The 144179-nt window shown below is 41.6% G+C and overlaps 2 protein-coding genes and 1 long non-coding RNA gene across 4 annotated transcripts; 2 read left to right on the top strand and 1 right to left on the bottom strand.

The window, feature by feature from the left end:
* The first annotated feature begins 25795 nt into the window (after window positions 1-25795).
* On the top strand, window positions 25796-89107 carry GALNT10 (polypeptide N-acetylgalactosaminyltransferase 10). 2 transcript variants are annotated; one of them, XR_007243856.1, is made up of 13 exons: window positions 25796-26163; window positions 43242-43344; window positions 45039-45177; window positions 49586-49752; window positions 52286-52471; window positions 56639-56822; window positions 58127-58244; window positions 71489-71596; window positions 74213-74434; window positions 75476-75592; window positions 79281-79430; window positions 80052-80589; window positions 83345-89107. XR_007243856.1 is itself a non-coding variant. In XM_048488672.1 (12 exons), exons 1-12 carry the CDS (start codon window positions 25903-25905, stop codon window positions 80217-80219), a joined length of 1923 nt encoding a protein of 640 aa, XP_048344629.1. In that variant the 5' UTR covers window positions 25796-25902; the 3' UTR covers window positions 80220-81487. The 2 variants fall into 2 exon arrangements, 1 of the variants encoding a protein (XP_048344629.1); XM_048488672.1 differs by lacking the exon at window positions 83345-89107 and having other exon boundaries at window positions 80052-81487.
* Window positions 79098-106506, bottom strand: LOC125428505. Its single transcript, XR_007243857.1, has 3 exons — window positions 106449-106506; window positions 80386-80447; window positions 79098-79414 (listed from the first exon to the last, which is right to left on the bottom strand). It is a non-coding gene; the product is annotated as an uncharacterized LOC125428505 (long non-coding RNA).
* A 707-nt stretch (window positions 106507-107213) lies between these two features.
* Window positions 107214-126839, top strand: SAP30L (SAP30 like). Its single transcript, XM_048489851.1, has 4 exons — window positions 107214-107582; window positions 109324-109446; window positions 118567-118665; window positions 122119-126839. The coding sequence occupies exons 1-4, from the start codon at window positions 107397-107399 to the stop codon at window positions 122242-122244; spliced, it is 534 nt and encodes a 177-aa protein (XP_048345808.1). The 5' UTR covers window positions 107214-107396; the 3' UTR covers window positions 122245-126839.
* Window positions 126840-144179: the final 17340 nt, after the last annotated feature.

Here is a 144179-nt window from a genome sequence, read left to right as displayed (position 1 = left end):
AAGAAAGGGAAGAAAGTCCTGCTCTGAGTGTTTTACTCTCTTCCAGGATTTCCTAGGATACAAGCTTGTGACTTTATGAGTTCCACATCTTTATCACTGATAATAGAAACCTTTTTAAAGACTGTATTTCAAAAGAGAAATGCTCATAATTCTGGTGCTCATAATTCTGGATAGGAATAGAAAGCTTGTCCGATTAAAGGTCAGGTGAACGTTCCTAACAAAAAGCTTCCGTGTGTATGCATGACTACTCAGAAGAACTCCCCAAAAGCTAGGCACTCAACACGGACGTATTGGTCTAATGGGAAGGGAACTTAATTCCTGCCACCCCAATCTCCCCACTCATTGGCATGGCTGTTGCTGTTGTTGTTGGACTGAGGTCAATATATTAATAATCTCCACTGTCTGAATCTACTGATTGAACTACAGCCATTTGAGAATAATGTAACATTTATTCTATGCAGCTGAAATAAAATATGGAAAACAGAAAAGAGCAAAGAGGAAAGAATTTAGCACATCATTGCTCAAAGCCACAATAATTTTTCCTTACATGCTTTTCATCACACATGCTTTTGTGTCAACAGTTTGGTTGATAGGCCATTCACATATTTATGTGACTATGCTTAGAGAAGCAGTTTAGAAATGCTGTTGAGAATCAGAATGCTCTACTGACCACCTGCTGCTTTATATGTAACAGGGGAATGAAATCTACATCTGTACTCAGTTATACAAAGATCCCATTGTGACCAGCAGTTTTTGTATGCACACGAGTGCCTGTCATTCTGCAGCTTCTGATTTCTCCTCACTTTACTATACATCATCCACAGAATGACACTATTGAGACATCCACTCTATTTTGGGAAGATAAGTATTGAGAAGCTACATTTTTCTCTGCATCATCCAATCAAAAGTGACTGGCAGTGGGTTCCAATAAGATTCTTTGAAAGTAGTTATTGGCCTTAGAAACAAATGTCTGAGAAGCTGGAATCGTCCTCTTTTGAAAACTGTTCTTCCGAACTGCATTTTATGCCTTGAATATACTTTGGATCAATACTAAGTCTCAATATCATTCCAATTTCATTAGAAATATTCTCTTCTGTTTCTACATTTACTTACTTACCTGAGCCCATTAAGTACTGTAGAACATGCATAGAAATAACATGTGGAAAATACTGGTTGTTGTGGGTTTTCTGGGCTGTGTGGCCGTGGTCTGGTAGATCTTGTTCCTAACATTTCACCTGCATCTGTGGCTGGCAACTTCAGAGGTGTATCACAGAGGGAAGTCTGTTACACACTATGTCCAGAGAGAAGGAAATGTTTAGTGAGGAATATACTATACACTGGATCTTAGCCAAAAGGCCGAGAAGCGATGGTGAGGAATATATTGTCCATGTCCCAGGATGGGGAACCAATCAGTAAGTGTTTTGGGTGGGACTTGCCATGCAAAAGTGTGGTTGACGGCATTGTATTTTGGGTGGGATTTTGAGTCCATTTATATTCGTATTCGCATTTGCATTCCCTGCAGTAGTAACAGTATTAGTGAATGCAAATTCTGTGTCTGGGTGGATTTCATTACTTACGAACCTAGCATGCCCTTGGCCTTTGATTCTGGTGTTTTTGCAAGTGCTGGTATGCCAAGCTCTTTGTTTAACACCTCCTCAGAGGCTCCCTTCCGCCTGCAATCATTAACGCTAGTGGCCAATGCTGCTTTCATTTCACAACTGTTTGCAAGAGGATTTTGCTATTCCGCACAGCTTTAAAGAGCACTGAAAGCAGTTTGAAAGTGCATTATTCTGCATAAAAGTCTTGAGAATGAGCCAGAGTCTCTTCCTTCTTGTTGAAGTTGTCTTGGTATTTGTGGATTTCAATAGCCTCACTCAACAACACGCGTTGCTTCAGCCGCTTTTATATTGTGCAAAACAAACATTCATAAAGTGCATAAACAGTGAGATTTAGTGCAGAACAACTGTGAAACATTCAGCATATAACAATACAGCTTACAAGTAACCCAGATAGCAACATTCACTGGTTGTGTCTCCAATTTGTCTCAATCAAGTCCTCTTATGTTGGTTACCACGGACCTCCGTCTCCGTAAATTCCAAAGGGACGCAAATTATTGTTCTCTAAGATGGCACATAAGCTTCAGTGTGCTGCATTTCAAATATGTCAAGTTCATATATTGTAAATCAATTTCTGTTTGGATTGGTAATGGAACTGGTCTGTACTTGATCCGGATATTGAGAATGAATAGATTGCGCTATTACGACCATTTTCGAAAAGTTCTTCTTCAGATTACACTCTTACTTCATCAATCATATTAGGGATAATTCTTCAAGGTGATATTCTCACATCCTTTCATTTTTCCGATAGACTCCTGCAGAAGTGAGGGGGTCTCTCTTGCTTTTGCTGAGCATAGCATCTGCTGTATTTTTCTGGTAGGTTTGAAGATTGCTTATAGGTTATGTTTTTTCATCAGTTTCCCTAATTGATCTGTGATTCCCTTGATGTATGGTAGAAATATTTTTCTGTGGGGGGCTGTTTCTCCTCAGTCCTCTGGGTTTCTCTTGATCTTAAAGCTCTTCTGATTTATGTTGTGAAGTATCCATTTGCCTGCAGAGCCCAGCCTAGATGATTGATTTAATCAGGGAGGAGGTGAGGTTCACAGATTCATTTTGCATGATCTGTCAAAGTTTTGATTATGGGTGATGTTTGGAGTTTTTATGTAGATACCGGTCTCTGTGTGTTGGTTTTCTGTATACTGTGTGACCCAATTGATGGTTGGGTTTGTGAAAGACCAAGGTATCTAATGTGGAAGATACTCCAAAAGTTGTAAATATATTTTGATTCACTAATGCAACCATCCCCTCAGTTACAACTGAAATCCAGCATTCCATGCTGGGAATTATACCTTTTTCCCTTGCTTGCTACCAGCTGAAAGTCCTCCCAACCCATAGAAGACTTTTCATATTACTATGAATAATTTCAATTCAGGAGAAAGAGAGTGTCAAGAAGCTTTTTTACCCTCAAAACTGCTAGTGCTACTCTTGCAATTTCAGTGGAGCCAGTTCATTCAACACTCTCTTTAGCATCATAAATTCACTCATCTATTGGAGATCCTCAGCCTACTCTACCAAAAATAGTTTCACCTTTTACTTTTTCTTTCTGGTCTATTTAAGTAACAAAATGTCACACAGTAAAAACTGTCAATGTTTTCGAATGGAAAAAAAATGTTGCCAAGATCTCAAAGCCATAGGCTTACATTCTGATACTAAGCACTCTGGAAGTAAGGTCTATTGACTTAAAGGAAACTTGTTTTTCAAGAAAATGTTTGTGTATGTGTGTGTAAAGGGCCATCAAGTCAACGTCAACTTATAAAGACTCCTGGTTAGGTTTTCAAGATGAGCGATTAAGCAGAGGTATTTTGCCATTGCTTTCCTCCACAGAGTCTTTCTTGGAGGTCTCCCTTCCAAATAAGGACCCTGCGTACCTTCCAAGATTTGATAAGATCAGACTGTGCCATGCCACCTTCCCAGCATGTCTTTTAAGCTCATTTAAATTAGTGACTTGGATCCCGTGGAACATTTTGCCAATGCCTTCTACTCTTGCAAGCCTCCAACTCTGCTGGAGTCATTCCTGTGGATTCCCTATCCTCCCAGAGCAGCATTTGGGCAGTAGTAGAAGGAGGAAGTGAGACAGTTGTGCTCTGTGGACAGAAATAATTTCCATTAAAGAAAATCCTCTGTGGCATCCAAACCAATATCTTAAATATGTTTTTCATTTTTCTGCATCATATTTGGAATCACTAAAATGACTTCCTTCCTGTGGCGTAGCACCAAGAGGCAGGGAGAGCACAAAGCACCAGGTGCACACTGGTGCAGGGGTGTGGGGGGCATTCCAGGTGGGTGGGGCGTGGCAGGGGTGCATCTGTGCCCCGGGCAAACCCCCCCCCGCTCCGACCCTGCTTTCTTCTCTACTATTTTATATTTCACACCTGTATAATGTGGACAGAGATTGAGTATAAATAATACAAACATTTTTATTCAAAATCCCTTGTTTCAGCAAATTTATTAGGCCAATGTGGAATGAATACTGTTGCCTGTTGATCCCCCTGTGAATAGCTACCCATCTCTTCCATTTGTTCCTAACCTAACATAACTGCAATCTCTAATTACCATAGGAGATAATATAAAATGTTGGGCTAATATGAGGGGCACCATCAGTTTAAAGAGTTATATTCCAGTAAACACTTCCAAGAGATTTGAGCTTTCATAAATGTCACAGGCTTGGACAATTTTCTACCTTTCCTTGGTCTTCCCAATACTCTAAAATGGAAATTTTGACTGCATTAGTCCTTTTTAAAAAGAGAGTAATTCCTTGCTTCTTGAGCACGCTGTGAAATAGCTCTAGAGATATAGTTTCACAAAAGGCAAGGGGGCTTTAGCAAATAGAGCATTAATTTTCACCAAGCTAAGCCTGGGCTTGTTAAAAATAAACCAAGGCAGCGACTAATATTGGCTTTGGGGAGATGTTTACAATCTTAAGCTGGCAGGATCTGAGAAGGATCCACTCAGCAGCGGTCGTGGTAACAGCAGAAGCAGTTAAGGAAAAGAAAACACAGGAACCCAGGCGTTGTTCACTTCAAAGAACAGAAGGGTTTTATTCCTTGTTGTTTCCAAAAGCACAAAACAGTCTGACAGAGTGCAGCGCAGCAACTGGATAACCAAAGCACGCATAGACCAAACTGTTCTGTGCATACATATAGAGACATTCAACCAATCAGGGAGCAGTGATGCAATCACACTAGATGTGCTTAGTCACGGTTGCATCACCCACTGAAACTAGGTGAAAGGTAGAGTATTGCATCAGCCAAGCTGTCAAGTAGATTTTGGTGATCTAACTGTCAAGTCCTAACACCCCTTCCCAAAACTACTATGACAGCACCTTTATTACGTTCAGCTGTTCTAACATTGTCTGATGCTTATTCTGTGACACAGCTTTAGTAAACACATCAGCAAACGGTTTCGCTCTGTTCTCAACGCATAGGCAAGTTGAATAGTTCCATTCTGTACTCAGCTCTCTAACATTCTGGCATACTTTACTCCCTATGTACTTAGTTCTTGCCTTCATGTTTGGTGAAGTCTCTGCTAATGTAGATGCAGGTCCTGTGAATCATCAAAGCCACGATTATAGGCTTCTTTATGGATTCACCTAACTCAGTTAGCAGTGTCTCAACTCCAAAGTAGTTCTGGAACATAAGTTTCAGACAATGCGCAGAACTCAGCCTCAGAAGTGGACAGGCTGATTGTGGTCTGGTTTAGAACACCAAGGTGATAGCTACATCCCACCATACTGAATGACAAAACCAGTACAGGACTTCCTGTCACCACAGTCTGCAAACAATGAACTATCTGCAATAGCACGCTAACTCTGTGCTTTGGCGTGGACTGGATCAAGTAAACCATGATCAGCAGTTCCTTTTAAGCTACCTAACCACACGTTTAACACCCCTCCCAATCATGTTTGCTGGGCTTGCTAGCTTTTCTTGCTTACGCGCTACTAACAATAAACGCTATATCTAAGCGTGTCCAGTTAGATATATATGTAGGGAGACTACTCTACAACAGATTTTGGTATTGAAGTTCAAGGATTGTTGAACTCCTCACCTTTCACTAACTTTCTGAAAAGTCTAGGGACATTGAGTGTTGTGGCAATGCCTTGCCTTTGACAATGAAAATCCTAGTCTTGGCGCATCTCAACTCATTTATTTTTTGTTCTTCACATTGACTTAGGGAGATAACCTTTGCTTTGGTGTAGATATGACATCAATACCCAAGTAATGTTTGATAAAACCTAAGTCCTTTAGAACCATACATGTCACTGAGTTGTTTGTACAATTTGTCAAATTGTTGTGTAGATCTTTGCACAATAACACATATGTCATCAACATAAAGAAGAATGACCTCTTGATTCTTTTAGTTCCCCTGATATATAAACATGCATCAGCAACAGACTTCTTAAACCCCAGTTTAAGCAATGTACTGTTCCAGTCTTCACATCGGCATACCAGTTAAGCACTCAGCTTGTTTTAAAACCAACATACAAGAGAGCGATGCAAAAGATAAGCAAGTATTTGGGTCTGGCTTCTTCATGTACCCTGGTGCAGGCTTCCAGATAAATTAGCTTCCTTCAATTTAGCATTTTAAAAAAAGCACACTGGAAGTCATAATGCTTCACCATAAAGCCTTTCTTATTAGCTAAATGCAAGCATAGCTCTCAAAGAGACTCAGATGCTCGTGCCATGGGAGAATAGGTCTGGTCATGAATTCCTTAAGCAAACGGTCTTGTACAAACCCCTGGGAAACGACAAGCCTTGCTTTATACCTTTGAGTACCATTTGGCAACTCTTTCCTCCGAAACACCCACTTTGACCCAATTCGCCTCCTCTCTCCTTCTGGCAAAACAACAGTCTTGGTAAACACCTGTTGTTGCACTAAGGTTTTATACTCCTCAGCCATAGCCTTCACGCCAGAGCTCTCTATTTCAGCTGGCGGTAGCTTTAACATCTCTTTATAGGAGCTTGGCTCTGATACCTGTGCTTTGATGACAAACATAGGCGCTTTTGAGGAAAACCCAGTACCTGTCAGGAGGTGATTATCCCTTTGTGTGAACCTATCAGAGATACTGAGGCACTTTAATTTGTTTCTCATCTTCACTACTGCTAGTGTCACTGTCTTGCAGCCCTTCCCCCCCTTCTCAACTTTTCTTTCTTGGGCAGCTTTGCCACTACTTTCAGAAGCAGTTGGTTGACCTTGAGCTGCTGCAGGCTGCTGCCTGGCAGTTCTTGTTAACGCCTTCATGCTACTGTACGAGTGAAAGGTAGCAAAACCCTCTGTGTTAGCATGGGATAGTTTCCCATCCTGCATGCTTTTCAAAAGTTTTGCACTTCTCGAGATCACAATAACCTTCCCATAGGAATGTGCAAAACGAAAACCTGCTTTGTCTCCAGATTCATAACCAAGAAGAACCTCAATCTCACCCACACTCTGATCCCCCCTTCCGCCTTTGCAAAGGAAAAGGTCAGGTAATGTTACCAACACATTGGCATAACTGCCAAAGAGATATGCAAATGATCCAGAGATGGATCTTTCTGGTATAGCAGAAAATAAGGAGTCTGGTTCACACTAGAAGACCATACTCTGTTGGTCAAAATTGTATGTGGCAGTGTTCACAGCCTCAGCCCAGAAATGTTCAGGCATGTTGGCATCCAGGAAGCTAAACACCGCTTTTTATAGTATGTAAGAACCCCCCCAAATTTCCTCTCAAGCTTAACCCGTACGTTTTCAAAAAAAGGAGAGAAAGGGTTGGCGGATGCTTTCTGTGATGTATGCCTTTCTTTCTCAACCAGTTCTGGGAACCCAAGAACCCAGGAACTCACACCTCCTCTGTATCCGTTTTGGGAGGCAAAGCCACCTTTATGTGAAAACTCGTCTTTTCCCACCATTGCCACCCACTCTTTAAACCTTTTGGGTGAAAGCCTCAAAGCTTTGGATTTCAGGAAAAAGACTATAGGTGAACCTGCTATAGTCATCCACCAAAACCATGTGGTACTTTTGCATTGCCCTGACTGGGTTGGAAATGGTCCAGAAAGGTCTGCATGAATTAAACCAAATGGCCTATTCCTTGACTGTCACTGGTGCTTTTCCTTGTAGAAGGAAATGCCTTTTGTACTTTGGCCTTACTGCACACAGTACAATCAAGATAATTAGGACCAGGACTTGGCTTTCCAAACCACACAATCTGGACATGTTTCCTAGCACTTTGAAACTGGCATGTCCTAGCACCATCGGTGCATATAATGAATACAAGTCATCATGCATAGGTTTGTTAACTGCATTAGCCATGCTTTGCCCTACAGCATTGTTATTTAGCTGATAAAGGGTTTATTCTGCAGCCCGGTATACCCGTGGCACAGACTCTCCCTTGTTTCTTAAATAGAACAGGTCTGCTTACTAAATTCCACCACATAACCCTCAGCTGTCAATCTTACAATGCTTAACAAACAAAAATTCAAATGAAGGCAACAAAAAATGCCAATATACATTACTCAGGAGAGCCATTTAGAGCAGGAACAAATGTTGATCCCTTGGTAGTTGCACTCTTTATGCTGGCAAAAGTGCCATCAATAGCTAAACAAACGCGTGGTCCAATAACAGGTTGGCGCCTGCGTGGTCAGTAAGGCGAGACTTTCCTTATTCACTATATATGCTCAGAACAAGCAGAGCTTCATCAATGAGCCATAAGTGAGTTGGAGTCCTTCTTCCTTGCTTGTTACCAGGAGAGAGTAGATTAGCTTGTGATTCCTGTCTGTCAGCCCTGCAGCTTTCCAAAGGTGAAGCTTGTTCTTCCTCTGCGCCACTTTTGCATTTTGTACAGGCCCGGTGCCAAAATGGCCAGGATTCCCACAACGAAAACATTTTTTTTTCACAGCACAGGAAGTAGGAGACGGCAGAATCAGCAGGAGAAATCCCTCTGGCGATGATTTCTCAGCCCGTGCTCTCTGAAGCTGGTAGTCCCTCTGCTTCTGGTGGTCTAGCAGCTTGGCAAGTGGCGTAATCCAAAGTCAGCGTAGATTCCCGCGGCGGCTCTGGAAACTTCGCATACCAACTGGATCCCAGCGCTGCTATCCAACGGCAGAAAGCAACAAGATACAACTTTGTGGTGGAGTCTTCAGAACTGTAAACCTCGATCAGCGAAGCTGTGCAAACAGTTCAACGCGCATCTGCTTCAGATGCTCAAACACAGATCCTCCTGGCCTCAGTTTGAGATTGTAAAGTTGTCTTGGTGAGGAGGACCTTTTGCCCCAAGCCGACTTCCACGCTTTTGATAAGATGCCTTTCAAAGCCATGCCTTCACGCCTTGGCTGCAGTCTCCAGCTTCTCGCAGATAAACCAACTGTGAGTTTTCCACTGCTAGCACAATAGACGCATGCGTGCTTTTTTTTCATCTGCACATCGGCTTCAGCAACTGTAGGGGCCGGGCTGGAGGGGTAGAGATAACATTCCACAGGTCCTCCACCGAGATGAGAGATAGCTCTTCCGCATCTTCTGGCTCCAAAGCCACATAGTTATGCTCATTCAGCCACCTCTCAAACCAACAGCAAGCCGGACGCGATAGTGGGAAGCCATGGCAATAGCTGAGTCACACAACCGCGCAGCGGTACACTCCACTGTGTTACTCCACCTGTGAGGTAGCACGCATTAGAGCTGGGCCCATAATTCCTGAGAAGGATCCACTCAGCAGCGGTCGCGTGGTAACAGCAGGAAGCAGTTAAGGAAAAAGAAACACAGGAACCCAGGCGTTTGTTCACTTCAAAAGAACAAGAAGTGGGTTTTATTCCTTGTTGTTTCCAAAAGCACAAAACAGTCTGACAGAGTGCAGCGCAGCAACTGGATAACCAAAGCACGCATAGACCAAACTGTTCTGTGCATACATATAGAGACATTCAACCAATCAGGGAGCAGTGATGCAATCACACTAGATGTGCTTAGTCACGGTTGCATCACCCACTGAAACTAGGTGAAAGGTAGAGTATTGCATCAGCCAAGCTGTCAAGTAGATTTTGGTGATCTAACTGTCAAGTCCTAACAGGATCAGTAAGAAAATCCAGCAATAATATGCATCCTGTGTCAGGGCTCATTTTGTCACACCCTATTTTTTATAATATCATATCCTAACGATCAAGGTGCCTGGTCAATTTCTCTTGCACTAACTGGCAAAATCACATTCATTTGCATAGTCTCAGCATCAAAGAGTTGGGGACTAAGCATGTGTCTAATGTGGAAAAATTATTTCCCAGAATCAACTAATATCCCCTTCTGAAAGGCACTGTGAATACTAGTCATATTTAAGTTTCTGAAGGGTCTGTAGCATTGTAACTTTACTATTCAAGGAATTTCCTAACATTGGGTTACTATCTCCTTTGCTGTATTTTAGGTGTAATTTGTATTTTTCTCAGCTAAAATGAATACTTGATTATTTATAATAAATGATGGTATTGATTGGTTCTGGTAGGTTTTCCGAGCTATGTGGCCGTGGTCTGGCGGAACTTGTTCCTAACGTTTCGCCTGCATCTGTGGCTGGCATCTTCAGAGGTGTATCACAGAGGGAAAAGTATGTTATACACTGTGTCCCAGTGTGTAACAGATACAGTGTGTAACAGACTTCCCCTGTGATACACCTCTGAAGATGCCAGCCACAGATGCAGGTAGGAACATGATCCACCAGACCACAGCCACACAGCCTGGAAAACCCACCAGAACCAGTTGAATCCGGCCATGAAAGCCTTCAACAATACATGGGATTGATTGATTGATTGATTGATTGATTGATTGATTGATTGATTGATTGATTGATTGATTGATTGATTGATTGATTGATTGATTGATTGATTGATTGATTTATACATTTGGCTTCTTTATCATCCTCTTGCAATAGATCAGGCTCAAGGTGGTTTACAACAAAATATAAACAAGTAACAATGATATATATTTCCAACAATGACATATATTGCCTATACATTCTCATCCATCCTTTCTACCTTCACAAAAATCAGGTTTCATCATACACTGGATTGAATGTGCCATGTGATTTAAGAGCAGTTATATTGACAGGAAACAAACTTTTTGGGGTGCTGGGATTCAGCAGACTTAATTAATCCTATTAATTAATCCTATTTCTGCCTTATCGAAGAAAATCGAGACTGCTGGCAATTTATGAATTTCTGGACAAGGCTGCTGGGCTTTCTCAAGTCAAAGTACATGGGTATGGCAGCAAGAATAATATATGTAGTGAAATGGAAGGTGGAGAAATATCCAAATTTGAATGAATGGATGAACAAATTAACTGAATTAATAAAAAAAACTAATATCTTGTACATATAATAGATCAATTTCAAAATTTCAAGAAAAATTGAACTTCTTAAAAAATTATTTAGCTGAAAATTAAAAATAAAGTTAAACCAGAAATAGAAGAAGAAAGTTTAGACAAATATATGCTTTGCAATGAAAATGTTATCAGGTATGTATATTGAAAAGACATAGCAATGCAATTTTTTTTTAAAAAAAATGTAAATTTAGATTGTAAGCTCCATTGAAACTATAAGAATATGGAAATCTATGTTTTATGCATATGGCTATGTTTATTTTATGTACTGAATTTAAAATCTTTTAAAAATCAAAAAGAAGGGATAAAGGAGCAAGGGAGGGAAGGGAAGGAAGGCAAAGGAAGGAAGGATCAAGAACAGGGGGGAAAGAAGGGAGGGGGGAGGTCAGCTGATTTATTTCACCACTACTGTTCTCAACCATTTGCCTGGAATGCAGAGCATGTCTGTCTTACAAGCCCTGCAGAACTGGGTGAAGTCCCGGAAAGCATGGGTCTCCATCAGTGTTCCATCAGGCTGGGGGCAGACCTAAAAAGGCCCTGGCCTGGGTTGGGGGCCAGGGACCACCAACAAGTTGTTTCCACCAGAGTGTAACGCTCTTGGGGTGGGGCTGTACCAATGGCATTGCCATTAGAAGAACCCTGTAAAACCTCTTTAGTTGATAACAATGAAAAGCATGGCTAAAGCAAGGCAAGGCAAGGCAGCCTCTCATTGCCATCACAACCCTTTTACTATTACAACTACCACAAATTCAGACAAATAGGTGCAGAGCTATGCCTGTAAGTCTACTTTGCGCTCATGCTGTACAAAGCTCCATGTGCTACACTTGGGGCAAAGGGGACAGTGCTAGTGCTGTGCTGCCAGTGGGACAATTTAGTCTGACCTGTGACTTCTAAAGGACATAGAAGAATCACTAAAGTTTATGATTATGTGTGTGTTTCAACAATGAGATAAGTGTTCTGTACTGCAAATGCTATTCTATTTTTTTTCCTTTTTTGTTAAAAGGAGAGAAAATATATTTTAAAAGGATATACATGTGAAACGTGTGAAAATAGATTAAATTGATATGTTGTGCTATCATACACCATTTTTCTGTAATTGCAGAAATTGCAAAATGTTATCTACTCTAGCATAAACAGACACTAATGCATTCCATTTAGAGAGGGGCACAAGGCAATAAGCCTCCAAACAGCCCAAGATGGATGGTCCAAGTACAATCCCAATAATTAGTACAAGTTAACAAGTATGCCTGATGATATAAAGTAAGATCAGGGAAACCAAATCCTCCTCATTAAATGTAAATTGCATCCTCTTTAAAGAAATCCAAGGCTGCAAAAAATTCCACATAACTTTCTGAAACAAAGTATTAATTTTATGAATATCTGCAAGATATATAAAAGGAATGACACTTAAAACATACATAATTCTAGTTAAAATGTTCAGTTTGAGAGTATTAACTTTGCCCCATAGAGACAAGTTTAAAGTTGCCCATCTGTCCAAGTCCAAAGATACATCAGCAATTACCTTATTAAAATATAGTATATTATATGTGTAATATCTTCAAGAAACAGTATTCCAAAATGAGTAATGGGCTATGGGCACCATTGAAAATGTCCGCAGATAAATACACTCCATGATATATTGTTTTCTGATGGCATCAGCACGGTTATACACAATGAATTGACTCTCCTCACAAGTCTCCAAATATATTGATAATATTAATTAATGCAGAAATAGAAGACTGAGATTCTGAAATAAATCATAAAAAATAATCTGCATAAAGAATAATATTAAATTCCAAAGAAAAATGTATAAAGCCATGCACATTATTGTTTTGTGTAATGGCACAGGCCAGAGGTTTCAGACATAAGAAAAAAATAAGACTGGAAAGAGCACAACCCTGTCTAGTACCCCTCTCAAGAGGGACTGATATGGAAAATAGGCTATTGGTCAGTACCCTGAATCTGAGAGATGAATAAAGAATTCTAATCCACTTCAAACATTTGTGAGGAAAACTGAATTTAGTCCATTTAGCAAAGATGAATTTCTGGTACATTTTGTCAAAAACTTTTCCAGCATCAAGTGAAAGAATGGCAACTTCATCAGATCACCTATTATTTACAGCAATCAGATGAGTGACCACCCTAAGATTGTCAGAGCCTTGAACTGACAATCATCTTATCATTAGCAAAAAGTTGTTTTAATTCTCCAGCTTGTTGTTTTAATTCTTCAGATTGCAGTTTTAGTTCAGCATTGTTTCAGATGTTCAGATTGTTTCCCCAACTCAACAGCCATTGTTTTTAGCCAGAGAATTACCTCAGTGGCAAAAAGCTCGACAGTGCAATCCAGTGCAGGGGTGGGTACCTGCACTGGGGGGCACAGCCAGGGACAACTGCACAGCCTTTTAAGAGGGTTGCTGTGCCACAGCCATCAATCTGACAGCAAAATTCCTCCTGGGGTTCACCATTATTTTTGCCAGAGTATGTTTATGCTGGCAAATGGTAGGGTTCCTCAGGAACCCTAGTCCTCAGGAAGCCAACTAGTGCCAGGATATCCTCGGGAACATCTCTTTTGCTGCCAGTACAAGCTCCTGTGTTGGAACGGTGCCCCCCTCATGAGTGTGCCAGCACCCCATGTGGCACTCCCCCACCACTCCCTAATGCCAGCATATGTGCCCAGCATCAGTACAAAAGAACCTTATGCTGATTCAAGTGACCTTTATTCCACTACTAGGGTCACACCTCTTCCTCAGCCCTTTCAGTCCTCTCCTTCCTAGTGGATTGCACTGTTATTTTCTTTTCCTTTATGGCTCATAGTTTTGAAATTATAAGCCCACTTATCAGGAAAAATTAAAAAAATGAAAGTAAAATATTAAATTGAGAGCAAATAGCCACACTATCAAACAAAATAGGATCAAACCAAAGCATAATATGAATTAGAGATAGGAGTGGCACAGAGTTGCTTTTGATTAATCTTTGCCATCTTAAGCAGAAGTTCTTCTAATTCTGTGAATGCCAAATTGGTGGTGAAATTCAGTTCATGTTAAAGGAGCATTTGAATGCAGGTCCTTACTACCAGAGGGCAAACAGGTTAGGAAGACAAATTCAAGCTAGTAAAAATAATGCATAATTCATTTCAACTCATCTGAAAATTAATTTTGTTAAGTGACCCCAGCAGAATATTGTCACTTACAGTTTTAAAACTGACTTTGGTACTGTTTTGAGACAGCAGGATATTCAGAGGTAGGTGAAGAAAACTGCCTGGATGTTAAAGATCCTTGATTATTCTGGCTTAGATTTTGTGAACTACCAGCAGAAAGCACTAGTGGTCTTGGATCCTCTCTACACTCTTGTCACCCTGTAGCCATTTGGATCCTCTCTACACTCTTGTCACCCTGTAGCTCGGGGATAGGGCGGTATAAAAATCTAATAAATAGGGCGGTATAAAAATCTAATAAATAAATAAAATAAATAAATAAAATTTATTTCCAGGATTGAGGGACTTTGGGTGTGTGTGTGTGTGTGTGTGTGTGTGTGTGTGTGTGTGTGTGTGTTAGATTTAATATATCACCTGGTTGGGGCCAGGACACTAAAGGCCCTGGCCTGGATAGAGGCCAGCCGTATCATGGAGGGGCCCTCCGTATCATGGAGGGGCCAAACGCAAAGGTCGAACAGGGACATATGGAGACAGATGGTCACTAAGATATGAAGACCCCAGGCTGTGGAGTGCCTTAAAGGTTAAAACCAACATCTTGAAGATGATTCGGAATTCTAGCGGAAGTGAGGGTAGATGGCGCAGCACAGACGAGATATGATCTTGTGATGAACCCATAAGAAGTCGCGCCACCGCATTCTGGACCAACTTTAACTTCCAGATCTACCACAAGGGAAGGCCCACATAGAGCGAGTGGCAATAGTCTAACCTGGAGGTGACCATCACATGGATCACTGTGGCCAGGTCAGTCCGGGAGAGGTAAGGGGCCAGTCGACATGCTTGACACAGATGGAAAAATGGCACCTGAGCCGTGCAGGTAACCTGGGTCTCCATAGACAGAACCAAATCCAGACAAACCTCCAGGCTCCGGACTGAAGGAGCTAATGATAGAGAAGCCCCCCCACCAGCAATGGCGGCTGAAACCCCCCTCCCCTCCTTTCGTGACCCATCCACAGGACCTCTGTCTTCGATGAACTGAGTTTTATCCTGCTTTGCCTCAACCAACCAGCAACTGCCTCCAAGCAATGCTGGAGAGCCGCAGGGGTGGAAGTCGGTTTCCCCTCCATCAACAGAATGAGCTGAGTGTCATCAGCGTACTGATGACAGATCAGCCCAAAACTCCGCAACAGCTGAGCAAGGGGTCGCATGTAGATGTTAAATAACAGAGGGGATAACAGGGCCCCCTGTGGTACCCCACAATGAAGTGGGCACCATTGAGAACCCCCATCCCCTAACCTCACTTGCTGGGACCAATTCTGGAGAAACGAGGTGAGCCATTGCATGACAATGCCCCGGACCCCAGAAGTGGCCAGGTGGTGGGTCAAAAGGTTGTGGTCGACCATATCAAATGCTAAAGTCAGATCCAGTAAAACCAGCAGTGCCGATCCACCTCGATCAAGCTGTATGCAGAGTGTATCTGTGATGGTGGTAAGCATCGCCTCCATCCTATGTGCAGCACAGAAACCAGACTGGAAGGGATTGAGCACTGCTGTATCCTCCAGAAAGTCCTGAAGCTGCTCCAACAGCACTTCCTCAATTACCTTCCCCAGAAATGATAAATTCAAGATGGGGCAGTAATTGGCCAGATCACTAGGATCTAAGGATGCTCTTTTCAAGAGTGTGCGGACCACTGCATCCTTCAACCCAGCTGGGAACACCCCTTGCTCAAGGAAGCGATTGATGACAGCTAACAGATGGGCCTTATCCCATAACTTTTAGCAGGCCTGATCCTGCCTTGAACTATAGTTTCAAGTTATGGTGAGCATTTCAAAAATAACTTGAAAAGATATTCCAAGGCAGAACTGGGCCTGCAAAAAGCAGGAAGACAGGGCCACGTTTCTGATCTCCAATGTCAGTGCCATGGACTATGTTTTCAAGTTATAGTGATCATTTTAACAACATACCCATAAGCCTTTGTGAAATATGCAAATTAATTGGTTGGGAAGGGAAGAAGATCCTGTGAAGGACTAACCCAGCCCTTGGGGTGATAGCAATGACAAGCACAATGGGCTGTGAACCAGAAACTTCGAGATGCCTAAACATTATTTTAAAATATATTACAGTAAAACTACAAAAATACAAAGTTAAAATAACAGTGAAACACATCTAAGTACAAACTGTTACACAACAGCAGTGGCAGAGCTACAAGGGGGCAGAGAGTGCACGTTGCACTGGGTGCACACCTGAGGGGGCAGAAAATTGCCCCTTCCCCCTGCTGCCTCCCCTTCCCCCTGCTGCACACTTACCTTAGTTCAGCCTGAAAAAATTCGGCTAAAAAGCGGCCCTAAAAGGCCCCTGATGTGAACTACATTACCTTGCGAGCCCCAAGGTCTCCTAGGTAGTATAGTTCCCACCAAGACTTTTGTCACCCTGAACTGAACAGGCCTGAACTTTTTCAGCTGAACTTTTTCAGCCAGAACTAAGGTAAATGGGGGAGAGCCCCCACGGTGGGCAGGGGAGCTATGGTGGAGGGGGGCAGATAATATAGAATCTGCCCTGGATGCAGTTTGACACCTCTGCCCAACAGAAACTAACTAAGATTAGATTCTACATACCCCAATAGACACTCTCAGGAAAAAAGCTCTAGATGTTTTGAGTGCATGTACAAAGTTTCATGCATGAACAGAGTGGAGGATAAGAAAAAAAATCAAGAGGATGGTAATTAGCTAACAATGAGTATGGATTTATGGTTTAGGCTGACCACAGCAGGTGATTAACAAACAGTTTCAATCAGAATTTTCTAGGTCTCATTAACAATGAGCAAATTTCTCCGTACAAAACAAAACTTTCTCAGGATAACCAGTTGCATCTGGTTCCAATTAGCAGGGATGACACCATTTTTCTAACCAGGCACACAGTTACCTTAAACAGATAAGTACTCTCTTAACAAAGAGCACCTGTAAATCTGAACTTTAGCAACTCATGAGAAGAGATAAAGGAATTTTTCAAGACTTTTTACCTTTTAAAGTTGGAGCCTCTCTTGACAGATCCCTCCATTTTCTCTTGCACAAATGCAGCTCTGCTTGTGCAATTTCACTCCCTTCCTGCTCCCACTATGGCCGCTCCACTGGTAATGCTACTAGTACACACTAATCCCTCAGAAACAATGCTTCCTAGGATCAGAACTGACTCCAGGGAGCTGGTAGGCAAGATCCTGTGATCTTTGCACCCATTAGAACATAGTATCCAATCCTGTTTCATGCTACAACATCTTCAAAAGAGAGGAGGGTATCCACAAAGGAAAGGGCCCTTTCAGTGGTGGCACCTAATCAATGGAACTCCCTTTCACAGTCTGTTTGCCTGGTATCTAACCTGTCAGATTTTGAGTGCCAGGCCAAAAGTGCTTTATTCAGCCAGACATCTGGAAATGGTTGAAGGAACAATCCTAAGCAGTTCTACTCAGCATCCTACTGAAGTCTATTTAATATGCTTTACTCCTGGAAAGTGTCTAAAGGAGTTGAACTGTATTTTCTTTTGCCTTCATTTCTGAAAGATTTCAGATTTTGGCATGCTGCTTTTTATGACTGTGAAGGTTTTTATGACTTTTAAACTTGTTGTTTAAGTAGGTTCCCCCCCTCAAGTTTAATGCTATGACTACAATTATGTTGGATTTTCTTGTTATTTTATTTTTTTATATTTTTACTGTATGTATTTTGTAAACTACTTTGTAATATAGTTTTACATCTGGAGAATCAGTACAGAAACATAACAAATAAACAGGAAATAAACAAAAATGGTTTCTGCACTGGCCTTTGCTCCAAGGCAATACTCTACCAACTTGTATGCAGTACAATTTAGTTCCACATTGAATAGAAACCTGTTTTAGGGAAATTCTAGTTTTCAGTAATCTGCAGAGTAGGAAAGTGAATTCATTTTTCTATGTGAAGTTGTAATATAGAACCAAAGTGTGCCTCATGCAGGGAGATTTATCCCCATCCAAGAAATGCATTTGAGTTATACTCAGGTCACCTAGGAGCTGTCTAGAGTGCTGAACCAGACTGAGGGCAAAATATTCCAATTTACATTGTATTGGTCACCATAGTGACACCTGATGGCCAATCAGAAATGAAGTGGTCAGAATTAAGTATAGAATTAGGAACTCTAGAAATTCCTTTTTGTGGAATGATATGGACTTATTTAATGTAACAGGTGTACCTTATTCCAAAACTCAATTGCTTCATGACTCTCCACAAAAGATTTCACAGCATATCTTATTTCCATTATATTAACATTTGCTATCTCTGGAAAAGATCCGAAGATGAAACCGTTATCACTATTCCCTGCATAATTTAATTAACGACATGAAATCCAATAGGAAACTTGGTCAACACATTCTAAAATTGCATTACCGTAGAAATCTGAATTACTAATTCATTAGAGATGCCTTGATGAAATGAAAAAAATTATTTCTTAAAACTGAATTCAATAGAGTGCTTCCTTAGTTTAATGTAATGTTTACTGCATTCCAGAGTACTTGTTGATATTTCCATGAATGTAATATTTCCTTTAGTGCTAGCAAACTAATCAGTTTTGTTTGTATGCTATCTAAAAACATCAGATAGCTATAAATAAAAGCAGACTTTCTGAATGAATTTTCTATGGCCGTTTCTGCACGGCCCATTTATGACGGCCTGGGGGCGCCAAAAAAGGCGCCCCCAGGCCGCCGTTCGCACAGGCGCCGCTGCTGCAATGCAGCAGCGGCGACCTGACTCTTCTTCCCTCCCCCCAGGGCGGCATCAAGCCGCCCTAAACCTTTAACCCTTTAAAGGGTTGTTGTTGGGGAAGGAGCGTCTTGCTCGCCGCGCCGCCGAAGACGCTGTCTCCCATCTCCGCGGTGTCCTCCTGGAAGCCTGGCAGCAGGGCATCGCAGCCCCGCCCACACACTGTCCTCCGACCTCCAGGGTCGGAGGGCAGCGTGGGCGGGGCTGCGACGCTTCACAGGCGACGAGGCATTACACCGAGTGGGGCGGGAGGGCGCAGAGGCGGCTCTGTGCGGAGCCGCCTGCCGTCTGCCGTCCTCCCCTTCGCCTGCTCGCACGCTTGCGTGCGAGCAGGCTCCCGCCCCCACGCCGGCAGAACTCCTGCCGGCGTGGGGGCGCCTCCTGGCCGTGCAGAAACGGCCTATGTTCTTTGAAAGAGAGACAGTCAATGGACAACTGTCATTTTAGTGCCACAATTTTTTTCTACACGAACAAGTAGTGATTCTTCCATTTTACATGACACATGGATATAAAATATCACGTGTCCAGAAAGACTGTGTGCTATGTCGATTCCTATGCAATTTCAGTGGATTTAACTTACATTAGGCATAATGAAGTCAGTATATCTAAATCTTGAGTATGAATCAAAGGAGCTCAGTTAGCATTAACTATCTCTCTAATGCTGTCATTTGCACATTTTATATTTCATGGTGAAGGAAGGGACATCTGCTGTACTTAAATCTGCAGTTCAGGCCCATTTTGATACCAGGAACATTTGCATGACTTCTCCCACCAGGTTTGCACACACACACAAAAATCTGAAAACCAGGAGAAAATGAAGGGGCTGTAAATCCCCACAGAGAAGCACTCTCTGCACATGTGTGCAGTATACAATAAACTTCTGTTAGATCAGATGTGAGAGGGAGTCACAATATACACAGGATACAGCCACTAGAATTTTACCTGTGGTGAAATTAACAAGGGTAGGGGTACAGCAGTGACCATGAGGCTGCAGTGGGTGAGAGGTGAGGAAGGCAAGGGGAGGGGAGGTGGTACAATAAAAGGGGGGTTAGTTGGTTAGGAAGAGCAGACAAGGTGATGGGGTAAAACAGCAAGGGTGGGATGAAGGAAAAGAAAGGCAGGTGCAAGAATAGGTGGGTAAGTAGGCTGGCAGAGCAGCTAGGCAGGCAGAGCACCTTTTTATATATCTTTGAGGCTACATTGTGTTGCATTATTTTTTAACCAAAATATGCTCCACAGCTAAGGCAAATACACGATACAGCAAAAATGCCTACAGAAGCATTAGATATGGCAATTCTGCAATCTAAAATCTACTAGAACAGGTGTGCACACAACATAAGGTCAACTGTAGCACCCTGATGAATTCCAAAATATTCATCATATACTGCCTTTGCTACATCTGTCATGATGTCATGATCTATAAATGATGTACATAAATAAATAATAAATCTTTGTGAAGACCTGCCGAAGCCCATAAACCATGGAAATGTGAGTGGGACAATGCCTTCTTCTCCCTTAGCAGATTAAAACACCCTGGAATGGAAATTGCCAGTTACCAACTCCAGGTGGAAATAATAGAATCATAGAGCTGGAAGAGGCCACAAGATCCATCAAGTCCAACCCCCAGCCATTAGGAATACATAATCAAAGCACTCCTGACAGATGGCCATCCAACCTGTTGAAAAGCCTCTAAAGATAGAGACTCCACCACACTCCAAGGCAGTGTATTTCACTGTCAAACAGCCCTTACTGTCAGGAGGTTCTTCCTAATGTGGAATTTATTTATTTATGTGGAATTTATTTTCCTGTACCTTGAATCTGTTACTCCTTGTCCTAATCTCTGGAACAGCAGAAAACAAGCTTACTCCCTCTTCAACATGACATCCCTTCAAATACTTAAACATGGCTAGCATGTCACCCCTTAACCTTCTCTTCTCCAGACTAAACATACCCAGCTCCCTAAGTCTCTCCTCGTAGAGCATGGATTCCAGACCTTTCACCATTTTGGTCACCCTCCTCTGGAGCCATTCCAGCTTGTCAATATTCTTCTTGAATTGTGGTGCCCAGAACTGGACACAGTATTCCAGGTGAGGTACAACCAATGCAGAATAGAATAACAAAACAGAGAAGAGAAGAGTTCATAGTACATGGTGAAAAATTAATAAAATGCATTAAAATGAATGAATCAATTTAAAATGATCACAAAAATACTTTTCTGTGGTACTGAAGTCGCCTTCTCAACCAATGTGTGTGTTAAGTGCTGTAAAGTCATTTCCCATGTATGGCAAACCTACAAGTAAATGTCCTCCAAAGCATCCCATCATTAACAGTCTTATTCAGGTCTTGCAAACTGAAGGCCATGGCTTCCTTTACAAAGTCAGTCCATCTCATGTTGGGTTTCCCTCTTTTCCTTCTGTCTTCAATCTTTCCTTGCATTATTGGTTTTTTCCAGTGATTCTTCTCATTATGTGACCAAAATATGACAGTCTCAACTTAGTATATAAATAAAACACATAAATCATTTCCGTTTTATTGAAAGCCTTTTTACTGCTATAAACCATGAGAGATTAGGAATTACACAGTTGCCTAAGACAGAAGTATTTTCTCCAGCACTAGTGAAGATACAGTGATGACAAACAGAACGCAGTGCATCCTGAGAGAGATGAAAAATCAGTCTGTGAGGCTCTCTCCCCTTAAAACACCAAAGGCAATGGAAACATTAGCATTTTAAGGAAGAAATACATTATGACTATGGCTATGCTAAAACTACAAACAGAAATGCATGTGCTACAAATTTTACCTCCCCCATTTTTTTTGTTTGGTATGTGATAAATTTCACATTAGCTGGAACACTGCCACCTAGTGGATTACGTCCTGTTAAAATGTTGATTCACATTTCCTTGTGAGGGAGGCAAAAAAGCACAGTAGGGTTGTTCTTAATTTTAACTCTCCATTCTTTGTTTGGGAGGGGAGGACCTCCCATACTATTCTTTGAATTGCCATGTCATGGCTAGGTTTAGATTTGATTGTGACACAGCAGAATTTGCTTAAATGGTGGGCTGTTGAAGCTAGTGTCAGCTAAGCCAATTTGTTGGGAAATTGTGGGTGCCAAACAACAGATTAGTGGCTCTGATAACTTTATGTTCACATGGCACACATAGCATTACTTGCATACCGGATTTTATTATTTCCATAAGATCCGGAGACTGTTTGCTTTTCTCTTAGCATATTTACATAGTTCAACTGTATCAGGAAAATATTTATCAAGACCTAAATGTTTTTAAGTACGTTAGCACACGTCTTTGTAAAAGCAGCCTTTGTAAAAGTGGCTTCCGTGTTCCTCCATTTCTATAGAATTACTTTTTGGTTTTTGCTACATTACTGTTACTAAATTCATATAGTTCCAATGTGCTTTTAACTGTGTGATGATGTTTGCATTTGCAAAAGTATAAGTTAAAAATTAATTATTCACACTACTTTGCTTGGGATTAAAATTCAGAAGTATCTACTCAGTTTTCCTTATCTGCAATTTGTTGCAGTAATTCTTGTTACTGAATCAGAAATGCTGAAAATGCTGAATCAGAAATGCTGAAAATGCTGAAAGGATTTGGTCAGCTGGTCAACAAGACTGGTCAGCTGGTCAACAAGATATAAAACAGCTATTTTTAAATCACAGCTTTATGAATGAAACATTTCTGTTGTACTGAATTATCAACAGGTTTGAAATATATGTTAATTACAAAAGCAGATTGTTAATTGTTATTATGAAAAAACTGGTTGAAAATTATTATACCTTTAATGTAACGTTTATATGGATCTGCATGAGTCCTACTAGAGGTTACCCTGGAACATCAATTTTAAAATGAAATTAAAATAGAAACAAAGCAAAATAACAATAGTTAACAGAAAATAACAGCCCAATCAGAAGGGGGGGGTGGATTACAGTGGAAGCCAGGGGTGAAGCAACCATGCTGACCCCAAAGAGGCAAACCGTGGTAAGGGTGCTGGGGGAGAAGGAGAAACTTCTATCTCTCCCAGGAAAGCTCATAATAGAAGATGACATTACACCACCTTTTTTGGTGGCACAAGTCTGTACCCTTGAAGTGGGGCATTCCTGGGCCAAAAGTCCTCTGGGAGCCAACTAAAGTCAGTTCTGCCTCTGGGAATGCCCCCCCCCCCGAATATCCTTTCTATGTCAGGGTCAACTTCCAGGTTTGGGTGCTGCAGTGGCCAGTCACCAAGATAAGTCCCTCAGAGCTGGTGTCCATGCCACTTTGACACTTATGGCAGCAGGATAGCCAAATGTGCTGGCATGTCTCTGTGCCAGCTCTAAGAGCTGGTTTGCGCTCCCCCACCCCACCCCATAGGATCAGGCTGAACAAGACTTATAACTGAGCATGTTTAATTCTTTACTTTAAACAGCAGATTTGCAAATGAAAAATGTCTGGTGCCATACCTTGTGCATTAAAAAATATGTAGCAGGCAATGTTTTCATACTTTTATTTACTTTTATTTACAAAAGTTAAAAAAGCAATGTAGGAAAAAGTATAAAGCATGATATATTATAAACAATGCATAAAATATAATTATAAAATTAGAAGGCAATAGAGTAAGAGCAAAATAATACTTAAACAACACTGGAATAGACTACAGATCCTGTTCCTTTCTTACAAAGCGTTCTCCTGGAACAAGCAGAACAAGTAGTTCCAGACTGGGTATCTCAGTGATTGTAAAAGGTTTATTTTGGGCTAAATCATGAATACCCACATCAAGTAGACAAATTTTTACAAATGTTTTAGGCTGCTATCATAAACATACTTCCTTAATAAATAAAAAGGACTGAGATCAAATGTTAATCAATATTTACTATCAGAGCATTAGTCCCCTTCATGCTTATTGTATGTCCAGTGAGTCAACAAAATATTATTATTGTGTATAGCCTTACAAGGGGGGGAAAGTGTATACATGGTTGGGAAGGGGATAAGTTGTCTTGGCTACCCTTGGCAGGAGAAAAGTATTTTTAATAAATAAAGAAATTTTAACTTCTATTGTCAGTCTCAGAAAAAGATGTTAGTAGCATGGTATATTCTTCTGCCACAGAACTCAATATGCCGGACCTTTTTTTGTTGTAGAATGCTCCACCTGGATCGTAATGCCTACCCAGCTCTGCTCCCCCGCCCCATTCATCTGAAAATTTAAAAGTAAAAAATACATTTTGGCACTCAGTTAAATTTTCCAATTTTATCAAAGTGCCGTGTTCAGTCATGCACAAAATAATGGTTTCGACAAAGGATGTGCATAAAAATGAAAGATAATTCTCATATTTATTCAGGACTATTTTCTAATGTGGAAGCATACAATTTTCTTGACTGCTGCACCTCAACTGACTGTACTAACATCTTTTTCTGAGACAGCGTATACCTATTTCTTTAAACCTGTGGTCCTCAGCCCATCATATTAGTACTCATGAACTGAAAACTTAACCTTGCTTGTAAAGGTTCAAACGAAGATCCACCTTGTATCATAAAGCCATCTTATCTCGGGTTCAGCTGGAATTTTAAAATTCGAAGACACTAACCTGCTTTGCATTAAAATTTTATGGTAATTAAATCCATTTACATCTCCTAGCAATGGTTGTGAAAGCAGCCTTTTCATTCTCTTGTTATGACTATAATTACTGACAAGTCTATAAAGACAAAATAAAACGTTCAGCCATTGAACTCTAGGAAGCGCACAATGACTCTGAAAGGGGGGGGGACTGCTGCAGTTGGCAAACAAAAAGAGTGTTCACAAAAGTATAGTTAAATGCACAATTTAAAACAGCGAGTTAACCATTTGTGAATATAACAGGATCTTCTGTTCAGCTAACACAGTTTGCATTGAAGTACAGGAGTGGAAGGCTCCTGTACCTTGTGCTCTGTTCATTCCATTATTATCCCCATTCCAACTACCTTTTACGGCTGCAACTACCTTTTACGGCTGGCATATAAGTGGCTCATTACTGGGACTCCCTTCCTAGTAAACATGCATGGGAAACAGGTTGCACAGTTTCTTCCTCTGCACATACAATCTCTAATGCTCATTCCTATAGCCACCACAGCACACCTCTTTGCTTATCTACGAACAATGCCCTGTTATGAACGTTTTTAAAATGACTATGTGCCACATCCTACAATGTAGGGTCTTTGTTGAAAATATTTTCCGCCTTGGCTCCGTTATTTCACTGGTACTACTGACTATTCCACAGAGCTACTAGAGGCTTTCGATTAAAAAGAAGAATCGGACATTACAAATATTTTGCTGATGATTATCACACAAAGGTCTTTACCACACACATATACAGGCCAACCCTACACATAGTTACTGAGAAATAAATGTCAGAGATACAACGGGGCTTACTCCCAAGTACAGATGCACAGCGTCATCATGTCCCTCACCTTTGAACACTGTTCTCATATAGACACCTGATTTGAGAGTTTCTTTATCACACTACTGCTCAGCCTGCCATAATCCCTTCCAAAACGATGGCGATAGTCCCGAGTAAGCCCTATCAGTCATAAGAGGCACTTACGTCTGAGTAGCCTTGTCCTGTATATAACCCCATTGGCCACTCACGCTGGCATTGTTGCTTTCCCCACACAGTTTCTCCCTTGGTATTTATTAAAACAGCACACTGGGACGAAAGAAGCAGGTTCACACCAGCTCAACCCTCCTTCCACTCCTTTCAGTTTCTGGTTGCAGCTCTTCCAAAGTCAAGACCATTCGGCCGCGACTGGGTCCAAGACGCAGCTCTCCGCCGCCACCACCGATGATGGGCGTAGCCTAGTGGAGGTATGGGCGGAGCCCTGCTAGATCCTCCCTCCTCCCTCGCGGTAGGCGTGCCCGCCCTCCCCTCCGAGCGGAAGTGCCTGCCCGCCTGAGTTGGCGCTCGGTGGCTTCGCGCGTCGCTCGGTTGCCGCCGCCGCCGCCGCCCGTGAGGAAAGTTGAACTGGGGCTCCTTCCCGGCAGTGGGCGCAGGCGGGGGTTTGTCGGATGCGGCGGAAGGAAAAGCGGCTGCTGCAGGCGGTGGGGCTGGCGCTGGCCGCCCTCGTCTTCCTCCCCAACGTGGGGCTCTGGTCTCTTTACCGGGAACGGCAGCTGGACGGCGGGACTGGAAGAGAAGGCGGCGGAGCAGCGGGGGGCGGCGGCGGCGCGGGGGGAGCCCGCGGAATGGCGGCGGGGGCGGCAGCAGCAGCTGCTGTGGTGGGAGCGCCACCGCCGGGAGTCGTGGCAGCTGCCCGTGGGGAGGCGCAGGTGAGAAACGGAGGCGCATCCTCCTCCCCACTCGCGGGGAGAAGAGCTGCCTTGTGTATAATGGGAGAGGGTCTGTCAATGCATTTGCAAGGGGGGGTGTCGACGGTTGACCCCCCGGTTGCTGTTTGTTCCCCCTGACTGTGGCCTGGCGACGAAAGAGCAATCCGCCCGCCTCTCTTTGGGCGAAGAGCCGCCGTACAAGGAGAGGCTGGATGGGGAAGGGAGCGGAGCTGAGTCTGCCTCAGGGAAGTCCAGGGCTTAGGGAGCGGAGCCACCTCGGGCTGAAAGATGCAGAAGAGGAGGGAAGGGCGGGCGGGCGAGAGGCATCGATTCCTTTTCATAGGCTAATTCAGGGTGTAAGAAGCTCATAAAAGCGGTCGGGGCGTTTGTGGGTGGGTAATATTTTTGGAGGCACCTGGGATGTTGCATCGCATAGCTGTTTGGATAGACCGAGAGGTGACTATAGCTAAACCTTTATGCGCGAAAGTTTTAATCCCCGCCCCCCTTCCCAATATGTTTTTCGGCTGTCAAGAAGCTGTTCTCTCCACGTTTATTCTTATGTCCCTCTGTAGATGGATCCTGCCTTTAAGGAACCATTCTTGGAGCAGTGTGCACGGGTGCTTGCTTTCTCCTGTTTTACCCTCAGAACAGCCTTTCGAAGTAGGCTGAGAGAAACTGAGTGGCCCAAGGTCATGTAGGGAGTTTCTTGACACAGTAGCCCTCTCCAGGTGTGATGTTAGCGTTCTGTTCAGGCAAATTGGGAGACCACCAGCTGTGCATATTGGGAAGCTTGTGGGTCTCACATTTTCCCCACTATGTGCTGTCGCTATATTGTTTTGATAGAGCAACCTGTGGATTTTCCATACGGATGCATCTTCTCTTCATCCAAACTGGGATTCTGATTTTCCTGGGTTCTGATTTGTGTGGATGGAAGTTGTACCTGTATTAAAATCCATATGGCAGTTGTATCTATCCCAATGATGAGGCTGTCATGCTCCCCAAATGTGTTAGTGGTGAGCTACGTTGCAGTTTATCAATGTTGTGTCTGCTGAGGTTTAGTGAGGATCTAAATTCAGATCTTTCTGGTTCTAGTCTTAATTACTGCATGCTACTGGATCATAAGTGTTTTCTGTTTCTTGGACAGGATTTGTTCTTATATTGATCTTCTGGGTCTAATTATTCCACTAATAACAGGGTGAGGTTTGTAATTGGAGGAAGCAAGGCAGAGTTTCATCCACTTGTATTTCTTGGAAGAAAAAAGGCAACCTCCTTTTAAAATCTGATGAACAAAATGGTGAAAATGGGCAACTACTCTAAACTATCTGAGGTTTGGAACTCTTTCTGGCCTTTAAAAAAATACTTAAGTTCTCCTCTTTTTTTCCTCAGCTCATGTTGACATCCTTGTCAGTTTGCCACTAGTTTGTTAAGACTTGAGCCTACATAGCATGAAATGTAATTCTTGACTAAGACTATTTATTGTTGGAAGGCTCTCTTGTGGCCATCTTACATTCTTTGTTGCCTAAGGTTCCAGATATGTGCATGTTTAATTTGGGAGTAAATCCCATTGAAATTCTTGGGATTTATGTTGAAGGAGTAGTCAGATCATAGTGGTTAGGCTGTAAATTTTTATTACTGAACTGTATTATATTAAAAAATATTGGTGAGTTCAACTTTACCTAATAAGAATACTTTAAGCAACCAAGGCCCAGTATGATATTACTCTTTGTCTTTTAATTGTAGTAAAAGTAGTGAAGCCATGCTGGCAGGGGTGGATGGGATTTGTAGTCCATGCACATCTGGAGAGCTGCAGGTTGCAGACCCCTGGCCTAAACTAATTTAGTGCTGTACATAAACAATACCAGACTTTCTCCAGTGTAACAGTCAAAGAGTCTGGATGTGTGAGGAAAAGGGAGAGAAGGAAGAGGTGAGTCTTCAACAAGTGTTTGACCACAGTAAAGGAAGAAAGTAGGTGGTATCAGGGGAAAACATCAGTGACAAAATAATGTAATTAAGGAGTTATAATAAGATTTACAGAGCAGAGGAAAGGTATTAGAAGAGGGAGCCTAAGATAGAAATGAGATTATCCATGTTTCTCTTTGTCACTGCCATGAGCCTCTCTTCTGGCTTTGCTTTATTTTGGAATTTGGGAAAGAGGTTGTGTTATTTGAGGCATCCTTTTGCTAGAGTTTTCTGGCGGGAGGCCAGACTGTTGCATTCAATTAAACCCAGAAGAGCCCTTCGGGGGTAGGGCGGTATACAAAACCCAATAATAAGTAAATAAATAAATAAAATTTCAAAATAATCATTTAGGAAAAAAGTTGAGTAAACGTTGAGTAAACTAGAACACAAAGATCTCCTACCTGTGAATACATGTCATTTACTGATTCAGAACATTAGTCTAACTGCCGAATCCAGACAGGGCTGGTGGACTGGGACGGTGTCACTACAAGGCTTTCCTGCGGTATGGGAAGCCCAAAAATGTAACAAAGAAAACTCACCTTAAAATCCCCCATAAGGGAGAATAGAGATACACCACAAAAATTGGGGCATGTTTCTGCCAGGAGCTTTGTTGGTGCATGGGGGCCACCCATGCTCTGGAGGCCAGTTAAGGTTGGCCTCACCTCCCCCCCCCCCTGCCCGCAATATCCATGGCCATGCCAGCCCAGCATTTTGTGCTGGTGGGCCTGAGCAACTGAGAATGCTTTTGGGTTGGGCACCGTGGAGCTGTATGACATCTGGCTGCCCAGGTAAGTTGCCTTCTGCCAGTGCATTTGCCCCTTGTGCTGGCAGAATGGGGAATCATTCTGTGCCAGCTCCAAATTTGTCCCACCCCTTCTGGATTGGGCTGTAAGTCAGTATTGTCTACTCTGATTGGCTCTGCAGGGTCTCAGATATTTATGTAATCTGCTAACTGATCCATTTAAATGGAAATATCACGGATTGGACCTGGGGATTTCTATGCCCAAGCAGATGACCTACCACTGATCTTTCCCCTGTGAGGTGGTGTACTTACAGAGTGAATTTCAAATTTATGTCAGTGTAGGGTATGATTTATGTCATGTATCTTCCAGTGTCTGATGGATGCATTAGAAAACTAAATACAAGAATGGAAGTTTCTGTAATATATATTTTACATATTTGCCACTTTATTCTGCTCAGTCATTATGCTGAGAATACTTGGCTTGTATCTGTAGAAAGTTAGAATTACGAGAAATTAGTGGCTTCTAACATTCTTCATCGCTACTTGACCTAAAACGTTTGTATAATTGATAATGGTGTCTTGGTTTTTTCATCTGTATGAACTGAGTCCATTTCACTATGTCTGATTCCCACTAATTCATTCCAATATATCAGCAAAGGAGTATTAACTAAGGATGGTGGAACTTGGTGCTGCTTGCCAAAAATGCATGTGTACCAAAAATACATATAATTACCAAAAATGTATATGTAAAGATTTGACTGATGCTTTCAGTGCATAGGAACCAAGCTATCTCATTGTGGTTATTATTATATATTGTATTATCAGTAATGTCCCAGAATCATATTTTGTATTCCAGTCTGCTGGATGTGTTAACATTTTCAGCAGGCTTATCTCTACCAGTAAGGTTAATAAACTTCCTTTTGTTTAAATTTGTCTGTGAAACATCTGGCATGGATTAAAGATTATACTGTGAGCCTGCAAGTCAGATTGCAATATTTAAGTGTTACCACAAGCAATCTCGCTGTGGGCTTTTCCACAGGCTTGACTTGCTCCTGATTTTATTGGCAGTCAATCCACAAGCATTGGTAGCAATTTGGGCATGGTTCTTCTACACATCTGCCCTCCCTCTGCATTTTCACAGTTAGGGAGTCTATTTTTGTCCACACATGTCTTAAATAATCAGGATTTTCAGATGAGGGTTTTTATCATTGTGGTATCACAGCACCTTCTCCCTTTTGTATATTTTGCACATGCTTATATTGTTGTGTTGACATCATGTTGCAATTTTTATAAGATTGAAAATTATACATTCTGAGGAGGGGAGAGCTGCAGCTGGCTGTTAGGGATGGTTGATTGACGTTGCTCATATGCCTTTCTGTCTTTGCGTGGGGAAGCCAAAAAGGGAAGCAGCTCTGCCACCCATGTGTTTATGAACTGAATGTGAAGTGATATGTTAAAGTGTTCCATTTTATCTGGTTCAGAAAGTGGCCGCACACCCCCACAGAGGTTCTACAGTTGTTTAAAAATGAGAATGAATATATTTTATATTGATAGACTATTGTAATCGATTCATCAGGTTCTCTGAATGCCCAGCTTTCATTTTAAAAAATATGTCTCTTGTCTCTTTCATTGTGAGCTACATGGACCTTGACTTGACTCCAGTAGACACTATAGTTCCTTGTGATCTGTTGTTCCCTGCAGCTGTACTTTTGTTTATAGACTGTTCAGTTTGTTACTTCTTACTCAGTTGCTTCATAAACCCGTGTAAAGTAATCTCTCATTTGTAGTGTGCTGTATGACTAAACTGCAAGAGGTTCTGTGGATATATTGACCTGGGAATGAAGTATTACAAAGTAATTCAAACTTCATTGAGGATTTCACTTTGAAGGAATTATGATTATTATTTTCTTTTTAAATCACATTCTGAGCCAAATAGCTCTTCCCAGGATATCATACTGAATTTTAATTCTTACTCACATACTCTTATTCTTGATTAGATAGTGAATTGTTTGACTAACCCAATTATTGTGTTATTGTAGAAGTTAGTAAATAATTCAGCTTAAAATTAGCTGATACTCTCATTTCCATAAACTTCCTTCCCTAATTTCCTTCCCTAATTTTTAAAATATTTTATGTCCTGTGAAATGTGTGGCACTGAAACAAAGTGTTCATATTTGCCATCTTGTGTATTTGGAAACTATTTGGGCCAGGTTCCCCAAGTCCTGATATTCTTATGTCAGTGTAATATTTTATAAGAAATGCTGGTGTACATGCAGGGAATATATTTGTTGGAACAAAAGTAGAACTTCTGTAATTAGCAACTTCATGTAATAGGTGTTAAAAGAAAATGTCTTGTCTGTTCTAATGGAAATAAACATGATCAGTAAATAAACAACATGACTACCCAACACATGCAAATCAAACTTGCTAATTGCACCCTTTACACTTGTTAACAAGCAAATGGTTTTTTCTCCCACCCTGGACATTCCACAGGTATACATACTCCACTTGCTTTGCTACCATCAGGTCCTCTGAAGATGTGAAATGCCAGGAGAAAATACTACTAGAACACAGTCATACAGCCTGGAAACCACACAAGTGATTCTGGCTGTGAAAGCCTTCAACAATACATTGAACATGATCAGTGATACTAAAGTTGTTTTTGTTGGCTTGAATTAGATACATGACTCCATGAATCAGTAGTTCAGACTGTGTATAGATATAGGAATAAGCCACCCACATATTTCTTTTTTATGTATTCTATTTGTTTTAAGATATCTCTATGTCATCTCTTCAGAGTCCTTCTGGGGTTACAATTAAAATACATAATTACAATTAAAATACAATTAAAATAACATTATTTTATTTATTTAGAACATTTTTATGTTGCTTTTCCACCCAATCTGGGTCCCCAAGATTGCACATATAAGCATTAAAACGTTTAAGCAGTCAAAGTTATAATTCAATAAAAAGACATAAGCAGTATCAGAACTTGGAAGGAGGACTGACAACTATTATTGAGGGTATGCCCAGAGTCTTCTGCTGGCAGAAGGCACCAGTAGAGGGAGACAAGACAAATCTCTCTCAACAACAGCTGATTTAAAATAAGCTGTGGGCAGAAATAGCTTTAAAATCTATTCATAAAATAGACCTTGGAGCAAAAGCAGGCGAGTAAAAAACAAAGGCAAATTTTCCTCATGACTACAAAAAGAACAAAGCATGGATCTACTTGATTTGCTGCTTTAAAATATTATTTGACAATATGTCTTTCAGATAAATTCAGGTATAATGATTCTCAGTGACCTAACAATTATCCTATGTAGCTCTCAGGTGAAGAAGGTAAACTTAGTCACTCAAATTTTAGAATATCTAAAGCCATAATATAGCCGTAAAAATGGTTCTAGAAAGGTAAACATTGGATACATCGGATATGTAATTCTCACAGTATTTTATTGTGGCTGGAACTAAAGTTCTGCCTTATGTACTTGGAGTAAGAGTTTTATTCTTCAAAGAGTTTAAGACCTTTTCACCTATCTAGGTAACTAGGAAAAATTGTTTTAAGAAAACACATTTATATTTTTTAATCTTGGACTAATTGTATCCATGGATTAGTTCCCTCACTGAAGTTTGCCTTGACCTATTCTGTAATAAAACAACTTTCAACTGTGAAAAATCCATGTCCATCTTGTGCAGCATACATGTTCTTTCGCACAGGAGCCAATTAGTTGTCCTGGAGGGCCAACAAGTAAGATCAAGATACATAGGCCAAAGTCTTTTCTGGATTGTCGAAGGCTTTCATGGCCGGAATCACTAGGATGTTTTGGGTTTTCCATGTTGTATGGCTGTGTTCCAGTAGTATTTTCTTCTGATATTTCGTCTGCCTCTATGGCTAGCATCTTCAGCCACAGATGCAGGCGAAATGTCAGGAGAAAATATTACTGGAACACAGCCATACAACATGGAAAACCCAAAACATCTTTTCTGGATGTTGCCATCTGTGCGCCCAGCCATCACTATCTTCACTGGCAATGAGTGCCACAATTTAATTACTTGTTGAATAAACAAATTTCTTTGTCTGAAATGTACCTTTGCCCATCAGCTTCATATTAGGTGCTCCTCAGTTCTAGTATTGTGGAAGAGGACAAAGTATGCTTAATAATTCTGTCTTTAATAACAATATCTAATATGGTACCTGGAACAGTTAGGTTGACCGGTATGTAATTCCTTGGATGTGCTCTGGATTCCTTTTTAAAAATTGGTGTGACATCAGTCACTTTCCAGTTCTGTGGAACAGAGGATGATTTTAGCCAAAACTTGCAGTTACTGGTTAATAGATCAGCAATTTCATATTTCTTATGAAATGTCATCTGTTCCATTTTCCTAGTAGTTCTATCTATACTTTTATCTCTTGTTACCTCAAATTGTTCCAGTTCTTCAGATTGAGCATCTCATCTTAAATGCATCATGTGAAGTGTTTGCTAAGTAGTTGAACAGAAGTATGTGTGTATGGTAATAGAAATGAGACAGTATTCGGTTGATATTAGTTAGGCTAGGGCCGAGGTGGCCAACCTATGGCACTCCAGATGTTCATGGACTACAATTCCCATCAGCCCCTGCCAGCATAGCCAGTTGGCCATGATGACAGGGGCTGATGGGAATTGTAGTCCACGAATGTCTGGAGCACCATAGGTTGGCCACACCTGGGCTAGGGGATTCCTTCATGCTGTGTATAAATCCTGAGCTATCTTCAGGGCTCCCTGTAGAACTTTACCTGCCAATCAGTATATTTTAGCTAATTCTTACAGACTATGTTATAGTAAAACCAGTGGTGGGTACATTTTGCCCTTGATTCTCTCTTCTAGCAGAACCATAGTATTTCTGTCATCTGACATTTTAGTAAATAACCATTATGCCATAAATTTAGTTCAAAATTGTTAGTAGATAGTAGTTCTAGTACTGATGTCCAGTACTTAGAACTGGATTCCTTATTCACCATAATTGTATTCCTAAGATCTTATTATGGCCCTGTGAAGAAATACATAAAGTTTATAATCTAAATGTTCACAATGTAGGAGAATAGAAGAGAGACCAGTATAGAAGGGTCAGTCAGTGTGAGCAAATTGAAGTTTATACATGGCCATTATTAAGCATGAAAACTAAAGTTACACCCACTGTTTTTGTGATTTTGTGGAGGCATTTGGAAGATGGTGAAGAGATATGGCAGTGTTTTGATATGGAGTTCTGGATTTACTTCAGTGTAATTTTCTGAATCTCCAGTGATAGCAAACTCAGAAAATCCAAGGTATGAAATAGTGTTGTTACCCAGGATGGAGATGCAGTCTCTTAATAATGTGGGGGTAAATTAGCTCAGAGCAAATTGCTTATTAGTATTGTAAGAAGCTGGGTAGGGAATCTTTAATACCAATGTAAACAAAGAAAATCTGCGAAGAATCTTGGAGGAAAATCCACAGAGAGGAATATAATTCAAATTTGACAATCTTTACTGTAGGGATAGGAGATTCATAAGCACTTAGTTCAGTGCAATAAACACATACAGAGAGAGTTCCTAAGAGATATATATAGGTTGGAAAATAGGTTTGGAATAGAAAGGGGTATGGGAGATATATATATTGATTGGCCCTTTGAAGGGTAAGATATTTATAGGATGAGGAACCACCTTTGGTGGATCTCAGGACCACCTTTGGGAGGTGTCTGGATAGATTGTCGAGTGCATTGTAAGGTGGTCAGGAGAAGTTAGTTACAGAAGGGAGTATCTGGGTTCAGATAATCAGGGGAGACAATGTTGCCAGAGGTCATCTTGTGGCTGGAAATGAGTATCCATTCAGCAGGGTTACTGTAATCCATTGAAGACACATTCGTCTTTGGCTGTGGAGCTGAAAATGTGCTGCTATGGCAAGCAAGCTGAGAGCATGAGAAAATAAAGAAAAAAATTCCTGTAAGTTCCTTGTAGGTAGACCTGGCTATTGCTAGAGAATGGGTTCCCCATCACTGCGATGCCTGCATCACCCTTTAGGCTGGCACACGGGCAGGGATACTTGTGAATTAGCACTCCTCTCACTATGCCAGGGTGGTATGGTTACAGTGTAGTTCAGCCTGTTCCTATATTCATTCCCAAGAGAATTTGGGATTAAAGAGTATATTCAGTTTGATCCCAATAGTTTGATCCCAATAATTGCTTTTTTGTTTATTTGAAACATTTTTAAACCACCCTTCCACCTGATCAGCATCTTCAAGGCAGCCCATGTAAAAATAGTAAAACATTTGAACTATTAAAAGCAACATTTAAAATTATAAACTAATTCAATAAAAACAAACCAGAACCAAGGATGGAGCCTGGTGGAGGTAGACAGACAAATTTATGTGGGGAGGGGGTTTGAGAATTTTGGTGCCATGACTTTAAAAAGTGTTTTCTCAAGTTGCCACCTGTCTAGCCTCAGATGGTGGTGTCTACCAAAGCAGGGCCACCAAAGATGACCAGAGTGAATGGGTCATGTGGGAGAAGGCAGTCCTTATGGCAGGTTGATTCCAGGCCATGCAGGGCTTTAAAGGCCAATAATAGCATCTCAAATTGAGCACAGAAGTAAATTGGAAGGCAGGGTAGATGGAACAAGATCAGAGTCATATGATCCTTATAACCCACTCCAGCCAACATTCTAGCTGCAACATACTCAGTGATGTATCTAGGGCAGGGCAGCCAAGGTGTGTGTCCTGGGTGCTTCTTGAAGGGGGCACCTTCAGTTACCCAGCACGTTCCCCACCAAAAACTCCACTGTGCCTCTGAAGTCCATGCAGAGCCCACAGCTCAATGCTGGACCCAGCAAGGTTTCCAGTGAGAGGGAAGAAGGGGTTTTCAGTGCTTGCCCTAGGCACTGTTTTCCATAGGTATGCCCCTGAGCTTACCACACCAACTGCAGTGATGAGCTGGGGGGCAGAGAGAGGGAGAAAGAGAAGTAGGAGGAGAGGGAAGGAAGTTTCTTATGGGCCTCCACTTGTTTTTATATATTGCTGAACTCTTTGTAATTTGAATTTTGTCAAGTTGCTAGACAAGTCTGTAATATATACCTATCACTCAATATCTGCCGGATATATTTACCTTCAGATTGTGTCCTTTACTTCCTACCACACATTCCTACTGAACTGGCTGACTAACTTGCAATTTGACATCAAAGATCCTGTTTAGAGATGGGTCCTGCATCTTCAAAGTCCAAAATGAAGGTATAATAACAACAGAGATGATAGGGCCAAAATAATAGTAATTTCCTTGAAAGAAATTTGTCCAGGTTCACTAATGATTTAATATGGGGAGATCTACCACTCATTGTGCTGTATACTGCTTTGTACATTCTCCTGACAGTTGAATGCTTGCTGCATAAGTGTATACTTTCCCAGCGGCTCAACTAACCTTTCTACTTTAACAACCATCTGATGTGCATCTAATTCTGTCTGTGGGGCAAGACTGCTAAATTGAATGTTCTGTATCTGTTTCTGAGGACTGTTGACGAAAGTTTGGCTAAGTTCTGTTTCTCTTTTGTAAAGAATAAGAAAGCTGTTATCACCTACTAATCTTTGAAACTATGACTAGTGGCTCAATGCAAAATTACTCAAATTATGGTACAATGTGACCTTCATTCTGCTGTGCAAAACTCCAAGAGATCTATTTTTCCTTGTTATACAGATACAAATCAGTGCAAGAGAGAAATTCCCACTTTTTGTAAAAGCCCCTTCTGTGCACAGTAGAAGACGTCAGTAAAAGGAGGAGACTTGTAGTGAGCTGAAACAGTTGCTAGGCTTACTACTCAGTCTCTGTTTGTAGGGATACAAACTGATTTCATACAACTGGCAAAAGATGTTCCCAACCGTCCTTCCTCACTAATTAAGTTTAGTCCTCATATAATTGGTTGTGTGTCCCTCATTCCAGTGCGGTAATCAAAACCATCTCCAACATTGGACCACCTTCCTTCCTCAGTTACTTCCCTCTTTTCCTTATGAGACAGTTTCCCCAAAACACAAGAACGCCTGAGTCACACCTACATCCAATGAAGAACCTCCACTCTGAGATCAAGCAAATTTTTTCTTCCCGAAGCTTGGGAAAATCTTAAGCATTCGTATTCTAATGCCCTATAATTGGAGCCCAAATCTTTCTGCAAGTCACTTTGCTTTGCATACTGTCCTTGCGGTATACTCTGTATTCCAGGCAGCTCCCCTGCAATACTCATCCTGAATGAACATGATTCTTCATGTTCTTTTCCTAGATATCTACCTGGGTTTCTGCTTATGTCACTAATTGAGCTGTGGCTGTCTTCTCTCTGGTGGAGCCAAACCTCCCTCATTGTGTAGTTCCAAGGCCACATCTGGCTTATTGCCTACCTAGTTTCTTTGGCAAGCCCCCATTTAGAGAAATAACAGAACTTCCCACTTTCCTCTCTCCTCAGTATCTCTCTTTTAAAGAGGGTGAATGCAGCAGTAGTATCTGGCTGGCATTTGAAATATTTTTACTTATTGAGTAATTCAAGAGGGGTTTTTTTTGCCATGTGCCACAGCATTCCTCAGCTAGCATTCACAGGGTTTGCAGAGCAAGCCCTTAATACTGGCTGAGTGAAGAAATGTTGATTGGACTATCTAACCTCCCGTCTTTCTTCCAGATTTGCTTGGGATTGCCATCACTTTAATGAAGATCCCTAAATCTGAGGGTGTTATTTTTTAGCTATGTGTTGAAACCTAATTCAGCAACTCCTTTTAGTATAGGAGTGAGAGATGGCAGATGGAAAATTTGTGTAATTAATGGACCATTTTAATGTAAAATCAGGATCTGCTTTGGGTATCAGGCTCCCAACATTCATGTGAATGCATCATTCATGGCAACAGGGGCTACAGGTCACCTGTTGTATGGTCGTTGCCTGTAAAGTTTCCAGTGTGTGTATGCAGTCATACAGGCATCCATTTATTTGCAGTATCTAGGCATGGGGAGGAAAACACTATGGTCCTTTTTGCTGTATTTCTGACAGGTTACATTGATTGAGGAAGTCTTTCCATGCCTTGAGGCTGAACATTAATTACTAGACTAACTTGTGGTTTTGACCTGGATGAGTCAAGCATCCTTGACAGATGGGTGCTTTGGAGGCAAGACATTATACTGCAGTTTCCATTTTCAGTGCTGGGAGACATCCTCTGCAACCAGTCTTCTTCCTTACATAGTACATAGATATTGAGGAATGTTTTCCCTCGTAACATTCTCCATTTGTTTCTGTGCTTCTCCTTTTCCTTTATTTCACTGGAGATGACACTGCAATTAATATAATTTTTAGCTATTTGTTTATTTATTTAAAACTCTTAATAGCTGCCTTTCAATCTTGCAGAACTCAAGGCCGCTCACAACATAAATTAAGCAATGATTATAACAGCACAAAATTTAATACAGAAATGCAGCAATACCAAAATAAGGTATAGGCTTGAATAAGTCGATCTGCTGCCCTCCTTAATGTTCATTGCATTTCTCATGTGTCCCTGTAAAAGATACCAGATTGTTGTAATGTTTGCTGAACATGACTCAAGATAGCGGACAGCCAGTATATAGCAGTCATCATTAATAGTGTGTTGTAGGAGGAGGAAATGTGTCTGGTTTATTGCCTGTAAGTTTGGCTTGATTACTCTTATGGCCCAGTTTGGATGGGGAAGTGCAAAGGGAGTTGTGGAGGCTGTGGGGCCTTACACCAGTTGATCTACTGGCAGGTGGCTGCTGCAGCCCTCCATGACAGCCAGACATAGAGCACCAGGTCAGTACTCCTGCTGGCTTTGCTGGCATAGCAATAGCAGGAAGCATTCCAGAGGCATGGCTGGAGGTGGAGTTGACATTAGTCAGCTTCTATTCCAACTTTGCCTCCTGGGACACTGATGCCCAGGGCTTGGGTGGCATAAGCCCATTGAGGGGGTTTTGTTGGCACTGATGGGTTTTTTGTTTTTTGCCTCCATGTGCTGCCAAAAAATCCCCTTGGAGGTGGCAGGGGGCCACCATAGCAGGGCTGTCCCTATCCACCTCAGGGCTGTCCCTGGCCACCTCAAGGTTCTGGATTGGGCTGTAAATCATGTTGATAGTTTTGACTACATCTGGAATTGAAGGAGATCTTATAAAAGAATGGCTTAATCTTTGGCCACTACTTTGGTTAATGAGCCCGTATGATATGTTATCTAGTACTGAATTTTCACTGGAAGTTCTTGGGTTTGTATTCTTACTATTCCACAAAGCTGACAGAGTGATCTTGCACGAATCTTTCTATCTTGTCATAAACTGTGTCACACGGAAGGGGCAAAGTCTGCTGCTGTGGGATCCTTGATGGAAGGACAAAATAAATATTAATGGGAACAGGTGCGCATAAGGCGAGAAGCTGTGGTTCTGTGGTAGAGCACTTGCTTTGCCTACAGATCCCAGGTTCTGTTTACAGTTAAACGTAGATCAGTGTCTGACTCCATCCATACGTGTTCACACAATATACTTTACACACAAAAAAAAGCCTTGGTCTTAACACTTTTCACTGTCCATGGTAGAGTTGCTAACCATACAACCAGTTTTTGCACTTGACTGAGCTAATTTCAGTATCTGTTTTTAATGTTCCTTTCCTCTAGGCCAACAAGAAAGCATTGAACACTTTTGCCATTTGGGCAAGTTTGAAACAATCCCTGAGAGACCAAGAAAAATAAAGTATGGCAATATTATCGATAGTGTTATGACTTTGAAATTGGTCTGCATTTGTTCAAATAAATCTTGTGAATTTTGGTTATCTGCTTTGCTCCCTAAGGTTTAAAGTGGAAATATATATTTTAAAGGGGGGAGTCCTCTACAGGACGTTTGCATAATTAGAGACGTGGATGAATGATGGTATGTATGTGAAAGAGAGAAATAAAGCTTATATATTTAAAATAAAATAAATTCTGTTTTCCCTTTATAAATTCACTGTACTGATTTTAATGCTGAGTAAAGTTGGCAAACTTATTTTGTGCAACAATGGATGAGTAATTGCTGATATTTCTACTTGTGTCAGCTACACTCAGGAACTGGCTTAAAAACATACAGGCTGGGGTTCATTTTATGTGTGGTAGCTTATTGGAAGCAATTATTTTGGAAGATTTGAAAAGTTTCATGTTGTGGCATTTCCAAGATTTTTTTTTGGAAAATGAATTTCCATAGTTGCCCTTCATGGACATAATACCTTGACTTTGGAATGAATTATTATGCCAGATTATCAGACCTTTTCTTACGGGGACTGTGGGATTAAATCATGACGGTTAAAATACATGTGTATCACAATTTTGCTTCCAGTCATCTTTAGAGGATAAAAAAGGATTATTTAAATAATTCTCGTTGCTATAGAAACTTTCATTGAACTTTTGCTTCACTGTAGACTACAGCAGTTACATGAATTTCACAATTTTCTGATTACCGGTACATGCTTTTGAAACTGTTCAAAATTCTGTTGCTAACAACTTTATATTCAGTGGTTAATCATATGTAACCACAACAATTAAAAGGAGTCTTTGGTAACACATCCCCCCCGCCCCAGGCCCTCCCAGCTTGGCATTCTCCCTGTAGCCTTTACCAAGAGTTCTGAACAAGCTTCCATTGGGCATAAGTAAGGGGAGGGAATCAGGTAATAATTGTCCTTTCCCTAGATTTTGCATCTGTGAGTAGAGTAGAGGATCTAGCCTGATTTATTTTTCTTTTAGTAGCCTATGGCCCCTTCCGCACACGCAGAATAATGCGTTTTTAAACCACTTTCACAATTGTTTGCAAGTGGATTTTGCCATTCCGCACAGCTTGAAAGAGCATTGAAAGCAGTTTGAAAGTGCATTATTCTGCATGTGTGCAATGAGCCTTAGTTGCACTTATATTAGAAGAGTTTCCTGCTGCTTTTGGGGATGTGAGGGGAACCAGGAAGGGGAAGGCAAATAAAATCAACTTCTTCAAATGTATTGCCTTTGTGAGAGTTGGAATTCAATACTGTTAAATGCTTCCAAGTACACACAGTCCTTTTTTTTAAAATTGGAATTATTAGTCCTTAAAATGTTTGGCTTCTATGGTAAAGAGACATGGAAAGGAACATGTTGTGGTGCCAAGTTCGCTGATGTATTGCTTCTCCTTTTGAATGGGATCTCAGGAAGATGAATAGTGGGAAAACACAGGCAGGGGACCTAAAAGGACTTTCATTTCCTTCTCTGCCACTATTTTCTCTTTCCCTTCAAACAAAGAAGGATGTAAATGTGAAGGGAATGTATGTAGTTAAGTCCTGGATGATTGTGCTAGATTCTGTTGAACTCTTCAGCAAATATATTTTGTGTTTGATTATTGAATATACCTAGATTCTTTTAGAAATATTTTAAGCAAGGACTTGTGCAAGTCATTTGGTAGCTAGTCATTTGTAGCAGGTCTAAATGCTTGTCTGATGAAATCTCACTTTAAGTAAAATAAGAGATACAATAATTTTGATATTGTAAATCTGTACTATAGAGGAAAATGGTTCACAAATTAGTTAGCTTGGTACAAAAACATAAGGGCTTATTTATGGCATAGTCCTATAGACATTTATGTAGAAATCAAAGCCAAATCCAGTTGTTCTGCTCTGAAATGTAACTGTTAAAGCTCTGGTTCAGTAATCCTCTAAGTTACTTACACTTTACAGACCAGAGAGGTCAGGTGTCTTAGTCTCACATAAACTGTAGCATAGTGAATGTGTATAGAAAGTTCATTCCTACAATACTTAATCTCAAGTGCAATTATACTGATTTGTATAAGACATTAATACGTTGCCATTCGTACACTATGTGTTTTATGTATTTGTGCAAAATCTAAGAATTCCTGTATTGCTACCCGTGTGTACCATCAAGAAAAATAAGGGACCATCTTTAATTTACATGCTAGTTATAGTCATGTATTGTAATTTAAAAAAACCCTCAAAGTTTTTTAACAAGGAACATCTTTAATAGTCACATTTACATTTTCTTAGCAAGGAACTTAACTTTAATTCCTAGCTTTAACTCTTTCAAGAATGCTATGCCAAGCTGAATGCCATAAACTGATTCTGAAATATCAGTTGGAGAATCACAAGATCACAGTCATCTCATGGTACTTGCATTTAGTTCTTATATGTTTCAGTGCAAGTTAGAATATGTGGCACTTGGGATCCACTTGGTGTCCCACAAGGAGGAAAAGAAATTTGGAAACCCCCAAAATCTCCTTTTCAAAATGTTCCCTTTTAGGGTTCTGCAATCTCTTTAAGACTTAAGAAATCTCCTTATCCCCTGACCCCTTTAGTTGTTGTTCAGATCAGCTATCCATGAGGATGTGGTTCTTAGCACTTTTGTGTTCCTGTTCTATTTTTTGGAGAGGGAAGCAGGGAAAGACGTTTACCTGCCTGTTTACTTGCTTCAAACTGACTGATACTTTCTCCACCACAATGGCCACAAAAAGCCAGGACTGTGAGAAACAGTGAAGTAAGAAATAATGTTCTTGTTCTCCTGGAGGTTTCCCTTCTGATGCTTCTCTTCAGATGAAGTAAACATTCCCCTCCCTGATATTGAAAGCTTCATATTTTGTTTCTAACTCTTAAAAAATTCAGCATTTTAAAATCCTTTCTTTTTCTCTCTCTTTGAACCTGTTCTTCTCCCTTCCAAATCATTTATTGCTTTATTTTTTAAATAATAGAGTTTAAGTCCAATTTTTTTAATGAATATGAACTAAATGAGTTTGTTACAGATAAGATTTGAGCCAAAGATTTGAGCCCGCTAGGGCCCTCCGCTCCTCGGAGGAGCGTCTGCTGGAAATCCCCGGCCCAAAACAGTTCCGGCTGGCCTGTACAAGGGCCAGGGCTTTCACAGCCCTGGCCCCTCCCTGGTGGAACAGGCTCCCTAAGGAGACCAGGGCCCTGCGGGACCTTCAAAGTTTCCGCAGGGCCTGTAAAACAGACCTGTTCCGCCAGGCTTTTGGCCAGCCGGAATAGCCATCAGACCCTCATGTCATCCAGGCCCCCCATGGATGGGGTTGGGGGGAGGGAACTGTCGCCATATTGATTGTTTTAAATTACAGATTGAACTACTGTTTTACATTTTATTTTATGTTTTTAATTATGATGTACTCCGCCCTGAGCCTACTGGGGAGGGCGGTCTAAAAATATAATAAATAAATACTTACATACTTACATACAAAGACTTCTTGGTTCACAGCTTAGTCACTAACCCACTTCATGAAGTGTTGATATAGAAGTGAAATATTGTTGAACTGGAATTATATTTTGTAAATGTAATTTTTATCAGTAGTTCTGTTTGGTGCTGAAGTGCTTGATATAATAGCTTTAATATTTGTTTCAAGGATTCCCATGCAAGGAAGAAGGAAGATGTCCACCTTGATAATGGGCAAAGGAGAAAGGACTGGCATGATAGAGATGCCATAAGGAGAGATTTGGAACGAACAGGTACGGATAAGAACTTGAGACATGTTCATGCGAACAGCCTTGGTGTGATCTCATCTTGAGCAATAATGATTGTAGAACTTTATGAGTGAAACTAATGGAAACCCCTTGCATAAAATTCACATTAAGTACTAGCCAGGGTAAAAAAGCTCCCTCTGTGGATCTTGGTTTCCAGTAGTTTGGCTCCTATGTTCATTCTTTGAGCAGGGAAACCCAATACTACTACCACAGTGGATCTTATAGTAGCTTTGATCATAAGACCTGTGAATGTAAGAAGCTTCTTCACTCAGAGGATCCTTGCTGCTTCCCTCTTGCAGCTCCTGAACCCTCCACAGTGCCCACTCACTGCTAAGAATGCTGCAGGAAGGTGAACATCTTGAGAAATATCCTCCCATCCTTTCATAAGTCCTTGTGTCCAAGAGCATTAGAAGTATATGTCTGCTAGGGACATGCCTGCTTGTTTCCTTACAACTTTTAAGAACCAATACAGTCTTCATTGCTTTATCTCATGCTGCTTCTAGACATCTTTTCATCCTCAGGAGCAAATTTTCAGGAGCCTGCAATGGAAAGAAAGAAGCAATAAAGATAGCTTCCATAAGTGTTTTTTATGACTGTAAAGGGGATTGCTGCCCTAAGCCACCACTCGTAAAGGCAGCCTAGGCACAGAGTGAGTGGGCACACATCCAAAGTTCTTCAGGAGATCCTAACCAACTTATTCCCTGCCACTTCTGATGAAATGTTGGTTGCTCTGTAACGTGATTTTACTTTTCCCTTCAAAACCTGATTGTTCTGATCAGACTGGATTGGGCACTCTCAAATTATTCCTTGAGACTTGTTAATAAAGATGGAATGTTTATTTACAGATTTACAAGAATATATGTTACAAAGATAGTTAAACTTTTATTTTTCTTTGGCAGGAATACTTTGATAAACCTTTTAGTTGTTACAGACAGTTCTTTGACTCCGTATTAATAAAACTTCCTTCTACTAAACTTCTTTCTCAGTGAAAATCTTCCTTTCACAAATCTATACAAATACTTAAATCTCCTACTCTTTCCACTAAAGAGAGGCATACTGGGCTTCACAGAGCAGGCTCTGGGGTATCCCACCTGGAACCCACTCCTGATTCTGTTAATTAAATAACACACACCCTCAGAGACTTCACTGTCCCTTATCTAGGTGCTTTCTTCGCAGAGACCTATAACCAAGGCCTCCGTGTGTTAGATTGCCTTTGTGATGATGTTTCCCTTTGGACTTAGGCTCAAGTATCATACACACAGCCTGGCCTTTCCAAGTCCTTCATTAAAACTGGCTATACAGCCTCTTGAGCAGCAAAGCTCTCTTTCAGCTCTCTGCCTTTCTCTATCATCTCTCTTCTGGCTTTCCTTCTGGTCTCTCCTTTCTGACTCACAAACACCCACCCTCTGGCCATTTATAGACAGCTGCAGCAGCAGCCAGCCAATCAGATGGAGCTCTGGGTTAACTCATTAGATTATTTTTCTCTGCCATGGGTGAATGGGAAGGTCTTAGCCAGACATGAAAAAGCATAAAGGGTCAGCTTGTAGTGAATTACCGGGGGAAGCTGTTCCATAGTCTGGGGCTAGCCATGGAGAAAGCCTTCCTGTGTACTTCCTGCCCCCCCTCCCCCTGTATGATAAATGTTAATGAATCAACTTGTTTCAATTTTTTGTCTATAGGAAATGGTGAGCAAGGAAAACCATATCCTATGAGTGATGCTGAGCGAGTTGACCAGGCATACAGGGAGAATGGCTTTAATATTTTTGTGAGTGATAAAATTTCTCTCAATCGGTCCCTGCCAGATATAAGACACCCAAAGTGAGTACAACTTTTCTTGTTATTAATGACATAAAAATTCTACTGGTCTTGATTCCTCAGTTGATTTTTTATTTTGCTGTAAAATATCGTTGCAGCTGGTGTTGAACGTATCTGTCACACATGTCAAGGGTATTGTGACAGAATGAATTCTGTAAAACATTAAACAAGAAGCATAAGTTGTGCCATACTTGCCTATCAACAACTGCAACTTAACTCTCTGTGTGCAAACTGAAAGAAAGTGCCACTATACTGTTGGTGGTTTTGTTTTTCTTTTTGTGATCAGTTAAACTGTAACTTGGGTTGTGCATTTGGATATTGGTCTGAAAATATACCCCAGAAATATCTTACCAGTATCCAGGTGGTATTCAGGATTTTTCAGCGTAGCTGGAAATGGGTCTTGGAAAAATTCCAGAATATTAAAATGTATGTGGTAATATTGGGAGCCAGCCCGAACTGGTTTTCTTCAATTTTACAGTGTCTACATGTAAGCATCTTCTGACCAGATATTGTTATTGTTACCCAAAACGGTGGGAGTCTGTCCCTTTTAGAGTGGGGAATTAGCGAGAGTTGACTCTTGGCTTAGCAAAGGTTTGGGCAAGCTCAATATCTTGGTTGCCTATGTATATAGAAGTCAGTTTTTGCAAGACACCTGTAGGAGAGCGAAGTAAGTTTAACAATTTTATTTAGAGGAAAATAATAAAATTATAAGCATGCAATAATCAAAGCAGTAGAACACACACAGTCCTAGGATATAAGCAGAGTTGAGAGGATAGGTCAACAACAACCACCACCTTTATTAGGCATTTAAAATAGGCTCTAGAGCGTTACCAGACATTTATGAAGTACAAATCAAGAGTACATAGTTGAGGGGATAGGTTGGGAATAGTGGAGGAATTGGCGGAATTCTTAGGGGTAATACTGTGCCAGATCCTGAAGTGGCTTTGGGTCTGTGAAGCAGAGTCCAGCGACCTGCGCTGGACTTCAAGGAAGCAGGTTAGAAAGCAGATGACGCACAGCACAACTGAACTCAAAGGTAGGCTCTGGACACTGGGCGATGGGCTACTTTATATTTTATTTTATAAGGAAGGTTGGTCCCTCTGGCCATTCTAAGAAAGTTTGGTCTTCCTGGACAAAGGAGAGACTTGCCTTTCCGGGAAGAGACAAGAGAGAGAGACATAAAACGTAATTATTGGGCCATTAGTCTAATGGGTTGAGCACTTAGCTTAAGTCGCTAAACTGGGAATGCTCAAAAGGGACACTCTTGTTGGTACACTAGCCAATGCAGAGAATCGGCTCCCCATTTTGGCAAGGCTTTTCTAGGCACCCCAAGGATTGGCAGGATGTGCAGAGATGCTGTTGTCTTGAAACAAAGCCCCCCCACACACACACACACACACACACACACCATGGGACGGTCTAGTAACAGTATAGGCTTGCCAGGCTGGGATGGCTTAAATTCTGTGATATGGAATAGATTCTGTTAGTCTTGCATCATGTCCCTTTATTAAATTGGTTTGTTTTGCGTCCTTTGTTTGCCATTGGATTCTGTGATTTGACAATGGTTGTGTTAAGTTTACAGCATTGGTCCGTGGTTCTGTTGGAATTCCCTGATTCAGCATAGGTTCTGTTGGACATGTTGATTCTTTTGACCAGTGGTTACTTTGTTTACTTGTGTGTACTCTGGTATATTGTGTATTATATACCCTAGAAAGTGTAGGAAATAACCCATCATCATTTTAGGTCGAACTGGCTTCTAACTTTAAAAACCCTTAATAAAAAGTGGGACCCAACTGACTCTGAAAAGCTGTGGGGAGGGGAGCTAAAACTTTCTTTACAGAATTTTGCAACTTCATACTCTTTGTATTTTCAATCTTAATTAGATTAAATAGGCTATGGTGTTCCATTCTCCACCAGTTCCCTTGCAATTTATCTTGTAAATTGACAGTTTTGGGCTTCAGTTATTTTTTACCCCTCCATAGCTCTGAAAGGGTAAATTAAATGGGCTAGAGTTCAATTGTAATTCTGGGACATCTCCAGCTTCTATCTGGAGATTGGCAATTCTAGACCTGGAGGCAACTATTCAACAGCAGCCTCTCTGTGAAAGCCAGTGTGTTGTAGTGGTTAGAGCTTCAAAGTAGGGTCTGGGACACCCAGGTTCAAATCCCCATCTTGCTGTGGAAGCTCGCTGGTGATTTTAGACCTGTCGCATAATTTCAGTCTAACTTACCTCACAGGTTGTTTTTGCTGATAAAATGAAGGAGAGAAGAACTATGTAAGCTTATCTGGTCCAAGGTAGATGCTGGGAGTGGGGGGAGAGACAGAAAGCTCAAAAAGAGGAGCAGTTAAAGGTAGGCTGGCTAATGGGAGAGAGATTGGGTTGCCAACTCCAGATTGGGAAATTCCTGGAAATTCGAGGTGTGAAGTGTAGGGAGGGTGGGGTTTGAGGAGGGGAGGGAACTTAGAAGGGTATAATGCCATAGAGCAGTGATGGCAAAACTTTTCAAGACCGAGTGCCCAAATTGCAACCCAAAACCCACTTATTTATCGCAAAATGCCAACACAGCAATTTAACCTGAATACTGAGGTTTTAGTTTAGAAAAAATGGTTGGCTCCAAGGCGCGCGTTACTGAGGAGTAAGCTTAGTGAAGCAACCGTGCAACGCTTCAAATGGGTGAATCACAATCCTAGGAGGGTTTACTCAGAAGTAAGCCCCATTGCCAGCAACCGATCTTACTCCCAGGTAAAGGATCATGCCCAAGCCAGCCTAGATGTGTGTGTGTGTGAGGGGGTAATTTTCCACCCTCCTCCCACATGATGAACTCTGTGCGTGAGCGCCCACAGAGAGGGCTCTGAGTGCCACCTCTGGCACCCGGGCCATAAATTCGCCACCACTGCCATAGAAACTCTACCCAGCAAATCATCCATTTTTTTCCAGGGAAATAGTATTGCCAACCTCTAGGTGAGGGCTGGATATCACCTGGAATTACAACTCATAACCAGATTACAGATCAGTTTCCCTGGAGAAAATGGCTGCTTTGGAGGGTAGCATTTATGGCATTATACCCTTCTAAAGTAACCCTGACATTATACCCTGCTGAGGTTGCTTTTCATTTCTACCCTCAAATGTCCAGAAATTTCCCTACCTGGAGCTGGCCAACTCTAATGGGAATTGATCTCTGTAGTTGGGAGATCCACTGTGATTCCGGGATACCAGATGATGCCACTGTTGCAGTGGGGGAGGGTGATGAGGGGCAGAAAAAGAGAGTGATGGGGTAGAGGCCAGAAAGAGAAAGAAAATGACTAGCATGGAGAAGAGTGAGAGTGTAAGAAAAGAGATGGCAGAAGGAGAAAGAGTAGGAGACTGAGAGATATAGGGGGAGAGGAGAGGAAGGAAAGGTGGCAATACTCCCACAAGTTTCTTGTGGATCCCTGCTCTTCGTCCTCAATAGAACCCCAAGTTTTTTTATATCTGTTACTCACTCTGATGGCTTTTTGATCCTATGCTTGGTTAATTAGGTGATTTTTCTTCTGTCAAGGGTTAAGTTGCTGAATCCAAAAAATAAATTAAGCATGGTTAGGCCTTGTCACATGGTTTGGTTGGTTTTGGGGATGCTGTTGCTATTCTTTCCTGGTATCTGACTATTCCTTAGTAAAGTCTTCAATAAATACATTGAAGGATTCTTTGTATATATACCACAATACATATTATCCCTTGTAATAAGCTCATGAAACTATTGCAGATAAGTTCTTTTCAGCCCCTCCCCCCCCCACCCCAGGAATTGTTCTCATTGTTGTTTGCATGACCAGCCATGAACAAAGTGAAGTCTTGCATAACTTGATGTAAGCATGAAACCACAACTAAGCTGGAAGATATTTTTATGGTAGTAACTACGCACTGTGAACATTGCTTTGCTTTGGGCTATTAGTTGGCAAACTAGAAGGACAGCCTGAGCTTTGTATTGTGTTGCGTGGGACATTACATTTGTAAGTTCTTCAGTATCTTATAATTAATATTTTCCTCACCATTTACAGTCAATTCACAAGCAGCTGAAAGAATATGCAGAGCCGAATGTCTGGCTGAGTAGCACCAGTCATATCAAAGTGTGCTTCTTTAGCTTAGGACGCCTCCTGTACCCTCTGTAGTGTTAAAAGACGACAACTTTTTGTGAATTTGGCAATTGGTCCTTTGGGAAGACTTTTGTATTCTTTTTTTAAAAAAATTTTAGATAGAATGAGAGGCTGGAAACTGGTGGGAGAGTGTAAGGCACAGTATCACTCTGCCTGATATGGGCTACTACAAGTCCTGTCCTTCATGAATTTATACAATTAAATTAATTGCTGCTTTGTACCTTATGTTAGTAATATTTCATGTCTACTAGTTACCTGTGTTCATTCATCTGTCTTTTAGCTGCAACAGCAAACTATACTTCAAAAAACTTCCCAACACCAGTGTGATAATTCCATTCCACAATGAAGGGTGGTCATCACTTCTCCGAACAGTGCATAGTGTTCTGAATCGCTCTCCTCCTAAACTGATAGCTGAAATTGTGCTGGTGGATGATTTCAGTGATCGAGGTACTTTAAATCTTGAAGTTCATAAGAACAAACTCTGCAACCAGATGGTATAAAATTATGTTGGCTTGAAATAAGTTGGCATATATCCCTTCAGGTACAATAATAACACTGGATTTTGATTTTCTGTGCTTTGCAGGCAAAACTTATGTGATAAATGTTGTTATGCGCTGTTAGGTTACAAAACATTTTGAGAGTCTGTGTTTACAATAAAATCCTTTCACTAAATAATTAAGCTAGGAATTGTTTGTTCACTTTATGCAGCATGAAAATAAACTTTCCTTTAGGATGAATAGCTATTTCCCAGATTCCATGCCATTGTTATTGTTGTTTTTCAGGCAGTGAGGAGGTACTTGCAGCCATGCAGTGACTCCCAAACTCTTCCCTATAGTCTTTACAATTTTTAACAGTTCTCTTTCTGTATAAAGCAGGAACTAAAGATCCCTGGCTAGCAAATTAAGTACTTCTTAGCTATCTTGGCTCGTTCACATTAGAGTTCTAAACAGTGGAGGGAACTGGATCACACTGTAATGCGTGGTATAATACTACACTAGATTGAATTCAGTATTTATTGAACTCGATATTTATTTGTCACTTTTCTTAAACAAGAATTCAAAGCAATCTACACAAAAACACAGTGATAAAAATACTGAAATTAAAAACATATGATGCAATTTGCTTGCAGAGGCGAAGCTACGAGGGGGCCAGGGGGTGCGCGTTACACCGGGCGTGTGCCTGGGGGCGCAAAAATTCAGGTTTGTGGGTTTTGTATTTTTTAGTGTTTTCAGTTTTTGGCCGCAGGGGGCACAATTTTTAGACTAGCAGCACCAAAATTTCAGGGTATCTTTAGGAGACTCTCATGATGATACCACCCAGGTTTGGTGATGTTTGGTTCAAGGGGTCCAAAGTTATGGACTCCCAAATGGGGTGCCCCCATCCCCCACTGTTTCCAATAGGAGCTAATAGAAGATGAGGGCTACACCTTTGAGGGTCCATAACTTTGGACCCCTTGAACCAAACTTTACCAAACCTGGGTGGTATCATCAGGAGAGTCTCCTAAAGATACCCTGAATTTCAGTGCTGCTAGCCTAAAAACTGTGCCCCCTGCAGGCCAAAAACTGAAAAAACACTAAAAATACAAAAAACACAAACGCACAGGGGCGCCCCCCCCCACAAGACTCAGATTTTGCACTGGGCTCCATTTTCCCTAGCTATGCCTCTGTTTGCTTGTTACTGTACTACCGTAATTATATTCTGCCCTTTCTCCAGGAACACACTGGGTAATGTTTTATTCTTTCAGCAGTCCTGTACAATAGATTAGCCTGAAAGAGAGCAATTTGCCTAAGACACAGTGGTAGTATAAAGCAGCATCCCAACTGGTATCAAGTGAACTGGGGTAAAAAGTGCATTAGTCTTATGTTGCAGTCAACAGATTAGCTAAGCAATGGTGAAGAAATTTGCTTGCATTATTAATAGCACACGTGTAAGATTCCTGCATGCCGATCAGTTAAGTAATTGTATTTGCATTCAACTACACATCTTTGCATGACTTTAATCAACAAATTTGTGTTATTAATCAATGTGTAATACAGTACTGCCAGACAAAAAGATTTACTGAAATAAACTAATTTTCTGCGAAGAGGAAGAGTTTGGATTTATACTCCCCCTTTCTCTCCTGTAAGGTGATAACAGGGCTTAAAAACTCCCTCTCCCCACATCTTGTGAGGTAGGTGGGGCTGAGAGTTCTGAATGAACTGTGGCACCCAGCTGGAATGTAGGCATGTGGAAACAAATTTACTTCACCAGATAAGTGTTTGCTGGTCATGTGGAGGAATGGGGAATCAAACCTTGTTCTCTAGATTAGAGTCCACCTTCTCTTAACTACTACATCATGCTGGCTCTTAGCCTGACTAGAATGAAAGGGTGATGTGATATGTTATGAAACATGACCCTTGTTCAGTCTAAAAATCATGCTTTATTCTGCCCCTTCCTGAAAAAAACTTCAGGTAGCAATTCATACATTATATCCTGAGAGCAACACTGTGAGATATTAAGAATGACTAGCCCAAAATCACCCAGAGAGTTTTATGGCTGAAGGGGGAACTGAACGCTAGTCTCCCCAGTCCTAGTTCAGCACTCTAGCCACTAAACTACAATGATGGTTTTGACTATTTGAAAATGTCAATAAGCAAATCCATATTCTCATAGTGAACAGTCCAACCCATCCTGTTGAATTCAGGCTTCCTATTCAAGTTTATAAAGTGATTTTGAGGATGTTTCTGATGTTTATGTATTTTTCCAGTTTCAGGCCCTTTTTCATTGTTTCCACTCGCTTTATTTCCAGTCTTCTTGCATTTTGCTTCTTTTTTTTACATTTAGTCCTTTTTCCACCAGTCAGATGCACAAGTAAATATAACATTTGCAAAATCTATAAAAATATGCATTTATTGGAATGTAACTGAAATGTCAAAATGTACTTCTGAATTTGGAGAAGTAATCAGAAACTGTTGATAAGCCTTTTAACTCTTTCGTTTAGAACACCTGAAGAAGCGCTTGGAGGACTATATGGCACGGTTTCCCAAAGTGAGGATTCTCCGAACCAAGAAAAGAGAAGGGTTGATAAGAACCCGGATGCTTGGGGCTTCTGTAGCAATAGGAGATGTTATTACCTTCTTGGATTCTCATTGTGAGGCCAATGTGAACTGGCTTCCCCCTCTGTTAGGTAAGTGATTTTAAATTTTGTGTATTAATCTGACAGTCACAGGACAGTCATTGCTGAGCTGCTTACGACATTTTCAAGTTATAGATCAATCCATCATATCAGGAAATCATCCACAAGGTAATCTTGTGTGATCGTTAGATCAGCAAAATACTTTGAAGAAGTATTACACTTCAGTAAGAGACTTTTCCTTCCCTCCCCCTCCCCCGCCCCAACTTAGTTTTTCACAGACAATCTAATGGAATAATTTTGATGTGTAATGATATGTACCATGGTTATCTGATAACCTTGGTATCTCTGTGACCCATGTTCCAATAAGCATCAAACAATATAGTTGGCTGTTTTTTCATCATGGAAAAGGGGTGGAGTGTTGCATGGCTGAGACATGCAAAGCCCTTATTGCCTTGAGATTAATGTTGCTCATCATCCAGACAGTATAGTACACTTGACATGAACCAGGGAGGGCTGCTCAGAAGATCCCTGCAGTTCAGATAATCTCTTATATCATGTCTCATTTCTCCCCTGCAGTTAGGCAAATGTGGTACAGTAGATAAAACTCATCAAGCTGTGACAGCTGGTTCTTTATAAGAGCTGAAGCAGCTGCTATGGTATCTCTGAGACTGCTTCATCAGTTCGGCCTTACAAAAATCAGTGTCAGAACTATTCTCAGATCAGCATTTTTCTTATCCTTGTTCTTAACTGCTTTTGAAATTAGTCTTCCTCTTGTGCTGTATAAATAAATCTATTTTTTAATAAATGAACCATTTTTATATTTGAAATGGTATATGCAAGTTCCTCTGTATCAGCCAGAGATTTAGCTATAATCCTCCATGCAATTTGTGTTCGTCATTCCATTTATTTACTTCAGCAAGCTGTTCTTAGTTGTTACTCCTCCCCTCCCTCTGTACATGTTATTGACTGTAGTATTGATGAGAATCTGATAGGGCTGTTGGTTTGGGCTGTTTCTAGCTTGAGAAAACTAAGGGAAAGGTAGTCCCCTATGCAAGCACTGACTGACCCATGGGGTAATGTCACATCAGACCTAGGCACAACACAATTTTTCCCATATGCTTGTTCTAGTTGTTTAGACTGGCAGCATTTTGGGTGCTTGCCAGTGCTCAGTTGAAGAATTGCAATGTAAGGACAAAAGGTGTCTGAATAAGCCAAGATCAGTTATTAACTAGAAACAGGACACACCTAGCAAAATGAATATTAGTAACAAGCATTCTTTTATGCCAGGAATTTTGTCCCAGACTTAAAAAAAATGGCTGTTGTTCTAATGATCCTGTAATTTGTTCAACTTATGTTAGCTTTCTGAGGCCCTGAACTGTAAAATAAAGGTAGCCCAAGTGAATTTGTTGTAATTAAGTTTAAGCAGTACAGTTACCCTGTTTACCAAAGGAGGACGTTTACCAAAGGGTAGACAGGGTAACTTTACTTCTTAAACTTAATTACAACAAATTTACTTGGACTACCTCTCTTTTATAGTTCAGGGCCTCAGAAAGCTAACACAAAATTGAACAAATTACAGGATCATTAGAACAATCAGCCTTTTAAAAAAATCTGGGACAAAATCTGTCATTCAGAAAAAGAGACTGTCTTAAATATGCAAACAAAGTTAACTTTTGTTTACAGTAATTAAAAAACTTTAGTGTGTACTTTTTCACATATTTCAGGTTGTCTTTGGAGTAACTATGGCAATTTATAAAAGAAGTCCTAGATATTTAGGAATGTGCTAGTCTTACATTAATACAATTCAGCAGTTATATCTGCTTCCCACTCAAATTTATCATATTTTGTTATTTTACCAAGATATGTTATGTTACTTTGTCGAATTGTTTCATGCCTACATTTGGCTTTGAATTTGGAACACAAATTATGATTGAGTGGCATATTAGCTTACTGAACTATTTGAAAACGTGTGCAGAAGACAGTTTAACTACTGTTTCATTGAATAAAATGAGGGTTGTGTCCAGCTGTATCTGAGGCAAATGCAACAATCAGCAGTGTTATTAAAAGGGATAAGATTTCTTTAAATATGTATTAAATACCAAACAGATTAGATTTTTACCTAGAAAATAACATTTGGTTCATCAAATAATTAAGCTCTGGCCCCTGCCTGGTGGAACGCTCTTCCATCAGCTGTCCGGGCCCTGCGGGATCTTGCTGAGTTCCGCAGGGCCTGCAAGACTGAGCTGTTCCACCAGGCCTTTGGGGAGACCAGCCGTTGATAAGGGGCCCTCCTTTTCCTCTCCCCTTTTATGACATCATGGGGACCCTGCCACCCCTCCCCTTTTGGGGTCTTGTGGGAACTGATAACAGGCGCCATCTCAAGTTAATTGATGCTGCATTTTAAATGGGGTAGGGTTTATCTTATTGGAGCTGTTTTAATCCATATTTATTGTATCCAATTTAATGCTGTGCTCTATCTAATTTGTTCACCGCCCTGAGCCCTTCGGGGGAGGGCGGTTTATAAACCCAATAAACAAACAAACAAGCAAGCAAGCAAGCAAGCAAGCAAGCAAGCAGGCAAGCTTCTTTTAAGACACTTGAATACATGGTTAATTTTTGGCTGGTGCCAAGTAAAAATGATCTTTTAGATGCATCCTTTTTCAGCAATTGTATACGCATACTCACTAGAATCATGCAGTTAAATAATTTGTCTAGTTATCTCAAATCTGAAATCCATTATTTCCACCCCATTTTTAAGCTCTCATTGCCCTTTTAAGGTTGCCGGATAATAATTGGCATAATTCCCCATCTGTGAACATGTTAAAGGTACCACATTCCTGTTAGGATTTGTAACAAGTACGAACTCTGTGTCTACTGGTTCACAGTCCCTCCAAATTACCTTTATATATTTTTGCTCCTTCGCTTCCCTCTTTTAGAGGATGTGTTTCCAAATCTACTAGCTATCTTTCAAAGCCTGCTGGCAGGGGAGGGATTGTGACTTACTAGAAGATCTGCTTTGCCTGTAGAAATCCCAGGTTTAGTCACCAGCTTCTCCTGTTGAAAAGTCCAGAGAGCAGGTGAAAAATCTCTAAATGACACTTGGGAGAGCCTCTTCCAGTTTGAGTAGGAAGTTTTGCCACAGTCCTGCTTTCTTTTTGTCTCCTTTCTCCATGTTACTGTTCAGTCCTTTGCCTGATTTGGTCTTCATCTTTTAGCCTTCATAGCAATCCTGAATGTACCTGTACCTATAGCACATTTTGCCTAAGTCCAAGAGATTTCTCCACAGCCTCCTTTCCAATTATCTTTCCAAGTATCTCTCCCCCCCCACCCCATTGGTTGATCTTCCTCAGTTCATTGTTCTCTTTTCACTACTCAGTTGGAAGACCTCTGAGCTTTGTGTTCCTTAGCTCTCCTCCATTGTGGGATATGTTCCCAGTCCACTACCTATCCCACAAACCAACTCATGTTCTTTGGACTTGTGGGTTTTTAATTCCCTGTTAGGCTAGTGACATTTCTTTTCCTTATGTAAACTAGACTGCAACATTCTGAGAGTTCTGATCCTTGTGCAACTGGAATGTTCTTGAATGCCATACCAGCTTGGGAATCTAGTGTCACAGGCTTCACTGTCAGAAGTGCAATACAAGTAGATCGCATAAAACTATATCAACCAATATACCCTTTACCAATCATATGAACAAGGTATATTTTATGTAGTTATTTAACATGTACCCCTTCCCAATTATATGTCCAAGTTCATATATCAATAGGTATATATTTTTATGTAATTATTTAACATGTTTGCTAGCTACCTTGAGCCCAGCTAAGACTGAGAAGGGTGAGATTACATTCAATTAAATAAATAAATAGGTAAAAACGAAATGCTGCTTAAAAGAGAATGTTTGGCTCTTGACAACAGTTGCTGTAATTAAATGCTTCTTTTACATAGTAATTGCAGAGGAAAAATAAAATTGAAATGCAAAACAGAAGTCCTGTATTCAGAAACAAGAGAAGTTTTTTCACACTGGAAGGAAGGGTATTGAATTTCAAACTAAAACTGAGTATGTTTTGTGGTAACAAAATGAAGAAAGTTGAATGTAGTTATTCTATAGCAGTTCTAATTGCTGCCTTTATGCTGGGCTGAACTGTTCTGTACTATATTCTTTGCTACAGATGAAAGAGAGAAAATATGAACTTAACACATTTGTGTGTTCTCCACAGACCGCATTGCTCGAAATCGCAAGTCTATTGTTTGTCCAATGATTGATGTAATAGACCATGACCACTTTGGCTATGAAACACAAGCTGGAGATGCAATGAGAGGAGCATTTGACTGGGAGATGTATTACAAGCGGATTCCAATTCCTCCTGAATTACAGAAATCTGACCCCAGTGACCCTTTTGAGTAAGTTCTTGAAACAATGCACCAATAGATATCTAACAAGCTAGGCTGTTTTGGAGATAATAGGCTCCTGGCTTTTGATTTGATGGAAACTGTCCTTTGGTTCTCTGTAGATAATGGTTCATGTGACCTCTTTTGTAAAACATATTTTACAAAACCTGCCACCGACAGAACAATACTGTTATAAAATGTGGCATACAATATAGCTTATTGCTGTGGTTACAGACATGCACTTTAATACTTTGGTACTGTGCGAAACAATAACACTGTAAGTTAGTAGATGTTGCTAAGGAATGTTTATTGAATAATTTTTAATGTATCACAATTATTGCTATTCTGTACAAAATAGCCACTATTTTTGCTGTTATGCCTAGGTTAGAATGCTGCATCATTAAATTGAAGGTTAGCTATTCAAGTGCAGTAATCTCCTCCAGAAATGTTAGGTTTGATTTTTGGTTTCTTGACAGTTCATCTAACCAAGTGAGGACATTAATATTTGAAACACTGAGTTTTTGTTGAAAACACAGCTTCAGATTTTTTTCCCCCATGCTTACATTTTTTGCCTTCTGGAAGGCTTGCATTGATTGTTTTCTGAAGAATGTTCTGTAAAGCCTTTCTCGGTTTCACAGTACAAAGGCTTATTGAAAAGCAATATCTACTTTGCTGAAACAGCGTAAAAGCATTATAACGCAATGATAGACAAATATTGAACAAAATATGAGAAGACTAGCAGCAAAAGCCCATTGCGAGGGGGAGGGGGAAGATGCAATGGGGCCTAGGAAGCATCCCCCTCTGCAGTGGTGTAAACTTGGCTTTTGGGTTTGAGGGACGCTTGGCTTTTGGAGTTGGGGGTGGCTGGAGGAGGTTACCAGCTGGTAGGGCAGCTCAACTTTTGGAGATGTGGGCAGGTAGGAGGAGGGTGCCAGCCGGTCTCAGTTTTGGGGAGTGGGAAGAGTGGGAGGAGGGCGCCTGGCTTGGCTTTTGGGGGTGGGAAGGCAGGGGGAGGGTGCCATGCTCTGCTTTTGGGGGTAGGAAGGGCAGGAGGAGGGTGCCGGCTGGCCAACCGGCTGCTCCACTGCCCAGCTCAGGTTTTGGGGAGGCAGGAGGGCTTTGACGCCGCTGCTCTTTGGGCAGGAGGAATGTTGAGGCGATGAACTCCCACCAATCCTCCCTCGCTGGCTGAGGATTCGTCGTCACGACATTCAGTGACTTAACATTTTATTGTTTAGGATCAAGCTGGTAGTATTATAATTCTTTAGATTTCTTCATTAACATTCTTTTTAATGCAGAAGGTGATGTTCTTTCAGGTCTCCTGTAATGGCTGGAGGACTGTTTGCAGTGGATAGAAAGTGGTTCTGGGAGCTAGGAGGATATGATGCAGGTCTGGAGATATGGGGAGGAGAACAATATGAAATATCATTTAAGGTGAGTTCCATTGTCTTGCTTTACAGTAAGAAGTTTGAGAATAAGGGCATAATATGCAAGTTTATTCATATCTAGGTTTTTTCTTGTGTATGTATTTATAAGTAAAATTGTCAAATTAGATGGGCTTCTGTAGTATTTCTTGTAATGAAAACTGCTATTACCTGAAACCAAGGATAAGAAGCATCTGGTTATTTGCCTCTAATGAGTGGATTCTAACATGGATTCTTTTGTGTACGCATACATAGTGCAGAAGTGACTAGATGATCAGCCAAATAGATTTTACAGAAGACTGACTATAGCAGAAATCTTGGAACTTCAGAAAAAAGTTGTAGCAGGTTCAGCAGAAACAAGGTACCAGAGGACAAAATCACCTGGTAGTGCTGGTTCTCAGAAGGCTAGCAATGACTGGGGTCATCAAGCTGACCAGCTGGAGTGGGAGGACTGGGGTATACCAGCACCCATAGTTGCAGTGGTGTAGTGTTTGAATGGGGGAACCTTGCCCTTTGGGTGATACAGTTTAACTGCGTTGTTAGCTGAAATGGTAGGGTAAGTCCCCTTTTTGTTTGAGAAATTAGCAAGAGGGAGATCTTGCTCTGCGAGAGAATATAACTGGGTCAGTCTACCTGTTTATACCAGGGTTGTTCACCATTAGAAATCTGCAGGCGACTAAGAAGTACAGTTAGGGTTAGGGTTAGGGGTTAGGGTTCAATCCTAACAAATTTCATTTGGAAGTAAAAACAGTAAATTTACAAGCACAGAATTGGGTTAAAGCACACAAAAGAATATTGGAGAGTCCTAAGACTTAGAAAGGGAGGAAGGATAGGGTTTAGAATATATTGAGGTTGAGGTTGGATAATAATTGCTTGCCAGAAGAGGAATGGTCTGAGAAGCAGAGTTCAGGGCTGACACTGAGCTCCAAAGAGATGGTGAAAGCAGTTGGCACACACCATAACTAAACCAGAAAACACTGGGCACAATATACTAGACCAGAGGTCAGTCCAGAAACACTGAGCACTGACTGCAAGGTGGGCAGTTAATTTATAGGAAAATTTTGACCTCTAGCAAAGTTAGGAGAGCTCCTTGAGAGCCAGCGGGAATAACATCTTTTGGTCTCCCGGGGGTGGGGTATATGTGGGTTTTAATAAGTTACCATCAGAGATGAGTGTTTTATAAATTATTCATTTGTTTTAATTCTATAATGTTTTATTGTTGGTTTTAAATGTTGTAGCCACCCTGAGCCCCTTCGGGGGGAGGACAGGGTAGAAAATTTAAAAATAAACAAATAATCTTCCTGGACAAAGATGGCTGCTGTCCTCTGAAGGAGCACAATGAGGTGGACACTTGGCTTGATGGCTCAGACCTAGGGAGAGTCCAGAAATGATTAGATTTTTAGTGGGGTTGATGAAATCACAACTTCGGGCCTTTCCAGTTCAAATGGATGTGGTCTTTCCCAGAGGTAAAGCAGGAAACAAAAGATAAAATTAGTGAGCTGAAGAACAGCTAGTGAGCTGAAGAACAGCTAGCTTTGATTGTGTTAGTTAGCATATGCTTTGTAAACTGGAGACCACGTGTACTGCAGTCCTAAGGCAGGGACTGGTTTTCCCGTGCTTGGGCTTTGTCTCTCCTGATGGCTTTCATTTTAATGATGACAGGGAGATATGCCCAGGTAGATCTTTTCCCTATTGATACCACTGAGCCAGTACAGGAGATGGCTTCCATCTTTGGCCTGTACTGGTAGAGCATCCTTTAGGGGAGGATGACAGGTAGAGACACTGCTTCTTAAAAACAGCCCCTCTCCCCTATCTCACCTCAGGTCTGGCTGGTAACAGAGTGTTCTGGATAATCAAGTGCCTGGTAACAAAGCTTGTTCTGTACTTAATTACCTATCAGTGCATATATATGTATGTACTCTACATCTAGGTGTCTGTTAAGTGTGTGTGTTAATTGCAAATTACTGGCAGAACTCTGGTTTCATTTTGCATACAGGTCATTGTAGAACTTGGAGGAAAAATCAGTATTCAAGAGACTGATGTGCTGTCTCTTCAGGAAGAAAAATGCCATTACATTGCTGAAATCCTTCCTTATTTTTCAGATTGAAATAATATAGTCAGAGAACAGGGTGTTATAGCCACTGATTCTGTAACTGAAATTATCTCTATCTTCACTATGTACTTCAACTAAGAATTCAGCTTTTAAAAAAGCAACAAGTCTTTAAAATCGTCAAGGAAACAAAGTATTAGTACCTATGAAGTTTTGGGAAGGGCCCTATTCAATCATAAAAGGTTACAGTACAAGACAGCACAGTACAAGACACTATGAAAGGGTACAGTGCAAGACAGTTTGCTTGTAGGAGAGGAACTGAATCTGGATGTCATTAGAGTAAATAGTAAGTAAATACATGCAAGCATCTTGCATCAGATATCTGATGATGAGTCTTTTACTGATCTGCACATTTACTAAATACAGTTGGTTAACCAGGATAAATCCACTCTAAAACTTTTGGAACAATCCACCAAATGACCATGTCATGGAGAGAAACACATCTTACTATGGCATGCCTCTGAAGATCCCAGCCATAGATGCAAGTGGAACGCTAGGAGCAAAAACTACCAGACCATGTCCACTCAGCCCAGAAAACCCACAACAGTCAGTCTACCAAGTGTTTTCAGACAAGTATTAAATTAAACAACTAATTAAATTTGTTAATTAAACAACTACAGTAATTAAACAACTATTTTCAATTAATTTGTATAAATTTGCGTTCAATTTAGAGTTTCTTCTGGGAGATAATTAGCATATCTCTTCTAGTTGGTTCATGTCCAGCTGTCTTAAACTTCACTGTCCTATCAATCAGATGTGAACAAAGAACACAGTGGATAATACCGTCTTTTCAAATGACAACGCATCCCTCTCTTGTTTAAATGGTTAGAATTCTGTGCTTTGTTTTTCCTCAAGTAGGTTTATAAATTTGAACTACTTGATAATGTTGTAAGGACCCATCAAACAGCATTCATCTGGCAATTAAATCATAGCAAATGATATTTTCTTCCCATTGTTTTTCTCCCCAAAGCTGAGTAACAAAGACATACAGAAGGTTTCTTGTTTCCTCTTTGAGATTCCTTTACAGTTGTTCCATTTATCTTTTCTACAACTGTCTGTGAAGAAATGTGTAATAATACAATGCTGTGCTGGGGGTGTGGAGGAGGGACACAAAATCAGCACTCATCTTTCCCAACTTGGACCTTTTCTAAAGAACTGCCTTCCAAGAGTGATGACAGTGCCTATGCAAGCGCATTATGTTTGAAATCCTAAATTGGACTCTCACGGCTTGACTGCAAGAAATGAAACCAATCATCTACCTGAAATTATGTGTTTTATTCCAGGCCAAATATGATAATTTATTTTTATTTTTTATTGCAAAGAAAAACTTTGTTACAAACTTCTGTTAAAACAAACGTATACACGTAAAATGAAGAACTACAATTTCAACACTATTCTGCAAGTGAGCATTAAAAACCTGACTTGAATTCCAGCACAAGATAAACCATATAAAACAGTACAAGACAGATTGAAAAGAAGCATTGGCACACCATAACATAACCATAGACCTCCTCCTCTATGCTTGAATGTGTATGTCTAAACATGGTATTTTTCCCCGCTCTCCACTTTATCTAACCTGTTTACCCAAATCGAATCTTAAATATATTACTTCATTAAATGATTCCTCGTAGTCTTCTATTCTATAAGTACTTCATTCCTGATCTTCTAACCCTGGCGCTATTATATTTTTTTAAGCTGTTCCGATATAAAGTTCACAAAAGGGGACCAAGTCTCATCAAATAGTCTTCTCTCAGCAGATAGGTCAATTTATCTAATTCAACTGTATTTCAAACTTTTCTATCCACTCTTCTATAGTGGTAGTTTTTTTTTAGCTTCCAGCTTTTTGCTCGCACAAGCCTTGCTGTGGTAACCAAGAAAAAAACACGTTATTTTGTTTTATCTTCTCATGTTTGCTTACTCCCAACAAATATGATTCTGGAGTCATCTGATCTTCATAATTTCCTGCATTTTTTCATGAATTAATTTCCTTCTTGTACCTTCTTATATTGCCACCATTGGTGAAAGAAAGTACCCTCTTACACTCCACAAATGTGTTGGATTCCAACACATCAGTGAACAATTCTTATATATTTTAGATAAAGCTACTAGGGCAAGGTACCACCTGTGAAACATTTTGTAAAAAAATTCTTTAAGGTCCATACTCAATGTGAACGTACTAATATTTTTGGTAATTTAATCCATTCCTCTTTTATATTTCTTCCAATATTCTTAGCACATTTAATCATGATTTCTTTGACTTCTTTTTCTGTTTTAAACATTAACAAATATCTATATATTTTTTCTATTAATTTTACATCATCTTTACACTATGTTTCTTCAGAAGTTGTTCCATCTTGCCTTGATCCCGATTTCTTCTTGTCTGCTTTGAAACATTCTGTCAATTGAAAATAAATAAACTAGTTGTGGCCAGTGGCCCACTTAACCTCTGAGGAAGGGGCTTGTTTCTTCCCACCTTCCCTTTCCCGGGTGTCCAACCCATCCTGAGTCCCAGTGTCAGGGGAGTGTTCCTGCAGCCTGAGTCTCCTGACCCACAGTTTGACTTTAGGAGAAGGCAGCTGTCCCTACCATACCTTCCTCCTCGCCATTCTTCTGCTTCTGCCTCCCCTCCTTCTGCACCTGTGCATCTTCTCATCCTCCTTGGCTCACTCGCTTTCCTCCTTCAATATCTTCCCTCTTAATCCCTGAAAGTCTGCTTCCCCAATTGTGGCCCCACCCCCCTTGTATGCATGCTCAGCCCAACGCCCTGCCATTCCATCTTTCCCAGGTCCCCCCCCCCCCGGTTAGGAACTGACCCTCGGGGACTGGCTGACCTGGTCCAGGAGACAGGACATTCCTGCCGGGCCATTAAGAAAACTAATGACAAGAATAATGGATTTTAATTTTTTATTCACGTCAATTCTGTTAATACATAGCAGAAGGACTTCCCTGTCTCCAAAGTCTGAACTGTTCAGGTAAGAGGAGCTATGTTGTCATGCACGGAATCATGTTGATCAGATGAATAAGGATGTGCTAGACTTAAGCTACAGAATGGCATCTTTCTGACCTAGCTAATGTTGTGGAGTTATGGATGTATGGATAGATGGACACTTGATGTGTAAACTGACCCCTTAGATAGTCTGAATAGATTATTGAGACAGAGTGTGTTATTTAAACCTCTGGACTTAGTGGACATTGAGCATGGTTGCTTCCTTCTCGTTATTCTTTTGTACTCCTTATTCTCTCACATGAATATACTTCCCACCAGCAGCCATACTTCTTGTTGGTGCTTATTTATACTTTTCTTGTTGGAGGGGAGCTTTGCTTCTGAATCTGACTCACATGCATCTTGCTACTTTTATCTGGAAAAGGTGGTGTCCATGGTGCTTGCTTTTGTTTCCAAGGAACAATAATAGGTGCAAATGACATATCATGCTGTCTGGTGTATGTTTCCAGTGGTTCAGGACATACAGTTTTGAAGTAGGGATGGTCATGTCAAAGAATAGAATGCATAGTGACCCAGAGAAGTCTTGTGAGATGTAGTTGGTTTCACTTTGAATTGATCTTTTAACATTATAATATTCTTCTTGGGCCATTTTTATGCTACTGTCATCTGTGTATGTTCAGATTTTTCAAATGAGAGCATATCTCTGGAAGTAGTATTGTTTTTAGAAGCCCAGTTTTCAATTGGTTAGTGAAGGTTATTTAATGCGGAGAGGAATTGAGCCCTGTTCTTCATAGGATAGACAGAAATAGTCTGTTGTACCTACTGGTGCAGCTGCCCAAGAATCAACCATTTCCTATGCCTCAAAATAATAATAATAATAATAATTTATTTATTAATCTTATATACCGCCCTCCCCCAGAGGGCTCATTACATTCCCCAAAGCCTGATTCAAAATGCAGTGGTAAGTGCTGACTTTGATTTCATTCCATATGTCTGCTGGTTGTCACCTTGAGAATTTCTTTCCAGATGTTTAATTTTTTTCCTTCAGATATGTAACTTTATAAAAAAAATCTAATTCATAAGATGTTCCCTTTCTGCTGTCTTCTCTTTTTAGAATGAGAACTGAAAATTTCCTTTATTCAGTTTGTAATGAAATCTGTCATTACACAAAGGAGTTGCTAATAAAGTGAATCAAAGCAGCAGTGAAAATGAATAGGAAGCCTGGTTTTGAAATTAGATTTATAGTCTCATGACAAATCAGCTGAATGCATGAGGAAAATTTTAAAGACACAGAGTGGAGCTAGTTAGGTGTAAGGGGAACAATATTTGCCGTATATCTGCATGGACTCACATAGAATTCATTCTGTTCATAAGCCAGTGAATAGGCAGATTTGGATCCAAAAAGAAGTTCTTTTTATATTCAGTATTCATTTAACAGTCATTTTGCAATTTCTATATTAAAGGCAGTCTTCTGAGTTTGTAGAATAACACATTCTACTACATGAATAGTTACAGTTATTACTATATTTAGATATTTAAGGATTTTACACAATAGTTTTTTTTATGCTGTAATGTTAGTCCAGGGGTCCCCAAACTTTTTAAACAGGGGGCCAGTTCACTGTCCCTCAGACTGTTGGAGGGCTGGACTAAAAAAAACTATGAACAAATTCCTATGCACAAATGATTGTAAAATGTTTGATTTCACCTTTCAGCCTCTCTGTCATGGTCTATTTTTAGAACAGTGACCAAAGTATGTCAAGTACAGGGTGGGCTCCAAATATTGTTGGGGAGGCTGTGGAATACCTTCCCCTGTAAAAAAAAAAAGAGCAGAACTTTCCCAATGAAGCATTCCATCTAACCCAGGATCAGGTATCTCCCTGGGTTCTTTCCTCCCTAGCAGCCAGCGAGCGATTCGCCAGCCTGGCTGATGCCAATGGGAGTGAAGCGGAACAGAAAGCCTGAGAGCAACACATGGAGTAGCTGAGAGGGAAGGGCGGAGCAGGAGTTGCCACGTGTAAGGTTTCCAACTCTGGGTCAGAAAATTCATGGAGATTTGGGGGTGCCATCATGTAATTGCAATCAACAGCCGTTGAGGCCGGTTCCTCCTCTCCCTCGAGCCCCCACTGCACATGAATGGAGCCATCGACGCCATGCCTGGCGGGCCGGATAAATGCCTTCAGGGGGCCACATTTGGCCCCCGGGCCGTAGTTTGGGGACCCCTGCGTTAGTCTCTTACCTATTTGTATTTAGATCAATAATTTGTGTTTATCTGCAAAGGAACTTTTATGTATCTAAAGCAAAATGTATGTTCACTGTTCAAAAAGACTGGGGAAATCCTCAGTGGTTGCTTTAGAGAGGAGCTTTCCTTTGCCCCTAAGGTGATTGTTATGTGCTCAGAAATGGCACACGGAATGGAGTGCTGTATATGGAGGCCATTTTCTTGATTCTTACAGTCTCTACCATTGGGGAAAGGAGTAATCATCCTTCCTTTGCCTTGAGGCAGCTGTTGAAGGGAGGAATTTGGGGAACAGAAGCAGCTTACTTTTTGAAGGGCATTGAGTCCAAATCTGTTTTTAATCTAAATATGCTAACTCAGTCAATACTAGTGAATTGTTTGTTGAATGTCTCATCCTATTGATTGTATTGTGTAGAATTTATTTTATTGATTATTTATACTGTCCCTCCCCTTTTGGGCTTGGGATGATTTCTGACCATAAACAGTTAATACAAGTAAAATCAAGTAAAGTTAATCAATACAATAAATACCATAAAATCAACAACTAAAACTGTATAAAATTCTAGGCAAATCCTGGTGACTCTAACACAACCGGTAAACAATACTGATTAGAGGGACAGAGGATCAGATAGGTCAGAGGTGATCTCTGGGGTGGTCCGATGGGGGAGAGGCCCAGATGGTAAACCATTGCTTCCTCAACCATATGCTTAGTGAAACAACTCTGTCTTATAGGCCCTGCAGAACTGCATTAAATTCCACTTTGCTTCAGTTCTGTCTTTGGACTCCTGGTTGGTTCTACAGCCCTAATCCTTTTGCATTGTTTACTGAATGTCCTATTCATCTATTGTATTGAGTCACAGTGTGTAATTCACATTGAGAGCCAGTGAGTAGGTGGAGTATAAATAATATAAATGTAATGTAAATAAAATTATTCTCCTCTCCACACCTGGTTTCAGGTTGGCATCTGCTGCTGGGGATATTCCCTGACAGCAGACACAAGTGTTACATCCAGCATTTTGTCCTGTAGCTGGTTTGTGAATTAGGTAAGGATTTTCTCAGTAGGCATCCTTTATGGTGTTTACATTTGCTGTTGAAGAAGCTACCATTTTGAATCCAGGCAGACAGCAAATTATTATCCTATGCAGACATCACACTCCCTTTAGTCAATGATTGTTTAGTGGTGAGATGTTTGCTTAAAGTTCCAAGAGATTTGCAAAGACTGTTCCAGTAGAGTACAGTACAGTAAACTAAACAACTTAACTCCAGCAGGCCTTTTCTACCAACTGAGGGGACTCACACAGCCTCTATAATTTTGGGATATCTAGGTTCATTTTAAACTGCAGTCCTTCCTGTTAGTTTCCAGAAGGTAATAAGTGTATAGGATTTGCAGCCATGAGATAAGTTTTGTGGTTCACAAAGAGGTTACTGAGATCACTGAGGCAGGATTAGTACATAACCAATAAAGATCAGCAGCCCAGTTTTCCTGATAGACAAAGGAGAAACATGACCTGAGAATAAACATTTAAATTGGTTGTAACTTCAGAGAATAGTTCAACTTTTCTATAATGCTTTCAGGCACAATCAGACTTCTATTGACTAGCCACTAGGTTGGATCCTCTCTCACACACAGGATTCCACTCATACCAACCTGCCCTTTGCTCAGAGTCAGACTAAATTGTACAAGGTCTGCTCATCACCAGAGACCAACCAGTCGAGCACTTTCTTCTCTACCAGAGACAGAGCTGAACTGCTCTGCCACACTATCTGGTAGAGCTACCTTTCACTCTTTTCCCTGAGCCAGACCTGAGCTGTCTCTGCTGTCTCCCTGAGGCAGATCTCAACCCCGTTCCTCCTTCACTTCCCTCCAATATTCCATCTTCCCTCTGGAAGGTGATAGGATTCTGGAGCAGCACTCTCATCAGCTTGGCTGAGTCACTCTTTTTCCCTTCAGGGGTTGGACAGCCCGGAAAACCCACCAGAACCAGCCTCCTGTCTGTTATAGTCAGCATCTACATACACAGATACTGGCTATTTTTTCCCCATATTCCTGTTCAAAATGACAGCATAGTGAGGATAGACTCAAAGATTTAATGCATTCCATTGAAACAGTAATATAGCGGAATAAACTTTTGTTACTCTCCAGGTCACCACAACATTTCCCATTTATTTTTGCTGCAACAGACTACTGTAATTATCCCTCTGCACTTGTGGCCAGGCATGACCAAGTTACTAGGGCTTGAGTCTTTTCAGTTCTTGCCATGCCTGCGCTTTTAACTTCTTTTGCAGGCACAGGAAGTGAGGATACTAGTGGACAGGAGAAAATTGGGTATCATGGTGTGTGAGGTGTTAAGTAGAAAAGTATACATTTTTCATTTATTTTAATTTTGTTCTGAATGTGAGTGTGGTGTGGTTCTTTTTCACAATCATAAGGAAATGGTTGATATGTTTGGTCAGAAAAAGTATGTTGTGTATTTTCTTGCTGTGGGTGAACTTTATTTAATTCCATTCCCTTATTCCTCAAATCAGAGCTTATTGTTACATGATAGGTTTTTTGCTTCTGTTACTGGTGGTGTCCCTGTCTTCATACATTGTGCCTTTCTGAACTAATCTTGTTACCAACATCTGAATGAACTCTTGTGGTAGACATTCTCTTACTAGACCTTTTTTTTAATTTTGAAAAGCTGTTTAAACCTAAATTGAATTATGAGGAAGGAAACTATTGATCTAGAATATGAATAATTCTGCTTACTATTGTTTCAACCATCTCTGTAGAAAGAATTTATTTATTTATTTGTTTATTTGATTTATATACCGCCCGATCCCCGAAGGGCGGTAAGTAACTTGTAGTACACGAAGATAAGTAACTTGTAGTACACTTGTAGTACACTTGTACATTCTTAAATGTACTACTTCCCCTAAACTAGTCTGATCTAATCAGATCTTGGAAGCTAAACAAGGTCACCATAAGTCATCCTTGACTTGTCGCCACCCCCCCCCCCCCCCCCGTTTTTTACTTATAGGTTGTTTTCAATTGGTAGATAAAGTAGTTACTATTTTACAAATTAAGTAGGAGCAAGGGAGTAAGAAATTGTACCTCCATGCAAATACTATTGAATGAGCTACTGTACATCAACAATTTACCAAACTGGCATAAAAGATCAGGTTATTGGGTTAATATTGGACAAGTATTCGCCCAAGTAGTTCAGGACACTGAAAATATAAAGATCAGCCTTGTCAACTGTCAGACCCTTTCCACACATGCAGAATAATGCACTTTCAATCCACTTTCAGTGCACTTTGCAGCTGGATTTTACAGGGTGAAATAGCAAAATCTACTTGCAAACAATTGTGAAAGTGGATTGAAAGTTCATTATTCTGCATGTGCAGAAGGGGCCTCAGTTTTTTCTCTTTTCCTGATTTGGCTCAAATCACTACATTGCCCCAAAGATAATTTGAGTTCAGACCAGACACTCTTTCACCTTAAATTTGCTCACAGTGTTGTAAAAGGTAAAATGGTAAGAGTTTGCATTCAGCATACCAAACTCCTTGGAAAAAAGGTGGTATACAAATCAACACCTATTGGATTATATCAAGCATAAAATAGTCTTGTGCTAGCAACATCTAAAAGAAGAGTGTCTGCAGATTAATATAAACAGACAGATTTTCTGCAGAATCTGCCCAGTCACAGTAGTAACTACTGTATCATTGAAAAAAATTATCACACATGGTATTTTTTTACTTAAACATCTCCTACTTACAGTAATAGTGTGACAGCTGTTGAAAATAAGTATCTTGATGGAACTGATAAACCCACAGGGGAAAGTACTGTAAGTCAGGAGCAAATGCTTCAACACTGCTAACCATAATGGCTAAATTTATATTGAAAAAGCATAAGAACATAAGAACAAGCTGGATCAGACCAGAGTCCATCTAGTCCAGCTCTCTGCTACTCGCAGTGGCCCACCAGGTGCCTGTGGGAGCTCACATGTAGGATGTGAAAGCAATGGCCTTCTGCGGCTGTTGCTCCCGAGCACCTGGACTGTTAAGGCATTTGCAATCTCAGATCAAAGAGGATCAAGATTGGTAACCATAATCGACTTCTCCATAAATCTGTCCAAGCCCCTCTTAAAGTTATCTAGGTTAGTGGCCATCACCACCTCCTGTGGCAGCATATTCCAAACACCAATCACACGTTGCGTGAAGAAGTGTTTCCTTTTATTAGTCCTAATTCTTCCCCCCAGCATTTTCAATGAATGCCCCCTGGTTCTAGTATTGTGAGAAAGAGAGAAACATTTATCTCTGTCAACATTTTCTACCCCATGCATAATTTTATAGACTTCAATCATATCCCCCCTCAGCCGTCTCCTCTCCAAACTAAAGAGTCCCAAACGCTGCAGTCTCTCCTCATAAGGAAGGTGCTCCAGTCCCTCAATCATCCTCGTTGCCCTTCTCTGCACTTTTTCTATCTCTTCAATATCCTTTTTGAGATGTGGCGACCAGAACTGAACACAGTACTCCAAGTGCGGTCACAGCACTGCTTTATATAAGGGCATGACAATCTTTGCAGTTTTATTCTCAATTCCTTTCCTAATTATCCCCAGCATAGAGTTTGCCTTTTTCACAGCTGCCATGCATTGAGTTGACATTCCCATGGAACTATCAACTAAAACGCCCAAATCCCTTTCCTGGTCTGTGACTGATAGCACTGACCCCTGTAGCGTGTATGTGAAGTTTGGATTTTTTGCCCCTATGTGCATCAAGCAGATGAAGGTCAATTCACTGTTAAGATTCGTGTGTAGAATAAAAGCAGGAAATCTGAAGCTGGTGGGACTGTAGTGGCAGCTGACCAAAAATAGCCTTAATGAAACCTTTGTTGGAACATTAAACTATTTTATCATAGCGAACATTGCCAGACAATCTTTAAGTCATTCAGGAGCCAATGTGTTTATAAATGCTTGTGATACTTTAAAACAGACTAAGTACATTATTTACTGGCAGAAACACTTGAAGTCATGTTTAAGCCCACTGGAATGCCTGCATTCAACAGTACACTACTTCACTCACTGAAACTGGCAAAAATATGTATCTATATATAATCTAGCATGAAAGAAAGTTCTTAAAGAATGTTGGCATAGGTTCAGTGTCCCTTGCAGTAGCTGGAACATTAATTGAGCCATAATTCTTCAAGTAATCAGTTGACACTCAATTTTTGATACAAAACAGGGATTTAAATTTTTTATGAACTATAGCTAATTGCAGGTCTACACTATATCGTGAGACAGAAACGCTCATTTGTGTCACACTGGAAAATTTTCAGTTAATAGTTAATCTAAAAATCCTGTTATGTACCCTTAATTGCTCTTTAGATTTGTTTTATCCTAGCTGTGCATGGAAGCAGTTATGTTCATGGTAGTCAAAGCAGGCAGGCATTAATCTTTAATGTTAGCCTGGATAGTATGCTTTAACCCTGTCTCGTCAGATCTAGAAAGCTAAGTAGAGTCGGTCCTGGTCAGTACTTGGATGGGACACTACCCACGGAAGTCCAGGGTTGGTATGTAGAGGTGGCCAATGGTAAACCACCTCTTAATAATGCTTACATCAAAAAACCCTTTGAGTTGCTATAAGTTAACTACAACTTGTCAGCACATATTTTCTAAATAAAAGTCACCTACGGCAGATCTGTGCCCTGGTTTTGATTCTTTGTTTTCCAAATGACATGTTAGGTTATTTGTTCTTGGTATAGAATTTTACAGTACTGTTATGACTGTCATAGTGTTTGGACAATATCAGATACAGATAGCTGGGAAAGTGAACAGCCAGATTTAGCAATACAGATAAGATTTGAATGTATTTATGTTAAACATAAAACTTGGTACCTCACTAACTTATTGTGTATAACTTGAAAGTCATTGATTTTATTCTTTTTAAGGAAACTGATTTGTACTTTTTTCTACTTCGTCATAGGTTTGGATGTGTGGGGGTCGCATGGAAGATATTCCTTGCTCCCGAGTAGGCCATATCTACAGAAAATATGTCCCTTATAAGGTGCCAACAGGAGTCAGCCTGGCGAGGGTAACAGCTCTTCATATTATGCTTTCTTTGCATCTTCACAAAATCCAGGGAACAAAGTTTTCTAGAAAAAAAGTCATATTTTTCTTTAGCTTGCATTGTGCCAAAATAAATTACCTGTTAACACAGCTAGTCTGCTCCTGTATTTAACCCACCCCTCGGTAAAGGCACAATAAGATAATCAGATTACATTTTGTATAATTGGCTGGGCATTTGAACTTAAATCAGCCAGTGTTGGCCAGTTACAAAGCCATGAAGTTCCCAATAAACACACGTACATCTTAACCTACAGTATTTACTTCTACATCTAAAAGCTGAAGTTGCCAGTTTGAAGGATAATTGCCAGCATAACTGTATAGTTACTGCTGATGAAAATAATGTGCCCTCCCAATGTTAGTAAAATTCAAGTAAAAACAAGTGTTTTATTTGGCTTCCAAAAGTGGGTGTTTTTAAATGGATATGTGCTCCCTCTGGTGGGAAAAGGAAGACACAACAAAAGAGTTATGCTATCCTTTCCCCCACAGTTGCCCTTGACCAATTAAATGGTCAGGCTCCAATATAAACTATATTAAACTATATTCTTTGTTGGCAATTTCTGTTACTGATAGCCTGGCTGAATTCAGCCTTTTAAGTTCTGGGTTTGGGGACATTAAGAGGCAGATGCTACAATTTGGCAAATGTATCTGCAGAGTTTCTGTCATGCGTATTTTGACCTAGGGCAGCTAGTTAACCTTCTCAATATGGGACAGCACAAGACATGAAGAAGCAAAAACTGCTTACTGTTGTTTTTAAAGTATCTACATTAGGCACACATCATGACCACTTTCCCCATCATAGGTAAACTATATTATCTACTGTATATACTCATGCATAAGCCGACTCGTGTATAAGCTGAGGCACCAAATTTTACTACCCAAACCTGGGAAAACATATTGATTCGCGTATAAGCCAAAGGTGGGAAGCCGGGAGGCAGAGGGAGCTCCTTATTTGGGCAGTGACTCCCCCTGATGTCATTACCCAAATAAGGAGCTCCCTCCACCTCCCAGCAGGCTGGGCTTCCTCAAACCCAGCCCAGAGGTGGAGGGAGCTCCTTATTTGGGCAGTGGCATCAGGGGGAGTCACTGCCCAAATAAGGAGCTCCCTCTGCCTCCCGGGATTTGAGGAAGCCCAGCCAGCCAGGGTTCACCATCACCCTCAGAGGAGGGCAGCAACAAGCGGCTTTTGCAGCAGCAGGGAGGTCGTCTCTGCCATGCCCCCAGCCTCGGCAGAGGCCTGAAGAGCCGGCTGGTAAGCAGTGACTCGTGTATAAGCCGAGGGGGCATTTTTCAGCCTTAAAATAGGACTGAAAAACTCAGCTTATACGCGAATATATACGGTATTCTGTTCTAGGCTCTATAACTATTAAAAGGGAACTGAACAGGACAGCATTCTGCCTGCCTGCCTTCTGGAAAGTGGCTGGTCAAGTGGTCTAGTAGGCACTGTGGAAGTATATATCTGTGGGTTGCCTTGTCAAGTACAAGAAATTGGATCCTGGGACTATAATAGTAGAAACTTGATTTTTAAACATATAACTTACTTCTAACACTGGTCAATTTCACATGGTACAAATATACTGGGTTGACAAAGGGAAATGTCCTGGGTTTGGGCAAGAGCTTTGCATGGGTCCCTTCTCCAAAGTGGGATTGACACTTGATATTTCCTTCAACCCAGGTTTTTCAAGAAGTGCCAAAATCACAATCTTTTTGAAAAATCCCGGATTGAACCCGCTCCTGTGGGAATGGCATGGGCACCAAATTGCTTTATTTTTTTCCAGCCCACCACCCATTCTTCTGCCTTACATCATGTCAGTTTCGTTTCTGCTGAGCTACCAACTGGTGTGATAGTCCGCCATTTCAGAAACATCCACAAAACACGTTTTCTCCCCTCAGCAGTGACTGCACATCATTTAACCCAAATGGGTGCTCAGAGCACGAAGCTTGGGAGATGCACACCTTTGAATGTGGATCTGACGTGTCACTTTGCTCCCTTTTGGGACAGATTTTATTATTTTGTATATCACAACATTAAAGGCGGCAGATTGCATACTTCATGTTTACATGTGTCATGGCTTCAAAGCCCAAAACTTTTTTTCCACGCTGGAGCAATGGGAAAGAGAGGTCCTGCTTGGGCTCCTGGGGTTTCTGTAGATTCTCTACCAATTGGAAGTGTTCCCTAAGCAGAGGCTGGAAGCAGGCAGAAGGGAGACTGTGGTAGTGGAACAGCCAATCAGAATGCAGGAAAAATTAGATGTTCACACCTTCATGTTTGCCTTGTAAAAAAAAGCTGGTTCATTCAAAGGGGCAGAAAGAAAATTGTTTATTTCCTTTGCAGAAAACAGGCATCCTTGCGAAGGACAAAAACAGAATAAAACAGACCCGGATTCAAAAATAACGCATGTAACCCATTATTATTATGCTGTGTGGAATTGACCAGTCACACTGTACCACTGACACAGCAACTTCACATGCAGTAATTGTGTGAGAATCTTTCTGAGATTCTCTTATCTGTCTAGTTCAACTTCTGCTCATTAATATGCTTTCTTTTCACTTATTCCTTGCAAAAATATTGGCACCTGCGTAGAACCTGAAACGTGTAGCTGAGGTGTGGATGGATGAATATGCAGAATATATTTACCAAAGAAGACCTGAATATCGACATCTTTCTGCAGGGGATGTGACTGCTCAGAAAGAACTTCGTAATAATCTCAACTGCAAAAGCTTCAGATGGTTCATGAGTGAAGTTGCTTGGGATTTGCCAAAATTCTACCCTCCAGTGGAGCCTGCAGCAGCAGCCTGGGGAGAGGTTGGTTCATTCAGGAAACTCAGCAATATCAGATGAAACCAAGAAGCCCCACCCAACCATGCCTTGGAGTGTGGCTGCAGATCTAACAACAGGATTCCCAGTACCAGCTGATTCCATCCCTGAGTGTAGGCAGCACATTGTTATGCATGTAGCTTTGTGTGTTCTTGGTTGTACAGGACTGCTTGCTGGAATTGACCAAGTGTGTCTGTACTTTTATTTCGGATAGAACTAGAAATTCCAGTTTGTAATATCACAGTTTTTAGTACCATTTTTGATGAAGAGAAGGGGAAAAGAATAAGATGCTATATTTCAGAAAGACAGCAACTCTCATAACTTCAGCAGTAAAATTCTTGTTTAGTTTGGAAGGGGGAAAGAGGTGTGGAGTCAGTTGCAAACTTCTCATGACTGACAGTCATAAAGACTTTAGCAAGTGAAGATTTTTGGCACCTAAATGTGAAAAATCTGAACAGCCATAGCCTGGAAATTAAAAGCAGAGAACAAACAGTTATCCCAATGAGGACATCTTTTTGCAAGATTTTGGACCATTTATTTAGGTTTTGTTTATATCTCCTATTGAAAAGTGGCTTGGACTTTGTTTCAGAACCAACTAATGTTAAGTTCAATTAAACTGTAGAAATCCATGTACAGAAAACTCATCGTGCGTACAACTTGAGACTTTGATAGGGGAATCCTGGCAGTAGGGTAGGAAGGAATAGATAATAAAACCAAAGTTTTGACCAACTTAAAAATATATATTATTTTGAAGCCAGCCAGGGACACCAGCTTCATACATCTGCTTATTAAATGATTATCAGGCCAGATTTATTTTGAATATACTGACTGAATTTTTTTTATTGCTTTGGATTCCTCTTTTGACTTCTCAGTTACGGAGCCTTGTGTCCTTTTTTAAAAACTTGTCACTCTTATAGTGGATTTTGTTTTAATACCAGTTGGAGAGAAAATTTAAGTACTTTTCTATTAATGGCTTCCAGTAAGCACAGAGTGATACTTGTAGAACTAATCATTGACTTACTCTTGCAGATCCATAATGTAGGGACTGGTCTCTGTGCAGATACAAAACATGGAGCCCTGGGTTCACCACTAAGAATTGAAACCTGTGTGAAAGGTAGAGGAGAAGCAGCCTGGAACAATGTACAGGTATATGGGGTTATTTTTTTAGTTGTCTAATTAATTGTTTAATTAATTTTAATTAAATTTAATTTAATTTAACAAGCTCAATCTTGGATTGCTTAGGTGGAGGATTGTATAAACAAAATTTTTAGGGGGGTTGCAAAGTAGAAACTGCTGAAGTATTCTAATAGATTTAGGGTGCTGTAGTCACAATAAAAGACACTAACCATAAACAGTATTCAACCCACTCTTTTGCCTCTAATGGACTTCCTTTCAAGGCTTTGAAGGTGTTCTGTTGTCCTACTCAGGACAGGCAATGTGATTATGAAACCCCATTTGATCAGATGAAGTGAGGAGTGGAGGAAGGATGATGACACCATCTTTACAGTTATTCAAAGAATTCTGTGCTAAGTCTCACTTGACTTAGTCTGCATGAAAAAAATACATCTGGGTCACTTAACATTGGGGCAGGCCCGGTCAGAGCCAGACGTCATACAAGGGAGAAGGAAATTTAAACACCAGAATCGTCATCCTGGTCATGAAAAGACTTAACGACTTTAGAGTGTCAAAAGGCATATGACATGATCTCTTGATGGCTGGTGTCCAGAGGATGTCATATATGTCTCCTCATCCTCAACATTCATCCCAAGGACAGTAAAAAAGATGAACAGAGAAAGGCAGAAGTTATTACAGCCCTTCACTGAAGCTTTTAAACTTCATAAGAGTAATTTGTACCTAACCTGTGATTCTTCTCAGAGATGCAAGTGCCCCGAATCTCAGTTTTAAACTGGTTTCAATATGTTACCTGGGTCTCACTAAAGAAACTAGGCTAACATTCCAAAATCCTCATCATCCTCAGAGCACCTACAGATCATATATGCAAATCTTCAAAATCTTCTGCAAATAGTGAAGATCTTATAGCACCATCAACACAGGAATCACTAGATTCCTATGCTTCTTACAAGGCGGTCTTACAAGCCATTGAGATACCAAAACCTGAAACCCCAATGTGTTGTTCTCCTATGTAAACACAAGCAGGTCAGAGGATTCCTGAGTGCAGCATCTCTTGTAAAGCTCTCTACAATCTATGAATTTGCATCCTGACACGGCTTGTTTGTAATGAAGGCACTCACTGAGCTGTCTTTGGAATCCATAAGAGTCCTCTTAGAAGCTTCAAGCCACAGGCCTTGTTCCAGAAGAGGTTTTTTTTTATGTAAACATTACACCAGTCTGTGATGGCAGACTAATTCATTTCTTAAGAGGTAGCTTTCTATACTGGTTCCCATATTCAATTAAATTGAGCTTTTTGAAGGAAAAATGGAATTATATTGTGAAGGAGTTAGAGGTTAGTTTTTTGTTGTGATGACAACCAGGGTTACCCCTTGTTTATATACTGAAAAGCTGTTTTTAATATAAATTTAATAAAATTGCAAGAGAAGGTTATTGGTGGTGGTAGGACGTTGGGGGTGGGGGTGGCTTGTAGAACTAAAAAAATTGTTGGGGTCTTATTAAAATATATATAGCTTATGGGATATAATTTAACAAGCTCTTGGATGAGAGGTCTTTTTCAAGTCCACTTGCTGTTTTCTATGCTGTCTTGTCTGTTTTTTCTCCTCGATTTTGTTTAAGTTTTCATATTCACTACTGCAAGTCCTAGAACTAGGGCAGCGGATGTCTTTTGGTCCTGCTTCTGGAAGTGGATGGGCTGAGCAGTCAAGTCGAGGATATTCTCCATCCACTGAGAAGAATTAATGTTTGAATGCCCACATTCTTTTTCAAAACATCTTTTAGAACTAGTGACAGGAAATTATATTAATGAATATGTCATCACATTCCATAACCATTTTTATTGCTTGGGACATGATTAATGCCCCAGCAAATGCAGTAAAAAAATGAAATTAGCAAATCAGATATTTCTGTATTCTTGTTGCAAGAGGTGGCAAAAGTGACAGCTTTGTTGTAACATAGAATCTGAAAATATTTATTTGAACATTGCAGGGGAAAGAAGGTCTGGTAAACACTATATGTGTTGAAAGTACTTTCTGTTCATGGATCACTTGATAAAATGAAGGGCTGTTGTATATCAATTTGAATGACTGAAAACTGAAAATTAAACCAATTTACCTTGAGAAACAGCCCCAAAATAAGCCATGGCTGTGTCAGAAAGTTTCATTTGCAATTATACGGTGGGCTGTTTATTGAACTGAATATGGGTGTTGAAGTTGCTGCTGGGGGCGGGGGGGGGGTTCTTAATTCTTCCATAACAAGAGCCCAATTTCCTTTGTTTTTATTAATGCTTACAGTAGCAGTGTGAAGCAGTTACTTCCATCCTTAATGTGCTGGATTGTGAAGTCTTCTCATTACTGAACCAGTGTGGCACTACTTTAATTGAACCGCGATCTCCCTGCTGCCCTCCATGTAAATGTACGCTTGTGGAACTCTAACAGCCACATATTACAGAACTGTTTGCAGAGCTCTGAGTTCCATTTTTAAAATATTTTTATTAATTTTCTCAAATCTGATTCAAGAACAGAAAATATAGAAAAAGAAAAAAAGAAAGTACACCTACCTATAAACTATATTAACTCTAACACATTGGATCTTAAAATTACAATATCAGAAAGAACATTACATAGTTTTAAAACTGGTTACTTTAGAGTTCCATTATTTGTTGGTTGATTGACTGATTAATTTATACCCTACCTTCCCAACAAGGTTTACTGCTAGATTTTCATTCTCTTGAATTATTTAGCTAATATTTGTCCAGTACTAATCCCACCTGTTGTTTCAGACTGTCATTTGCATTGTGAATAGGAAATGATAATGTCAAATTAAACATTTGTTTTTGCCTCTTCTCTTTCTCCTAAAACTCTTTGCTCAATAAAACAAATCACTTTCTTATATTCTGTGTTCCTTGGAAGTATCTTTTCCAAGACAGCCATTGTACTTCTGCCCTTCTATTTTTTGATCTCTGACAAACTATTCATCTTTCCTTCCCATCTATGTGATCTTCTGCTTTTACCACCCCAGGATAAAGAACAAGATTTTCTGGATATATTTCAGGCCTGGTTTTGGTACAAAAACTATTTCACAGGTGAAGGGAGGAAGATTGCAACACAAGCTCCACTTCAACCCATATGTGTTTGTTGGACAATATACCTATACCTTAGTCTATGCAACTAGTGACCCTGTTGGGTTTTTTGGTGCTTTTTCATTGAACAGAGAAATGCCCGTGCATGTATTTGTTTACACATGCAACTTCATTAGAACATATTGAAGAACACATGTAGATCAGGGACAATGGTTGCTGTTGTGAGCCCACTCCCCTTGCCCTTGTGTGTTCATTTTACCCTCTCGGAATATCTGAAAATAGCAAACGTTGTGTTCAGTCAGAGGCAGAGTAAGAGGAAACTGCACCCAGGGCACGCGCATGCCCTGCACCCCTGCTGCAGTGTCCCCTGCCCTGCCCTGGAGTGCTCCCGCCATGCCCCTGCCGCTGCTCCACCCGGGGTGTTGCACCTCCCCTTGCCTCGTGGGCGCTACGCCACGGCATTCAGTTTTGTGCCTTAAACGCAAGTGGGTTTTACTATGGGTATTACTATGAAATTAGAATGTAGTATGTTATTATTCACATTGAGCTTATGAAAGGTGGATAGATATAAAGATTGTGTTTTTGTCTCCAACTGGTTTTCTGAGGGTTTGTCTGTCCAACCAGGTTTTCACATTCAGCTGGCGAGAAGACATCCGTCCAGGAGATCCCCAGCACACAAAGAAATTCTGTTTTGATGCTGTTTCCCAAAACAGCGCAGTGACCCTCTATGACTGCCATGGAATGAAGGGGAATCAACTCTGGAAATACAGAAAAGTGAGCATTTAGTTAGAATGTATCAAACCATCATGATTATTCAGTGAATGCTGAATAATATGATTCATATTATAATATTTTGGTGCAATATCCACAACAGAAGTGAACCCTATCATCACTTACTGCTAACTAATGGTGTAGTAACATTTCTATCAGTGACAACAAAATTAATTTGTTGCCTTAAGCATGCTGTGAGTCTTAATGCACCAAAAGATACATCAGAGTTGAGTGTGGTGTAGCACAGTCATTTTTGTACCCGTCTCTAGAAGATTGAAAAGGGAGGAATAAAGTATCTAAGGCAAAAGCTAGTTGATTTGTTTGTTTCTTAAAATATGTTTCCTAGTGATATTATCCAGTTGAGTTTGGTTTTGGGAAACTGCAGGCTTCATTAGTACAATTTTATAATTCAGCTGTATAAGTTTGTTCGAAGTGCTTTCAGGCAGCTAACGAAAGCACAGTAATTATACTGTCAGTATCACAGAACACTCTGCATGTGAGAAATACGTATTGAATAATAATTTCTGCTAGGTGATAAGTAGCACAGAGCTTTTCCAATTAAAGCTATTTTCTGAATACCTAGGAGATCTGTCTAGTAAATTTACTTCTAACTGATTTCTTCAGGACAAGACCCTTTACCACCCAGTAAGTGGCAGCTGCATGGACTGTAGTGAAAGTGACCGAAAAATCTTCATGAGCACATGCAATCCTTCATCTCCAACGCAGCAGTGGATATTTGAGCACACAAACTCAACTGTTTTGGAAAACTTTAACAGAAACTTTGATCTTTAAAGATTGTATATATGTGTATATATTACAGCTATAGTTTTTACAGGGGAAAGGACTTTTTTTAAAAAAAATAATTTTTAAAACATTAAGGTAAAAGGGAGAATCTCAGGAGAGGATGTGACTATTGGGCCAGTCTTTACTTTAATGATGCTGCACCTGAGTATCTTACCGTAAGAAAGCAGTCTAGGAATCTGAGATGCCATAATCACACAGGAATCTTGAATTCAGAACCTGCAGTAATGGATAGATAGATTTACACTCTTGACTCCCGCTTTGAGCTAGCATTTTTCCATTGGGTGGCATAAAGTTGTCGTATGACCTCTGCACTACATTGTCACAAAGCCAAGCTCAAGGTTCCAGACCACAGCCAGAGGTGAGTGTTATGGCAGTTACATCTCTTCAGTTCAGATGCTTTTGAAGGCAGTGTTGGCAGTGGGTCATCCCCGTACCTTCTGGTGTGAAGTTATTCCTGCTGCGTTTGTTGTGCAGAAGGCAGCAGCAGCAGTGGAAGGTGTGTGGTCACAGTCTTGCATTTTCTTTCTCTGACTACTAATGATCAAGACTGGTGATCTCACTGTAGAGTCCCTTGTCTTCACATTCCACATGCTTCCTCCTAATGTTTTATGTCCCACCAGCCCCTGAATACATTTTTAATGTATAACTCCTACTTTTACAATGTGAATAAAATACCTAAACATTAATATTTATTTTAATTTATGTAATGATAGTATTCCAAACTCAGAATGTGATGGTCTGTTACTCTTTACCAGTACAAGCAATATCAGTAAAGAATTGATCACCTTTTTAAAAAGAAAAATATCGCTGGAATGTGCTCGGTAACTTAAACAGATTATACAGAAGCCTGTGGAGGGACTGATGGTCCATATCATTATGTACAGTGATGCCATTTGTAGCATCTCATGAATTTAATTATTTCTAGACGCTCCCCTGTATATCTAGACAAATATTCCACCTTCCTCCCCCTTCCCATATGATCCTGATCCAAACCATGTATCTAAGAGGGTAATTTCAAGTTAATGACATAGTGTTCTGTATTATTATATATGGGCATGAAAGCAGAACTACGAAGGAAGCTAACATGAAGTAAGTTGATTCCTTTGAATTGTGGTATTGGAGGAGAATGTTATGGCTATAACATGGACTGCAAAAGAAAAATGGGTCATGGATCAAATCAAGCCTGAAATGTCCCTAGAAGCTCAAATGACTAAGCTGAGGCTGTCATACTTTGGTCACATAATGAGAACAGTCACTGGAAAAGACAATAATGCTACGAAAAGGTGAAGTCAGCAGGAAAAGAAGATGATCCAACATGAGATGGATTGATTCTATAAAAGAGGCTGTGGCCCTCAGTTTGCAAGACTTGGGTAAGGCTGTTAATGATAGGACATTTTGGATGACATTGATTCATAGGGTTGTCATAAGTCAGAAGTGACTTGATGGCACTTAGCAGGCACACACCCATATACATATGTGTACCCCCCCTCCAGTCCCCCCGTTTAGGGGCCTTGATCTGCCATTTAATGCCAGTAAAGGGCAAACAGCACAATTTTCCATAGGGTTTTTCTCTTCCTTCTTTTCAGGTAAAGGAAATTACAACTTCAAAATCTCTGTAGTCTGCCTGTTACAAACTGTATGTGTTCTGTATGGCTTGGACAGCCTGCTGCTAAAATAATCATGCAGCTTTTAGTAAGTCTCCAATATCAGAACAGAGGCTGTTTTTAATATCAAATCACAAGACCTCCCTTGAAAATTATCCTTTGAGGAAGGAGAGATCAGGACTTGAAACCATGTGATGCAAATAGATGCAATTTTACTGTAGTTGGTGATTGCTCCTGCAAATGTTAAGATGAATGTAGCCTAGCATTGTGATATTTTACACATTAGCCTCTTATGAAACTTTAGCTAGGTGCTACCTTTCCATTGAAAAGTAGTTTAGTATCCTCTAGAACAGGGGTAGGGAACCTGCGGCTCTCCAGATGTTCAGGAACTACAATTCCCATCAGCCTCTGTCAGCATGGTCAATTGGCCATGCTGGTAGGGGCTGATGGGAATTGTAGTTCCTGAACATCTGGAGAGCCGCAGGTTCCCTACCCCTGCTCTAGAAATTAGGTCTTCTCTAACTAAATCCACTTCATAGTACTTTACACCACCTTCTTTGAAACTGTCATTTTTTCCTGCCTTTTTCCAGGTAAGCATTCTAACACAGTTCTGTGTAATCTGCAGCTTTGTCCTGTTCTTTCACTGAGTTGGACAAACATCTCAACATCAAAAGCTACTTAGACACCTTATAGGAGTTTGACATAAAGTCCCTTTCTGCAGGGGCCATAAACAGCGTCCTAGGGACGGCAAAAATGCTGTCCCTAGGGAGCTGTTCTTTTCTGCTTTTTCTTAACAGATGCTGTTTTGCCCATATCAGTTTTATTACCTCACAAGTCTTTCACTTTTGGCAAATAGTTTGTCATGGTATACTGAAAATCTCAGTGCATACTAAGATTGTTTTTATTCTGTTCAATAAAGGCTGCATGCATATACAGAGTTTTCCCAGTGGGCATGTAGCATATTCTTCTGCCTTAAAAAGGAAACCAGAAAGCTACTAGCATTTTGAATGTTTTACGTCAGTTGCATTCCTATCTTAACTAGAATTCTAGACTTCCTTATTTCATATGTTTGCTAAGTTTTAGCTTTTTTAAAAGGCTGAATAAAGCATTGGACAGTTTGGCAGTCTGTATATCTTCAGTTAATATTCTATCTAGGGTTTGGATCTGTTTACAAAGGAAATGCTAGCCAGATGGCCAATATACAAAAAACTAAACATCAAAAGGGCAGTTAGCTCATAATTTGTACTCCCTGTTTAGGAAAAAAAATCACAGATCCTTCAAGTTAGTTACCAGAATCTTTTTTTTTCAACTGAGTTTTCATTTGCAGAAAAATATCTGTGGAGGAATAATGGTGCAAAAAAGCATGCAAAATCTGTGACTATTTTGCAAGAAGGATCCCATGAGCAGGAATCCAATGTTATTCACATACATCTTTCTTATAAAAGATTGAAATGAAAGATTTTTTAAAATAACCTGCTTAATTTTTGCCTTACAATTTTATCTTTGCAGCTTGATCCTGTGTTTGAAGTATGATGTCACAGAGGACATTCCAAAGTATGTGGGTTAATTAAACAAAAATTGCATTCTACTTTTTCACCTTTTTAAGATTTCCCTGTTATTCTCAGCAGAAGTACTAACAAAAATAGATTTTCACTTATGCGAAGAAAAGGACAGTTTTATTTGAAAAGTTCGGAGATTGTTGTGTTTTTCATAACTGTGAGCCATTTTGAGGACTAGAGTTTTGTTGTCATTGTTCAAACTGGGGATGGGGGAGAGAATAAAACAAATCAATATTGAGTAATTATGCATCAATATTAAGTAATTATGCTTGAGAGAGACTGGCTTACCTAAAGGTACCTAACAAGCTCTTAACTGAATGCCATTATGATATTGTAAGCATACATCTTTTTCCCCTGCTGCAGCCAAGAGCTCTGGAAGTGATCCATAAAAGGAAATAATTCAGGAGGAAAATGCAATAGTCCCAGTGCAAATTGTGCACACCAATCATGTCTCTTCCATGTTGCCTGACATTGGGTCCCAAAGGAAGATTTCAACTTGGAACCCTTTAGCAGCTGCATTACACAATCTCTCATTATATTTGTGTGGTGTGGCAATATTATTAGCAATCCACTGGAACTAACATGAGTGCCAAAAATAAGAGAACAATGAAATATTGATCTTAAGGGCTTAACTGTTTGTTTTAGAAAGCTTTTAAAAATATTTCCACTAATTTGGCAGAGTAGTAGTCTTTGGTCTCTGTACATTACAATACTTTCAATGCATGGGGAGCCTGACTGGTTAGTAGAAAGAACTGTGAGAGAGCCACCTTCTGGTTGAGAAATGAATCTGCATCTAAACACAATTTTTTCAGATTTTATTGGTGAGCATAATAGGTAAAACAGTTGATAAACGATGGATATGGATGAATGCCAGAAATTAACTTAATTGGAAATGAAACTGTTTTGCCCTGTTTTTAGGACCAGTTTCCTTGTTAACCAGTTCTGATACTTTAGTGGAAAGAAACAATGTTGATTTACACCACTGTTCCTTTGAATTTTTCCAGATTTGTCAGGGCCAGTTGGGTCTTTGCCATGGTTGTTTTCTGTGTGAAATGCAGCCAAGTAATATAATTCCATAGGGCCAGCAGTTTGTATGAAGTGGCTTTCGACATGGATGAAGTGATTTGGCTATGCTCATTTAACTCCTCTTCAAATGTTTTCAGGGGTGTGAATTGAAATGTTTTATTATAGATCTTAAGAATCCAGCTCAATATTTTAGCTAGAAATTTTTCCTATCTTATAATATCATGCATCTAAACATATCTCTCTGTGGTATAATGAAGGATAATCAAATTAAACAGCATCATTAAAATAAAGATGTGCCTTTTAAAATGCAAATGTACAGCAAATGCCTAAACTTGAACAATTTCCTAGTGCCTTGCTGGTTAATAATGGAGTGGGAGAGTACAAGGAAGAGTACAATTAGTAGGGGGTGGGGTTATCTGGGAGGAAATGTTTCTGTTTAAATGTCCAATTTTAAGTTAAAATTGTAAAATGGGAAGATGCTTAGTACCTAGGTTAGAAGACAGAATGTTCCTGGATTTTTGTATTTCACTTTTCCCATTCAGTCCGGACAAGCAAAATTACAAGCAAGAATCCCTGCATAAACAAACAGAGTTAATCCTGATAGAACTTCCAGACTGGCTGCTGATCAAAGATGGTGGAGTACAAGCATATACAGGCCTGCTTGTGGCAGTTTAGTACTGGTATGCCTCCAAGGTTAAATGGATAAGCAGTTAACGGAAAAACTGCCAGCTAACCAGTTGCTTGCCTAGAACAATTGGAAAATTCCTTCCATCCTCATAGGTCTTTGAATATTTTTTTGCAATGGCGTTATTTTATTTAAATGATGCTAGGGCAGCCTCAGAATCTGAAACCCTCCAACACTAATAGATGTTAAGTACTGTTTGGTAGTTTCAGCACAAAGGAATGCTGTTGCAGGCCAAGAGGTACAATGGCAGATGGGCATTATCATAAAAGAGGTCTACAAACCATATAACATCTTTTCATCATGAGTGCAATGAATTAATTATTCAAATTCAGCTTTTTGTTTTGACTTCCAGCTTTGCAACCAAATTGTGAAGTAGGAATAATTGCAGATGAAAAGAACAAACTGTTTATAGTAAATTGTTTTATGTCTTATTCAGTTATACATTGTAAAGTCCTCATGTCCCCTAGGTTTCTGCCCCAGGCCCTACCTCAGGTGAGTGGGATTATCAGAATCACGGTGAGAAGGAGCTTAAGACTTTCCTTTCATGCCATTTTTCCTTTCTAAAATGGTCCCAGGGAGCTTCGTTGGTCCTACTGGTAGAAATTAGCACCATCTGTGCATGTTAGTTTTCCCAGGGGAACAAATGGCTACTCCCAAAAGTCCATTTCGAGTCATAAGATCATAAAAGGCATGCTGGATCAGACCAAAGCCCATCAAGTCCAGCAGTCTGTTTACACAGTGGCCAACTAGGTGTCTCTGAGAAGCCCACAAATAAGATTGCTTGATGGGAAACTTGCCCACATTGACAGACCCCTGGGGACAGGTTGGTAAGCTGTAGAAAGGGTTGAGGTTCAGCACCTTTCTCGGCTGTACTTGTTTTGCTCTTAAAATTATATGCAGCCTGTTTTATCCACAATTAGGACAGACTCACAATGAGAGGCATCTGCCATTGTCACATTTAGTGTGGCCTTTTAAAAAAAATTCTAAGAATTGATAACCATTTTGTTGCATGTCAGCTTACTGATTATGACTAGAACAAAATGACCATTGTGATCACATTTTGTCTATTGTAGGACTCACTGATAACGCATTATTAGATTCATGTTCTATTCTGAGCCATCCTAACGCTTCTGTACTTACTCAAAGATTCCAGGTTTTAACAGACTAAACAGTTTTAATTTGCATAGTCTAGAACCAATCAGGTCCACGTTTCTAATAACCAAGGAAGTTTTTCTCCCAAATTTTATGAACTAGATTGAACTACTATCTAACATATGAACTACTATCTAACTGGCTAAAACACTCGTTCGTGCTTACAATAATATGCAATGACCTGGTATGTTTGAGGAAAGAAAGGAAAAAATCAGTGTATTAAGGCAGCCTTCGGAGACTCTACAAGTTGCTTCATACCTTGTACTGCATGCTTAACAATTTCTTTGAAATTGGATGTGCTGCATAAACCAGTATAGTTATTTTCTCTTGGAGCAAAGGCCTAGTGTGTTGGGGGGGTGGAGTTAAGGAGGTCTAGCACTTTAATGTAGTAGCTTTGATAAACTGGAAATCATGTGGATGTAGAGTGTAGTGTTTCTAAGAATTGAATGGACTTTCTTTTATATTTAAAATAAAAATTGTGTCTTTTCTGATTACGTGTGTCATCTTGAACTACCAAGATTTCAATGTAAGGAGGTTTGATTACTTTAAAAAGTTCATCTATTCAGTATTTCAACAGAAATCCCAGATACACTTGGAAACCTAGAACATCATCACTATATCTAATTAATATATGGCTATTGTGTAGATACTCAAAACTGGAGGTTGAAGCCATGAACTGACAAGACAGATCTTTTTACAAAGCTGGAAAAGTTTGCAGAAAAGCATGAAATCTAAAAGAGAAAAAAAACCAAGCACAGCAGGTGGGAGGATGAAACTCTCCAAAATAATAGAAGAATTCTGTATAGCTTTAAGAAATTGTCTCACTGACCTTTGCTAGGCAACTATATATTGTTGCCAGTCTTCAAGTGTTGGCTTCTATCAATAAAAGGCTGGGGGTGGGGGGAGTCCTTTCCCGGGCTGTTTTGACCTTTGAGGGAGGACTTACTGGGGCCAGGCCTGGCTGTACCCACCAGATAATTTGATATTTACATGCATTCCTTGCATGACTCACCCAGGTCTGGTTACTTTCTACAGTTCAACAACAGCCATCCACGAAAGCCAGTTTGGTGTAGTGATTAGAGTTTCAGATTAGGATCTAAAAGAACTAGGTTCAAATCCCCACCATGCCAGTGCTCATTGGGTGACCTTGGCCCAATCACACATCCTAACCTACTCCACAGGGTTGTTGTGATGATAAAATGAAGGAGACTGATGTAAGCTAAATTAATATAGCTGAAGATGGGTGGCAGATAAAAATTGATTGACTGGTGGGTAGGAAGGCAAGAAGAATGTATGGAAAAGTGAGAATGGTGGGAGGGATGTTGCCAAAAGGGAAAGTCCTTTCAGCTTCTCTACTGAGCACCTGGCCCTAGCTTACCAACGGGCATCATACAACTGGGCATGTCCCAGTTTGGTGGCTGGAACCAGCCAGAGCTTTTTCAAAGAGAGGAAGTAAAGGTAAAAAGGAGAGGAGGGATCATGGCATCTTTCAGAAAGGGGGAAAGGCAATAATGGGAGAGAAGGAACTGAAATGCCCCCTGCAAGTCCTTGTGGGGCTCCACTGGTATAAAATTATTTTTGTCATCATAGAGCAGGCATCACAAATTAGTTCTGAACATATTAGGTGCAATTGCATGCTATCAGGGAGCTGTGCAGAGAAGTGTTAAAGTCTCTAATTTGGTTTAATAATGTACTGTACATTAGCTTTGATAATATATTGAGTTCAAGTTGCTTTTAAAACAAATGCCTGACTTCCCTCACACACTACTTTTTGACTCCAAAGATTGCCCAGCATCTTCTGCCATCTTTCTATTCCTTATCTGGGAAAAGAAATACTGCCATCATAGTATGTCACTGTGTCTCCCCCACAAATGATCAGCAGAACCGAGTTTTTGTTCCAAATGATGTGCATGCGGATGGTTGATCTGTTCATCTTTCTACTAGTGGAGGGCAAGTTAGAGTACTTGTATGCTACTGAGCTTTATGAGTCTTAGGTCTTTCCCACATATCTAAGCCTTTCTGGAGTTTCTCTGCTGCAATTGCAGCTGAAGCCCAGTGGCAACAGAGCTTCTATGTGTCAGGTTTAGCTGCCCAATCCCCTGTGATACCTATTTTACATCCCCTCACCAATGGGATGGTTAAAAATGGATAATGGATATACAGATATGACTATTATGGATTGTTTGAATGGGTGAGGGAAATAATTGCTGGGGAAATTGGGGCAGGGAATGGCACTAATATGCAAAGGGCTAGGAAATCTGTACTTTCCCAAGCATACAGAAGCTATTCTGACTTTGCTGCAATCTCTCAAATAACATTATTGTAAAGCAGCTTTGGGAAAGACTGAATGAAAGACAGGGAGGCTGCAAAATGTGGACCAAACCATCATAATGCTGTAGCATGGGGCAGTGGAACCCTTCCCAACATCATCCAAGCTAGAGAAAGCAATATTAATCCATTGAAGACTGTAGGAGTTTTCCTGGCCTTCTTATGCAGACCATTCCACAAGTTGGGGGTCACAACAGAGAGAGTGCATGCAAGGATTGATCTTGCCCATTTGCAGGCACCTGCAGAAGGACCTGAACAGATGAGCAGAGCTGTCATGGAGGAACACAGAAAACAAGACACAGTCCTTCAGCTGCAGCTGATGGGCAGCCAGTGTATGAACTGCTTTGACATTCAAATTCTGAATGCCAAAATAAAACAGCAACATTCCAAACCTTCAATCCCTTAAGTGATATTAGATCTGCATTTTTTTTCAAATCTTATAGCAATTTAGATTTCTAACCAACACATTTGACTTCCTTGGTCAGTACTATACTGTTAGGTGGAAGAAAAAAGAAGAGAAAGGCAGACACAGTCAGGAGACACTCCAAGTCGAGAAACCTCCCAGCTGAGGACTACCCCACTCAGACTTCACTGCTTCGCCACCCCAGCATGACCAGCCACACTGAGGTAGCACAATGGTGTCTGGAGGGGAGCACTGAGCTGAGCAACCCTCTGACATCCCAGCTTGGCCTCCAAATCTCTTTTTCAATGAGGAAGAGCTGGGGAGGCCACACTGGAGTGCTGGATTCCAGGTGTCAGATCTCGGGCAGGGGAATCCTCAGGAACCCTGGGCAGTGGATTCCTCTGCCCCCACCCAAGGAGCGCCTAGAGCTATTGAGCCCCATCCCTTTCCCCTAGTCATATCCCTGTAGGACATTCTCCTGTTTCATAGTGTTGTGTTTGGGAACCCGAAAACCATGGCAATTGTTTATTTCCACAAGAGAGGGAGAGTCAGGAGAAACAGAAAACCAAGTTTCATTGAGGAAAAGCCCATTTGCCTGCCACAGGAAGAGATGAGTGGGCATCATGAAAACCTGAGCCAGAGAGAGCTGCAGGCTGCCCAAAAATACAATATATCCCACTAGGGACAGGATTCCTCACTCTGAATGAAGGGAAGAGCTTTCACCAAAGCAGATGGTAGATTTAAACACTTTACCCAGATTCTGTGATCTATGAGGCCCAGCCTCCTCTGTCAAAGGGACAGTAAGGAAGTTGGGAATGGGTTTGCTCCATCTAAGGTAATTGTGTTGTGTTCATTAGATCTGTATCTCCTAGCTACGATAGCTATTTTCCATGCATATGCTCTAGTTTAATCTTTAGTAATAAAGCTTATTTCCTGCTTAAGACAGCACACTGTGACTCAAATCCTACTCACACAGTGCAGTCCACTCTTATACACTAAATACACACACACGGGAGAGGGGAAACTAAAATAAATTGGAAAGTCTGCCCTTTGTACTTGCTCAAAGAAATAGTTACCAGGATTCCCCAGTGTACTGATGATGTGAGAGGCTGGGTTTTTATATCTTGGGGAAGTGTGTTTTTACATGTTGGGGGAACCCTGCTTTTAAGTCAGCAGTGTCTGTATTCATCCTACCAACTCTTGGGGTGCCCAAAAATACTGTACTAAAATGGGGAGCCCATGTTCTGCATTGGCTGAATGTACCCAAATGACACAGAAAAACTTGTCTAGACACAACCTCACCCACATCTGCTTTGCAAAACACATGTCTTGCGCCCCTCCTAAAGAGTAAGAGCACAGTGACCTGCCCTGTAGAGCATTCCCATCACCAGCTCTGGATGACACATCGCTTACAGAGACAAAGGACTCATAAATGTGTTTGCCCTGAGTGTTCCTGTCCAGTGTTGTATTAACCCAATACTTCTCTAACTAACCTCTCTAACAACTGCTCATGTGCATGGTCATTATTCTATAGCTGTAATTCCATTAGCTACCTTCCCATTTTTCTGGCATTCCCAAGCTTGGCCCATCAAGCTAATGCCTCAATCATTAATTAACAACTCAACCACCAAGGTTGATGTCTGTCTCTTGTCTTTCCCCAGAAAGGCATCCTCTTCATCCTGAGAGATTGAGATCTCTTGGCATGGCTAGAAGGCTGGATCTCCCCTATAAAATAGGCCATTATCCAACCGCTTGTCTGGTGACACTGTTCTGCTCAGTACTTCTGAGCCAGCAAATAGTTCAGTTGTTGCTGTGTGTCACCTGCTTTCTACCATGCTTCCTTGGAGCCCAGTGCAGGTCAAGAACTTAAAGCCACTTCAGGATCAAGTACAGTATCACCCCATAGAATTCCCCCAATTCCTCCACTATTCCAAACCTATCTCCCCAAAACTACTTATATCCTACAACTGTGTGTGTGTTCTGCTACTTTGATTATTGTGTGCTTGTGTTGTTTGATTATTGTGTGCCCTATTATTCCTAAATAAAATGGCTAAACTTTATTTGCTGTCCTGTGGATTTTTTTTGCAAAATCTAATCTTGGTATATGTAGGCAACAAAGAACCCAAGCTTGCCCGACCTTCTGCTAAGCCAAGAGTCTTCTCTCACTAATTCACCACTCTGAAAGGGAGAGACTCCTACCATTTTGGGTAACATTTGCACTTTTTTCTGACCCCTAGTTACCACAGTTTGTCTTTCTGGTGGTTTGACTCCATCTTCTTCCCTTTCTGGTTGGGAAGTCTCTTGTTGGGATACAGTATAGGCAGGCAATACTGCTATCCACTCTGTAAATATCACTTCTTCAGTATATGTCTGCATTCTTTTATAGAGTCATCTTACTTTGGAGCACACAGAATGCTTCTTTCATCTACATAGTCCATAATTCTGTAGCCTCTGGAATTTGATTGTAGCCAACTAATATTCCAACTTCAGCTCTTGGATCTAGTTTTTTTCTTCTCTCTTTGGGAATTTGTATATTAGCTTTTGCTTCAAATGGCTTCAAGTGTTTTAAACTTGGTTTCTTCTTATGCCATATTTCAAAAGGAATAATTTCAATAGGTTTGCATGGTTTCCTGGGGTTGAGATATTCAGCTATATTGACAGCTACAGCCCAAAAGGTGCCAGGAAATCCAACCTACATTAATAAACAATATGCAATTTCAAGTATTGTATGATTTAAGCATTTTGTTAGATCATTTTGAGGAGGTGAGTATATTACTGCATGTTGCATTCTAGGTAATCTGGGAATTCACTAGCACTGTATTCAGTACCATTATCTGAGAATACAATTTCTGGTGCTCTTCCATGCTTGTATTTAACAGCTGCCACATAAACTTTGAACTTATCAACACTTGATCTTTTGATTTGAGAAAATACACATCTGCAATTTTGCTTGCTGCATCAATGAAAGACCATATGCATTTGTTTCCATCAACAGAAAGCACTAGAGGTCCAATTAGGTCTGAGAATACTTTGTTAGCACTTCCTTTTCTCCTGCTCCTTGTTGCCCTGAATAATGAGGAGGAGTGCATTTGGACTTAATGCATATTTCACAGCATTCAGTATTTCTGTTGCATTCAATTAGTTTTCTTTCATATATTTTCTCATTGAGTCCCTACTCCTGTGGCCTAATTTTACATGCTAACAATAAACACAACTGGAGTAAGAGCAGTCTTTTTTATGTGATAAATGGCTCTCTCAGCACTTTCAACATCTCAGATAGAAAAAGGTTCCAATCTTTTCAGCTTTGAACACCATATCAAGTTTTGGATTATAAATGCAACATATTTCTCCATCTATTAGGATCTTGTTTCCACCATTCAGCAATCTAGGCACTGATATTAAATTTTCACTAGCATCAAATGCATACAATGTCTCTGTGAGGTCATGCTGTACTTTCCAGTAGAACTCAAAACATCAATTCTCACCTTTTCCATATATTTTCAGCCTACAAAACTTTCTTATAATTCAATAAAATATTTTTCATTATTGCAAACATGAGAAAAAGATCCAGTCTAAAAGAAATAAATTCACTTTATTTTTGCAGTCATTTGTAATCATTATGCATATTTTTCTTTGTTTGCCCTTTTTCTTTAACTGAAGTGACTTTCTTTGTTTTTACAGCTAATGTTTTATTAATGTCACCTCTTCAATAAGTTTTACTCTCCCAGCTGAATTTCTTTCATGACAATATTTAGTTACATGTCTCCTTTTTCCACTTAAAACAAATTACTTCACTGGCATGATCCAGTCTAAGCACAGATAAGGCTTTCATTGCATTTGATGTTTCCTTTCTGCATCTGTATCTCTTAGGGCGTTTCCGCACGGGTGTTTAATGGCGGCCTGGGGATGGCAAAAATGCCGTCCCCAGGCCACCATTCGCACAGGGGGCGCAGCTGCTTCGCAGCCGCGCCGCTCTCGTGCCGGCCGGCCGGCCCGAAGCCGGCGTTTCCACAGTGCGCGTGGAAGCGCACTTGTTGTGGAAACGCCGGCTGGAAGCCGCTGCCGTTCCAGGCGCTTCCCCCCCCCACTCCCTCCCTGCACTTACCTTGTCCCCGGCCCTCCGGCGCGTCGTCAAGGCCTGGGGACACGCCCCCCTGCCCGGCGACGCTGGAGCACTCGCGCAGGGCCGGGGGGCGTGTCTCCAGGCCTCGGCGACATGCTGGAGGGCCGGGGACGCGCCGGGTCAGCCGGGCGATGGCGCTCCGCAGTGCCGTTGTCCCGGCTCTTTCTGGGACCGTTCATGCGAACGGTCCCAGTGTCGTCGGGTCGGCGCAAAATGCGCCGACCCAGCCGCTTCCGCCTCCGTGCGGAAACGGCCTCAGATAATTCAGAACATAATTCAGGTCCACTGACTCTCTGACTTCAAGCACAGACACTTGATTTTCAAAACTTTCAGGCAAAGGCCCCAGGATTACAGAAATCACATATTCATCCTCCAAAACTTTTCTAGCTGTCCTGATTTGCATAACCATATCAACCATACATTTTAAATGTTCGTTCAAATTGCCCCATCTTTCATTCTTATGCTGTTGAACATCCTTCTTCAGAATCTTATTTTCTTAATGATTTTTCACCAGTGGCGTACCGGGGCCAAATGGCCCCCAGAGGCAAAAAAACCCCCTCCGGGTGCCCCCCTTGCGGAACCCCACTTACTCACAAGTAAGCCACGCTTACTCGTGAGTTGGGCTTCAACTTGCGCCCGGCTTCTAGGCAGGGAAGAGGGGCTGCCCAAGCAGTCTGGCAACTTCCTGGACTCCTTTCCCCCAGCCGCAAAGAGTTTCCCCTACCTGCCCAGCTTAGCTGCCTCGTGATCTCTTTTCCGTCCCCTGGCCCCGCCCATGTCTTCCTGTTCAGCTTCCTCTCTCTTTTCGGCCTCCCTCCAATGATGTAGGAACAGGCGGGGCCAAGGGAGAGAGGCTAAAGATGTTAGGACTTGACAGTTAGATCACCAAAATCTACTTGACAGCTTGGCTGATGCAATCCTCCACCTTTCACCTAGTTTCAGTGGGTGATGCAACCATGACTAAGCACATCTAGTGTGATTGCATCACTGCTCCCTGATTGGTTGAATGTCTCTATGTATATGCACAGAACAGTTTGGTCTATGCGTGCTTTGGTTATCCAGTTGCTGCGCTGCACTCTGTCAGACTGTTTTGTGCTTTTGGAAACAAGGAATAAAACCCTTCTGTTCTTTGAAGTGAACAACGCCTGGGTTCCTGTGTTTTCTTTTCCTTAACTGCTTCTGCTGTTACCCACTGACCCGCTGCTGGGTGGAACCTTCCTCAGGTTATGGGCTCCAGCTCCTCACGTGCTACTGTGGAGAGTAACAGTGAGTGTACTGCCATGTGTGACTCCAGCTGTGCCATGGCTTCCACTATGTCCCGGCTTGCTGTTTGAGAGGCTGAATGAGCATAACTATGTGGCGGAGCCAGAAGAAGATGCAGAGCTATCTCGTCGTGAGGACCTGTGGAATGTTATCTCTACCCTCCAGCGGCCTACAGTTGCTGAAGCGGCGTGCAGATGAAAAAAAGCGATGCAAGTCTATTGTGCTAGCAGTAGAAAACTCACAGTTGATTTATCTGCGAGAAGCTGAGACTGCAGCCAAGGCGTGGGCAGCTTTGAAAGGCATCTATCAGTGTGAGTCGGCTGGGGCAAAGGTTCTCCTCACAAGACAACTGTACAATCTCAAACTGAGGCCAGGAGGATCTGTGTTTTGAGCATCTGAAACAGATCGTGAACTGTTTGCACAGCTTCGCTGATCGAGGTTTACAGTTTGAAGACTCCCACAAAGTTTATCTGTTGCTTTCGTCGTTGGATAGCAGCTGGGACCAGTTGGTATGCAGTTTCCAGAGCGTCGCGGAATCTACGCTGACTTTGGATTACGTCACTGCCAAGCTGCTAGACCACCAGAAGCAGAGGACTACCAGCTCGAAACGCGGCTGAGAAATCATCGCCAGAGGGATTTTCCTGCTGATTCTGCCGTCCTACTTCCTGTGCTGTGAAAAATGTTTTCGTTGGCAAGAATCCTGGCCATTTTGCACGGGCCTGTACAAAATGCAAAAGTGAAGCAGAGGAAAAGAACAAGCCACCTTGGAAAGTTTAGGGCTAACAGACAGGAATCACAAGCATCTACTTTCCTGGTAACAAGCAAGGAGAAGGACTCCAACTCACTATGGCTCTATTGACTCTGCTTGTTCTGGAGCATATAGTGAATCAAGGAGAATCTGCCCTTACTGACCACGCAGTGTAAAGCCAACCTGTTATTGACCACGTGCTTTGTTTAGCTGATGGCAATCGCTAGCAAAGGTGCAACTACAAGGATCAACATTTGTTGTCCCTGCTCCCAATGGCTCTCTCTGAGTAATGTTATATTTTGTGCCTTCATTTGAATTTTGTTTGTTAAAGCTGTTGCTAAGATTGACAGCTGAGGGTTATGTGGTGGAATTTAGTGGGCAGACCTGTTCTATTAAGAAACAAGGGAGAGTCTGTGCCACAAGGTATACTGCAGAATAAGCCTTTTATCAGCTAAATAACATTAATGATGTAGGACAAAGCATGGCTAATGCAAAGTTAACAAACCTATGCATGATGATTGGTATTCGCTATATGCACCGTGTGTAGGACATGCCAATTTCAAAGTGCTAGGAAACATGTCCAGGTTATTGTGGTTTGAAAGCCAAGTCCTGTCCTAAATTATTCTTGATTGTACTGTGTGCAGTAAGGCCAAAGGCATTTCCTTCTACAAGGAAAAGCACCCATGACAGGTCAGATAGGCCATTTGGTTTAATTCATGCCGGAACCTTTTCTGGACCATTTCAACCCAGTCAGGGGCATGCAAAGTAATTCACATGGTTTTGGTGGATGACTATAGCAGGTTCACCCTATAGTCTTTTTCCTGAAATCCAAAGCTGAGGCTTACCCAAAGGTTCCAGAGTGGGTGGCAATGGTGGAAAAGACAGTTTTCACATAAGATTGGCTTGCCTCAAGCGGACAGAGAGAGTGAATTCCTAGGTTCTGCCCGTTTAGAACTGGTTGAGGAGAATGAAAGGCATTACGTCACAGAAAGATCCTAACCCTTTCTCTCTTTTGAAAGCGGGGTTGCTGAGAGGAAATTTGGGGGGTTCTACATGCTATAAAGCGGTGTTTGCTGCTGGATGCCCAACATGCCTGAACATTTCTGGGGCTGAGGGCTGTGAACACTGCCGTTGACATACTTGACCAACAGAGTATGCGTCTTCTGAGTGTGAACCAGACTCCTTATTTTATGCTGTACCAGAAAGATCCATCTTCCTGGATCATTTTGCATATCTTTGGCAGTTATGCCAATGTGCTGTTACCTGGCCTTCAAAGCAGGCGGAAGAGGGGATCAGAAAGGTAGGTGAGATTGAGGTTTCTTGGTTATGAATCTGGGACAAAAGTGTTTTAGTTTGCGGCATTACGGAAAGGTTGTGATCTCTCAGTGCAAACTTTGAAAAGCATGCAGGATGGGAAACTATCCATGCTAACACAGAGAGGTTTTGCTACCTTTCACTTCCAGCATGAGCAAGTTGTTAACAGGAACTGCCAGGCAGCGGGCACAGCCTGCAGTAGCTCAAAGGTCAACCAACTGGCTTCCAGTGCAGTGGTAAAGCGTCCAAGGAAAGCTGAGAAGGGGAAGGGCTTCTGCAAGATGTGACAGTGACACCTAGCAGTGAAGTGAAGATGAGAAGCAAATTAAGTGCCTCGATACACTCTGGTAGGTCTGCCAAAGGGATGCACCTCCTGGCAATTATGGGTTTTCTCAAAGCGTCTATGTTTGTTTCCAAGCACAGGTATCAGAGCCAAGCTCCTATATAAAAGAGATGTTAAAGCTACCGCCAGCTGAAATAGAGCTCTCCATGAAGCTATGGCTGAGTAGTGGCAAAACTTAGGTGCAAACAACAGGTGTTTTACCAAGACTGTTTTGCCAGAAGGAGACGGAGTAAAATTGGGTCAAAGTGGGTGTTTCTGGAGGAAGAGTTGCCGTCAGTACCGCACTCAAGGTATAAAGCAAGGCTTATTAAGCCCAGGGGTTTGTACAAGACCGGGTTTGCTGAATTATGACCGAATACCCTATTTCTCCGCGGCTTAACGAATTCTGAGTCTTTGAGAGCTATGGCTTGCATTAGCTAGTAAGAAGAGCTTTATGGTGAAGCATTATGACTTCCAGTGTGCTTTTTTAAATGCTAAATTGAAGGAAGCAATTTATCTGAAGCCTGCACCAGGGTATGAAGAAGCAGACCCAAATACTGTTTATCTTTTGCATGCGTTTCTTTTGTATGTTTAAAACAAGCTGGGTGCTAACTGGTATGATGAACTGGAACAGTACATTGCTTAAACTGGGGTTTAAAGAGAGTTCATTGCTGATGCATGCTTATACATCAGTGGAACTTAAAAAGAATCCGGTGAAGGCTCATTCTTTCTTTGCATGTTGATGACATATGTGTGTGTGTGCAGATCTACACAAACAATTTGACAAATTATTATAAAACAACTCAGTGACATGTATGTTCTGAAAGGACTTAGGGTTTATCAAACATTACTTGGGTATTGATGTCATATCTACACCAAAACAGGATACATCCTAAGTCAGAAGAACAAAATAAATGGGAGTTAGTGCTTAAGACTAGATTTGTCCAAAGGCAAGGGGTTGCCACAACACCAATGTCCCTAGACTTTCAGAAGTTAGTGAAAGTGAGGGAGTTCAACAATCCTGAACCTGTATAAATCTGTTGTAGTGTAGTCTCCTAACATATCTCTAACTGGGCCGCCAATTTTTCTGAGATATAAGCGTTTGCTGTTAGTGCGCTTAAGCAGAAAAAGCTAGCAAAGCCTTAGCAATATGATTGGGAGGTGTTAAGCGTGTGGTTAGGGTACTTAAAAGGAACTGCTGGATCATGGCTTTACTGATCCGAAGTCCGCATAAAGCACAGAGCTTTAACGTGCTATTGCAGGATAATTCATTTGCAGACTGTGGTGAACAGGAGCTGTACTGGTTTGTCATTCAGTATGGTGATGTAGCTATCACCTGGTGTTCTAGGAAAACAGACCTGTTAAATCAGCTCTGTCCACTTCTGAGTGCTGAGTTCTCAAGCGCGCATTGTCTGAAACATGTTCAGGAGCTACTTTGGGGTTGAGATGACACCGCTAACTGAGTTAGGGTGAATCCATAAAGAAGCCTATAGCGTGTTTGATGATTCACAGACCTGCATCGCATTAGCAGAGACTGCCCCAAAACATGAAAGCAAAAGAACTAAGTACATACAGGGAGTAAAGTACCAGAATGTTAGAGAGCTAGTACAGAATGGAACTATTCAACCCCGCTTCTGCCTATGTTGAGACAGAGCCGAAATGTTGCTGATGTGGTTTACTAAAGCTGTGTCACAGAATAAGCACTGCATACGACAGAAAATGTTAAGACTGAAAGTAATAAAGGTGCTGTCATAGTAGTTTGGGAAGGGGTGTTACAGGGACTCTGACGGTTAGATCACCAAAATCTGCTTGACGGCTATGGCTGATGCAAAGCACTCTACCTTCACCCTAGTTTCAGTGGGTGATGCAACCGTGACTAAGCACATCTAGTGTGATTGCATCACTGCTCCCTGATTGGTTGAATGTCTCTATGTATATGCACAGAACAGTTTGGTCTATGCGTGCTTTGGTTATCCAGTTGCTGCGCTGCACTCTGTCAGACTGTTTTGTGCTTTTGGAAACAAGGAATAAAACCCTTCTGTTCTTTGAAGTGAACAACGCCTGGGTTCCTGTGTTTTCTTTTCCTTAACTGCTTCTGCTGTTACCACGACCGCTGCTGGGTGGCTCCTTCTCAAAAGAGACACAACAAGCCTGCCAAGGCAGCAGGTCAGGAGAACAACAAGGGCAGGGAGGCAGCAGGGAGGCGGTTGGCTGCTGGCGCAATGGCCCTGATGAGCCAGAAGCCAGCAGCACACAGAACTTGGCTTCGGTGGGGGCCGGCTGGGGGAGGTGGGGCCGGGGGCCAATTTGGCACCCCCCACATGACCATATAATTTGCGCCTGGCAATATGGGTGGCCCCATGTCACCATTACCAGTACGCCACTGTTTTCCACAGTATTTTTCTTCCAAGCCTTTCCAAAGCTCAACCAGTTTGAGCGAGTTCCTGGGGAGACGAACGTTCCCCTAAATTGTCCTAGCTAATTCGGTGCCTGCTCTAAAACGGGCAGATGTAGGGATGAGCCCTGCGAACCCAGCAGAACCTCAGAAAGAGTGCATGGAACGCCTGTGCCATCTGTGTCCTTCTGGGCGCACACGCTCACCCATCCCTCAGATCCTCCGTGAGTCACAGGTCATGAACTACCTGACTCACGGTCACCAGGTGTCCCAGACAAAGGGACAAAGGGGCGCTTGCCCCCAGGTATGGATTAGACCCAGACGCGAACGTTTCCTCCCGCATGTAGGCAACCCCATGATATCATGTATCATATGATATTCTCCCGCTCTCCCGCCTCCCGGTAAGCCCCTATCGTAAACCCTAATAAAAGGTGCCAGGGACTAGCACACGGCAGAGTTGCCAGATCCACGGATCGCATGCTTCCTGCTGCTGGCTCTCTCCACCGGATGATATCTCCGTGTCTCGCCTCTTCCTTGCGACCCCTGCGGGCCGACTTCAGCATTCGTAGTAAAAAAAAGGCCAGCACAGAAATGGAATTTAGAAAGAAACACTGAAATGGTTTAACGTATACAAGAAATGGTTTAACGTATACAAGCAGCAAGATTAAGAGTTTAACGTATACAAGCAGCAAGATTAAGAGTTGTCTTCACTTTTTGACAGAATAAGGCTAAGTTGTTTGAAATGGTGTCATAACAGCTCAGTTTTAAATGGTGTCATAATAGTTCAGTAATTGGTGTTTGCCCTCATCCACCCGGAAGAATATAGATAATTTCCCCAACTGCACTAATGCCATTTAGACAAAAATGAGGTGTAAAATAATATAGAATCATCCAATCATAGAGTTGGAAAAGACCACAAGGGCCATCAAGCAGTGATGGGATTCAGCAGGTTCACACCACTTTGGCAGAACCGGTTGTTAAAATGGTGCTTGTAAACAACCAGTTGTTAAATTATTTGAATCCCACCACTGCCATCAAGTCCAACCCACTGCCATGAAGGGATACACAATCTAAGCACTCCTGACAGTTAGCCATCCAGTCTCTATTTAAAAGCCTCCAAATAAGACTTCATCACATTCTGAGGCAGTGTATTTTACTGCTGGACAGTCCTACCTATCAGGAGGTTCTTCCTAATGTTTAGCTGGAATCTCTTTGATCCTCTGAAGACACCAACCACAGATGCAGGTGAAACGTCAGGAGAAAATGCTACTGGAACATGGCCATACAACCCGGAAAACCCACAACACCCTAGTGATTCCGGCCGTGAAAGCCTTCGACAGTACATGGAATATCTCTTCCAGTATCTTGAATCAATTACTTCTAATCCTAATCTCTGAAGCAGCAGAAAACTGTTTAATAAACAGCTCTAGAATCCTTCCTGGCATTGATGTCAGGCTGACTGGGCAGTAATTGTTTGCATCTTTTTTCCCTTTTTGAAGATGCGAACATTAGCCCTCCTCCAGTCCACTGGGACTCCTCTTGTTCTCCAGGAGTTCTCAAAGATTATAGCAAGTGATTCTGAGATTCCTTCGGCCTGTTCCTTTAATACCCTGGGATGTAGTTCAACAGGCCCTGGAGATTTTAATTCACTTAAAGTAGCCAGGTATTCCTGTACTACTTCTTTACTACCTGGGAGTGGCTGTTATCACCTGCAAAAGCTATGGTATGTTCGTTTTTTTGCCAGAGGATGTGGGTAGTTAAATCTGCAGCAAATGCAGGTTGGTTGCTCTCTCGGAAGAGAAGGTCCAGTAACTTGAAACGCAAGTATCTACTCTTCAACCTGCTAAGCAGAATGAGGTTTTCCTAGACAGAGTGGAGCAGACAGTACTGCGTGGGGAATACACTGGAGATCAATCTGGTCTGAGGAAGACAGCAGCTCTCAAATAGAAGAGGTGGGCAATTGGAGGAGTGTGGCACATAGAAGTGGAGGAACCAGGGAGAATTCTGTGAGTTTGAAGCTGCAGAATAGATTTGAAGTTCTCTCCCTTGTCAGTGAGAATAAGAAACAGGCACAGGAGCAACAGAGTCAGAATTTATTTCCAATTCTTTATACTTTCTCATGAAATACTGCATCCAAGCTTTATAACAGTTTCAAAGGACTACCGTATATACTCGTGTATAAGTCGACCTGCATATAAGTCGAGGCGCCTAATTTTACCACAAAAACTGGGAAAACTTATTGACTCGCGTATAAGTCGAGGGTGAAAATGCAGCAGCTACTGGTAAATTCCAAAAATAAAAATAGATACCAATAAAATTACATTAATTGAGGCATCAGTAGGTTAAATGTTTTTGAATACTTGTTTCAAAGAAAAACAGTAAACTAGCTCTGTAAGTGGAAAAGAGGGTCAACAAAACAATATGGTCTCAACAATAATTTTAAAAGTACAAAAACCTTAGCTCAATCAGCAACCAAGCTAAAACACAAGAGTTAAAATCCTTCAAAACTGGATTTTTTGTCAGGGGAGGAATGTTTATGTTAGCAGTACCAACATTTCAGAGTATCTTTAGGAGCCCCTCCTGATGATACTACCCAGGTTTGGTGAAGTTTGGTGTAGGGGGTCCAAAGTTATGGACCCTCAAAATGTTGCCCCATCTGCTATTAGCTCCCATTGGAAACAATGGGGGATGGGGTACCCCTTTTGGGGGTCCATAACTTTGGACCCCCTAAACCAAACATCACCAAACCTGGCTGGTATCAGCAAGAGATTATCCTGATGATATCACTCATGTTTGGTGAAGTTTGGTTCAAGGGATCCAAAGTTATGAACCCTCAAAATGTAGCCCCATCTACTATTAGCTCCCATTGGAAACAATGGGGGATGGGACACCCTTTTTGGGGATCCATAACTTTGGACCCCCTAAACCAAACATCACCAAACCTGGCTGGTATCATCAGGAGAGGTCCTTGAAAAATCCCTGAAATTTTGGTGCTGCTAGCCTAAAAAAATGCACCCCCTGGTGGCCGACAAAGTAAAAACCCTAAAATATTTTTTAAAATACACCTGACTCACGTATAAGTCAAGAGGGGCTTTTTCAGCACAAAAAATGTGCTGAAAAATTCAACTTATATGCGAGTATATACGGTATGTGGTCCTGAGAAAATTATTAGTGTGGTATTCCAGGTTACATTTGACAAAATAAAATATGTATATATTTATGTATATCTTTAGCTTAAACATTTTAGTTAGTCCCTGTCCCTTTAAGACATTTTCCCAAGAGGCAGTCTTCCTTCTTTACCCAGCAATCCCCTGTTTTAGCTCTAGCCAGTCAGTCACAGCAAGGTGCCTATATTCGTGACATATATGGTGGGCCACAGTAGTCTATGGTGATATATAGAGCACAAGTTAAGTTTAACAGCAATTAGAATCAGACAAAGACCGAAGGAACTGAAAGGAAGCAAGGCACAGTGGACTTTCCTGAAAGCAACCAAGAGAAGACACAGTCTATAGCTTCAAATCTGCTCAAGACAAGCAAGTACTTTGATTTAGACAGACCCAAGGGAGGAGTTAGGGTCTTAATTCTCCTAAGAAATAAACCTATTGTTTAAACTGTTGAACCTGGCTTGTGTCTCCCCCACTCTGTCCTAGCCAAGTACAGGGCACCAAAAACACATTCACTTGGGGAGCAGAACAGCTATGAACTTCACTATTGCTACCACAAGTACTATGAACTTTACAGTTTCTTGTAATTTTATTCAAACTAAAATTTGATTTAAATGTTGTAATATATAAATAAAGTAATCCTGTATGTCATAAAAAATCATAATATAACATCATTGCTGAAAATGCTAGGCACTATAGGGTCCTGGGACCAAGCCCTGCCCTGCATAATGTGTAGACTGGTCATGAAAAATAGTTTGTTCCTTGCTCTCTATTTATAAATACTAGACATGAACAATACAAATTCATTCAGTGTTAATTGAAGTGAGATTCCTGTATTCTATGCTGCTGAGTGAGAAAGTGGTATGGAGTTATTTTGCAAGTGAATCTTGAAAGTTTAGAACTGGGTCACTCTTCCAAAAGTTTGAAAAATACTGATATTTGAAGCCTATTTTATAGCAGTAATATTTCTCTATTCATGTCTACACACTCTTATCCAGAAGAATATTTCCAAATACCTAAAGGGTTTTATAATCTGGTTCTTTTACATCAGGTGACTTAGATCCCTTAGTAGGCCACTGTAGCAATTCCATTATGTTATGAACAGTTAAAATTGGCCTCATGCACTCTGACATTCATGCCATCATTTACTAAATGGCATCAGTGGTTCTTATCAAATTTTACTGATGAAGATTCTGATAGAACTGACCCCTGTCACATATACGCTACAGGAGTCAGTGCTATCAGTCACAGACCAGGAAAGGGATTTGAGTGTCTTAGTTGATAGTTAGGGAATGTCAACTCAATGCATGGCAGCCGTGAAAAAGGCAAACTCTCTGCAGGAGATAATTAGGAAAGCAATTGATAATAAAACTGCAAAGATTGTCATGCCCTTATATAAAGCAGTGGTGCGACCGCACTTGGAGTACTGTGTTCACTTCTGGTCGCCACATCTCAAAAAGGATCTCAAAGAGATATAAAAGTGCAGAGAAGGGCGAGGATGATTGAGGGATTGGAGCACCTTCCTTATGAGGAGAGGCTGCAAGATTTGGGACTCTTTAGTTTGGAGAGGAGACGTCCGGGGGGGGGGGGGGATAAGGTTGAAGTCTATAAAATTATGCATTGGGGAAGAAAATGTTGACAGAGAGAAATTTTCTCTCTTTCCCACAATATTAAAACCAGGGGGCATTCATTGAAAATGCTGGGGGGAAGAATTAGGACTAATAAAAGGAAACATTTCTTCACGTAACGCATGATTGGTGTTTGGAATATGCTGGCACAGGAGGTGGTGAAGGCCACTAACCTGGATAGCTTCAAAAAGGGCTTGGACAGATTTATGGAGAAATCAATCTATGGCTACCAATCTTGATCCTTTTTTATTTGAGATTGCAAATGCCTTAGCAGACCAGGTGCTCAGCAGCAGCAGCAGCAGAAGGCCATTGCTTTCACATCCTGCATGTAAGCTCCCAAAGGCATCTGGTGGGCCACTACAAGTAGCAGAGTGCTGGACTAGATGGACTCTGGTCTGATCCAGCAGGCTCTTATGTTCTTATTGTTCTATTCTCAAGATTGTAGACAGGGACTCTGGTTCTAGGAGTGACACATACAGGTCGGAATCAAATACCCTTTTTCTAGCCAAAGTAGCTGAGAAAACAGTACACAAATAACCCTAAGTACTTTTGTGAGGTATTAATAAACTGGGCCTACTTCCATCTGTCTATCTGATTACAAGACTTACAGCCCAAACCTCAAAACCCTGGCGGCCAGGGACAGTGATGCTATTGTGCTGCTGTGCCACCTCCAGAGGGCTTTCAGGCATTGTGAGAATGCAGCAGAACCAAAAAAATCCCTGGTCACCCGAAAGCTCTCTGAAGTTATAAATGGAGTTACACCACCCTTTTGGGTGGCTAAAGCCAAAGGCCCTGGCCATGGTGTCCCTGGCTTGAAAGCCCAGGTGGAAGTCAACTATGGTTAGCTTTACCTCCGGGGATGCCAGCATACCTCCACTGTGATGCCCACTTTTGGGTTTTGCAGTCAAGGGTTTGCAGAGCACCTGCGTCCTTGCCCTCTCCACTGGTGGAGGTCCCCCTTACTCTGACACAGCCCCACACCACATTCATGCAGCACCTCCCCACCCTGGATTGTGCCATTTAAGTTTGTTGGGGTAGAATTTGTATGCAGTCCTATGGAATCTACTGGAACATTCTAAATAGCTTTTGGAACACTAAACACTCAAAACAGTTTTGGAACTACTGATAATGGTGTCCCTCTGGATCGACTATGTGGACTCCTGTCAGACTGAATTCTGTTATTTAGTGCTGAAAGATTGTTCACCCTGTGAGCACACAATGATCTCCTATATTTCAAAAATTCAATTAAATTTCCCAATTGTCCTCTGGGATATAGTTAATAATGGCATTGTTACATTTTAGTTTTGTGTATTAACGTTTCTGTACTAATCTGTTGCTAGTCTCCTTGGGTCCTGATTTAAGGGAGAAAGACAAGCTTGTAAATATATACATAATTAAATATCTCCAAAAGGTATTCTTGGAGACTAAAGAAGATGCTGATGATGCCCAGCTGTACTTCTCTCCATCTGCACAAGGTGCAACAGTCTCATTCTCCAATAAATAAAGCTGGTAATGGGCTGGATAAATAAAATCTTGATTCAAGCAAGATCAGAGTTTCTTATGGTCAATTGCCCAAGAATCAGAAAAATGATGGAAATTCTTGTTCTGGATGGATAGTTTTAAGAAAAGCTGGGTCCTCTCCTGGACTGTAAAATACACTCTGTGGCCTGCGCTGTTGTTGGAAATGATCAGCTCATCTCTCCATTGGATGATTACTGAACTGTAAGTGGAGCTCAGAAGCTCAGAAACTTTTATTGGTCCAGAGTGAGGCAGCTAAATTAAAACAGGCATCCACATGCATCAGTTATTCAAGGTGCTGGTGATTACCTTGAAAGTCCTACATTGTGTGCATCTGGGAACCCAAAAAGATACCCTTCTTCCACATAAACCAACCCATTCACTGCAGAGTATTGGTAATATCCTGCTCACTGAGGGGTAACAGTCATAGTCTGTTGCAGGGCCCATCTGTATCAGTTGTCATGACTATCCTGGAGCTTTTTTTCATAGTACCCCCTTAATACAGACATTAATAGGTTGAGAAATGAAAACTCAGCGAAGTTACTCCTGGTGAATGGTCCTAGCACCTGGGAAAGTGATGGATGAACATTTTTATTTTTGCTTTTCCCAGTGGTAGTCGTGTTTATGGAACTGTTTACGAGCCAAGGTCGAGCTTAAGTGACCTAGCGTTTTCAGGCAGCATTTTAATCGTTCTGCATGTCTGGGTGCGTGCATGACAGGACGCTCTGTCCGGCATGCCTACTCGCCGAGCTCATGCACTGTTTCCTGATCCCAATCCCAACATCAGGCTCTCGCGCTCTTCCAAACCCGACCTTGCTCTCTTCTGGACCACAGAAAGCATTAAATATCTGCATATTCCCCTTCTCCTTTGCTTGTTTTTCCCTCCTGCTCTTCTGCAACTCCCGCCAATTCTCTGCAACCCCCGTAGCGTCGCTGCTTGTCCCTTTTTGTTTCACAGCCACCCGAGGCTCGACTTCCCCCTTACCTCTACAGCTGCTCAGCTTCTTGCTCGCTTATCTACCCACCCCATTGGGGACTTCAACCACAGCTCAACTAACTCCCCCTTTGCAGGAAGTAAGCTACAGCCGCAGATAGACAGCCTCGCCGGCCAATCAGTTGTAGAGCGCGGAGCCAACTCCGCCTTCGGCGCTCGTCCGGCCACTAGCCGCTCGAAGGCGGGACTTCCGCTGCAAGGGGCGGAGGCGGAGCAGGGCCGGTTGTGCGAGTGAGTGAGCGGGGCAGGGAGCGAGGCGTGCTGGCGGCTCCCTGCGTCCCGGCTCCCTGGCCTGGGCTCGGCGGCGCCCTTGTCGCTCGCAGAGACGCAGCAGGCAGGGTCTGCCTGACGAGGCCGGCGGAAGGGGCCGGCAGCCGGGCACGGCGGCAAGTACCGGGCTGCCGGCTCCGGAGGCGCAGAGCTGGGAAGCCCGAGGGACGCCTTTCTGTGCCGGGGGGCCGTTGCCAGGAGGTCGGGAGGCGACAGTTGCTGAAGAGGCTCCCTGCCTCCTCCTCATTTCCCGCGCCGCCACTCCCGGAGAGCGGAGTGTGTTGGGGTGTCGCGTGTGGAGAGGGGGGTCCCTTCTGTGACTGGGGCGTGTTGATGGTCTGCGGGTGCAAAGCGAGTCCCTGGGCGGCCGAGCGAGTGAGTGGCCCCTGGGGGGAGCTGACCCGAGAAGCTGTTCCAGAGGTCCCTGTGGGCGCGAGGGCTGCGGGGGGGAATTGGGGGGTTTCTCGGAGGGTTAACGGGGGTGGGGGAGTCGAGCGTCCCTGTCGGCCGCCTGCTCATGATGCCCTCTTAAGAGTAGGTGAGTAGGCCGGAGAGACTCCGAAGTGTGCCTGGAAGAGGAGATCTTGGGCGTCCCGGCAGAGTTGGTCCGGGCCGGGAGAAGCGCTATTTGTTTCGTCGCCTGTCTCCCGGGGCTGGTGGGAGGCTGCGATGAATGGTTTCAGCACCGAGGAAGACAGCCGGGATGGGCCTCCCACCACCCCTTTTTACGGACAGAGCTGCTGTCTCATTGACGATGGGGACCGCTGTGTCCGCCCGGCTGGCAATGCCTCCTTCAGCAAGAGGATCCAGAAGAGCATCTCCCAGAAGAAGCTGAAATTGGACATTGACAAAAGCGTGAGTTGCGTAGGAGGTCCTTGCCTTGTTGCGCTGACTAGACTCTCTGACATTGTGTTCCGGTTCCTACACCTAGGTTGCTTTTGTAGTAGTTGCTATGTTCAATGGTTCTAAAAACTATCAGTGGGTATTTGTTGCTCTTATAAAGCTGCCGGAACCCCTGTAGTTGCAGATTAGCAATATTTTAGCAGTCATTTGGTTACCTTCATTGTAATTGATAAGAATAATCTGATGGGCAATTTGATTTGGTGAACCCTAACCCTTTTCTTTTTCTTGGTGGTTTTTATTAATAACGTAGAAGCCTGAGCAAAGATAGATTTTACTTTCCTGTGGTGAGGTTTGCTTTAGTATCTAACAAAGAATAGATGGTCTCTTCGAAACCATATTTTGTACGACCTCTTCTTTACAAGGAGGCTGTGATTTGAGCACTGTTTGTCACTGTAATTTAAAAACTGCTGCATGCACATCCAGCAGTAAGTGAAGTTAACAGATACTGACAAGATTTTAAAAAGCTCTAGTCAATTGATCTTGAAATGTAAATGCATTTATTAGTTATATGAAAGGCAGAATGAAAGGAACTGATCAATAGCACAAAGTTAACAACATATGGCGGGGATAAGCAGTAACAGGAATCAGAGAAGATAGACAACAGCATCAAAAGGTAGGGTTTTAATGTATGTCTGGGTTGTCAAAAGGTGTAACAACTCCTACATTTGTAAGAGTGCAGATTGGATGGACCTATAGTGCTATATAAATAGTGTAAACATGTTGCAGGCAATAACTGCTTGGCTGTATGAATTGTGATCCCCATAATAGAGAGCTGTTGTAAATAGCATATGTTTGTAACTGATTTTATCAAATATGCTCCTGTAATATTAAAACAGTTGCGTTGAACCAGTTCCTTCAAAAACTGTAAATTTCCTGTGCTAAACTGATTGAAAACATCTTTCAAACCAGAAATCTGCAAGATGTTTATTTCTTGGCTAACGTCAAGTAGACTTCTGCCAGGCAATTAGTGTTAACATTAAGTGACATCTGTCACATCAGGCTTCCAAAGCTAGAGCACCACTGCAGATGGCAGTAAGTATTGCTGTGACTAGCCATTGTAGTGGCACTGCTGTGTAAAATGATATTTGGTTCAGTCAGAAATATTAAACTTGAAATCTCAAATGACAAGATAGCGAAAAGAAATTATTATGCCCTTTTTGCTATCAGTTTCTGTACTGTTAGGTCAGTCTTGCAGTAACAGTTATTTTCAGGCAAGTCATTTCCCATATGCACTTATAAAGACCACTGTAATACTGAGATATATGTACGGTGGTCTATATACTGTTAAATTTTAGGTCAATTGTTACATTTATCATAGCATTCACCCGCCTCTTTCAAGGGGAAGAAGGCAAGTTGACAGCTGAAAGAGAGCATAGTGAAAGGAAAGTTGCCTGGTTTGATCTGTTAATACTATTCAGCAGAAAGAAACTGCCACACCAAAAACCTTAGGAACCACTTTTTTCGTTGAGTACACCATAGATCCTATGATATTTAATTGGGGTACTGGTTCCACACAGCTGCTCATTGCTCCCCAGGCCATTGAGAAGAGCTACTTTGTTCAAAAGAAACAAAAAAAATGAGCTTGCAGAGGTAATATTTAGCAATTTAATACTTGTTTAGTATTTTGTTATAGATTTACCCTATACTAATTCTAACCATATGTCATTTTCTTCCATCATCTTTTTATTTTTAGGTGAGACATCTATATATATGTGATTTTCACAAGAACTTCATTCAGAGTGTTCGAAACAAAAGGAAGAGAAAGACCAGTGATGATGGTGGAGATTCCCCGGAACATGAGATAGATGTCCCAGAGGTACTTACTGAAATGTTTTGTTGTTTTGTTACTGTTGCCCAAATGTTGGTTTTGGAAAACCTTTTCTGACATAGGAAATACTTTACCTAATGGCCCAATCCAGATGAAGGGGGATGAATGCATTTATGAAGGTGGTGCGGAGATTCACCAGCGGATTTGCCCTTCCCAGGATGCTTACCCTGACAGAAGGGCAAATGTACTGGTGGGCAGCTACTTCAGCCCTCCAAAATGGCCAGATGTAGCACTGAACACATTGTCAGTGCTCCCATGCTGCAACCTGGCTGATCCAGTGTGGCCGGTGTGAGCCAACGTTAACTTCCATCCAGCCTTTGCCTCCAGGTACGCTACTGCCCAGACATGGGACTTATGCCACCCTTTCGGGTATGTAAGTTCATGTAGCCCAATGGAGGACTTTCTGTTGATGGGACGGGGGGTGTTGTTTTTGGTTTTTGCCTCCCTGTGCAACCAAAAAGTCATCTGGACAGGGTAGGATGGCATAGCAGCAGCGGTGTCTCCACCCACCTGGGCGTCTGGATTGGGCTGCCCATTGTCTTGGAGATTCCATCTTGTATTTATAAAACTTGTTTCAACCATGTCAATAGTTTCAATACCAGGAGAGCCTTAGTGTGCCCCTTGAAGATTGACTTTTCTGTGCCCAATTGAAGGTATCCCAGCAAGCTAGTCTGTAGTCCCGCTATGACTATCTGTCAAGGAAGACTCCACAGTCCCCTTCTACTTGAATTGCTTATTGATTCAATACACTCATAGAAACTTCTTCTTTTTTGTAGTTTATTTTGTAGTTTATTACATATAACAGGCAAGCTTACAAGTTGCTCTAACTAATTAACAAAAGAAAACTTCAGGAAAAAACGAACTGGGCTTCAGCTTCAGTTAAACCCTCACTCACTAACTGCCCTTCCTGTGTTCTGAGCCACATCCTCCAACTGACACTTTCAGAATGTTCCTGAACTCTTCACATGCCCCTTTTCAGCTGAAATTTAGGGGCTAAATGTCTCAAAATTTCAGTTAGATCCAATCATATCATACAGGCAATTATATATAATTAACCATTACCCTGACGACGTAGTGCATCAGCAATAATATTGTCCCTTACCCTTTACGTAATGCAGAATCTCAAGATTCACTTAATCTTGTAGGGGCTAAGGACCATCTCAAAATCTGAGGCATTGCTGTTTCTCTCTTTTCTCAGTGCTTGTTTTAGCCTTTGACCTAGTAACTACTGCGTTCATTTGTCTAGATTGGTACAACACATCTGCTCCAATTATAAAAGGCATATCAGAAACATCATGTACAATGGCATATATGTCCTTTTCAATTCTGGGAGTCTGGATATGAATCAAGTACTAAATCTAAAGTACATAGGGGGTCCCTTCATATGGGGTAACCTGCCATCCCTTCCACACCAACTGATGAGCTTATTTGCTTTAACAACTTTCTGTTGATAGAACTTATATCTGCCCCTGTGTCAACAGAACCTTCCACCCACAACTTCCCCCCAAGTAACACTTTCATAGCCCTGAGGATCCTCCAACCCACTGTCTCTGTTCCTCAGATATCCACACTATTTACATCAACCAGCTGCTTAACTCTCCCATTCTCCTCTTTGGTTGCTTGTTCAGTGGATTTAACAAGTTCCTCATCACCAGCATATCTCTTAGTTGTCAGGCATGAGTTTCTCCAGGACTTAGCAGAGTTCTTCATCACCACGGTGACCTGGCTCTTCTCCTTCACTGGAACAAAGCAGAGGAGACTACCTGGTGAATCATTACTCTCCTCCCAATCCTTCATTTTGCACCAAAACCGATTATTTCCAACATGGCTTGCACTCTTGTTTCTCTCTTATTTCTTGCACATTTGTGATTTGAAGTGACCCCTTTCTCCACACCAAAAGCAGATTATATTCCTTGGTGGCAACCTTATAGATCTCAGCAGGTTTACTGGGCCTTGGAAAGAAGTCGCTTTCTCTGGAAACCAAACTTTTTTCTCCATCTTTACCCGTAAACTCAATATTTCTCGGGTTGGTTTTAAACAATTCTCTCTTCTCTGATACAAAAGCGTGCTGGTTTTTGCTTTCCCTTGCTTTTCACGGCGGCCATCTGGTCTCTGAAAGCAGCCAAGTCAGATAAATCTAAGTTCTCTTTAAGCAGACAAGAGCTGAGATTTCTTGAGGGAGGTTCAATGTGAAAAATTGCTCTCTTACTTTGCTTATCAAGTTGCAAAAGTCTTCTATGGACTGAACCTTTGCAGCTCTCTATACCATTGCTGAACTATAAGTTTTCAATCCCGGAGCCATAAAAAGCAACATAGCTCTCCTTTCCTCTTGAGGGAAAGCTCCCCTCAGTTCTTCTCTCCAACTGGATCCTCGGATTTTTTTCCAAATCTGGCTAAGGCCTGCCTTTTTTAAAAAATTCTCATAGGTGGCTTCTTCCCCAAGTGTAGCCAAGTTCACCCTAATAACTGGAAAGACTAGAATCTCCAGCTAGCATAAGAGCCGTAGCAGCCCTCACTTGCTCTCTTCTGGGAACTTCATTTTCTCTCCAAAGGCAGCTTCAAACAAAGCTAAAAACTTTCCACTGACTCACCCTGCTGATACCTGGGGAACTGTCTCTTCTGCCAAGCTGCAGTCGAAGCTCCCTCTGTCTATCCACTGCATCAGCAAGTTCATGAGTGGTTTCTTGTGCGTGCATAAGCGTTTGCAGCATCCTCATCCATCCCCTCAGTGTGCTGGTTGAACGGTACTGAGGAATGCGTCTCAATATCTATACTGCTTATCCCGATCTGGTTGCATTAACTGCATGGGTGAGTCCTCTAGGGTGTACTACAGACCTTTCTTGAAGTCAGGAAATTCCTCATCCATGTCTCTCAACTCCTTGCCATTCAACTTGGCTGTCCCATGAGCTCCCAGCTCTTGAGCTACCACTCTGCTGCTTGATTCTGGCTCAGCTTCAGAAGAAAAATGGTGTGCATATTCTGAGCTCTTCCAGGTGTGACCTGCACTTCATTCCACCTTTTTTAGATCGAGGTTTCACTTACTGGTTAGATCCATCTGCACATTCAACTGAAATCTGTGTAGTTTTGTACTAGAGCAAATTTACACTCTTTTGCTTGCCAACAAAATGCTCACTGGAGTGTATTTCCAAAATCCCTCAGCTTGCCACCATGTCAAGGAAGACTCCACAGTCCCCTTCTACTTGAATTGCTTATTGATTCAATACACTCATAGAAACTTCTTCTTTTTTGTAGTTTATTTTGTAGTTTATTACATATAACAGGCAAGCTTACAAGTTGCTCTAACTAATTAACAAAAGAAAACTTCAGGAAAAAACGAACTGGGCTTCAGCTTCAGTTAAACCCTCACTCACTAACTGCCCTTCCTGTGTTCTGAGCCACATCCTCCAACTGACACTTTCAGAATGTTCCTGAACTCTTCACACTATCCATTAAGAGGAATAGCTAGGAAGGGAAGAGAACTATGTCAGAATTTGATTAGCATCAGCTATTATATTAGGCTCATTCTTTCTTCACTGTGGCCCAACTTACATTATAGTGTTTGACAAGGAATTGTCAATACAAGCTTTCTTATGTAGTTGGTCCTGAAACTATAGACTATTTGAATTGTCATAACTGAAGCAAAGTCTTAGAGAGGTTTTATTTTGATTGAGTGATCTACTCGTTTGCACTTCCAAGCTTTTCTCTAGTGATTTCTTTCTGTTTCTGTGAAGTGTTCCATCTGTATCTTAGCAGTCAAAGCTTTATGTGCTATAACATGTATCTGTTCCTGGCATTTTGTTTTTTAAAAAGCCATAGAGGAATACACATCAGGAGTTCCATAAATACATGTTGTCATTTGGTTCATATTGTCCAATATTTGATTCATGTCATTTTAAAACGATATTTGATCACTTGTGTACTACTGTATATTTTTCTGCTATTCTGTGCTTTGAAGTCACTTTGCTGAACAAGTAATTAAATTGTGGAATTAAGGGAAAATCCATTTTCAGAGGCAGGAAACATTTTAATACCAGTGTTAGGGGAAGGCCTTGACCTCCAGGACAACTAGTTGGCCACTGTCTGAAACAGGATGATAAACTAGATGTGCCAGTGATCTGTTCCAGCAAGGCTGTTCTTATCTTCTAATCAAGTGATGATAAAGAAGCCTAAGCGGCTCTGAGATTTGATGCTACTTTCAGTAGACTAAAGTAATGTGGATAATTTCCTTAAACATGAGAAGTATAGTAAATTCCATTTTATCTTTATGTGAGTCTAATTGAATGCTGTAAAATAATAACGCTTCTTTTTTTCCTTTCCTCCATTCAAGGAGGTCAGTCGGTGTGCATAAGTGATGTCTGGTGCATTGATTGTCAAGTTTCCTGGCAGAACATGAGGGTAGTGCTGTATTAAGTAGCAGAGAATGCTACTTCTCTTAGAATATCACACATCCAGCTTTTCAGTTTTTATTTCACTGGAAAACTTTTAATTCTCACATTACTGTTCAAATAGTATTATGAAACTACTCCTTTTGGATGAGTTGGAAGTCATTCCTTATGTTTTATGAGTCAGGCAGTATTTTTCATTGCTTATATTAAGTAAATGCAGCTTAGTTGAAAGGTATTGAATTTCATGAAGTATTATTTTCATCCACTTTCTCCTAAAGTGAGAAGGCTTGGATTGATGCTCCTACACCCCCCTGTCTAGGCGATGGGTGTATTTTGGCCCACCCACGAAGACTAATAGACTCAGAGAGGTTCCAAGATGCTCTGCGGGAGACCCCACCCACTGGCGGTACACTTGATGAGCTGGTAGAGAGCTGGGATACCAGGCACTCTGAAGCCATTGAGGCTATCACTTCAAAGGGCCCTCTCCGTACCCATACCAGTCCAGCCCCTTGGTATACCAAGGAGCTGAGGAGGATGAAATGGGATCTGAGATGGCTAGAGCGAGTGTGGCAGCGGGTTCTTGACGAAGGGTCAAGACACTCATATCGATCGTTTATGAAATCCTATGAGAGTGCTGTGAAGGAAGCGAAGTGGACGTATTTTACTTCCACTATTGCAATGGCTAGTTCACGCCCAGCGCAATTGTTCGGTGTGATTCGGACGCTTACAACCTCAGCTATGGGTCCTAAAAGTAATGAATTGGCATTAAGCTGTGAGGCATTTGCAGACTACTTCATGCACAAGGTCTTGACCCTCCGCCAATCCCTTCTACAGTTGATACAGTGAGTGAACTGGAGGCCCCTTGGCCGTCTTTGGGTCCTTGTTTGGACCGTTTCAGCCTACTCAACCCGACGGATGTGGATAGGACGCTGGATGCTGTACGATCTACCACTTGTTCTTTTGACCCATGCCCTTCCTGGTTGGTGAAAGCTGGCAGGGAGGAGCTACAGAGCCACCTGTTGAGCAAGGATTTTCCCGGGTTGAGTTAAAGAGGCAGTGGTCCGCTTGCTCCTGAAAAGACTGTCTTTAGATCCTAGGGCAGTGGTGGCGAACCTATGGCACTCCAAATGTTCATGGACTACAATTCCCATCAGCCCCTGCCAGCATGGCCAATTAGCCATGCTGGCAGGGGCTGATGGAAATTGTAGTTCATGAACATCTGGAGTGCCATAGGTTCACCATCACAGTCCTAGGGATACAGCCAATTACGGCCCAGTTTTGAACCTCCCATTTCTGGGCAAGGTAATTGACCAAGCAGTGGCGGATCAGCTCCAGCAGTTCCTGGATGATGCAAACGTATTGGATCCCTTCCAGTCCGGCTTCCCTACTGGTAATGGGACCAAGACGGTGTTGGTTGCCGTCATGGACGAACTCCGGCTTCACTTGGACAGAGGCGGTTCGGCATTGTTGGTGTTAGTAGACTTCACCGCAGCGTTCGATGTTGTAGATCATCGATGTTGTAAACCTTTTGGCCCACCGCCTTGCTGGTGTTGGAGTTAGGGGGTCAGCCCTGTGTTGGCTGTCCTCATTTCTCCAAGACCGGGGACTGCAGGTGGCGGTCGGGGATGACATTCCATAGTCTATGGGGTGCCGCAGAGAGCGATCCTCTCCCTGATGCTTTTTAACATCTACATGCACCCCCTGGCAAGTTTGGTTCAGAGTTTCGGACTGTGGTGTCATCAATATGCGGAAGACACGCAGCTCGTGTTCACAATGGAGAGCAGCCCGTCTTCGGCCCCTGAGGCTCTCCAGCATTGTTTGGACGCTGTTGCTGGTTGGTTGAGTGCGAGTCGGCTGAAATCAAATCCTACAAAGACGGAAGTCCTGTGGCTGGGTCGGGGAGAGTGTCCAGTGTCCTTTGGCCTGCCTACGCTGCATGGTGAGGCTTTACAGTTGGCCTCATCTGCCAAGAGCCTGGGGGTGATTCTGGACCCAGTACTATCAATGGAGGCCCAGGTCACCTGAACGGCTCAGTCGGCTTTTTTCCATCTGCAGCAGGCATGGCAATTGGCCCCATACCTCTCTCGTCCTGATCTAGCCACTGAGATTCATGCAACGGTCACCTCCAGGCTAGACTACTGTAACTTGCTCTATGCGGGCTTCCCTTCAGCCTTGATCCGGAAATTGGAACTCGTACAGAATGCGGCAGCCAGGCTTCTTACAGGAGCATCTAGCAAGGACCGGATTACTCCGGTCTATACCATCTACACTGGCTGCTGATCGAGTTCCGGGTCATGTTTAAAGTGTTGGTCTTGACCTTCAAAGCCATTCATGGCCTTGGACCTTCATACCTACGAGACCGCCTCTCCCCATATCGCCCCGTTAGGCCCCTCCGTTTTGGAATTGGAGGAGGACCTCCTCGTGATCCCTGGCCCTAAAGCTATCAGGCTGGACTCTACAAGGGCCAGGACCTTTACAGCCCTGGCCCCTACCTGGAACAGGCTTCCAAGGGAGATCAGGGCCCTGTGGGACCTGCAGAGTTTCCACAGGGCCTGTAAGACGGACCTGTTCCTCCAGGCATTTGGCCAGCCTGGTTAAATACATCGCTGCCATTTCATCTGACCTCCCATGGGCGTAATGGTAGGGAGGGGGGAAGGGTGGAACACCATCTGACGCTGTACAGTTCCGGGTTTTATTGCTGCTAATCAGTTTTATGTTACGTTTTAAGCTGTTTTTATCATTGTTGTTCACCGCCCTGAGCCCCTAGGGCGAGAGCGGTTTAGAAATCAATAATAATAATAATAATAATAATAATAATAATAATAATAATAATAATAATAATAAATGGAAATGCTTCTTTAAGCTTAGAAGGAGATTTGTGCTTTCCTGTTCAGTTTGCATTCCTAAAATATTTTAAGAGCTGAGGGATTGTTCAAGATTCCTTGTATCATTTTAATGCCTCAGTGAAGTAACTTAAATTAAGGTATGACTTGTCAAAGTTTTCAGTGGCCAAAGTCTTCTTGGATTTTGCTGTTCCTTAGTAATTTATAGTCCAATATAATTTTTGGGTTGCTTTTCACCTGTAAAAAGCCTTGCAATAATGTTTTGTGGAAAGCACTCCAACCACAACATGACTTCCCAAATCCACAAAAGACTCTTGTACTGTTATTGATACTTGCTGTAGCCACCCAAAGCTAATATAGGTATGAACATGACTTTAGTGTCCTTAGATTATGTTCTAAACTCAGTGCACTTCTTGCCATACATATGTGTCCTAACTGATAGAGCCTTGTTTTAGTGCATATCATTTACTTCCTGCTTCCCCAAACAGTACAATTCCTTTTCACCCTAAATTCCAATATCTCTTCTAATTGCCTAACCAACTACTGAACAGAATGGGAAAGTCTGGATTAAAAAAAACTTTTCTGAGTATAACAGGCTTGCTTTTGGGAGCTTCAAGATAAGCTGATTTTTATTTTAAAATTTTGTGGTAAGGTCTAGAAAGTGAAGTTATGTTCACTTTAACAAGAGAACCTTAATGTGGCCTTTATGCTGAAATTCATATAAATAAAAACTGTGCTGTGAAATTTTTTTTTTACTGGAATATCATTTAATTTGTTGTATAAGCAGAATAAAAATTGGGACTATAAACCTAAATTATGGGAAGAAAAAACAGAATTTGTAGTGAGCAGCTCAAACTGCTAAATGTGTCGCTATTCCTCTTCTTATATCCAGCATCTAATGAAAGTGATTCTGGTTTCAGAGGTCTGCAGTCTTAATTCCGAGTAATGGTAATGCCTGAATGTGGTAATGTGGGTTCTTTAACAAACTTAAGTTTTCATTTCCATGTAACTGGGATTCCATACTAGGGTTAAATCATTCAGAGGTCAAATAAAATAACTGAAAGCCTTTGACAATATATTGAAACAAATTAATTAGATTGTAGACTTATAAAATCAGAAACTTTTCAACTATGCTCTGTACATGAGGGGAAGAAAATAGTGCATAGTTTCTAACTAGACACTAACAGCCCAATCTAGAGCTCCAAGTGGGCAGGGACAGCAGTGTTGCTGTGTCGCCTTGCCACCTCCAGAAATCTTTTCAGCAGTGTGGGGAAGTGAAAAATAGAACAAAACCTCCCCATCACCGGAAGCCCCTTGATTGAGCTACATAGACTTACACCACCCAAAAGTGCTCTGGGCCACAGTGTAGCTGGAGGCAGTGCCAGGTTCCAGTGGTTCAGGAGTGCTGAAGACCACATCTTGGCATATCAGAGGACCGTGGCAGCTGCCTGCTGGCATGTTAACCTCTCTACCAGGGTAAGTGCCCCAGGGAAAGCAAATCTGCCTTCATGGCCTCGTGCCACCTCCAAACGTCACTTCCATCATCCCCATCATCTGGATGGGGCTGTTATGGAGTTCAGTTTAAAAAAAAGCCTACTAATCTGATGGTGATTTCTTACTTTGCACATACCTCCAGTACAAAAAAGACTACATAATGTCTCCAGTACAAAAAAGTCATTTAAAAATACATTTGAGGGAGGAGGGGGAGGTTTGGAATTTAACAGTATTTTAGTGACTTGTTCAGGTGTTAGTTAGCTACATCTTGGTCTAAAACTAGTTGGTTTAAAATAGTAGGAGAATGCTTCTTTTGGGTTCTTATTTAGGACAAGGACATAACCATCTGCCTTTTCTCTGTGCATCATGTCACCTTTATTTTACAGGTTGACTTGTTTCAACTTCAGGTAAACACACTACGCCGTTATAAAAGGCATTACAAGTTGCAAACAAGACCTGGCCTCAATAAAGCTCAACTAGCAGAAGTAAGTGGATTGGAAGTTTTCCATCTGCTAATCATAAAACAGAATGTATAGTCCCTCGCCAAGAATACTTATTCATTCTTGATACTGAAGTTTACAGTAATTATCATTAGTTGTGTTTGGTGACATCTGCAAATTTTTAGTTCTTTTCAGCTGTGTGCATGTTATATCTTTTACACAGGAAAAAATGGGCAAGGGTTTGGAATGTAACTATATAAAAGAAACTAATTTTTTTCTCTTTTGTCCTCCCTGGTCCTTCATGTTTTTAAAAAAATGCTGTTCAAAGATTGCCTTGAATTTGGTTAAAATGTCCACTGAAGGAAGGATTCCTGGGAGCTGGAGGAACATAATGAAGGGGGAATTTGAGGCCTGCTGCAAAAAGGGAGAACTGATGAAAATCACTCCTTTTTCCTCTATGGGAATTCTCCACAACCTACAATAAGCTATTGTCTTCCATTATTCAGTTAAGGCAAAGCAATTGAATAATTCTGTTGCACAGCTTTCTATGAATTATAATTTGTGTAGCATTCCAGAATACTTAGAGAATTTCTTTTAATCATAGTAACTCTTACAGTAGTCCTGTAAAACAAGCTCCTAGTTCATCTGGAGCTGCCCAGATCAGTTGCTAATCTGCTGAGATGGTGGCAGGTCATAGCTCTGAGGTGGCTACCAAAATGAGTTGCAACTTCTGCTCTTTCAAACAGTGACTCCTTGGTAAATCTAAGTATCCCCTTCCTACCCCCATCTTAGTGTGTAGTGTGATTTACCTAGCAGACTTTTATTATTGTATTTTTAACATGTTCGTCTTCCTTGAGTTTACACAAGCAGAGGTCTAATCTCAAAAGGAATTTAGCTTCAGATTGTATCGTACATTTCACATTTTCTGTGAAACTTGGGAGGGTCCATCTGTCATGCTTAGAATTGGAAGTGGCCATACAGGCCATCAAGCCCACCCTCCTGCTCAATGCAAGATCATCCTAATGCATTCCTGACCTCTGCTTGAAGGCTGCCAGTGAGAGGGACTTCACCACCTACTTGGACAGCCCATTTCACTGCTTAACTACTCATACTGTAAAAAGACAAACAAACATTCTTCTAATATTCAACTGGTGACTTCCCACCAGTAATGTAAAGCCAACAGCAACAGCTCCCTGCCCTCTTCTAAGTGAAAGCTTTCAAATCATCCCTATCCTTATGGGTACAAAGAGAATGGCACCTTATTGTAGGAATTGCAGGTTTAAAATATATATATATGTTTTAATTGTATAATTTCTATTATATTCAATGTATATTCACTGCTCTGAACCCTGCTCAACAAGAGAGAACAATTTATAAATTGAATAATAGTAATAAAAAACAATCATGTGTGTCTATCCCCCCCCCCACACACACACACCTCCTCTTCTCCAGACCAAATGTCCCAAGTCCCTCAGAACTTGGTCTGCAGACCCCTGATCGTCCTTGTCACTATTCTCTGCACCTTCTCTCTTTAGTTTACATAATTTTTAAACTGAGGTTTCCAAAACTGCACACATTATTTCAAATGCAGCCTGACCAATGTGGAGTAAAGTATGACATCTTACAGTTTCCTTGTTACGCCTGTGTTGATACTCCCCAAGACCGCAAGAGTATTTTTTTGTTGCTGGTACACACTGACTGTTCATAATTAGTTTACAGTCCATACCGCAATGAAGCACTTCTGCCTAATATCTGCTTCTATAAGGAAAAACGAAAGCAGTCTTGGGGTGAGTTGCAACCTGAATTCGATCTGAACAGAAATCGAGTTCAGGTAGTTGGATCAAGACTGACTCAGCATTCCATCCTTCCGAGGTTTGTAAAATGAGTGCCCAGTTTACTAGAAGCAAAGTGTAGAGTCCCAGTGGTGGCGAACCTTTGGCACTCCAGATGTTATGGACTACAATTCCCATCAGCCCAATTGGCCATGCTGGCAGGGGCTGATGGGAATTGTAGTCCATAACATCTGGAGTGCCAAAGGTTCGCCACCACGGGGTAGACAACTGGGGAAGGCAATGGTGAACCTCCTTGTTAGGCAGTCTTGCCTAGTAAACATTGTGATGTAACATCACCCCATGGGTCAGTAATGACCTGGTACATGCACATTTATTTTTGTAAAATAAGGGTTCCCAACTCTTTCAAGCTAGTAAGCACCTTGTGAAATTCTGACTAGGAGTGGTGGGTACAGCTACAAAATATCTACAAAAAGATAACCATAGAATCTCAAGGAGTGCATTGACACATAACTCTGTTAATAACTCTGAGCCCTTCGGGGGTAGGGCGATTACCAAATCGAATAAATAAATAAAATAAATAAATAATAGTTTTTCAATGTTTCAAGCAATGTTGTAACAGGATACATTTTAAAATTAACACATTTAATTTTTATTCTTGTATGCACAGAAATAATATCTTGCAGTAGCTGAGAAACACTTTCTGGCAGTATCTGTTTACATTTTGCAGGCATCTAATATAAAAGGGAAAATACTTTTCCTGGTCAGCTCTTGGTTAGAAACTTTGTTTCATGCCCCCCCCAGTTTTTAGTCTGCACTTTTATTTGTAACAATGACAGTTGGCACTGAAGAACTGGTGAAAACTCCTTGCACATGTGGACAGTAAGTGTGGTTCTGGCCAGATTTTGAAAAGTGGACAAGCTTTGATGGGATGATGTTTCTGTCAACTTCCATTTGAATTACAAAAATGCATTAAACTGGTAAGTTCTTATGACTTCAATAGAAGTTCCAGTTAGGTACATTAAACATTTTAGCCAGGCAGCCATATCATGTTGAGTTAGGATCAGATCTCACTGTTTTTGGAATTGTTCTGCTTGCCTAGGTAAATTACGTTATGTAATGCTACTGTCTGTATTAAATAAATATGAAGTTCTAAAATCCGCACCTGGCCCTTCCCACTTCTAGAAATACTTACAGATGCCAGAAAAGTTGTCAACAGAGCCACAATGATTCCTGAAGTAAATCTTGCCTTAAAAAGCAGTTCATGTATTCCACAGGATAAAATACTTCAGTGATTTCCAGTGCTCCCCAATAGCTCCCATTTTTTTAATTGGGAAAATTGAGACAAAATATTTAAAGGGGGGGCTGAACTTGTTCCTCCGTCCCCCAACCTGGGCCTTCACATCTGTACTGTGGACAAGAGCTAAAATGTCTGAGTAGACTGAATACTGTGGTGATGGAAATTATCTTCATGTTCAGTGTAGAATAAACCTGTTATTTCAGATTTTATTAAAGCCATTTCTTAAATTTGAGATCTGCTTTACAGATATATAGAAAGTATGGTTATGATATTAAACATTGATGTCCAGTTTACCATGGCAAATATTTACTTGTATTTAACTTTAAAAAATTCAACACAGCTATGACAAAACTGTAGCTGGTGTGTTAGTCCATTATTTATGTTTTTCTAATTTACTTGCTCTTCCAGACTGTCAGTCGACACTTCAGGAACATCCCAGTGAATGAGAAGGAGACACTTGCTTATTTCATTTATATGGTGAAGAGTAACAAGAGCAGGTTGGATCAGAAGTCAGAAACTGGCAAACTAGAATGAAGGTTAGGCAGGCTTTGGACACTGTGATATTTTAAAAAATCAGGTGTGTTATGAAGAACTGTTAAACACTTCTGTAAAGTGTATACTTGAGAATATAGAATACTTCACTCCAGGATGTGTTTGATGACTTCTACTATTTCATCTAACTTAACAGTATCACTGGGAAACTCCAATAAGTCAGTCAGTGATTGCCCAGAGGACTGAAATCTATATTTGAGTATAATACAAGCCCCACATGGGACAAGATTACCATTTATGGATTAGACTGTATCACCCGTATATACTGGTACAGGTTAGGTATACAACACTGGGATTCCTACACAAAATCTGGTCTGGCTTCTATTTCTGAGTGTGCTTACCACATACACACTTTTTTGGTTGCAGTCTATCTGCATCTATGAAAACAAGGGAAACCCACAAGTCTCCCAGTTTTTGTGTGTATGTGGGTCATAGTTTAGGAATGCTATAACAGCCTGACTTGCTTATTTGCTGAACTGTTGGAAACATTGTACTGAATTCACAAAAGTTATTAAATATTTCAGGTTTTTCCACATTTTCTTAATGTATGCCGTTTAACAGAGAGATAGTAACATTTAGATTTTTACGTACTGTTCTTTTTAGCGTTCAGTGTGTACATTACTATAATGCTAAAAGTTACTTCTCTTCAGTTGGTGTGGGCTCTCAGTAAGTACATGAAACACCAGATCTTAGGTTCAGAATAGTTATTGTTTCTAAGCCATTTGAATTGCAGTTTGTCTAGTTCTTACAAGACGTATATTCACTGTGCAGGCCTAAGCCTATGGCATTAATGGCCCATTTGATGCTTGAGTCTATAATTGAAATAGGAATAGTAGCATTTATTCCAGTAGACCAATATTGGCTGTTTTTCACAATTGCATCTGCCCTGATATTTGGCAGTGAGAACTGGTGACAAACCATTTGTTTTTCTTAGCTGCACTTTCTGAAGTTTGCAGCAATAATCTAACGATCATTACTATTGTGATACAATTTCCATACTGTTCCTCACTCTGTTATATCTTAAAGTTCCATGTAGCTTAAAATGTTAATCTGTAAAACAGACCTGCAAAGCAAACATAGCCCCCAGTCATGTATTTTGACCAGGTATTTGATAATATCTTCACTTCTTTTCTAATCACAAAAAGGCAGGAAAAGTCACCGATAACAGACTACTGTACATGACTGCTGAACTGCCATGTGGTCTATAGACACCTAACTAAAATAAGCCTTTCCCAAAGAACAGGTTGTAACCTTCTTCTGGTCACTTTGTATTTTATTCACCATGAACTTTGAAAGTGTTAACATCATCTCTCCTTTACTGCTGTAGTCCTGGAAATAAACTCCACTGAGAACAATTGGCTTTTATGTTGCATAAAATGAACTGCTTCAAAAATAATTAAGTTTACTGTGAAGGATGGGCAAGCTCTCAAGCATTCAGGTAGCACTCTGATCATGGGGTTTAATTTTTTAAAAAATAAATTTGCTTTGGATAATTATTACCTTTTGAAAGATGCTCCTTCATTCAGTACATCTGGTTTTGCCAGTATTTAGAAATATAGCAATGTCTGCTTAATTTTTTAGTTCTGGCAATGTATGAGAAAAAACAGCATTCATTCCTTTTACAGAGTTAATGTACAGCTGTTTGTGTTTATTTCTACTGAAAATAGATGTTCAAGAAACAGTATGTTACCAATGTACCTAATCACTGAAATATCCCTATTAATTGGATTTTTTTCACTTAGCATCATTGCATATGTATGCTTAAAATTCTTTTGCATATATAAGTACCAGTGCTTAAGTACTGATTGGTGCTTGGTGATTTAAAGCTGATTTAAAGTATTGATGCTTGGTGATTTAAAGCTGACCTCACAGTGTTGCTTCTCCATTCATGGAAAAAGCGAAGTCAAGCCAGCCACCATCTTCTACCATTCAAGCCTTGAGTTTGTTTCTCAAGCTCTTTGAACTTTTGTGAATTCAGAATATCTGTGTGTGCAGTTTGACTATAGCATGAGTCTCTTCTGGAAGACAAGAAACATGTACATCTTTCCTAGACCAAAAATAAAATCCATAGTGTTGGCCTGCTTGTAAAGCAGCATGTGCAGCACTGTTTCAGCCAGCAGCAGAGTGGTCTGCAGGACATGTGATAGCAGGTGCTTGCCTGTTCAGCAGCTGTTTTGCTTGATTTGATCTCAAGATGATTGTTCCCCAAAGAAATCAAATGAAGTAAAATCTGCCTGTTTTATGATATGCTTCCAATGATTATCAGACTGAGGGATCTCATCATAGAATCTGAGGAATTACTGATGTCATAACTCTCGACTCCTGTTGTCCTTGGGACATCTATACATGCCTTACTCTCAGCTTCACCAACGAGCGTTAAGCAAATGTCGTGGTGGATAGGACAGGCCACTTCCATGGCTTCTGATCCTGATAACAGCAATACCTATATTCAGGGAGAAGCCTGTTGTTCTTGAACATCTAGTGTTGTATCTTTGAAAACACCACGATGCAGTTGTTTAATATAATGGCAGATTATGCTGCATGCCATTTAAGGAAACTTTCCAATTCCTTATGGTTTTAATAAAACCTTCATCAGCATTTTTGAGCTTCAAAGGGTATGAATCCTTAAGCAATGGCTAAAATAAATACAATATGTAAGAACAGAGTCACATTGACATGTTCATTCATACAAACTGGTGGGTTACATTTAATCTTATATCATGTATGGATTTCACATGGAGCTATTCAGCAATGAACTTTGGCTTGAGAGTGGCTTTCCACATTTAGAGATGAGGAGTGGAAGATGATATTGCCAGCCAGTTTTCTTATTTGAATGCAACTTGCTCCAAAGTAAAAGGACTGTTCAAAGCCTTCAAACCCACATAAGAACCCACTTAAAGCTAGAAGAAGGGCCATCGTTATTCTTAATGGGCTTTGCATCAGAGCTGAAGACCTTAATGTGGCACATCTTCTATAATGAGGTTAACTTCATCAAAGATGGTGATCCTCGGTGCATTATTTGTTATTGTTATTGTTGTAGTTCTACTAGTGCACGAATTTTTGTTCATCCCTGGAGTTGAATGAAGGAGAGAGAAAAGGGAAGGGAATGTGCAATGGCAATTGTAGTACTGGAATTAGATAAATACAGAGTGCAATTTATAGCAATCAGACCCTTATTGGAGAGCTTTTCATCTGGCTGATTCAGCTTCCAAGACTGTTTCTGCAGTGTGTAAATATTGCAAAAGAGACTCCTGTGTTAAAGTTCAGATTTTGTCTTGCAAGAGGCTTCATGAATTATGATTCAGAAAAGCAGCCTTGCCATTGATCTTATAAAATTCCTAGTTCAAAAGACTAAATCAAACAAATGATATGGTCTGCCACCTGAAACATTTGTCAATAAAAAACTTCCTGCATAGGCCAGCAAATAAATAAATAAAATTAAGCCAAAGTAGCCCGTGGCTAGAGTATTTTTACACTTCAAAAGTAGAGTAAAAATAGCCATGATGTATCCCAGAAATGTTGATGATTTGTCTGAAAAAATCTTACTAGACAGTATTCTAAATTTTAGATAAATGCAATATTGTGGTAAGGAGAAGGGTGGGAGGGAAATTGGGAGCCTTGCACTTTATCATGTGTTGATAGATCCTAATGTAAATGTAAGTAAGATGGGAACCCTTGACGTGTAATTGGAAGTGATAGGAAAAAAATGCTTAGATAAAGACATTTGTCTAAATCGCAAACTATCATGTGCAAGTACATGAGTGGTGCTTCACCCTGTGTGCTGAGATGAGAGACTGATGAATCTTCAAGCCAACTATCTCAAAATGAACATTTCAATCCCCGCAGAATTGATTAAAGGGCCTATTTTGACAAAGCAGCTTATTATTTCTCCTACACATGTTGTCTCACACTGTCTGCTATGATGCTAAATGTTTTGAATTTTTTTTTCTGTAGATGTCAAAAAGATGCAAGGTCATTCTTTCTCTTCTATAGCATTTATCCATACTCAACAATTTATTAATTGTGTTTTTAATTTTTAATGTGGAAGGGAAGGGGTTTATGCCTTAACTCAGAATTTCAGTGAAATCACATTGTGAAATGTTTAGCAATAGCTTTTTCTGCACATTGTGTTTTTTTAAAAAAAAAAACCTTTCCAAGATTTATGCTTGTGACCTTTGCCTTTTTATTGCATTGCCTTCATCCCTTTTGACATGTCCTGCTGCACAGTTGGGAAGACACCTAAGCATATTGGCAAAATTTATTTTTAAAAGCCCCTTTGAATTATAATGGACTTACTGGAACAAAGCAACTTCCCTTCCTCTTCATTCTGGTGGGCCTTCATGTGTTGTGCTGAAACCTATGCCAAATGTTTTGGGTAAACTTGTATTTTTAATTGTGAAATATAACTGTGTACTCTTAAAGCAATCTAGTAACTTATAGTGAATCTGTAGAATTATTTTCTCCAAGCTGTATAGTACACCCTACTTCCACTGTGTATGAAATTTTAACTCTGTACTGTTCGATAAAGATATAAATGCCTAAGATGCATTTTTAATAAATCATCAGTTGAACAATAAGCTGCATTTGTTTTACTCATTTCTGTTGTATTGCTTTTTGTATTTGCGTAGAATGCCAATCCAGAATTAGAAACATAAATCCAAATGGATTCAAGTATTACAGTTTTTCTAAGCATGCATAGATTTATTAGTTATTTATAGTCTGCCTTTCTCACTTGGACTCAAGGCAGATTACCCTGTCTGAGTTGATACAGTCAACAAGCTATATTATTTTGTATTTGTATCATTATGTTTTAAACTCTGTGAGCCACCCTGAGGCCAACCCTGGTTGAGGAAGGTAGCATACAAATTTAATAATTATAATCAATATATGAATATTCACTGAAAAAGGTATGAGACAGTGGAGAACTGAACTGACAATCGGAAATGAAGCGAGGAATTTTCCAAGGGCGCTATTGCCCTTACTGTTTATTATCACCATGATCCCACTAACAGTGATTTTAAAGAAAACAAAGTTGGGATATCAAATGGTCAAAGACTCAGAAAAACTCTAACATTTGCTGTACATGGACGATTTGAATCTCTACGGGAAATCAGACACAGAAATCCAGTCACTAGTGAACATAGTCCAAATATTCAGCGCAGACATTTCAATGGAGTTTGGCCTGGAAAAGTGTGCCACTGTGACAATAAGGAGGGTCAAGATCACCCAAAGTGGTTGCATAGAAATAGCCTGAAGGCCAACTCATCAAGTGCAACCAAAGGAAGCCTATAAATACCTGAGCATTTTGCAGCTGTATAACATCAAGCACGATCAAAGAATCAGTAAAGAATACACCCAGAGGGTCAGTAAAATTTTGAAATCCAAATTAAATGGCAGAAATAGCAACAAAGTCATCAACACCTGGCCCATACCAGTCATCAGGTACACAGCCTGAATCATAAACTGGACACAGGCTGATTTGGATGCATTGGATAGAAAAACTCAGAAGCTTATGACAATGCCTTACACCCCTGTAGTGATATTGAAAGATTATACCTTCCCCAGAGATCTGGTGGCAGAGGGTTACTGCAAGTAAATTTGACAATGGAAGAGGAGAAACATGCACTGACTGATTCTGTGAAGAAAAGTCAAGAACAGGCATTAATTGAAGTCAAGAAAAGACTTTTACTGAAAGCCCAAAGAACCAAACAGGAGTATAGGGGAAAAATGATTAAAATGAGGACTGTAAGCTGGCACAACAATTTCTGGAGAAGATCAAGGACAAGGTGGACAATGATAAGACCTGATTGTGATTCACAACTGAAACTCTGGAAAGGAAAAATGAATCAATTATTTTGGCTGCTCAAGAGCAGGTAATTGTGCAAGGAAGCTGACAAAACTGTAGATCATGTACTCAGCTCCTGCAAAAAGATCACCCAGACTGAGTACAGACAGACACTCAGGGCCGGGCCAAGACGATTCACTGGAATTTATGCAAGAATTACATTAGGGCAGCTGAAAATTGGTGGGAACATTGTCCAGAGAAAGTCACAGAAAATGAGAAGGTCAAGATCTTGTGGGACTTTCGAATCCAAACTGACAAAGTATTGGCACAGAATACACCAGACATCACAGTGATCAAGGACAAGAAAGTGACCATCATCAACATAGCAGTACCTGGTGACAGCAGGGTCCATGAAAAAGAATATAAGGTCATTAAATACCACGATTTGAAATTTTAGATTCAGCGATTATGGCACAAACCAGCTGAGATAGCCCCAGTGGGAATTGGCACCCTGGGCGCCATTCCGAAAATACCAGGGTGACACTTAAAACATCTTCAAATCTACAAAATCAACATCCGTCAGAAGGCACCTGTGCTGGAATCCGCACGAATACTAGACCAATACATTAGAGTGTTCTAGGCCTCTTGGTGAGGCTTGAATTGTAATGAAAATCCAAAAACCAGCTAAAGGACTGGTGGCTGTGATATTAAACAAAATTCAATAATAATAATAATAATAATAATAATAATAATAATAATAATAATAATAATAATAATAATGCCTGCATATAAAAGCCCCCTTGAATATTTCAGTTTTGCATAGCTTGCAAAAAGTTAAGAGAGTGGGAGCTTTCCTGACCTCAGGCATGCCCTTCCATTAGAAGGGGGCCACAACAGAGAAGGCAAGTGTATGGGCAGTTGTTCATTTTGCCCATTTGCAGGTTGATATGTGCAGAAGACCCTGGTCCAATTAGTGAAGCTGTCATGGCAGAGCATAGGGGAAGAGGCAGTCTTGTAGGTATGAGGGTCCAAAACCAAGAAGGTCTTATGTGATAGCCAATAATTTAAACTGATGAGCAGCCAGTGAAATGTCTTGTGATGATAGCTGAGCTGTGACATGCTGCATCAGCTGAAGTTTCCAAATTAACTTTGAGGGGAGTGTGGTGGAACGGACTTGCTTTGCCTGGCAGGCCCTATTCCACCCCCAAGCCTCTACCAGGGGTTGCCACCTTTTCCTGGAAAGGGCTTACTTTCTCTGGGTAAACCGCTGCCACCACCTGATCATTTGAGGAACTGCCCACTGGGGAGGGTCAGGGCTCCCCAGCTTCCATTCCAACTCTGAGCCTCTGTTTCCCCTGGTTCCCCTCTCCTGGGTTCCACAGGGCAGATTGGAGGCCCTGGAGAAAAAGCTGCTTGCCAACTGCCAGCCTAATCCAGGTGCCCTCTTATTCCGATAGCATAGTGCATCCACAACAATGGAGGCCTAAGTGGTACAGAGAACTGTTCCCCACATCTAAGATTCAAAAGTATTTATTAAAAATAAAATGGTTACAAGTATGTTTTAGCACTGCACCAAATCGAGCAAGGGTTTCCAAAACAAATGAGATATAAACACAAATCCTCTATCCATTAATCTAAACATACCCTAGCAATGGTTAAAATAGGGTAGGCTCTTAAAGCTTAGAAGGTTACAATTCTCACAGAGTTCCCATTACCTGGAAGGCCGAGTCAGCTTCCTGGGTGAGCACATGGTCCAAAAATGGCTGCTCTCTCCAGAGGCCAGGCAAGAGGTCTGCTCCCTTCAGTGACCCAGCAGAAAAAAAGAGCTTACCCCTCTGTTCCCAGCAGTTTTATCAGTTTGCAGGCCCCACCCCTCTTTCAGGGTCAGTCTGAGTTATCTTTTCCCCCTAGGTCAGATGGCTCTTCCTGATGTCCCTCTGGAATTTTTAAGTCTTCCAAATCTACGATACCTGCTTGGAGAGGGGAAGAAAGGGGAGAGAGGAGCAGTTTCTTCACAGGGTGACCAAAATCCAGTGTGTTACAGTAGTCTAGTCTCGATGGTATTGTGTCATGGCCATATCAAGGCAAGAGTCCATCTTACTGGCTAGGCTGAGTTAGTCGAGAACTTTTTTTGCAACTGCATTAAGTTGCTTCTCCAATAATAAAGTTGGTCCAATATAACCCTAAGGCTCTTAATGAAGTCAGAAGGGTCAGCTGAATTCCCTCAAAAGTGGGGATTATAATGTCCTTCAAGTTCTCCACCTTCCTAGGCAGCATTACTTCTGTCTTTTCAGGGTTTAGTTTTAATTTGTTCAGTTAACCAATTAACCAATGCAGCCAGGCAGCGACTGGGATTTCTAATGTTTATCAGGAGATTTGGATATATAGAACTGCACATATTGATGATATATAGAACTGCACATATTGATGGCCATGTGATCAGTGATGGGATTCAGCAGATTTGCACCACTTTGCCAGAACCGGTTGTTAAAATGGTGCTTGTAAACAACCAGTTGTTAATTTATTTGAATCCCACCACCGGAACCAGTTGTTAAATTATTTGAATCCCACCACTGCATGAGATCCATTGAGGATCCAAAGTAGAAGCAAACCCTGTGTAATATTCACCCCTAGGCATTGCAAGTGAGTTTCTTCTTTCTGCTGTCCTTTTAGACATGTGATTTGTCTGCCTTCTTGCCTTGATCAGCTGCCTGAAAATTGCCACATCTCATTTGGCTTGCAGGTGGCTGAATAGAGACAGAAGATCATCAGAAGTGTAACTGAACAAACTGAGGCCGTTTCCGCACGGGCAGAAAATGACGGCCTGGAGACGGTAAAAACACCGTCTCCAGGCCGCCATTCGCACAGGGGGCGCAGCTGCAGCGCAGCCGCGCCGCCCTCGGCCGGCTGGGCCAGCGGCATATTCCCAGAACGCGTTCTTTTCAGGAATCTGCCCGCCCGTGACGCTGCCGGCGAAGACAGCGGCTTCCGCAGCGCCTCCACCGGCACTCACCTTGTCCCTGGGCCTCTGGCGTCGCGAGCCTGGGGACCATACCCTCGCCCGCTTTCGAGCAGGCGGCAGAGGAGCCAGAGCGTGTCCCCAGGCGGCCTGAAGCAGAGGTTCGCAACAAGCTGGTCGCAAGCACCCGGCGTCAGCGGCGGCTGCCCGCCTCTTCGGACGTCCGTGCAGCAGAGCGGTCCAAAGCTATCGGAGTGCGGCGCCGACCAGCCGTTCGCTGCCGTCGCGTGACCTGGGCTAAATGCCACTTGAAACATGGCTTTGGGTTGACAAAAGAGTCAAGGAACAGAGTTTGCAATAATGATAATCCTACAATTAATAATGTTTTGCTAATGTAGAATAAACACAAAACTTTTTCCAGATATCTCACCTCTATTGTCAGCAGCCAAAGATTTAGCTAAGCATCAGAAGTTTCAACTTGCTGCCTTAAGTAAATGGGAAAGATTCAGCCAGACTGTTATAAGAACTTGGTGTCTCAGAGGGATTATAATTATTGCGATATTTTGAGGAAAACAGTGATAGTCATATATCGTGGTTTGAGTATCTGCAGATGAAAACTTTTTTGGCAAAATGAAAAATATCTGATACACCCTTAAGGCAAATTAATGAATTTGAAAATGTAATGTTGTAGCCTCTGAAACATTTCCCCTCTAAATTGTATAATCTGATTGTTAATATTGTGCTACTACAAGTAATTTTACTCTTACGTGGGCCAAATTCTAGGCTATGAAATTGACGATGATGTCTGGAAATTCAGTTTATGTCTTCATTTTCTGTCTGTTATGGCTTTAAAGAAAAAGAAAATTTTAAAATGATTTCTTAATCAAACCTCACACCCAAATTGAATTCAAATATTTATAATTCATATGTTGGCAATTATTGATACTAAGATACATCAACAGACTTCTTGTGCATGTGGTGTCTTTGCTCAAGAGCTATGGACTATTGGGCAGAAGTTGTTGATTTGCTAAGCTGTATACATGGGACTATCCAAAGACACCTGAAACTTTACTGCTTAATTCAGCTAGGTTAAATTTTGCACACTGCTGGAAACAGAAAGAGTCTCCAAATAAACAGGCATGGTTAGATAAACTGGATGGTACTTACCAGATGGTTAAGCTTACATTTTTAGTGAATGATTAGAACTTTGAATCACTGTAGACTGATTGGCTGAGTTATGAATCGTATTCGAATAAAATTTGCTACTCGAGGTGGACAGGCAGAAGGGCTAAGTAGAATAATAACCTGTACACTACATGTTTATGGTAAAAGTTGCTGACCACAGATTGTTTAATTGATAACAACAGGATATAGGAGCAAAGGTGCTGTATGGGGATAGATCCAAGCCACCTGCTGACCCCCCACCATCAACCCCCAACATGCCTGCCTGAGGGGCCCAGCTGGGGTGACAAATATCAGGAAGTCATAGGTGTAGTCATCCCCGCAGGGTCGTCGCTAAGGAATAGGCGAGACGCGGAGGAGGTTTCATCTGGTGGAGAGCGTCAGCAACAGGAAGCGCGGGATTTCGTGATCCTGACAACTCTGCCCTGTGCTGGTCTCTGGCACCTTTTATTAGGGTTTCATTGTGGGCGTGTAAAGGAGGTGGGTAGGGAGATGAGCGGGGAGACGGGAGACCTGGAGATCATCATGTGATGCATGATCTCACCTGGCTGCTACGTGCGGAGAGGAGCGTAAGCGTCTGAGCCTAATCCTCACCTGGGGGCAAGACCATTGTCCCTAGCCCGGTGACAAGGCCAGACAGTTCATGACCCGCGTGACTCATAGGGGGATGAGAGGTGGGGAGTGGGGAGTCGCGACCAAGAAGGCCGTAGGAATAGGTGTTCCAGCTGACCCGCGATTGCTGCTGGGTCAACAGTGCATTACTACATCTCCTCACTTTTACATTTTAGAAGGGGGAGGCGAAATGCTGAGGGGCTGATTTAAGGGGGGCGCTGTCTCTCCTCCGCTGTTTGGTCGAGTTGACCGGAGCTGCTTGTGCAACATTAGAACTTGGTTGCTTGAGGGCGAAAGTCGAGGGAGCTTCTTACACACGTTACAGAGGCAATATTAGATACACATTGAATGAGAAACAAGATCCGGGCGGCAAGGCATACAATCAAACCAATGCAGAGCACAATACAATATTGGATACAACTTCTTGCAATTCGATGCACTTTCATATGAATCAACTGGGAGTTATCAGAGAGAGATTAAAACAACACATATTATGTACATTCTCTCACAAGCTTGGTGATGCAATAACAACAAATAATCAATGGTAGCCGCGATTATCTAGAGTCGGCAGTTCCTGCTGTTCAAGCGATGGTAGAATTGATGGACTTACGCCAGGGCACAGGCCAGAAACGACCTTGGCCGATAGTCTTGAGTGTTACATGAAACAAGTCCGGGGACTCTCCCACAAAGGGAGTCATAGGCTATATCGCGCCTTGGCTAGAGCCGCCCAGCGTCGCTCGGAAAAGGGGTTGAGGGCGGGCGGCACGTGCTTAGGCTCGAGGTGAAGCCTGATGCAAAACAATGGTGAGCGGCGGTAGAGAGTCCCAGCAGGCAGATAGGCGGGAATGCAACAACAGCAAAATCACGATAACTTTCTAAAAATTAAGGCGTACAGTAACTTCCAATAATCCAGTCGGGTCCCATAGTACTCAAGCAATTCCTTTACGGAGATTAAAACCAATGGGCATAAAGAACAGGCAAGGCATCAGACGTGCGTTAGCAACAATATATACCTAAGACATGCATGTTTGTAGATGAAGCGACATCATATAAAGTGAAAACAATAAACATAGCTACAAACAGCGGTACATAGGCTAGATATATATATGTAAGGAAGGAGAAGGCAACCAGCGGTTGCATAATTGTCAATGCATGGCTCTTTGCTGTTTGACTACCATAGAAGCTACCAGAAGCGATGAAGCGTTGTAAGAGTCCATGGGTTTCTCAAGGCTGATAGGCGTGCAGGAGAGCTACTGATAGTCTTTTAGCATTACGGAGTTCAGTGACTCTCCCGCGAGCAAGGTTGTGAAGAAGGTGTGTTCCAACAATTATTCAAGCAGCTGAAGAAACAGCGAGGAGAGTTCCAAGGGATTTAAATCTATCAGGGAGATGTGTTCCTGACTGCAATTCTAAGTTTCAGCCGAAGTGACAGAGAGGGAGAGAGAATGGCGATTGTAGATGAGGAGACAGCTGTACACAGCGTCAACCTTTGAGCTATAGCTGGCCCAGGCTGCCATTTCCCGAGGGGAGCGAAGGTTGCGATCTCCAGTAGAAGAATGGGTGCTACTGGTTCCAGAGAGGTCCCTCCCATCTTGGCCCAGGCTGAGGGAATTGTCCGGGCTCTCTCAACAGCAGGCGGCGAGGGTCCCGGATCACTCCAGGGAGGCCCAGCTCCATCTCTCGAGAGATGGGGCTGGCCTGGCATGGTGAGCTGGACTCCTGTATGGAAGAGAAAAGACAAGCAACGCTTTTCCCCAGGGTTTCTTAGCGTGCTGGCTGAGTTAGTTCTTATAGATAGCGATGGAAAGCCGAGCCTGTGAGTGGGGGGGGGGTACGATAGGAATAGAAAGAGTACTTGCTGGATATGGTCTGCTGGATGAGACTTTGATTGGAGGTCAGATTAGGTGGGGGGAACTACTCCCCTTTCTTTTCGTTTGTTTTAGTAAGCTTTTCCTTAGGTGCAGTTGGCCCCATTCCGACAACGCGATCACCTGCAACATTCAAAGGCGTTAGGAGACACAAGGCAGAAGAGAATTGCCGAAGGCTTAGAGGAGAAAGGGGAGAGTCCTACGCAGGTCGAGGGTGTTTGTTTGTAAAACAATCCCATTCACCCGTCTAAAGGGTGTGGGTTTTTGCAAAAGCAACTTAAACAATTCACAGTATAGTCATATGCATTAATGTATAGCAATCCATAGGAAGGATTTAGAAAGATGCAAAAGAAACAGTTCCTATGGGCTTGGAGTTTTGATCTACGAGCAGCTTGAAACCCTTTTTTCAAATCCCTAGGTGTTGAGGTGGTGAGTCAAGCCCATTTGAGAGAATGCAAAGAGTGCATTAGAGAGAAAGGGGGGGGGGGGTTGGAAGTTAACTCTACCTTCCCCTCCTGTAAGGAGACTCTGGCGGTTTGAGCTTGCTTGCTTCCCTACCACCTTCACAGCCCGGAGGCTGCGTTAAGGTAGGTGTGGCTGAAGAGCCCCAGGCACTGTGTGACTAGCCAGGGGAGGACACTCCAGCAGAAGAAAAATGTGGGAGCATGGAAATAATTCTGGCTCCACCTGAAACCTGTACCAATACTTCGCCAAGTGTGGCAGTGTAGGCTCAGAGTAGACAAAGGAAAAGGTTCTCAAAGAGAAGGCTTGAAGAGAAAGAATTTTTGAGGGTTAAAACTAAAATGGAAGTGGCTTGAGAGGCAGAATGGGTGACTTACAGCACCTTTCAAGGCATTAGCACATATAATCAAAAGGAAGAGAGAAACTTTAAATTGGAAGCATAAGAGCATAGCTTAAGGGCAATGGGGAAAAATTCCTCTCATGAGGGAAGAACCTTAAGAGTCCCTTTTAAAGGGCAAGTACACAGAAGACATACATAAGCATACATGAGCATGTATATAATGTAATGAGGAGGGATTGCAACTTTGACTCAAGATCTTGCTCTCTCTCTCTCTTGCTGAAGATGGTTTTTTTTCTTGTGAGAGCATTTTAAACAAGGGCTGACTCAATCCATAGTTGGGATTTCTGTGAGAGCATTTTATCAATATAAAGGCGGGGTGAAAAAAAATTAGGGCTAGTCCTTGTCTTAATTCCATAGGAAGTGTTTTCCAAACTGGATCATTTTATTGAACAGACAGTGAGAGACAAAACCTAAGAGGAAATAACATGAGTTTAAGCATCCAAGACCCCCCCCATTAGAAATGTAGAATCGGCACAGTTCCTAGATGTTGCTGTGGAAAGAAAAAAAAGGTAGGTGAGAGAAGGGGTCGATGGGGAATTACTTAAGCCTTTGTCCCTCTATGGCGTGGTTCCAAACTGGCTCCAAACAGGGGTCCTAGAGAGGCGAGGCAGTGTTGAATCTCTATGAGAATGGCTGCACCCAAACTCGAGAAGCCCACCATCCTGGGTCTCAGTGGGGGCGGCTCCTCCGCTTGAGCTGGGATCCCTGCTCACTTCCTGAGAGCCACTGGCCCGGAGATTTTTGCTGTTACTGGGTGCTTTGAGCTTAGGGCCTACTGCGTGCTCAGAGGCTATAATCTGGCTTGAACCTTATGCGGCTGTAGGAGGGTGCCAAGGGGGCTTTCACTCTTTATGAAGGACTCTAGGCCTTAAGGCTACATCGTCTGCGGGAGTGTGTCTTCCCCTCTCCCATGCCTCATTGTCCCTGTATGTGACATTCTGAGGAGGGGTTTCAAAAGCAGCAGTCCCTCTTGGTTGAGTGAGGAGCCGGACTGGGCATGGTGCCAAAATGTTGGTGTTTTCTCCCATCCAGCATTTCTCCGGCTGCAAATGTCAGTGGTTTTTGCAGGGACGATTTTGAAAATCTTGCAGCGCCATTCAAATAGCATGACCGAGGCATGGTGACTTCAAGAAATAGGAGGAGCGAGCAGAGCTGGGAATGGAAACGCAGGGGAGGAGCAGGCAAGCGAGATTTAGATCCAGCTGAACTTAGATCAGATTCGAAGTGAAGGCATAGAAGGCAGGAGGATCAGAGGAAGGAGGCAGGCATTGGACACGCAAGGGAGTGAAAGCATCATCTTCCGTCAGGGTTTCCTTCCTCCGCCAGATGCGTGAAGTTATCTGCGCTCTGCCAGAGTTTTGAAACCAGCGCCATTACGTGCGCAGAAGCATTAAGTTTCTGACAGGGGAATGCGGTGGCTCAAGAAAATGAGAAAGAGGAAGGCAGCCCGGAAGAGGCGCGAAGCCCGAGGAAGGAGGCCCGGCCGGACAGAGTGCTATAGCCGAAGGAGAGAGTTTGGAGGAAGCCCGAGGAAGCAAAGTGAAGGGCAGAAGGAGGACAGAAGCGTCCAATTTAGTGGATAGAAAAATTCTGGGGATGAGAATTGAAGTTGAAGAAGATCGAGAAAGGAGGGGCTTCCTACAGCAAAGGGAGCCATAAGGTCTCTACTGAGCTGATAAAGCCGACACTAACATTGTCTCCACGATCGGTAACGGTGACACCCGTGTAGCGAGGAGGCTCTGTCGCGAAGAGTCGGCCGATGTTTTCCAGTCCTTAAGATTCAATGTCCCCCCTCGAGGTACCATGGACCACTGAGCTTCAATCTCACTCAACCAATTTGCGCAGCTCCCCTCTCTTTATGGAGACCCTTCCGCATTCCTTAAGCTAGCGCTTGGAGTTGGATTAACGTACTTGTCATAAGCCCTGCTTTTGCAAGCTCCCCATACTCACCGGTGTTCCGTCCCGGACGAAGAAGGGGAGTGTCCTAGGGTGCCGAGAGTCTCTGGATCGCGCCGATCCAGAGGACAGAGGCGATACCCGCAGCGGTGGTCCCTGGATCGCGCCCGATCCAAGCCGGACTTCCCCGGTACCTTGACCCTTTCCCAAGCGGACGGTGAGCAGGTGGTGGGGATTCGAGGATTCCCGGGTTTTGACGCACCAGCTTGTAGTCATCCCGCGGGAATTAAATTAAGCTAAGGAATAGGCCGAGGCGGAGGAGGAGTTTCATCTGGTGGAGAAGCGTCCAGCTTAACAGAGCCTTGAGGATTTACTTGATCCTGACAACTCTGCCCTGTGCTGGTCTCTGGCTGCACCTTTTATTAGGAGGGTTTCATTGTGGGCGTGTAAAAGGAGGTGGGTGGTAGGGAGATAGGCGGAGACGGGCCGGGAGACCTGGAGATCATCATGTGATGCATGAAGTCTCCACCCTGTGGCACCTTCACGTCTTGCGGAGAAGGGCGTGTTAAAGCGTCTGGGCCTAATAATCCTCACCTGGGGAGGCAAGACCATTGTCCCTGCGCCGATTGACCAAAGCGAGACAGTTCATGACCCATTGACTCATAGCCAGGGGGATGAGGAGTGGGGTCGATGTGATCGCGACCAGAAAGGCCGTGGGAGGCGTGGGTGTTCCAGCTGGCTTCGACCCACGGTGCTGCTGGGTCAGCGGTGCATTACTACACATAGGGGCACTGAATTCTGTTTGGTGCTCCCCTTAGCTACCAGGGGGTGTATGCTGTCTACCTGCTCACTCCTGGGCCTGTGGCTTAGTGGCCTATCCCCACCCCAAGTCCCTTATGGGGGGGTCCAGCAGATCATCGGGAGGGCAAATGCGCAGAGGTTGCCTCCCCACAAAACAGCCTATGCTCAAACAGCCAACTATGCAGGTGCTGCTCTTATTTTGATGTATGACATCCTCTATGCAGGTGTTCAAACTTGTTTTGTATGTTAGTTTGTTCCTCATACAATTCTGCAAGCAAAAATAGCTTCTCTTCCTCCCTCCCAATCCCGCCCATTCACACACAAACCAGGTAGAGAAGAGTTGCTTTATCATACACTTTCTGTTCTGTAGTAGGAGATATCAAAGGCAACTGGAAGATGCCAGTCCTGACCCACTCAGAACTATAATAGTATTTCATTTTTATTTTATTTTATTAAACTTATAGGCCGCCTTATCCCTTAGTAGAGCTTGGGATTAATGTGAAGTTTCTGTTCAGTTGCATTTTTGAAGAAAATTGTTTTTCTCCAGAGTTTACCATTTGAACTGCGTGTGCACCATTGCCAGTATTAGTTCTCAGATATTTCTAGAGCAGGTTTGCTACAATCTAAATTAACTTCATGCTGATCCATCTTATAGGATTAGCTCTAAGACAAGTTTTGAAACCAGTTGTTCTGCTGGGAGAATTTTGGCAGCATGATTTCTGTCACTGGGGTGCTCTGACGGAAGCACTGGAAATTCTGGCCTATGATTATTTTCATCATTACGATTGCTTATTCTATTTCATGCACTTTTTGACCATATGAGGGCAGTATCATCTAAGCAACGCAACTGATTGCGTGCGCTTAACATTATAATGCTCCTTGAACTGTAGTTCTGTTCTTTCTTTGCTGATTGGGCAAGGAATATTGTAATAGGGATCACAGCCATTTTCCTGTCACAAACAAGGCTTTTTCAGCAGAAATAGTGGCTCTTGTCAGATACTGGAAGTAGGATTATGTAGCATTAAGGGATGTGGGTATCATAAAAAAGGGATTGACTATTTTTTAATGGCCTGGTTGAGAATGAAATGAAACATGTACAGCAGACTGGATCCCTGAAGGAGTATTTTCTCCACCTTTTTTATAATGCTTGATAGAAACCAGGCTTTAATTTGCTCAGCATCCCTGTCATAAAGGACAGATTGGAGGATAGAGGAAGATGTAAATGGGGATTTATGGTGTTTTTTTAAAAATAACGTTTGTTATCAAGCAGGCCTAAGTCTACTCTAATAGCTGAGGCTTATGGTTTTTTTTCCATGGTGCATAATAAGAAATGACTTAAAAGATCTCCCAGCCCCTTCATACAAGAATTAGAATGACTTTCTATCTCTAGTGTCCTTGGAGACATGACTTCTTCCGTGACTGCTATAAAACTGGTGAGGAAAGAGGGGAAGAGAATTTTTGTTGCTTTTAAAGTTTTCTGCATTTCTTGTAATAGTCCATGGTAAATATAGCAACACAGGTCAGGTTGCGCCAAAGGGAACAAAAACCATTATGAACACCAAACTTACACTGAGTGCACATTGGCTTGTGGTGCTTTGTATTTTCAACTTTTTTTCCTGGACTTTAACGTGGAACAGCAAAACTGATGCTAAAAGACTTCGAATATTTTGACTTATTGCAGTACTACAATTGTTCAGAGGCTTAAATATTTTTGAATCTGTGCCTTCATCTTCAACTTTATCAGTAAAAATGAAAATGCAGTTCTGCAAAACAATATTTTGATCTTTCTCTGCCCATGTCCTTCCCCTCAGTTATAACTGTTGTCCTGACCTACCTGTGGTCTTGCAGCCATAACATGGAATGCCAACCAGCTGAGTATTTTGTTTTCTGCTGCTAGCAGTCAAGAGGTAATTTCATTTAATTTTTTATGGTAAGTTTAACTTATTTTTTTCCCAAGCCACCTTGGAGTCTTTTCAATTGAAAGATGGAATATGTATATTTTGAAAATAACCCTGTGAGGTGAGTGAGATACGTATCAAACACCAAGCAGGTTTATAGTATGCCTTAGTAGCATAAACAGGCCCATGATGCTTGCTATGACATAGATTCAGCATCATACCTCTGCCTGCTGCTTCAGTGCAATGTGGCTACTAACTTCTAAACCAGAGGTCAAGGACAAAGGGTTGAGTATGTAGTACATGCACAATCACGTTCTGAACCAAACTTTGTATCCAGAGACAAAGGTTTGCTAACTAATTTAATGTGTTATTAGATCATCATCATATTTATTTACAGTCAACAGACCCATAAAAACAACAGACCCATAAAAACATAAATCTAATAATTTATCAAGTTTAAAATACATTCTGGAAAAAAATGCATAATTAAAATTGTTCACATTAAAGCACTTGGAGTCAATTTATCAACCAATTAAGTCTCACAATCTAGGGCTAAGTAATGGAAACCCTAATCCCTTGCTGCTACAGACAAAAGTTAGCAACCTTAAGGATGTAATATTTGGACGAATTTGTCCTCTAGGAGAGTCTTAACTAAAATTACAGGGAATAATTTCCCCACCCTGTGGTATCAGCAGGTATTAACCCATGTTGACGCATTATCTTCTGGGGTACAATGTTTAATTTGCAAGAGAAAGCAAACCTGATCCTCAAAGCAATTCCACCTCATTAACATTACATGGGCAAAATCTTTTGGAATATGGAATACCTTGAAAACGACCTCATACAACCTCAGAGGGCAGCACGTTAAATCTGGCTTTGGTAAATATTACTCTATACCGCAGAATTGATCGGTTTTTTCAGATGAGTAAGCTTGAAGCTAAATGGAGTTGTTATAATTCCAGTCCCAAAAAGAAGGGAGCTGACAGATGATGACCCCTGAATTAGAGAAGTTCTGCCAGGGTAACATCCTTGAACCTCCTAGATCTCTCATATTTTAGAACCATAATGACCCCACAATAATGTAGCAGGGAAGGGATGGAGAGAATACATAAGAAGTTACTTTTTAGTTCCGAATTACTTTATTGATTTTGGAATTATCCTCAGGAAGCAAGATGTGATAATTAACCTTCTCTTGCCGGTAATAAAGAAAAAACCTTTAACTACATAGTTTTTATGGCAGCAATCCCGTACCCTTTATATAAGTGGAAATTCTCCAGTTTTGAGAAGAAGTACAAAATTGGGAATATATTGAGGAACCTGTAGAAGGGTTCTCGGAAATTTTGCTTGCACTTTGTCAATTTCAGCATTGGTCCCCTGAATCCAGATAGGTGAGGCATACACTATTTGAGCTGCAATTTTAGGATTAAAAACCTTGACGGCTGATGGTAAATGGTAACCTCCTTTTGTACAATAGAAATGGAGAATAGTATTGTTACCAATTATTGCTTTTTGCTTTATCACATTCCTATGAAAAGGCAGGACAGAGCATGATGAAAATTTACTCCTAGATATGAAAAAGTCCTAACCTGTTCCAAGATTTGACCATTAATAGACCATCTCCTAGATGCAAATTTCTTTTCAAAGACCATTATTTTAGATTTCCTATAATTTATTTCAAGGCAATTTAACTGACAATAACCTGCAGATAATTTTTATTGATGCCTTAGCCCTGGTCTAGAATTGTATCATCAACATATAGGAGAACTGGTAATTTTCTTTTACCAATTTTAGGTAAATGGCCATTTGTGTCTTGTTCAAGGTCATTTATATAAATGTTAAAAAGAGTTGGAGCTAAGATACAGCCTTGCCTTACACCTTTGAGCGTTGCGATTTCCTTAGAGAGTAGCCCGTGGGTATCATATCTTTCCCTCATTTTATTGTCAGTATACAGACCCTTTATGAGTCCAAATAATCTTTTGTCATTCAAAATGGCATCCAACTTTTCCCAAAGACTACTTCTAATAGAATCGAAAGTTGATTTCAAATCCATGAAGGCTATGAACAATCTGCCCTGTAGCTGGCTAAAATATTTTTCCACGAGATGTGGCAGTATCAAGCAACTGTAGAGCATTTTGCTCTAAATGCAGCTTGTACTTCAGAGATGATAGAATTCTCATTTAAATAGGCTACTAATTTATTGTGTAAATAACGGGCATGTTATTAGGTTGTACTGAGTCTACTAAATTCCGTGGCTATGGTAGGCTAATATATGCCTGATACCCTATGTTCAGACTAAAAATTTTGTTATGTCAGTGGCAGTTTTATCAGACTGATTAATACATTACCAGTATTCCAAATTGCAGTGGTGACAATTTGAATGTGACAGAGTCAAATATTGACTAAAAGAGGTCAGTTGCTCCAGTAAATAAATGGATACCTTTGGGGGTCAGGGTTTTATTCAAAAAGACTAAAGTCATTTTAACTAGCTTGCTTGTTTACTTGGTTTTCTTAATATTTTGTTAATGTGGGTGCGTAACTCAAAATGGTAATCATACCTTTGAGGCTGAAGGTCTCAAAAGCAGGAATGTGTATCCCAAAATTATTGCTACAATTGTTACAATGGTAACAACCAGTGGTTATTGGTCTATTCCACTAAAGGTTGATAAAGACAAGTAGCGCAGTGAAAAGGCACTTTTCCTGAAGTACTGATAGCATGGCTATCTTCAGGTCAATATATGTTGCTGTATTGTTTGGGTTAAACTAATTCCTTCAGCAATTTGGTTTTATGATGTAGTAATGCACTGCTGACCCAGCAGCGCCGTGGTGCAAACGTTGGGGCATCCAGGACCTCACCGACCTTCTGGTGCCCACCGCACCCACTCCTCATCCCCTATGAGTCCCGCGGGTTATGAACTGTCTGGCTCAGTCACCGGTATAGGGACAATGGTCTTGCCCCCAGGTGAGGATTAGGCTCAGGCAGCTACGGCTCCCTCTCCGCCGCGTAGCCAGGTGAGAGATCATGCATCACATGATGATCTCCAGGTCTCGGTCTCCCGGCTCATCTCCCTACCCCCCTCCTTTACCCGCCCACAATGAAACCCTAATAAAACCTGCCAGCGATCCGCACAGGGCAGAGTTGTAAGGATCACGAAATCCAGCTTCCTGTTGCTTGGCGCTCTCCACCAGATGAAACCCTCCTCGGCGTCGCCTATTCCTTGCGGCGACCCTGGGGATGACTACAAGCTGGTGCGAAGCCGGGGAATCCTCGAACCTCCGCCCTGCTCACCGTAAAAGCGCAGGGAAGGGCAGCGATACCCGAAGTCGCTGGATGCGGCGCATCCAGGGACCACCCGTTCGATATCGCCTGTCCTCTGGATAGAAGCATCCAGAGGTACTGGCGTCCTAGGACACTCGTCCGGCGGAACACGGTGAGTATATGGGAGCTTACACGAAAGCAGGGCTTATATTGACAAGCCGTTGGCGAACTGGCGTTAGCGAAATCGGCCAGGGTCCCGTGAAAGAGAGCTCGCCAAAATTGGTTGAGGAGATTGAAGCTCAGTGTCCATGGTACCCAGAGGGGGGACATTGAATCTTAAGGACTGGGAAAACATCGGTAGCACAGAGCCTCGTAGCGCCGATGTCACTGCTACTGGCGATGGAGACAATGTTATGTCGCCATCAGCCTGCAGACCCTATGGCTCCCCTTGCTGTAGGCGCCCTCCTTCGATCTTTCACCTTCAATTTCAACCCTGGAATTTTCTCTATCCAGCTAAATTGGGCGCCTGTCACTCCTTCTGCCCCTTGCTCCTTAAGCCCATTTTCAAAATTCTCCAGCTCAGCGCCCCTCCTGCTCCGCCTTCATTTTCCAAAAGCCACCGCGCCTCCGTCAGCGCCGCGTAATGGCGGCGGGGTTTCAAGCTTTCTCGCATAGAGCGTATTATGCCGATCTGCAAAGGGAAAACCCTGGCGGAAAGAGCGATGCCGATATTACGCAGCATTGTGCCCGATCCATTTCACAGATACCGAGGAGGATAGGCGTTGTTACGGCGAGGTT

This window comes from Sphaerodactylus townsendi, linkage group LG03 (assembly GCF_021028975.2).
Source record: "Sphaerodactylus townsendi isolate TG3544 linkage group LG03, MPM_Stown_v2.3, whole genome shotgun sequence".
NCBI classification, from domain to species: Eukaryota; Metazoa; Chordata; class Lepidosauria; order Squamata; family Sphaerodactylidae; genus Sphaerodactylus; species Sphaerodactylus townsendi.
Note: the sequence above shows the minus strand (reverse complement) of the source record. Positions and strands in the feature narration are given on the sequence as shown.

Bases quoted from the DNA above. Each gene is read 5' to 3' on its own strand.
- SAP30L (XM_048489851.1), top strand. From the start codon at position 107,397: ATGAATGGTTTCAGCACCGAGGAAGACAGCCGGGATGGGCCTCCCACC. The intron at 107,583-109,323 runs GTGAGTTGCGTA...TTTTATTTTTAG, and splicing joins AATTGGACATTGACAAAAGC to GTGAGACATCTATATATATG. The intron at 109,447-118,566 runs GTACTTACTGAA...TTTATTTTACAG, and splicing joins ATGAGATAGATGTCCCAGAG to GTTGACTTGTTTCAACTTCA.
- GALNT10 (XM_048488672.1), top strand. From the start codon at position 25,903: ATGCGGCGGAAGGAAAAGCGGCTGCTGCAGGCGGTGGGGCTGGCGCTG. The intron at 49,753-52,285 runs GTACTTTAAATC...TCTTTCGTTTAG, and splicing joins GGATGATTTCAGTGATCGAG to AACACCTGAAGAAGCGCTTG. The intron at 79,431-80,051 runs GTGAGCATTTAG...TGATTTCTTCAG, and splicing joins AACTCTGGAAATACAGAAAA to GACAAGACCCTTTACCACCC.